This window comes from Pongo abelii, chromosome 20 (assembly GCF_028885655.2).
Source record: "Pongo abelii isolate AG06213 chromosome 20, NHGRI_mPonAbe1-v2.0_pri, whole genome shotgun sequence".
NCBI lineage: Eukaryota > Metazoa > Chordata > Mammalia > Primates > Hominidae > Pongo > Pongo abelii.
The window spans coordinates 61,232,558-61,376,053 of NC_072005.2; the positions used below are offsets into that span (position 1 = coordinate 61,232,558).

The 143,496-nt window shown below is 45.6% G+C and overlaps 7 protein-coding genes and 1 non-coding gene across 23 annotated transcripts in view; 7 read left to right on the top strand and 1 right to left on the bottom strand.

Annotated features, from left to right (window-relative positions):
• Positions 1 to 6,893: 6,893 nt before the first annotated feature.
• LOC100936383 (killer cell immunoglobulin-like receptor 3DL3) lies at positions 6,894 to 21,140 on the top strand. Its single transcript, XM_003779255.5, is given in 10 exon segments — positions 6,894 to 6,927; positions 7,663 to 7,698; positions 8,470 to 8,754; positions 10,032 to 10,331; positions 11,907 to 12,200; positions 15,418 to 15,468; positions 19,734 to 19,838; positions 20,301 to 20,353; positions 20,452 to 20,607; positions 20,609 to 21,140. Coding segments are annotated over 10 exon segments (1,431 nt in total). The 3' UTR covers positions 20,726 to 21,140.
• Positions 21,141 to 23,061: 1,921 nt separating this feature from the next.
• On the top strand, positions 23,062 to 36,881 carry LOC100435483 (killer cell immunoglobulin-like receptor 2DL3). Of its 11 annotated transcripts, XM_063719661.1 has the most exons (10): positions 23,120 to 23,153; positions 23,826 to 23,861; positions 24,585 to 24,866; positions 26,313 to 26,387; positions 26,529 to 26,612; positions 28,149 to 28,442; positions 31,617 to 31,667; positions 35,926 to 36,030; positions 36,493 to 36,545; positions 36,644 to 36,881. In XM_063719661.1, exons 1-10 carry the CDS (start codon positions 23,120 to 23,122, stop codon positions 36,818 to 36,820), a joined length of 1,191 nt encoding a protein of 396 aa, XP_063575731.1. In that variant the 3' UTR covers positions 36,821 to 36,881. The 11 variants fall into 11 exon arrangements, with proteins under 11 accessions (XP_054395011.2, XP_063575736.1, XP_063575731.1 ...); XM_063719666.1 differs by having other exon boundaries at positions 23,081 to 23,153; positions 26,313 to 26,612; XM_063719659.1 differs by having other exon boundaries at positions 26,349 to 26,612.
• Positions 36,882 to 39,144: 2,263 nt separating this feature from the next.
• On the top strand, positions 39,145 to 47,942 carry LOC100936503 (killer cell immunoglobulin-like receptor 2DL5A). The gene is given in 9 exon segments (XM_024237820.3): positions 39,145 to 39,178; positions 39,562 to 39,597; positions 40,356 to 40,640; positions 41,531 to 41,824; positions 43,999 to 44,049; positions 46,804 to 46,908; positions 47,371 to 47,423; positions 47,524 to 47,772; positions 47,775 to 47,942. Coding segments are annotated over 9 exon segments (1,206 nt in total). The 3' UTR covers positions 47,874 to 47,942.
• Positions 47,943 to 48,185: 243 nt separating this feature from the next.
• On the top strand, positions 48,186 to 64,113 carry LOC112131840 (killer cell immunoglobulin-like receptor 3DL1). The gene is given in 8 exon segments (XM_063719799.1): positions 48,186 to 48,207; positions 50,115 to 50,219; positions 51,575 to 51,859; positions 53,325 to 53,624; positions 55,224 to 55,517; positions 62,713 to 62,817; positions 63,280 to 63,332; positions 63,431 to 64,113. Coding segments are annotated over 8 exon segments (1,206 nt in total). The 3' UTR covers positions 63,473 to 64,113.
• Positions 64,114 to 66,040: 1,927 nt separating this feature from the next.
• Positions 66,041 to 80,222, top strand: LOC100437371 (killer cell immunoglobulin-like receptor 2DL3). Of its 5 annotated transcripts, XM_063719671.1 has the most exons (10): positions 66,099 to 66,132; positions 66,786 to 66,821; positions 67,545 to 67,755; positions 69,334 to 69,352; positions 69,528 to 69,579; positions 71,108 to 71,401; positions 74,598 to 74,648; positions 78,897 to 79,001; positions 79,427 to 79,479; positions 79,578 to 79,764. In XM_063719671.1, exons 1-10 carry the CDS (start codon positions 66,099 to 66,101, stop codon positions 79,752 to 79,754), a joined length of 1,032 nt encoding a protein of 343 aa, XP_063575741.1. In that variant the 3' UTR covers positions 79,755 to 79,764. The 5 variants fall into 5 exon arrangements, with proteins under 5 accessions (XP_024093589.3, XP_063575741.1, XP_063575739.1 ...); XM_063719669.1 differs by lacking the exon at positions 69,334 to 69,352 and having other exon boundaries at positions 69,506 to 69,579; XM_063719668.1 differs by having other exon boundaries at positions 67,545 to 67,622; positions 69,310 to 69,579.
• A 2,375-nt stretch (positions 80,223 to 82,597) lies between these two features.
• LOC100437736 (uncharacterized) lies at positions 82,598 to 129,183 on the top strand. Its single transcript, XM_063719800.1, is given in 23 exon segments — positions 82,598 to 82,631; positions 83,401 to 83,436; positions 84,163 to 84,444; positions 85,896 to 86,195; positions 87,729 to 88,022; positions 103,773 to 104,057; positions 104,892 to 105,224; positions 107,806 to 107,856; positions 112,091 to 112,195; positions 112,657 to 112,709; positions 112,810 to 113,058; positions 113,648 to 113,684; positions 115,435 to 115,503; positions 116,080 to 116,115; positions 116,862 to 117,146; positions 118,611 to 118,910; positions 120,518 to 120,811; positions 123,693 to 123,743; positions 128,000 to 128,104; positions 128,567 to 128,619; positions 128,720 to 128,875; positions 128,877 to 128,924; positions 128,926 to 129,183. Coding segments are annotated over 23 exon segments (3,606 nt in total). The 3' UTR covers positions 129,076 to 129,183.
• A 1,755-nt stretch (positions 129,184 to 130,938) lies between these two features.
• On the bottom strand, positions 130,939 to 131,045 carry LOC112130266 (U6 spliceosomal RNA). Its single transcript, XR_002912537.2, has one exon. It is a non-coding gene; the product is annotated as a U6 spliceosomal RNA (small nuclear RNA).
• A 5,559-nt stretch (positions 131,046 to 136,604) lies between these two features.
• The window catches only part of FCAR (Fc alpha receptor), an 18,877-nt gene continuing 11,985 nt past the window's right edge, over positions 136,605 to 143,496 (top strand). For both annotated transcript variants that reach the window (XM_024237831.3, XM_054539054.2), the window contains exons 1-2: positions 136,605 to 136,737; positions 137,742 to 137,777. In XM_024237831.3, the coding sequence (XP_024093599.1) occupies positions 136,704 to 136,737; positions 137,742 to 137,777 (70 nt within the window). In that variant the 5' untranslated portion in view covers positions 136,605 to 136,703. The remainder of the gene's footprint in view (positions 136,738 to 137,741; positions 137,778 to 143,496) is intronic.

Sequence of the window (143,496 nt, forward strand, 5' to 3'; positions counted from 1 at the left end):
ACACACAAAAAACATATCATATTCTAAGACTGGCCACAAAGCAAGTCTCAATAAATTCAAAGAATCAAAATCATAACAAGGCACACAATAAAAACAGAAAAAAATACCAAGATGATCTCTCAAAACTACAGAAAAACATGGAAATTTAACAACTTGTTTCTGAATGAATATTAAGAGCCATCTATGACAAATCCACAGCCAACATCATATTGAATGGTCAAAAGCTGGAACCATACCCCTTGAGAACTCTTGGGTAAACAATTAAATTAAAGCAGAAATCACAAAACATTATTTAAAATTAATAAAAATAGAAACAAACTTACCAAAACCTTTGGGATGCAGTTAAAGCAGTGATAAGAGGAAAATTTATAGCAATACATGCCTCATCAGAAATTTAGAAAGATCTCAAATTAGTGACTTAACACTGCATCTAGAGGAACTATTAAAAAAAAGGAACAGTCCAAACCCAAGGCCAGCAAAAGATGAGAAATAACTAAAGCAGAGAGAACTGAATAAATTGAGACCCAAAAGTCCATACAAGAGATAAATAAAACTAAGAGATTTTCTTTGAAAAAAAATAAACAAAATTCATAGACTGTTAGCTAGATTAACAAAGAAAAAGAGATAAGATCCAAATAAGCACAAATAGAACTGACAAAACAATGTTATGAACAACCCCACGGAAATAGAAAAGATCGTCAAAGACTATTATGAACACCTGTATACACACAAGCTAGAAAACCTAGGAGAAATGGATAAATTCCTGGTAACACAAAATCTCTCATATTTCAACCAGGAAGAAAGTGAAAACCTGAACAGACCAATAACAAGTTCAGAAATTGAATCAGTAATAAAAACCCTACTAACTAAAAATAGCCCAGGACCAGATGGATTCACAACCGAAATCCAACAGCCATACAAAGAAGAACTGATACCGATCCTACTGAAACTTTTGGAAAAAATCAAGGAGTGGGGGCTTCTTCCTAACTCATTCTATGAAGCCATCATCACCATGATACCAACATCTGTCAGAGACATAATGAAAAAAGAAAACTACAACTAAATATCCTTAAAGAACATAGACACAAAAATCCTCAACAAAATACTAGCAAATTGAATCTGTCAGTGCATCAAAAGTTAATTCACATGATCAAGTAAGCTTTATCTTTGGGATGCAAGGTTGGTTCAACCTACACAAGTCAATGAATGTGATTCACCTCATAAACATAATTAAAAACAAAAACTATATGATCATCTCAATAGATGCAGAAAAAGCTTTCCATAAAATCCAACATCCCTTCATGATAAAAACTGTCAATAGGCATCAAATGAACATACCTCAAAATATTAAGAGCCATCTATGACAAACCCACAGCCAACATTATATTGATGGGCAAAAGCTGGAACCATACCCCTTGAGAACTAAAACAAGACCAGGATGACCACTCTTGCCATTTTAATTCAACATGGTATTGGAAGTCCTAGCCAAAGCAATCAGGCAAGAGAAGGAAATAAAAGGCATTAAAATTGGAAAAGAAGTAGTAATACTATCTCTCTTTGCTGATGAAATAATTTTATACATAGAAAACCCTAAAGACTGACTCTGTCAGAAGGCTCCTGAAACTGATAAATTCAATAAAGTTTCAGGATTAAAAAAATGTACACAAATTAGTAACATTTCTATGCACCACTAACATTCTAGCTGAGAACTAAATCAAGAACACAATCCCATTTACACTAGCCACAAAGAAAATAAAATACCTAGGAATCCATCTAACCAAGAAGGTGAAAATTCTCTACAAGGAGAACTACAAAACTCTTCTGAAAGAAATAAGAAATGATACGAACAAATGGAAGAATATTCCATGCTCATGAATTAGGAGAACAAATAGTTAAAATTGCCATACTTCCAAAAACAAATTGCAGACTCAATGCTATCCATTTCAAAATGTAATGTCATTTTTCACAAAATTATAAAAATTTATTCTAAAATGTATTTGGCACCAAAAAAGAACCTGAATACACATAGGAATCCTAAGCACAAAGAACAAAGCCCAGGCATCGCATTACCCAACTTCAAACTATACTACAAGGCTATAGTAACCCAAACAGCATGATACTACTACAAAAACAGACACATAGACCAATGAGACAGAATAGAGAACCCAGAAATGAGGCTACATACCTACAACCATCTTTGACAAAATTGACAAAAACAAGCAATGTGGAAAGTACCCTTTCTTCAATAAATGGTTCTGGGATAACTGACTACTCATATGCAAAATAATAGAACTGGACCCCTAACTCTCACCATATACAAAAATTAACCTAAGATAGTTTAAAGATTTAAATGTAAAACCTCAAAATATTAAAATTGTAGAAAAAACCCTAGGAAATATCCTTCTCAAGATAGACTTTGGCAAAGAATTTATGGCTAACTCCCCAAAACCATTTGTGAAAAAGACAGAAATTGGGACCTAACTCAACTGAAGAGCTTCTGCACAGCAAAAGAAAGTATCAACAGAGTAAACAGATAACCTACAGACTGGGAGAAAATATTTGCAAACTATGCATCTGACAAAGTTCTAATATCCAGAATCTGTAAGGAATGTAAACAAATCAACAAGCAGAAAACCAAAAAACCTCAATTAAAAATGACGTGAACAGACACTTCTCAAAAGAAGATGTACACATTGCCAAAAAACATATGAACAAATGCTTATTATCAGTAATCATCAGAGAAATGCAAATTAAAACCACAATTAGATACCATCTCACACCAGTCAGAGAAGCAGAAGCAATTACTAAAAAGTTTTTTGTTTTTTTTAAATAACAGATGCTGACAAGATTGTGGAGAAAAGGGAACACTTATACACTCTTGGTGGGAATGTTAACTAGTTCAGCCAATGTGATAAGCAGTTTGGAGACTTCTCAAATAACTTAAAATAGAACTACTGTTCAATCAAGCAATCCCACTACTGGGTATATACCCAAAGGAAGGTAATTAACTCTGTCGAAAAGACACATGCACTAGTATATTCATTGCTGTGCAATTCAGAATAGCAAAGATTTGCAATCAACCTAAGTGCTCACCAACAGTGGATTAGATAAAGAAAATGTGCTACATATACACATGGAATATTACATGGCCATAAAAAATAATGAAATCATGTCCTTTGCAGCAACATGAATGTAGCAGGAGGTCAGTCTCCTAAGTGAACTAACCCAGGAACAGAAAACAAAATACCACATGTTACCACTTATAACTGAGAACCAAACATTGAGTACACATGAACATAAAGATGAAACAACAGATACCGAGGACTATAGATGGGGGGAGGAGTAGGGAGGTATAGGCTGAAGAAACACCTGTTGGATTCTATGCTCATTGCCTGGGTGATGGCATTGTTGGAACCATAAGCCTCAGAGTCACAGAATATGCCTATGTAACAAACCTGCATGGGTACCTTTGATCTACAATAAAGATTGAAATTATTTAAAAATAGGAAGAAGAATTACCCTATACCTAAAGCTAAGATTTTTCCCTTTGAATATTAGTTTCTTCATCACTGTAGATAAGCAGGGAAAGAAAAAATTATTATACTATACTAGCCTTTTATGTGACCATGAGGATTTGGGGTAAGTAGGTAGACAGCTTAGATAATTCACCAGGATATTGATACAGGCTCCACAGCTGGAAATAACCAAGGATGAGTGCTGTGTTTTGAGTGGTCTCCCCCAGAAACGTTTGTTGAAATCCTAACCCCTAGTATGTATGAATGTGAACTCATATTATATAAAATGGAAGAAATAGCCTGAGCACAGTGGCTCACACCTGTAATCCCAGCACTTTGGGAGGCCAAAGCATGTGGATCATTTGAGGTCAGGAGTTCTGGCCAATATGGCAAAACTTCATCTCTACAAAAAAATGCAAAAAAAAATATTGGCTGGGTATGGTGGTGCATGCCTGTAGTCCCAGCTACTCGAGAGGCTGAGGCAGGAATTGCTGAAACCTGGAAGGCAGAGGTTGCAGTGAGCCAAGATCATGCCACTGCACTCCAGTCTGGGTGAGACAGCAAGATACTCTGTCAAAAATAAATAAATAAAAAACAGAAGAAGAAATATAAGAATGACAGCAAACTTTGTATTCAAAACTATGAAAGTAAGAAATAGGTGGACCAACATTTTTAAAGTGCTACAAGAAAATATTTCAAACTAGAATCTTTCAACCTGAAAAGGAAAACATTTTTCTGCAATAAAGGTGCCATTGAAAATGTCTCACAATTTATTACATGAAGCTTTGTTCTATGATAAATGTTAAGCTCTTGAAGCAAAAGATTAATGATACCATTTAGTAACTTGAATTTCAAAAAAGTGGAAGTATCACAAGAGGCAAATACATGTGAAATTATTAAATGTTTCATATCAACATCCAACCTTATGCTGTCTACATAAGCTGCACTTCAAATACTAATCCACAAGATGTAAATATTGAAAGAATGACACTACATTGTCATGATAATGCCCAAAGCAAAATATGCTTATAGTCAGTTGTATACATAGAATAGGTAAATGTTTGTAATAAAAAGTATTCCTCAATAGAAGTTTCTTAACTCAAAGAATGAAATATTTCACCACGCACATACAAAGAAGAGGAAATATGGAGATATGAAGAGGAGTACTTCATAATGACAAAGAGACAAATTCATAAATAAGACATAATCATCCTAAATGCCTACACACCTAAAGCTGGAACCTCAAAACACATTAAATTAAAGGCATAATTCAAAACATAATCAGTCACATCCAAAATTGCAGCTAGAGATAGCAACATTCACCTCACTTCCAGAACAAGTACACAGAAAATTATTAAGCATATGAAAGACTTGAAAAACATTTGTGTAGGCAGTGGGTGCATAAGGTTGGGTGTTGATATGAAACATTTAATAATTTCAATAATTGTAGCACTTTGGGAGGCCAAAATGGGAGGATCACTTGAGGCCAGGAGTTTGAGACAAGCCTGGGCACCATAGCAAGACCCCATCTCTATTTTTTTTAAATAAAGAAAAACATTTGAATGATTTTTTTCTTAATTGACATTTAGAAAACATCCACCTCAAATCTTCCTAATCCACAAACTTGTCTAGCTCCCCTGGAACATTCACCAAAATAAATTTTTAAACGCTGAATCATAGGTAATATGATAGATGAAACAGTTGAATTAAATTATAAATGTACAACAAGGAAATGCTGGGGAAATTATCAAATATTTGAAAATTAATAAACACATATAGCAATAAACAATGAGTGGAAGAAAAACATTTCAAAGAAAAGTGGAAAATATTTTGTATCAATTAAAAATGAAAACACATCTCAGCAAATGACTGGGGATACAGATAGAACAGTATTAAGGGACAATAAGCCTCAAATGTCTATGTTAGAAAAGAATGAAGAGCTGAGTAAATATATAACTTTCACTTGCAGAAATACTACACATCAGCAAATTAATTCCAAAGTAACATCGAGGAAAAACATAAAATGGCAAGCAAATATATACATGCACATGTACATACATTCATAAATGACAAACAGGACAGAAAAATCAGTGACATCAATTTTGTTCCTTAGAAGAAACAGGAAAATTGACCAAAAAAAATTTCCAGGCCACATTTGGTCATGATGGAAATATTTTGGCACTTCCTGGTTAAGCTCAACACCAACTTGCACCTGAAACCAATAATTTCATTTCTAGGTAAATATGTCTAATTAATTTGGCATATGTATGCAAGGGATCACACAGAAACATGATTATCAAGGCCCGAGTTATAAAAGAAAAAATCCAGAAACAACACAAATGCCCATGATAAAAAGAATGGATAATTACATGTTGATAAAGTTATGCATGGACTATTAAACTGCAATCCAAAAGAATAAAATAGAGCTATAAAATTCAATATGTATATGGTGTCATAGAAACATAAATGTGAGAAAAAGAAAGAAAAATACAAAATTTATATTTTTTAAAATTTGAAACAACTATATATGTGAGTGCTTAGGGGTGTGTGTGTGTGTGTGTGTGTGTGTATAACCATATGCATATAAACATACACATACACACACATATAGAGTGTCCCGGCCAGGCATGGTGGCTCACACCTGTAATCTCAGCACTTTGGGAGGCTGAAGTGGACAGATCACTTGAGGTTAGAAGTTCAAGACCAGCCTGGCCAACATGGAGAAACCTCCTCTCTACTAAAAGTACAAAAATTAGGTGGGCGTGGTGGTGGGTGCTTAGAATTCCAGCTACTTAGGAGGCTGAGGCACAAGAATTGCTTGAACCTGGGAGGTGGAGGCTGCAATGAACCAAGGTCTCACCACTGCATTCCAAACTGGGTGATGAAGCGAGAGTGTGTCTCAAAAAAAAAAAATGTTCTAAAAGTTGTGACTTCGGTGTGGCAGATTGTGACGTACTGCCAGCTGCTAGAAATGCTGGGGCAGGAGGATTGCTTGAAGTCTGAAGTCAAAGACCAGCCTGGGGAAAATAGCACATGAAGAAGAGTTTGAATCTCAGATAAAAACAACAAAAATACATCAAAAGTCTTTAATGTAAGCCAAGCATTCAGTCATCTCCTGTATGAGATATTGGATCTGAGACGTGTTTTGAGTTGGTAATAGTGAAGGATGCAAGGTGTCAATTCTAGTCGGAACAATTTCCAGAAGCCATATTCCGCTCTTGACCAAACAGCCACTGGGCCTCATGCAAGGTAGAAATAGCCTGCATACGTCATCCTCCCATGATGTGGTCAGCATGGAAACTGCATGAGCCCCTCACAACATCCTGTGTGCTGCTGAACTGAGCTGGGGCGCAGCCGCCTGTCTGCACAGGCAGCACCATGTCGCTCATGGTCGTCAGCATGGCGTGTGTTGGTGAGTCCTGGAAGGGAATCGAGGGAGGGAGTGCTGGGGTGGAGATCTGGGCCTCGAGTGGAGATATGGGCCTGGAGTGGAGATATAGGCCTGGAGTGGAGGTATGGGCCTGGGGTGGAGATATGAGCCTGGAATGGAGACGTGGGCCTGGAGGTAGAGATATGGGCCTGCAGTGGAGATATGGGCCTGGAACTGTAGATATGGGCCTGGAGTAGAGATATGGGCCTGGAGTGGAGATATTGGCTTGGAGTGCAGATATGGGCCTGGAATGGAGATACGGTTTGGAGGTGGAGATATGGGCCTGGAGTGGATATATGGGCCTGGAACTGTAGATATGGGCCTGGAGTAGAGATATGAGCCTGGAGGTGGAGATATGGGCCTGGAGTGTAGATATGGGCCTGGAGTGGAGATATGGGCCTGGAGTGGAGATATGGGCCTGGAGTGGAGATATGGGCCTGGAACTGTAGATATGGGCCTGGAGTGGAGATATGGGCCTGGAACTGTAGATATGGGCCTGGAGTGGAGATATGGGCCTGGAGTGTAGATATGGGCCTGGAGGTGGAGATATGGGCCTGGAGTGGAACTATGAGCCTGGAGGTGGAGATATAGGCCTGGAGTGTAGATATGGGCCTGGAGTGGAGATATGGGCCTGGAGTGGAGATATGGGCCTGGAGTGGAGATATGGGCCTGGAGGTGATGTACAGATGGATCACCCATCATGATCTTTCTTTCCAGGGTTCTTCTTGCTGCAGGGGGCCTGGCCACATGTGTGTGAGTCCTTCCTCAAACCTTAGGTTGTCATCTCCCCACATAAGATGATTTTCCTGAAACGGGAGGCAGGCGGCACAGGGGGTTGACTGATGGGCTGACCATGGGAAGCCATGTGGGAATCTCTCATGAACTAGGAAAAGGAAGTAATGGGAAGCTTGGCCACAGTTCTGTCCTAGCCCTCCCCGGCCTTTCTTTCCCTTGGCTGAGTCTGTGGGGACCCAGGGGGAGACTGAAGTGCTCAAAGGAGCGGTATGCGGGGAGGAAGTGGTGTCACCGGCAGAGGAAGGGAGAGAAGCAGTGCAAGGAACAACAGGCCTCTGAGGACAAGAGCGTAACTCACACTCTCCAGCGTTTCCATGACGGTAGGGGCTGCAGTGTGGCTGCTGTCATTCTACCAGAAGAGGTGGGGGGACCACAGTCATGACCCTGACATTCCAGATCTTCTAATAGGGGCTCAGTTGTTTATTATGGTTCATGCATTAGCTGATCATACCCTCCATGCCGTGTCTACCTTGTGTTCTTTTATGTGAGTAATTTTGCAGTATTAAAATCTAGTAAGAGTCGCTTCTTCAGCACTTGCTCAAAGTTCTCAGCTGACACTTGTTGTAGGGAGACACCATGTCTATGTGGGATGGGTCCTTCCCATAGCCCTGGGCACCCAGGTGTGGTAGGAGCCTTAGAAACGTGGAAATGGGGAGAATCTTCTGAGCACAGGGAGGGAGGGGCGGCTCCACGTCCTTCTCTCTAAGGTAGTGCCTCCTTCTCCCCTAGATGGTCAGGACGAGCCCTTCCTCTCTGCCTGGCCCAGCACTGTGGTGTCTGAAGGAGAACATGTGTCTCTTCAGTGTCGCTCTCGTCTTGGGTTTAACAAATTCAGTCTATCCAAAGAAGACGGGATGCCTGTCCCTGAGCTCTACAACGGAGTATTCCAGAACAGCTTCCTTATGGGCCCTGTGACCCCAGCACATGCAGGGACCTACAGATGTTGGGGTTCACACCCACACTCCCCCACTGGGTGGTCGGCACCCAGCAACCCCCTGGTGATCATGGTCACAGGTCAGAGGCTTTCTGTCTGGGCTTCTCACTGTCCCACCTCCTGAATCCCAGAGCTTCTGGTAGGGGTGTCCATCAGGGTCCGATCATCCAGGCCCTGACTGTATTTGGGGTAAAGGGGGATTCAGTACAGAGAAATAGGTGCTGTGGTGGGAAGAATAATTGTCCCCAGTGATGGCTACATGGTAATCCATGGACCCTGTGACTATTTATGTTATAGGGCAGGAGACTGAAGGGGAAGATGGAGCTCAGGCTGTTGATGAGTTGACCTTGAGATGGGGAGACAGCCTGGACTGTCCTGCTGTGCTCAGTGTAATCACAAGGGTCCTCATGACAGGAGGAGGAAGAGGAGAGTGGGGATTAGAGCAGCGTAGTGGGAGGGAGACTCCATCAGCTACAGTGGGCTTTGAAGATGGGGGAAGGCCATAAGCCACAAAGGCAGGTGGCCTCTAAGGGCTGGAGAAGTCAAGGGAACTGATTCTTCCCTGAGTCTCTAGAGGAAACACAGCCCTGAAGACGCCTTGATTTTAGCCCAGAGAGAACTGGGTCCGATTTCTGTTCTCCAGAAGTGGAAGGGGTCATTATATTCTCTCCTGCCACCATGTTTGTGATAATTTTCTCCAGCAGCAACAGGAAACCAACACAGGAACCCAGGTGAAGGACAAGTTAAGAAAGCAAACAAGGAGAAGGTTGGCTACAATGATTTTAGCACGGGTGGGATACTGATGCTACCACCAGGCTCGATCCACATAGGGAGGAGTTGATGCTCCTGGAACCAGCACCAGGGGCCACCCTATGGAAGCTGGGGCCATGGAGAAGGCACAGACATGACAGGAGAGGCTCCCAATCCCCATCAGGAACTGGGACACTGATGCCTGCCTTACTGATGAGTTAATACCTCCTGCCGGCCTTTCCAATCTGTCCAAAAGAGATTGATTCAGGCTGCTAAGAGCCTGAACATGCAGCCTGTCGTGGTTCCTCTTCCACCCCCACATAAACACCAGGAAAGAGATTAGTGGGAAAGAGATACAACAGCCTAAGAGATGACGCTAAGCACAGTGGGAAGGGAATCAGGGCTACTAGAGACAGAGAGACAGGGAAGACGGAGGGAGACAGATGGAGGGACCTGCACCAGGGGTTATGGGCACAGAAAAGAACACGGAGACACAGAGAGGTAGGAGAGAGATAGACACCATGGAGCGGAAGCCTCACTTATTTCAGGTCCCATGAGTGGGATGAGAAAGGGAGACGCCTTCTGAACTCACAACCTCTCTTCTTAGGAGTCCACAGAAAACCTTCCCTCCTGGCCCACCCAGGTCCCCTGGTGAAATCAGGAGAGACGGTCATCCTGCAATGTTGGTCAGATATCAGGTTTGAGCACTTCCTTCTGCACAGAGAGGGGACCACTGAGGACCCCTTGCGCCTCGTTGGAGAGCTCCACGATGCGGGTTCCCAGGTCAACTATTCCATGGGTCCCATGACACCTGCTCTTGCAGGGACCTACAGATGCTTTGGTTCTGTCACTCACTTACCCTATGAGTTGTCGGCTCCCAGTGACCCTCTGGACATCGTGATCATAGGTGAGAGAATCCAGACCTGCCTCTCACCCTTGCTGGGACAGGGAGTGAACGATCTAGGACTGGAAGCCCCAGGTGGTCATGAGGAAGATGAGTGTGGGGTTCCTATGGAGAGAAAGTGACTTGGTGAGGTCTGTACCAACAAAGGCAGAGAAACTGGAGACACAAGTACAGACCACATGTCATAACATAGAAGCCAGACACAGGGGCCACACAGGGTGTTAGAAAAAGAGATAAAGAGGTAAAGAAGACACAGAGAGACAGACATGTCCCAGAAAGAGGTGTCCTTCCATGTTGACTTTGTTCAGAGACCAGGCACAGGTTAGAAGGTTCCATTCTGTTTTACCTTCACAAAGTGTTCTCTACCAGGAGAACCCAAAGAGACACATCTATCTGGCCTGAGTTGGGCCCTGTGGCCCCAGGCTTGTGGCACCTACAGATGCTGTGTTTATTCTTAAACCTCTGCCTTCCATGCAGTGGAGCTGTCATCATCCCAGGACACCATGGCCCCAGGTGAGGGAGCAGAACAGCAACCCCTGTATGCTGTGAGTTCCTGGAGTCCCCAGACTGGATTCTGAGGCTCATATTCAAATAACACCACATGTTATAGGATTGCTGAGAACAAAAGCCCACAGAGAGACACGGACTGAAATCAGGGAAATCAAAAAGCAAAGACATGAACACACACACAGAATGAGCCAGAAGAAGGGAATTGAGAGACTCACAGACACATAAAGAGATAGAAAAAGAGGGCAGAGAAGTGGAGCATATGATGGAAGGGAGCAAAGAAAAGCCCTAAAATCAGAGCCCTGAGGGAGGGGCACAAAAACAGGGAAAGATAAAGATGTGGGGATGGATTGCAGAGATTCCAAAAGGGAACTAGAGAGACTGAGAGGCAGAGAAAGACAAGGAGATGGAGAGAGACAGATGATAGATGGATAGATAGATATAGATAGATGAAAGATAAAAGATAGATGATAGATAATAGAGAGATAGGTGATAGATAAATAGATGATGAATGACTGATAGATGATATAGATAGATAAGCAGATAGATAGAAAGACAGACAGATGATATATAAATAGACATAGAGAGATAGAAAGACAGATAAACACATGATGATAGATGGATAGATGCATACATGCATACATTGATTGATAGATGGTAGATAACAGAGAGATAGGTCATAGATACACAGATGATGATAGATACATACATAGGTAAATGATAGATCGATCAATAGATAATAGAAATATGCAGAAAGTTATGAACAAGACAGAAAGTGAGAGACTCAGAATTAAAGAAAGAGGAAGATCAAGTCAACCCATCCAAGGAGGGTCAGAGAGAATAAAATCATACAAAAAAAGAAAACATAGCTAGGGATGGAAAAGTGAGGTCAGAGACCTAGAGAGACAGAGAAGGTGGAAGGAGGAAATAGACATGAAGAGAGATGTGGGTGGAGGGTGAGAGAGAGAGAGCATTAGGTCATCGAGCAGGGGAGTGAGTTCTCAGCTCAGGTGTGAGGGGAGCTGTGACAAGGAAGAACCTCCCTGAGGAAACTGCCTCTTCTCCTTCCAGGTCTATATGGGAAACCTTCTCTCTCAGCCCAGCCTGGCCCCACAGTCCAGGCAGGAGAGAGTGTGACCTTGTCCTGCAGCTCCCGGAGGTCCTATGACATCTACCATCTATCCAGGGAGGAGGGGGGCCTTGAACTTAGGCTCCCTGCAGTGCCCAAGGTCAACGGAACATTCCAGGCAGACTTTCCTCTGGGCCCTGTCACCCACGGAGGGACCTACAGATGCTTCGGCTCTTTCCGTGACTCTCCCTACGAGTGGTCAAAGTCGAGTGACCCACTGCTTATTTCTGGGACAGGTGAGGAAAGCCCATGCCTGTCCCATGTCTTATGATCCTAGAGCCTTAGCTGAGGAACTTCCTGCTGATGATGGAAAGAAGGATGAACAGATGCAGAGAGAAGACGAAGCCTGGGTGTGAGGCCGGGGTCAGGGCACAGGATGGCAGACACGGCACCTCCAAACCCTCCTGCACGGCCTGCATGGAGGCCCGCGGCCAGGGCTCCAGGCACCCAGGCAGATGGAGAAAGCGGTCAGAATAGACCCAGAGGAGGGAGACTGGGCTCAGTTTGGGGAGATCAGAGGTTTCCTCAGCCCCTCAACCTTACCCATTTCCCAGAAGCCCCTCCTGGCCTCTCACCCACACAAAGATGTCATCACCAGCAACACCTACACCCTTTTCTTTTTGTTTGAAAAAATATTTATTGAGGTGAAATATACCCATATAGCTTACCACCTTTAACATTTTTTTTTTTGAGGTGGAGTCTAGCTCTGTCCCCTATGCTGGAGTGCAGTGGCACAATCTCAGCTCACTGCAACATCCGCCTCCTGAGTTCAAGCGATTCTCCTGCCTCAGCCACCTGAGTAGATGGTACTACAGGCACGCACCACCATGCCAGGCTACTCTTTGTATTTTGAGTAGAGAGGGGGTTTCACCATGTTGGTCGAGCTGGTCTCGAACTCCTGACCATGTGATCCACCCTCATCGGCCTCCCAAAGTGCTGGGATTACAGGCATGAGCCACCACGCCCAGCCACATTTACCATTTTTAAGTGTAAAGTCTAGTGGTCATAAATACATTTATATTTTATATATATATATATATATATATATATATATATTTTTTTTTTACCCTCTACCCTTTTCTTCCTGGCCTCTGGTAGCCACCATTCTACTCTCTACCTTCATGAGATCCACCTTTTCGCTCCTGTATATGGGTGAGAAATGGGAATCTTTGTAATGACCTCCAGTTCCATCCATCTAGCTGCAAATGACAGGATGTTATTCTTTCTATGGATGAGTAGTCTCCACTGTGCGTATGTACTACAGTTCTCTATCCATTCATCCACTGATGGGCAGGTAAGTTGACTCCACATCTTGGCTACGGTGAACAGTGCTGCACCAATCATACAAGTGCAGATATCACTTCGATATATTGATTTCCTTTCCTTTGGATATAAACCCAGTAGTGAAATTGCTGGATACTATGACGGTTCTCTTTTTAGTTTTTCGTTTGTTGTTTTTGTTTTTGTTTTTGAGACACTTTCCCTCTGTGCCCAGGCTGGAGTACAAGTGATGTGATCTTGGCTCATTGCAACCTCCGCCTCCTGAGTTCAAACGATTTTCCTGCCTCAGCCTCCCTAGTAGCAGGGATTACAGGTGCACGCCACCATGCCTGGCTACTTTTTGTATTTTTTAGTATAGATAGGGTTTCCCCATGTTGGCTGGGCTGCTCTCAAACTCATGACCTCAACTGAGGTGCCCGCCTCGTTCTCGCAAAGTGCTGGAATTACAGGCATGATCCACCGCACCCAACCTCTTTTTAGTTCTTTAAAGGACTTTCATACTTTTCTCCGTAATGGCTGTACTAATTTACACTCCTACCAACAGGGTACCAGGGTTCTCCTTTCTCTACCTCCTTGCCAGCATTTCTTTTGCCTGTCTTGCAGCTAAAAGCCGTTTTATTTTATTTTATTTTATTTTATTTTATTTTATTTTATTTTATTTTATTTTGAGATGGAGTTTCGCTCTTGTCACCCAGGCTGGAGTGCAGTGGCGCGATCTCAGCTCACCGCAACCTCCACGTCCCAGGTTCAAGCGATTCTCCTGCCTCAGCCTCCTGAGTAGCTGGGATTACAGGCACACGCCACCATGCTCGGCTAATTTTTGTATTTTTAGTAGAGACAGTGTTTCTCCATGTGGGTCAGGCTGGTCTCAAACTCTGACCTCAGGAGATTCGCCCACCTCGGGCTCTCAAAGTTCTAGGATGATAGAGGTGAGCCACCACGCCCGGCCTAAAAGCCATCTTAATGGGGTGAGATGAAAACTCACTTCGATTTTCATTTGCATTTCTCTAATGATGAATGATACTGAGCATTTTTTCATATGTGGGGAAATTTCATGTCTTTTGCTCCTTTTTCAATTAAATCATTTGTTTTATTGAGTTGTTTGAGCTTCTTATATTTCTAGTCATTAATCCTGTCTTAGATGCATAGTTTGCACATATTTGCTCCCAATCCATGGGTTGTCTCTTCACTTTGTTGGTTTATCTTTAGCGGTGCACAGGTTGCTTAGTTTGATGTAATCCCAATGGTCTATTTTTTGCTTTGATTACTTGCGTTTTGAAGGTTTTAAACAAAACGTCTTTCCTCAGACAAATGTCCTGGAGCATTTCCTCAATATTTTCTTCTACGTGTTTCATAGGTTCAGCCCTTAGACTCACATCTTTAATCCATTTTCATTTGATTTTTGTGTATGGTGACAGGTAGAGGTGCAGTTTCATTCCTCTGCATGTAGATATCCAGTTTTCCCTGCACTGTGTATTGAAAAGACTGTCCTTTCCTGATTGTAAGTTCTTGGCACCTTTGTCAAAGTCCAATGGATGGGCTGGGCATGGTGGCTAACACCTGCAATTCCAGCACTTTGGGAGGCCGAGGCAGGCGGATCACCTGAGGCCAGGAGTTCAAGATCAGCCTGGCCAACATGGTGAAACATCATCTCTACTAAAAATACAAAAATCAGCTGAGCATGGTGGTCAGCACCTGTAATACCACTATTCAGGAGTTTGAGGTGAGAGAATTGATTGAACCCAGGAGGCGGAGGTTGCAGTGAACTGAGATTGCACCTCTGCACTCCAGCCTGGATGACAGAGTGAGACTCCATCCCAAAAGAAAAGATAAAAAACCATTGGACGTAAATGCATGGATTATATCTCTATTATTCATTCTGCTCTATTGTTCTATGTGCCTTTCTTTATCCCAGCGTCATGCTGTTTTGCTTACTACAGCTCTGTAACATATTTTTAGATCAGGTAGTGTGATGCTCCTCTTTTCTCTTTACACCTTGAAGTCTCAAGACACTGGGCGTCACATATAAAAATTATGGAAAAAAGGATCCCAGGACTCCCTGGGCCCAATATTAGATAACAGAGTGTTGGCCATGAACCAACCTCAAAGATTTCCATTGAGTAGAGGACAGACACCCTCATTTCCTCACCTCTGTCCTGTCTCGTGTCCTAGGAAACCCTTCAAATAGTTGGCCTTCACCCACTGAACCCAGCTCCAAAACCGGTGAGTACAGAACCCTCTTATATCTGTTTTTGGAAACCTGGGGAGGTGGAAACCTTGGATTCAGGCGTTGACTCAGCATCTCACAGCTCTGACATTGTGTGCCTGTCTTCCACCATCTGCAAACTCCAGATACTCCAACAGCGAAAGGGATCTGGGCCCAACACAGGGCTCAGTGAAATCTCTTAATCTCTCATTTTATGAAACTGAGACCTCTTACAAGCTAGAAGAATGATTGCCAATCTGACATCCTTCTCAGGAAAAATGCAATGTTTGTTCTCCCTGCATTCCTAACTGGAGAATAAATTCCTGGGGGCTTGAGAGAGGGAAGGGAAAGGAACATCTGATGAGGACGAGGTGTTTTAGAGAAGTTCCACTTGTCAAGGAATGAGCTTCTGTTGGTCATGAAGCAACTGTGGCTGACTCATCAGAGCAAGAGCCTTGCCGTAACAAAGGACAGAGCTCATGCATGCACACTTCGATTCACTGACTCATTCAGCCACGGCCCCATGCTCAGGCTGTGCAGTGTGGAACCTTTTCCTATTGTTGCCATAACAAATTTCCACAAAGTTCGTGGGTGAATACAAAACGGTTTTTTAATTATCTTACAGTGCTATAGCTCAAAGTATGAAGTGCATCTCACTGGGTTAAAATCAAGGTGACAGCAAGGCTGCCTTCCCTCTGAAGTTTCCAGGCAAGAATCTGCTTCTCACTTGTCCCAGCTTCTAAAGGCTCCCATGTTCCTTGGCTCCTGGTCCCCTTCCTCCTTCCTCAAAATCCACAAAGACTGGTCAGATCTCACATGGCCTCAGTCAGACCCTTCTTCCTTACCACACCTCTTTCTCTGAATGCTGCTTACCCTTCTTCCTCATCTTTTGAAAACTTGGGGATTCTATTGGGTTCACCAAGATGAAAATCCATCATAATCTCCCAGAAATCATCCAGGATACCCTGGTTTTAAGTTCAGCTGATTAGCAACCGTAATTCCATCTGCAATCTTCATTCCTCCTTTCCACATAAAATAACATATTCACAAGCTATGGAGGCTAGGACAGGGACATTTTGGGGTGGGACAGCATTCTCCTGCCTTCCACAAACAGTGAACAAGATGCATTTGGCCTCTGCTCTTGAGACACTGATATTGCAGATGGTTAAATGGGAGGGCAGAAAATGAATGCACAAGTGGACCAATAAATGAATGATCCATTGGGAAGCATCTGTGCATGAAATCTATTTGTTTGTTTGTTCGTTTGTTTATTGAGACAGAGTCTCCCTCTGTCTTCCAGGCTACAGTGCAGTGTCACAATCTTGGCTCACTGCAACCTGCGTCTCCTCGATTCAAGTGATTCTCCTGCCTCAGCCTCTCGAGTAGCTGGGATTACAGGCAACTGTCATCATGCCCGGCTAATTCTTTTTGTATTTTTTTGTAGAGAGGATGTTTCCCCATGTTGGCCGAGCTTGTCTGAAACTCCCAACCTCAAGTGAACCAACCGTCTCAGCATCCCAAAGTACTGGGATTACAGACGTGAGCCACTGTGCCCAGCCAGAATTTAAAATCAATAATAGATAATGCTGAGTGTATAATTTTGGGTGACAGAGAAGTTCTCACTAATCAGATATTTGTGACATTAATCAAAAACACGGATTGAACACCTGAAAGATTGGCAGAAGGATTTTCCACACACAGCTGTCAGCTGTGAAGGCACAAAAATTGTGAAAACAATCTGATGTTGAAGGAAGAGGCTCTGCATTCAAATGCTGGGAATGAGATGGGGAGAATGACAAGACGACTGTAGAGAGATGGAGAGCACACTGGGTACACAGGAAACTAAGGAGGAACAAGGAGTGTGTGTTTGATACTCACAGCCATTGGATTCAACTCAGGGTAACCAGGAATCCCTACATGATTAATAGTGACTGACATGAAAATAAGGGAGGCCCAGGTGCGTAACTGGAATCTAGGAGACTGTGCAAAAGGCAATTCCTGCCCCACTGGTGAAATGTGGTGCTGATTTAGACACTAAGTGGATGAAGCAGATGGATATAAGATATATTTGTGAGGTAGAATCATTTGCAGGGAGGGCTTGCAGGGTTTGATTTTCCTTGTTGTTTAATCCTCACTAAATTAATTTCTTTCTGAGATTTATTCCTCCTACAGGTAAATCAATACCTGGCAAAGGAGTGACAGATATATGAGGGGTGGTGGAAATGAAGGGACCTATTATAGCATAATATACAAGTCTGTGAACGGTGGCTCACTCCTGTAACCCAGCACTGCAGGAGGCCAAGGCGGGTGGATTCCATGAAGTCAGGAGTTCGAGACCAGCCTGGCCAACATGGGGAAACCCTATCTCTACTAAAAACACAAAAATTAGCCGAGCATGGTGGTGCATCCCTGTAATCCCAGCTCCTACTCTGGAGGATGAAGCAGGAGAATGACTTCAACCCAGGAGCTGGAGGTTGCAGTGAGTCGAGATCGTATCACTGCATTCCAGCCTGGGGACACAAGGAGACTCTGTCTCAAAAAATTAAAATAAGAAATTCATAAATATAATAAAACACACACGAATGACAAAGGCACCTGAATTCCAATCATCATTTTTCTATTTCTCTCTAATCACTTCTTTGATCCTTTATCTTATCCATTAGGCAATCAGCCTAAAACCTCTTCCCTATTTGGCTTTCTGTGAACATGATATCATATAGAAAATGTGAAAGCCCGCTGAATCCTCCAGCACAGATCCTGGAATAGAGAAAGTGCTCTGTTCATGGCAAAAAAAAACTTGCCCCCTCACCCAAATCCCCCACCTCAGCCCTACTTCCAATCACCTGTGGAGATTCAGATAGACCATGGGGAGGTAAACGCTAATACTCCTTGGAGTGAGTCCAGATCTTGGAATCAGAGATCAGCGCCAGCACTAGCTCCTGCTCCCCTTTCGTACTAATTCACAGGAGGACAGGTGGTATTGAAGCAGTAGATGGTGGAGGGGGCGGTCCTTCCCCCAGCCTCTCGGGTGGAACAGCAGCCTAACATGTGTCTCCTGAGATCACGAAGAGTAGCACGTTTCACACGGGCTTCAACACTATATCCTGGCTGTTTGACATAAGAGAATTCTACTTTGCTATTTTTATCTTGATTTCACTTTTGTTTCCTTTTCTTGGAGAATGGAAGTTGTTTCACTCAAGAATACTGTGGATGTAGAAATCCTAAAGCACATTCGCTGTGTATCAATCCCAGTCCAGTCTTCCCAGAGAAGACTCTAAACACCTCTTGTACTGCACCTGGGCCTATGCCAATTCCTATCACTCACCGTCACTCAAGGGAGACAGAACACACAGAGAATACATTACATAGGCAGGTTCATTACTAACAGATAAGCAGCGAGTGACAAGAGAAGCCTACATTTCAATGTGAGCCAGTCCCTCAAGGCTCAGAAAAGCTGCTCAGGACATATGGAGTCACCCGATTTGCAGTGTAGCTGGGAGAAGCCAGAAAGCAGCCCAGCCTGGGTTTTGTACCCTGGAGCCACAGGAAGCACTCAGCTAAAGCACTGCATGACGTCCTCCTCTAGGAAGAACAGGAAGACAGCCCAGCTGTTCTGGGACATTCCTCCTCATCTCAGGACGTTGCTGTCTTAGTCCATTTTTGTTGCTATAAAGGAACACTTGAGCCTGGGTAACTTCTAAAGAAAAGAGATTTGTTTGCCTCACAGTTCTGCAGGCTGCACTGGAAGCATGGCACCAGCATCTATTTCTTGTGACGGCCTCAGGCTGCTCCCACTCTGGCAGAAGGGAAGGAGGGTCTGTCTGTGCAGACCAGAGAGATCACACGGCAAGAGAGGGAGTAAGGGGGAGGGGGAGCGATGGAGCTTCCAAGCTCTTTTTAACAACCAGCTCTCCAGGAACTAATAGAGGGGGAACTTGCTAACCCCCTCTCCCTGGAACAGCATTGATCTCTTCATGATGGATCCACCTCTATGACCCAAACACCACCCAATAGGCCCAACCTCCCACACTGGGGGTTAGATTTCAATGTGAGGTTTGAAGGGGTCAAACATCTAAACTAAAGTAGTTGTATCCTCAGCATGTTCTATGGTTACTATGAGAGCTATAACTGAGAAAGTGGGAGAAAGCTAGGTTTCCCGCCATCTGGGTGCTTGTCCTAAAGAGGCATTGTATGTGGTTACCTGTCAATCAAGATATGCGAGACAATTCATAAAGAGGAACTGCTATGATTAGCTTCTTATTGGTGTCTCGTCTTCTTCCAGGTAACCCCAGACACCTACACGTTCTGATTGGGACCTCAGTAGTCATCATCCCCTTCGCCATCCTCCTCTTCTTTCTCCTTCATCGCTGGTGCTCCAACAAAAAAAGTAAGTCTCACGAAGCAGAGACCAGAGAGCTCAGGGCCATGTGGGGAAGCAGGATGAGTGCACGCAGGTGTGTGTTCCTCACCGGCAGGATAGTCCCTGGCCCAAAGCAGGAGCCTCAGAAGCAGGACTTTCTAGAGAGAGCACCAGACACCCTGCCCCTACCTTCAGCTCACAGACCATTGCCTGATTCTGAACTGTATCCTCATGTCCCTTGCAGCCACTGACATCCAGGAGAAGGTTCCATGACAGGCAGAAAGTGGGAGACAGAGTCAATGGGATGGGAACTCAGAGCTATTCATGGGATGGGTCCTTGAGCTCAGAGTGAGAGAATGTCTGCGTCTGCTGTTGGCAACTGAGGGACCTCGGGCACCTATGGCCTCCCCCTGCATGTTGCTATCTGCTTATGAAATGAGGACCCACAAGTACCCTCCGAGCTGTTTTGACGACTACTGTCTTCTACAGATGCTGTTGTAATGGATCAAGAGCCTGCAGGGAACAGAACAGTGAACAGAGAGGTAGGTGCTCCTCGGGCCAGCCTCGTGGCTAGTCTTATTCCCAAAGAGTCCTGAAAAATGTGAGCACCCTCCCTCACTCAGCATTTCCCTCTCTCCAGGACTCTGATGAACAAGACCCTCAGGAGGTGACATACGCACAGTTGGATCACTGCGTTTTCACACAAAGAAAAATTACTTGCCCTTCTCAGAGGCCCAAGACACCCCCAACAGATACCATCGTGTACACGGAACTTCCAAATGCTGAGCCCAGATCCAAAGTTTTCTCCCGCCCATGAGCACCACAGTCAGGCCTTGAAGGGGTCTTCTAGGGAGATAACAGCCTTGTCTCAAAACCGGGTTGCCAGCTCCAATGTACCAGCAGCTGGAATCTGAAGACATCACTCTTCATCTTAGGGGATCGCTCTTCCTCACACCACGAATCTGAACATGCCGCTCTCTTGCTTACAAATGTCTAAGTCCCCACTGCCTGCTGCAGAGAAAACACACTCCTTTGCTTAACCCACAATTCTCCATTTCACTTGACCCCTGGCCACCTCTCCAGCCTAACTGGCTTACTTCCTAGTCTACTTGAGGCTGCGATCACACGGAGGAACTCACAATTCCAAACATACAAAAGGCTCCCTCTTAACACGGCACTTACACACGTGCTGTTCCACCTCCCCTCATGCTGTTCCACCTTTCCACAGACTATTTTCCAGCCTTCTCTCGGCAGTGAAACTTATAGTTTTTTGTGATTTCAATGTAGCTGTCTCCTCTTCAAATAAACATGTCTGCCCTCATTGCTTTAGGTAATGTGACACTGTATTCGCTGAAAGAAACTGGTGTTATCTTTACCATGTCCATATAACCCCATCTGTTCTCCACTGGGTTCTCACCCCTGGACTCTGAGCTTCTGGAAGCAGGGTGGAGCCTCATTTGTCTCTGAGACTCCAATTTCCATTCAAAGATGCAGCACACAGGAGGTTCCAAGGATGGTGAATGAGATGAACAAGTGATATTCTTACTCTCTGCAGACCTGGAAAGCTGGCAGAGTCATTCCATGATGAAACATTTGCAGAGTCACAGGTCTTGTTAGTCTCATCTCCACGGGGACACATATCAACACATCATCTTTCATACTATAAATATACAGTCACTCCTCTGTATCTGTGGGGCTTACAGGTGTTTATTGAACCAAGTATAAATCAAAAATATTCAGAGAAAATATCCACAAAGTTTCAAAAAGCAAAGCTATGTTGAATGGACAGAAATGAGGTGGTGTGTAGGTTGTATCAGGAATTATAAGTAATCAAGAGACGATTTAATGTATACAGGAGGATGTGCATGGGTTATACCCAAATGCCATTTCATTTTATGTAAGAGGCTTGAGCATCTGCAGATTTTGGTATCTGAGTGGAGATCCTGAAACCAATCACTCACGAATAGTGAAGGATGACTGTATATGACTTTTATTTCTCAAATTTAAATATAAATCATAAAAAATGTACAATAACTAGATAAAAACTAAGAAGTGTTTTTATAGGTGTGAGAATAAGTGTAGATTTATTTTTTCCTATGTGTAACCCTTTGGTTTAATGTTATTTATTGAGAAGACGTTCTATGCCACCTTAGACCACACGGCAGCCTTTGTCAAGTATAAAGAGACTGTGAGTACAAGGATGTATTTTAGACCCTGTTTCTGCTAAGGGGCTCTCTGTGTCCACACTCTTGAGGACGCTGCACTTTATGTAGCCTTCTAGAACCCTTTAAATTTCGTAGCGAGAGCCCTCTATTTTGTTATTATAGGCTATATGCTTTTTTTTTCTTGAGGTGGAGTCTTGCTCTGTCGCCCAGGCTGGACTGCAGTGGCACAATCTCAGCTCACTGCAACCTCCGTCTCCCAGGTTCAAGCGATTCTCGTGCCTCAGCCTCTTGAGTAGCTGGCATTACAGGTGCCTGCCACCAGGCACGGCTAATTCTTGAATTTTTAGCAGAGACACGGTTTCACTATGTTGGCCAGGCTGCTCTCAAACTCTTCATCTCAGTCGATCCGCCCACCTCGGCTTCCCAACGTGCTGGGGGAAACTTGATTTTCTATAACATTATGTTACTGGATATTTCTGTAAAGTTTAAAATGAGGGAGGGAGAGAGACAGAGAGAGAGCAAACTCCAGAGTTGGGACTCTGGAATCTTGGGTCATGAGACAAATTTTAGATAAAACTACAAAAATCCAGAATTTACATGTTGTGCTTTTTGCTGATAAAGTACAATTCTAAGAAAGTAAATAATTGCATAATCCTTCCCTGGGGACTTAAATCACTTTAACTGGTTCTGCTGTAATACTAGAAATACAAGCATGAAAAATTCTAATGGTTTATTAGTCACAACGACTCTGAAAACCTTAATAATACCTATTAGATATTTTGCATATTACACAGGAAGAAGAGTTTGAATCTCAGATAAAAACAGTAAAAATACATGAAAAGTCTTTCACGTTAGCACAGATTTTAGGCATCTCGTGTTCGGGAGGTTGGATCTGAGACGTGTTTTGAGTTGGTCATAGTGAAGGACGCGAGGTGTCAATTCTAGTGAGAACAATTTCCAGGAAGCCATGTTTCGCTCTTGAGCGAGCACCCACTGGGCCTCGTGCAAGGTAGAAAGAGCCTGTGTACGTCACCCTCCCATGATGTGGTCAGCATGTACACTGCATGGGCAGGGCGCCAAATAACATCCTGTGCGCTGCTGAGCTGAGCTGGGGCGCGGCCGCCTGTCTGCACCGGCAGCACCATGTCGCTCATGGTCATCAGCATGGCGTATGTTGGTGAGTCCTGGAAAGGAATCAAGGGAGGGAGTGCGGGGATCAAGGTCTGGGCCCAGAGGTGGAGATATAGGCCTGGAGGTGGACTGATGGGCCTGGAGTGGAGATCTGGGCCTGGAGTGGTGTTACCGGCCTGCAGTAGAGATATGGGCCTGGAGTGCAGATATGGGCCAGGAGTGGAGATGTGGGTCTAGAGGTGGATATCTGGGCCTGGTGTGGAGATATGGACCTAGGATGGAGATATGGCTCTGGCTGGGGAGATATGGGACTGGAGTAGAGATATGGGCCTGAAGTGGAGATATGGGCTTGGGGTGGAGATCTGGGCCTGGGGTGGAGATATGGGCCTGGATTGGAGATATGAGCCTAAGGTGGAGATCTGTGCCTGGATTGGAGATCCGGGCCTGGATTGGCAATATGGGCCTAGGGTGGAAATATCGGCCTGGAGTGGAGATATGGGCCTGGAGTGGAGATATGGGCTTAGGGTGGGGATATGGACCTGGAGGCTGGGTCTCTGCACAGCCAACAGCCGTGTTCTTCGGTGCAGGTAGGCAGTGAGGGTGAGTTTACCTTCAGCCCAGCAAGGGCCTAGCTGCCAAGACTCACAGCCCAGTGTGGGCAGCAAGGGAGGCCTGATTTGCCTGCAGATGGATCATCCATCATGATTTTTCTTTCCAGGGTTCTTCTTGCTGCAGGGGGCCTGGCCACATGAGGGTGAGTCCTCCAAACCTTAGGGTGTCATCTCCCCACGTAAGAGGATTTCCCCAAAACGGGAGGGAGGTCCTGTCGGGGTTTCTCTCATAAACTAGGAAGAGGGGACACTGGGCTGCTCGGCCCACAGTTCTGACCTCGCCTCCCTGACCTTTCATTCCCTTGGCAGAGCCAAGTTCTGTGGGGACCAGGGTTAGACTGGGGTGCTCAAAGCTGGGGTGTGTGGTGGGGAAGTGGTAGGAACAGCAGATCCTCTGAGGACAAAGGTGTTACTCACACACTTCAGCATTTCCATGACGGTAGGGGCTGCAGTGTGGCTGCTGTCATTCTACCAGAAGAGGTGGGAAACCACAGCCATGGCCGTGACATTCCAAATCCTCTGATGGGGGCTCAGTTGTTTATTTTCGTTCAGGCATCCGCTGATATCCATTCACAAAGGACATGCCCTCCACCCCATGTCTACCTTGTGTTGTTGTATGTGACTAATCTTACAGTGTTAAAATCTAGTAGGAGTCTCTTACTCAGCACCTGCTCAAAGTCCTCAGCTGACACTTTTGTTGTAGGGAGACAGCATGTCTTTGTGGGATGGGTCCTTCCTTCAGCCCTGGGCACCAAGGTGTGATAACAGCCATAGAAACGTGGAAAGTGAGGAGAATCTTCTGAGCACAGGGAGGGAGGGGCGGCTCCACATCCTCCTCTCTAAGGCGGCACCTCCTTCTCCCCAAGGTGGTCAGGACAAGCCCTTGCTGTCTGCCTGGCCCAGCCTTCTGGTGCCTCCAGGACATGTGATTCTTCTGTGTCACTCTTATCTTGGGTTTAACAACTTCAGTCTATACAAGGAAGATGGGGTGCCTGTCCCTGAGCTCTACAACAGAATATTCTGGAAGAGCCTTTTCATGGGCCCTGTGACCCCAGCACTCGCAGGGACCTATAGATGTCGGTGTTTACACCCACACTCCCCCAGTGGGTGGTCGGCACCCAGCAACCCCCTGCTGATCATGGTCACAGGTCAGAGGGCTCCTGTCTGGCATTCTCTTTGTCCCACTTCCTGAATCCCAGAGCTTCTGGTGGGGTGTCCACCAGCGTCCCATCATCCAGACCCTAACTGTATTTGGGGTAAAGGGGATTGAATACAGGGAAATGGGTGCTGTGGTGGGAAGAATAATTGTCCCCAATGATGACTACATTCTAATTCCTGGAGTCTGTGACTATTTATGTTATAGGGGAAGGGACTGAAGGGGAAGATGGAGCTCAGGTTGTTGATGAGTTGACCTTGAGATGGGGAGACAGCCTGGACTGTTCCACTGGGCTCAGTGTAATCACAAGAGTCCACATGAAAGAAGGAGGAAGAGGAGAGTGGGGATTAGAGCAGCATAATGGGAGTCTCCCTCAGCTTTGAAGGTGGAGGAAGGCTGTGAGCCATGAATGCAGGTGGCCTATAGAGGCTGGAAAAGTCAAGGAACTGATTCTCCTGAGTCTCCAGAGGGAACAAAGCCCTGCAGGTGCCTTGATTTTACCCCAGGAAAAACAGGGTCTGATTTCTGTCTCTAGAATTGGAAGGGGTCAGTGTGCTCTCTCCTGCTGCCATTCTTCTGATAATTTTCTAGAGCAGCAAAAGGAAACCAACACTGGAACCCAGGTCAAGGACAAGTTAAGAAAGGACACAAGGATAGCTGGGCATGGTGGCAGGTCCATGTAATCCTAGTGACTCCGGAGGCTGAGGGCAGGAGAATTGCTTGAACCCAGGAGACAGAGGTTGCAGTGAGCCGACACCACACCACTTCACTCCAGCCTGGGCAAAGGAGTGAGACTCTGTCTCCAAAATTAATTAATTAATTAAAGAAACCAAACAAAGAGAAGGTTGGCTACACCAAGATCAGCAAGGGTGGGATAATGATGCCACCACCAGGCTCCATCCACATAGGGAAGGGCTGATACTCCTCCAACCAGCACCAGGAGCCAGCCTATGGAAGCTGGCACCATGGAGAAGGCACAGGCATGGCAAGAGTGGCTCCGGGTCCCCACCAGCAACAGGCTGTGTGGACACTGCTGCATGCCTAACAGATCAGTTCATACCTCCTGCCAAGGATTCCAATTCGTCCAAAAGAGATTGAACCAGGCTGCGAAGAGCCTGGACATGCAGCCTATCCTGGTCCCTCTTCCAACCCCACATAGACAGCAGGAAAGATATTAGTGCGAAATAGATACAACCGCCCAAGAGATGAGGCTGAGCCCAATGGGAAGGGAATCAGAGGCTACTAGAGACAGGACAGAGAAGACGGAGGGAGACAGATGGAAGGACCTGCACCAGGAGTAATGGGCACAGAAACAAACATGAAGACACAGAGAGGAAGGAGAGAGACAGACACCAGCGAGAGGAAGCCTCACATTCTAGTTGCCATGGATGGGATGATAAAGAGAGATGCCTTCTAAACTCACAACCTCTCTTCCTAGGAGTCCACAGAAAACCTTCCCTCCTGGCCCACCCAGGTCCCCTGGTGAAATCAGAAGAGACAGTCATCCTGCAATGTTGGTCAGATGACATGTTTGAGAACTTCCTTTTGCACAGAGAGGGGAAGTTTAACGACACTTTGCACCTCATTGGAGAGATCCATGATGGGGTCTCCAAGGCCAACTTCTCCATCGGTCCCATGATGCCTACCCTTGCAGGGACCTACAGATGCTACGGTTCTGTTCTTCACTCCCCCTATCAGTTGTCAGCTCCCAGTGACCCTCTGGACATTGTGATCACAGGTGAGAGTGTCCGGACATTCTTCTCATTGTCATTGGGATGCAGAGTGACTGATCCAGGACTTGGAGGCCCAGGTTGTTGTAAGGAAGATGAGCTTGGTATTCTTATGGAGAGAGACTGACTTGGTGAGGTCTGTACCAACAGAGACAGAGAAACAGGAGACACAAGTACAGACCAGGTGTCATAACAGAGGACAGACACAGGGGCCATACCGGGAGTTAGAAAAGACAGAAAGAGTTAAAGGAGACAGACAGACAGGCATGTCCCAGAGAGAGGTGAACTTCCATGCTGACTTTGCTCAGAGACCTGGCACAGATTAAAAATTTCATTTCTGTTTTACCTCCACAAAGTGTTCTCTACCAGGAGAACCCAAGGACACCCATATTTCTGACCTGAGTTGGGCCCTGTGGCCTCAGGCCTTGTGGCACCTACAGATGCCAAGTTTATTCTGACACCTCTGCCTTCCATGCAATGGAGAGTAATCGTCCCAGGATATCATGGCCCCAGAACACCAACCCCTGTATGCTGTGTGAACTTGGGGTCCCCACACTAGATTCTGAGGCTCACATTCCAAATAACCCCACATATGAGAGGATCACTGAGAGACACAGAGAGAAATCAGGGACACCAAAAAGCAAAGACATAAACACACAGAGAATGAGCCAGAGGAAGGAGATTGAGAAACTCACAGACACATAAAGAGAGAGAAAAGAGGGCAGAGAAGTGGAGAGAATGATGGAAGGGAGCAGAGAAAAGCACGAAAATTAGAGTCCTGAGGGAGAGGCACAAGGACATAGAAAGATGGAGATGTGGGGATGAATTGCAGAGATTCCAAAGAGAACTAGAGAGACCGAGAGGCAGAGCAAGACAGATGATAGATGGATAGATACAGATAGATGATAAATAGGTAGATGATAGATAATAGGTTATAGATACATAGAAGATGATTGATTGATTCATTGATTAATAGATGATACATAGAGATGATGATGATGAAGGTAGATAGATAATACATAGAGATAGAGAGGCAGACAAAGAGAGAAATCATAGAAAGAGAGAGATGATACATAGATATAGATAATAGATGATTGATGGCTAGATAGACAATTGATAGATAAATAGATGATATATAGATATAGATGACAGGTAGAGAATTTGTAGATAGGCACCGAATAGATAAATAGATAGATCGATAGAGAATAGATAGAAATATGCAGAAAGTTATGAACAGGACACAAAGTGAGAAACTCAGAATTTAAAAAAGTAACATTAAGTCAACCAACCCAAGGAGGGTCAGAGAGAATAAAACAATCCAAAAAGGGAAAACATATCTATCTAGAGGTGGGGAAGTGAGGTCAGAGACCTAGAGAGACAGAGAAGGTGGAAGGAGGAAGTAGACATGAAGAGAGATGGGGTGGAGGGTGAGAGATAGAGAGAGAGCATTAGGTCATAGAGCAGGGGAGTGAGTTCTCAGCTCAAGTGAAGGGAGCTGTGACAAGGAAGAACCTCCCTGAGGAAACTGCCACTTCTCCTTCCAGGTCTATATGAGAAACCTTCTCTCTCAGCCCAGCCGGGCCCCACGGTTCAGGCAGGAGAGAATGTGACCTTGTCCTGCAGCTCCCAGAGGTCCTATGACATCTACCATTTATCCAGGGAGCAGGGGGGCCGTGAATGTAGGCTCCCTGCAGTGTCCAAGGTGAACAGAACATTCCAGGCAGACTTTCCTCTGGGCCCTGTCACCCACGGAGGGACCTACAGATGCTTCGGCTCTTTCCGTGACTCTCCCTACGAGTGGTCAAACTCGAGTGACCCACTGCTTGTTTCTGTCACAGGTGAGAAAACCCCATATCTGTCTCACGTCCTATGATCCTAAAGCCTTAGCTGAGGAGCTTCCTGCTGATGATGGAGAGGAGCATGGACAGATGCAGAGAGAACACGCAGCTTGGGTGTGAGGGCGGGGTTAGGGTGCAGGATGGCAGACACGGCACCTCCAAACCCTCCTGCATGGCCTGCATGGAGGCCTCTGATCAGGGCTCCAGGCACCCAGGCAGATGAAGAAAGCAGTCAGGAGATACCCAGAGATGGGGAGACTGGGCTCAGTTTGGGAGGATCAGAGGTTCCCTCAGCCCCTCAACCTTACCCATTTCCCAGAAGCCCATCCTGGCCTCTCACCCACACAGAGATGTCATCACCAGCAACCCCTACACCCTTTTCTTTTTCTTTGAAAAAATGTTTATTAAGGTGAAATATACCTATATACCTTACCAACTTTAACATTTTTTTTTTTTTTTTGGTGGAGTCTAGCTCTGTCCCCTATGCTGGAGTGCAGTGGCACAATCTCAGCTCACTGCAACATCCGCCTCCTGGGTTCAAACGATTCTCCTACCTCAGCCACCTGAGTAGCTGGTACTACAGGCACGCACCACCACGCCAGGCTACTTTTTGTATTTTGAGTAGAGAGGGGGTTTCACCATGTTGGTCGAGCTGGTCTCGAACTCCTGACCACGTGATCCACCCGCCTCAGCCTCCCAAAGTGCTGGGATTACAGGCATGAGCCACCGCGCCCGGCCACTTTTACCATTTTTAAGTGTAAATTCTAGTGGTCATAAATACATTTATATATATATATATATTTTTTTTTTTACCCTCCACCCTTTTCTTCCTGGCCTCTGGTAGCCACCATTCTACTCTCTACCTTCATGAGATCCACCTTTTAGCTCCTGTATATGGGGGAGAAATAGGAATCTTTGTAATGACTTCGAGTTCCATCCATGTGGCTGCGAATGACAGGATGTTATTCTTTCTATGGATGAGTAGTCTCCACTGTGCGTATGTACTACAGTTCTCTATTCGTTCATCCACTGATGGGCAGGTAGGTTGACTCCACATCTCGGCTACTGTGAACAGTGCTGCACCAATCATACGAGTGCAGATATCACTTCGATATATTGATTTCCTTTCCTTTGGATATAAACCCAGTAGTGAAATTGCTGGATACTATGAAAGTTTTTCGTTTGTTGTTTTTGTTTTTGTTTTTGAGACACTTTCTCTCTGTGCCCAGGCTGGAGTACAAGTGATGTGATCTTGGCTCATTGCAACCTCCGCCTCCTGGGTTCAAACGATTTTCCTGCCTCAGCCTCCCTAGTAGCAGGGATTACAGTTGCACGCCCCCATGCCTGGCTACTTTTTCTTTTTTTTAGTATAGATGGGGTTTCCCCATGTTGGCTGAGCTGCTCTCAAACTCATGACCTCAACTGAGGTGCCCGCCTCGGTGTCACAAAGTGCTGGGATTACAGGCATGATCCACCGCACCCAACCTCTTTTTAGTTATTTAAAGGACTTCCATACTTTTCTCTGTAATGGCTGTACTAATTTACACTCCTACCAACAGGGTACCAGGGTTCTCCTTTCTCTACCCCCTTGCCAGCATTCCTTTTGCCTGTCTTGCAGCTAAAAGCCATTTTATTTTATTTTATTTTATTTTATTTTATTTTATTTTGAGATGGAGTTTGGCTCTTGTCACCCAGGCTGGAGTGCAGTGGCACGATCTCAGCTCACCGCAACCTCCACCTCCCAGGTTCCAGTGATTCTCCTGCCTCAGCCTCCCGAGTAGCTGGGATTACAGGCACATGCAACCACGCCCGGCTAATTTTTCTATTTTTGGTAGAGACAGTGTTTCTCCATGTGGGTCAGGCTGGTCTCAAACTCCCGACCTCAGGAGATTCGCCCACCTCAGGCTCTCAAAGTTCTAGGATGATAGAGGTGAGCCACCACGCTCGGCCTAAAAGCCATTTTAATGGGGTGAGATGAAAACTCACTTCGATTTTCATTTGCATTTCTCTGATGATGAGTGATACTGAGGACTTCTTCATATGCGGGGAAATTTCATGTCTTTTGCTCCTTTTTCAATTAAATCATTTGTTTTATTGAGTTGTTTGAGCTTCTTATATTTCTAGTTATTAATCCCGTCTCAGATGCATAGTTTGCACATATTTACTCCCAATGTGTGCGTTGTCTCTTCACGTTGTTGGTTTATCTTTAGTGGTGCAGAAGTTGCTTAGTTTGATGTAATCCCAATGGTCTATTTTTTGCTTTGATTACTTGTGTTTTGAAGAGTTTAAAACAAAGTGTCTTTCTTCAGACAAACGCCCTGGAGCATTTCCCCAATATTTTCTTCTACGTATTTCATAGGTTCAGCCCTTAGACTCACATCTTTAATCCATTTTCATTTGATTTTTGTGTATGGTGACAGGTAGAGGTGCAGTTTCATTCTTCTGCATGTAGATGTGCAGGTTTCCCTGCACTGTTGATTGAAAAGACTGTCCTTTCCTGATTGTAAGTTCTTGGCACCTTTGTCAAAGTCCAGTGGATGGGCTGGGCATGGTGGCTAACACCTGCAATTGCAGCACTTTGGGAGACCGAGGCAGGTGGATCACCTGAGGCCAGGAGTTCAAGATCAGCCTGGCCAACATGGTGAAACATCGTCTCTACTAAAAATACAAAAATTAGCTGAGCATGGTGGTCAGCCCCTGTAATACCACTACTCAAGTGTTTGAGGTGAGAAAATTGATTGAACCCAGGAGGCTGAGGTTGCAGTGAACCGAGATTGCACCTCTGCACTCCAGCCTGGGTGACAGAGTGAGACTCCATCTCAAAAGAAAAAATAAAAAACCATTGGATGTTAATGCATGGATTATATCTGTGTTCTTCATTCTGCTCCATTGTTCTATGTGCCTTTCTTTATGCCAACGTCGTGCTGTTTTGCTTACTACAGCTCTGGAATGTATTTTTAGATCAGGTAGTGTGATGCTCCTCTTTTCTCTTTCTACCTTGAAGTCTCAAGACAGTGGGTGTCACATATAAAAATTATGGGAAAAAGGAACCCAGGACTCCCAGAGCCCAATATCAGATAACAGAGTGTTGGCCATGAACCTACCTCAAAGATTTCCATTGAGTAGAGGACAGACACCCTCATTTCCTCACCTCTGTCCTGTCTCGTGTTCTAGGAAACCCTTCAAATAGTTGGCCTTCACCCACGAAACCAAGCTCCAAAATCGGTGAGTACAGAACCCTCTTATATCTGCCTTTGGAAACCTGGGGAGGTGGAAACCTTGGATTCAGGCATTGATTCAGCATCTCACAGCTCTGACATTGTGCACCTGTCTTCCACCATCTCCGAACTCCAGATACTCCAACAGCGCAAGGGATCTGGGCCCAACACAGGGCTCAGTGAAATCTCTTAATCTCTAATTTGATGGAGCTGAGACCTCCTACAAGCTAGAAGAATGATTGCCAATCTGACATCCTTCTCAGAAAAAAATGCAATATTTGTTCTGCCTGCATTCCTAACTGGAGGATAAATTCCTGGGGGCTTGAGAGCGGGAAGGGAAGGGAACATCTCATGAGGGTGAGGTGTTTTAGAGAAGTGCCACTTGCCAAGGAATGAGCTCCTGTTGGTCATGAAGCAACCCTGGCTGACTCCGCAGAGCAAGAGCCTTGCCATAACAGAGAACAGAGCTCATGCACGCACACTTCGACTCACTGACTCATTCAGCCACGGCCCCATGCTCAGGCTGTGCAGTGTGGAACCTTTTCCTATTGTTGCCATAACAAATTTCCACAAGATTCGTGGGTGAAAACAAAATGGTTTTTTAATTATCTTAAAGTGCTGTAGCTCAAAGTATGAAGTGCATCTCACTGGGCTAAAATCAAGGTGACAGCAAGGCGGCCTTCCCTCTGAAGGTTCCAGGCAAGAATCTGCATATCACTTGTCCCAGCTTCTAAAGGCTCCCATGTTCCCTGGCTCCCGGTCCCCTTCCTCCTTCCTCAAAACCCACAAAGGCTGGTCACATCTCACATGGCATCACTCAGACCCTTCTTCCTTACCACACCTCTTTCTCTGAATGCTGCTTACCCTTCTTCCTCATCTTTTGAAAACTTGGGGATTCTATCGGGTTCACCAAGATGAAAATCCACCATAATCTCCCAGAAATCATCCAGGATACCCTGGTTTTAACTTCAGCTGATTAGCAACCATAATTCCATCTGCAATCTTCATTCCTCCTTTCCATGTAAAATAACATATTCACAAGCTATGGAGGCTAGGACAGGAACATTTTGGAGTGGGACAGCATTCTCCTGCCTTCCACAAACAGTGAACAAGATGCATTTGGCCTCTGCTCTTGGGACACTGATATTGCAGATGGTTAAATGGGAGGGCAGAAAATGAATGCACAAGTGGACCAATAAATGAATGAACCATTTGGAAGCATCTGTGCATGAAATCTATTTGTTTTTTTCTTTGTTTATTGAGACAGAGTCTCCCTCTGTCTTCCAGGCTACAGTGCAGTGTCACGATCTGGGCTCACTGCAACCTGCACCTCCTGGATTCAAGTGATTCTCCTGCCTCAGCCTCTCGAGTAGCTGGGATTACAGGCAACTGCCACCACATCCGGCTAATTCTTATTGTATATTTTTTGTAGAGAGGATGTTTCACCATGTTGCCCAAGCTTGTCTGAAACTCCCAACCTCAAGTTATCCAACCGTCTCAGCAACCCAAAGTACTGGGATTACAGGCGTGAGCCACTGTGCCCAGCCAGAATTCAAAATCAATAATAGATAATGCTGAGTGTATAATTTTGGGTGACAGAGAAGTTCTCACTAATCAGATATTTGTGACATTAATGAAAAAGACGAATTGAACCCCTGAAAGATTGGCGGAAGGATTTTCCACACACAGCTGTCAGCCGTGACGGCACAAAGGTGAAAACAATCTGATGTTGAAGGAAGAGGTTCTGCATTCGAATGCTGGGAATGAGTTGGGGAGAATGATGAGACGACTGTAGAGAGATGGAGAGCACACTGGGTACACAGGAAACTAAGGAGGAACAAGGAGTGTGTGTTTGATACTCACAGCCATTGGATTCAACTCAGGGTAACTAGGAATCCCTACATGATTAATAGTGACTGACATGAAAATAAGGGAGGCCGAGGTGCGTAACTGGAATCTAGGAGACTATGGAAAAGGCAATTCCCGCCCCACTGGTGAAATGTAGTGCTGATTTAGACACTAAGTGGATGAAGCAGATGTATATAAGATATGTTTGTGAGGTAGAATCATTGGCTGGAAAGGCTTGCTGGGTTTGATTTTCCTAGTTGTTTAATCCTGGCTTAATTAATTTCTTTCTGAGATTTATTCCTCCTACGCATAAATCAATACCTGGCAAAGGAGTGACAGATATATGAGGGGTGGTGGAAATGAAGGGACCTATTATAGCATAATATACAAGTCTGTGAACGGTGGCTCACTCCTGTAACCCAGCACTGCAGGAGGCCAAGGCGGGTGGATTCCATGAAGTCAGGAGTTCGAGACCAGCCTGGCCAACATGGGGAAACCCTATCTCTACTAAAAACACAAAAATTAGCCGAGCATGGTGGTGCATCCCTGTAATCCCAGCTCCTACTCTGGAGGATGAAGCAGGAGAATGACTTCAACCCAGGAGCTGGAGGTTGCAGTGAGTCGAGATCGTATCACTGCATTCCAGCCTGGGGACACAAGGAGACTCTGTCTCAAAAAATAAAAATAAGAAATTCATAAATATAATAAAACACACACGAATGACAAAGGCACCTGAATTCCAATCATCATTTTTCTATTTCTCTCTAATCACTTCTTTGATCCTTTATCTTATCCATTAGGCAATCAGCCTAAAACCTCTTCCCTATTTGGCTTTCTGTGAGCATGAGATCATATAGAAAATGTGAAAGCCCGCTGAATCCTCCAGCACAGATCCTGGAATAGAGAAAGTGCTCTGTTCATGGCAAAAAAAACTTGCCCCCTCACCCAAATCCCCCACCTCAGCCCTACTTCCAATCACCTGTGGAGATTCAGATAGACCATGGGGAGGTAAACGCTAATACTCCTTGGAGTGAGTCCAGATCTTGGAATCAGAGATCAGCGCCAGCACTAGCTCCTGCTCCCCTTTCGTACTAATTCACAGGAGGACAGGTGGTATTGAAGCAGTAGATGGTGGAGGGGGCGGTCCTTCCCCCAGCCTCTCGGGTGGAACAGCAGCCTAACATGTGTCTCCTGAGATCACGAAGAGTAGCACGTTTCACACGGGCTTCAACACTATATCCTGGCTGTTTGACATAAGAGAATTCTACTTTGCTATTTTTATCTTGATTTCACTTTTGTTTCCTTTTCTTGGAGAATGCAAGTTGTTTGACTCAAGAATGCTGTGGATGTAGAAATCCTAAAGCACATTCGCTGTGTATCAATCCCAGTCCAGTCTTCCCAGAGAAGACTCTAAACACCTCCTGTACTGCGCCTGGGCCTATGCCAATTCCTATCACTCACCGTCACTCAAGGGAGACAGAACACACAGAGAATACATTACATAGGCAGGTTCATTACTAACACATAAGCAGTGAGTGACAAGAGAAGCCTACATTTCAATGTGAGCCAGTCCCTCAAGGCTCAGAAAAGCTGCTCGGGACATATGGAGTCACCCGATTTGCAGTGTAGCTGGGAGAAGCCAGAAAGCAGCCCAGCCTGGGTTTTGCACCCTGGAGCCACAGGAAGCACTCAGCTAAAGCACTGCATGACGTCCTCCTCTAGGAAGAACAGGAAGACAGCCCAGCTGTTCTGGGACATTCCTCCTGATCTCAGGACATTGCTGTCTTAGTCCACTTTTGTTGCTATAAAGGAACACTTGAGCCTGGGTAACTTCTAAAGAAAAGAGATTTGTTTCCCTCACAGTTCTGCAGGCTGCACTGGAAGCATGGCACCAGCATCTATTTCTTGTGACGGCCTCAGGCTGCTCCCACTCTGGCAGAAGGGAAGGAGGGTCTGTCTGTGCAGACCAGAGAGATCAACGGCAAGAGAGGGAGTAAGTGGGAGGGGGAGCGATGGAGCTTCCAAGCTCTTTTTAACAACCAGCTCTCCAGGAACTAATAGAGGGGGAACTTGCTAACCCCCTCTCCCTGGAACAGCATTGATCTCTTCATGATGGATCCACCTCTATGACCCAAACACCACCCAATAGGCCCAACCTCCCACACTGGGGGTTAGATTTCAATGTGAGGTTTGAAGGGGTCAAACATCTAAACTAAAGTAGTTGTATCCTCAGCACGTTCTATGGTTACTATGAGAGCTATAACTGAGAAAGTGGGAGAAAGCTAGGTTTCCCGCCATCTGGGTGCTTGTCCTAAAGAGGCATTGTATGTGGTTACCTGTCAATCAAGATATGCGAGACAATTCATAAAGAGGAACTGCTATGATTAGCTTCTTATTGGTGTCTCGTCTTCTTCCAGGTAACCCCAGACACCTACACGTTCTGATTGGGACCTCAGTAGTCATCATCCCCTTCGCCATCCTCCTCTTCTTTCTCCTTCATCGCTGGTGCTCCAACAAAAAAAGTAAGTCTCACGAAGCAGAGACCAGAGAGCTCAGGGCCATGTGGGGAAGCAGGATGAGTGCACGCAGGTGTGTGTTCCTCACCGGCAGGATAGTCCCTGGCCCAAAGCAGGAGCCTCAGAAGCAGGACTTTCTAGAGAGAGCACCAGACACCCTGCCCCTACCTTCAGCTCACAGACCATTGCCTGATTCTGAACTGTATCCTCATGTCCCTTGCAGCCACTGACATCCAGGAGAAGGTTCCATGACAGGCAGAAAGTGGGAGACAGAGTCAATGGGATGGGAACTCAGAGCTATTCATGGGATGGGTCCTTGAGCTCAGAGTGAGAGAATGTCTGCGTCTGCTGTTGGCAACTGAGGGACCTCGGGCACCTATGGCCTCCCCCTGCATGTTGCTATCTGCTTATGAAATGAGGACCCACAAGTACCCTCCGAGCTGTTTTGACGACTACTGTCTTCTACAGATGCTGTTGTAATGGATCAAGAGCCTGCAGGGAACAGAACAGTGAACAGAGAGGTAGGTGCTCCTCGGGCCAGCCTCGTGGCTAGTCTTATTCCCAAAGAGTCCTGAAAAATGTGAGCACCCTCCCTCACTCAGCATTTCCCTCTCTCCAGGACTCTGATGAACAAGACCCTCAGGAGGTGACATACGCACAGTTGGATCACTGCGTTTTCACACAGAGAAAAATCACTTGCCCTTCTCAGAGGCCCAAGACACCCCCAACAGATACCATCGTGTACACGGAACTTCCAAATGCTGAGCCCAGATCCAAAGTTTTCTCCCGCCCATGAGCACCACAGTCAGGCCTTGAAGGGGTCTTCTAGGGAGATAACAGCCTTGTCTCAAAACCGGTTTGCCAGCTCCAATGTACCAGCAGCTGGAATCTGAAGGCGTCAGTCTGCATCTTAGGGCATCGCTCTTCCTCACCCCTGGCCACCTCTCCAGCCTAACTGGCTTACTTCCTAGTCTACCTGAGGCTGCGATCACACTGAGGAACTCACAATTCCAAACATACAAGAGGCTCCCTCTTAACACGGCACTTACACACGTGCTGTTCCACCTTCCCTCATGCTGTTCCACCTTTCCTCAGACTATCTTTCAGCCTTCTGTCGGCAGTAAAACTTATAAATTTTTTTTAATAGTTTCAATGTAGTTTTCCCTCCTTCAAATAAACATGGCTGCCCTCATGGTTTCGGTAATGGGAATCTTTTCTTGCCTAAGGCTTCCGGTGTTATCAGTACCATGTCCATATTACCCCATCTGTTCTCCATTGGGTTCTCACCCCTGGACTCTGAGCTTCTGGAAGCAGGGTGGAGCCTGATTTTCTTCTGGGACTCCAATTTCCATCCAAAGATGCAGCACATAGGAGGTTCCAAGGATCATGAATCCCACGAACAAGTGATATTCTTACTCTCTGCAGACCTGGAAAGCTGGCAGAGTCATTCCACGATGAAACATTTGCAGAGTCACAGGCCTTGTTAGTCTCATCTCCACGGGGACACATATCAACACATCATCTTTCATACTATAAATATACAGTCGCTCCTCCATATCTGTGGGGTTTACAGGTGTTTATTGAACCAACAATAAATCAAAAATGTTTTGAGAAAAAAATCCCCGAAGTTTCAAAAGCAAAAAACTGTGTTGAATCGATACAAATCAAGTAGAGTGTAGGCTGCGTCAGGAATTATAAGTAATCAAGAGATGATTTCATGTATACAGGAGGATGTGCATGGGTTATATGCAATTGCTAGGCTTTTTTTTGTTGTTGTTGTTTTGAGACAGTCTCAGTCTCTCACCCAGACTGGAGTGCAGTGGCGCGATCTCAGCTTACTGCAACCTCCCCCTCCCAGGTTCAAGTGATTCTCTTGCCTCAGCCTCCCCAGTAGCCTCCCCTAGGATTACAGGCATGTGCCACCATGCACAGATAAATTTTTTTTTGTATTTTTAATAGAGATGGGCTTTCAGAATATTGGACCGGCTGGTCTTGAACTCCTGACCTTGTGATCTACCCAACTCAGCCTCCCAAAGTGCTGGGATTCCAGGCGTGAGCCAGGGCGCCCAGCTTCACTATGCCATTTCATGCAAGAGGCTTGAGCATCTGCAGATTTTGATATCTGAATGGGGATCCTGGAACCAATCACCCAGGAATAGTGAAGGACCACTGTATATAATTTTTTTTGTAATCTTAAAAATAAAGCATAAAAAAAGTACAACAAGAAGATAAAAATAAGGAGTGTTTTTATAGTGTGAGGATAAGTTTAGATTTATTTTTTCCTATGTGTAACCCTATGGTCCTGTGTTATTTTATGAGAAAATATTCTATTCCACCTTCAACTACATGGCAGCCTTTGTCAACTATAAAGGGACTGTGTATCCACAGATGTATTTTAGACACAGTTTTCTGTCCATTGGTTCTCTGTAGCCCCTCTCATGAGGATGCTGCACTTTATGTAACCTTATAGAACCCCTTAAAATTTGGTAACCTGAGTCCTCTGATTTGTTATTATAGGTTATTTAGTTTGCTTTTTTTTTTTTTTTTCTTGAAACAGACTCTTCCTCTGTCACCCAAGCTGGAGTTCAGTTGCTCGAGCTCAGCTCACTGCAACCTCCGCCTCCCAGGTTCAAGCCATTCTCGTGCCTCTGGTTTAGTACTAGAAACTCAAACAGGAAAATTAGAATGGCTTTTTGTCACAATTACTCTGATAATGTTAATAATACCTGTTAGATATTTTGCACATTACACATGAAGAAGAGTTTGAATCTCCGATAAAAACACAAATACATCAAAAGTCTTTAATGTAAGCACAGAATTCAATCATCTGGTGTGTGGGAGGTTGGATCTGAGACGTCTTTTGAGTCTGATCATAGTGAACGATGCAAGGTGGCAGTGAACGATGCAAGATGGCAATTGTAGTCACAACAATTTCCAGGAAGCCATGTTCCGCTCTTGAGCGAGCACCCACTGGGCCTCATGCAAGGTAGAAAGAGCCTGCGTATGTCAGCCTCCCATGATGTGGTCAGCATGTAAACTGCATGGGCAGGGCGCCAAATAACATCCTGTGCACTGCTGAGCTCAGCTGGGGCGCGGCCGCCTGTCTGCACAGACAGCACCATGTCGCTCATGGTCCTCAGCATAGCGTGTGTTGGTGAGTCCTGGAAGGGAATCGAGAGAGGGAGTGAGGGGATGGAGATCTCAGCCTAGAGGTAAAGATATGGGCCTGGAGTGCAGATATGGGTCTGATGTGGAGAAATGGGCCTGGAGTGGAGATATGGGCCTGGAGAGGAGATACAGGCCTGGAGCGGAGATACAGGCCTGGAGTGGAGATATGGGCTTGGGGTGGGGATATGGGCCTGGAGCCTGGGTCTCTGCACAGCCCACAGCCTGTTCTTGGGTGCAGGAAGGCACTGTGGGTGAGTTTACCTTCAGCCCAGGAAGGGCCTGGCTACCAAGACTCACAGCCCAGTGCGGGCAGCAAGGGAGGCCTGGTTTGCCTGCAGATGGATCGTCCATCATGATCTTTCTTTCCAGGGTTTTTCTCGCTGCAGGCGGCCTGGACACATGAGGGTGAGTCTTTCCCCAAACCTGAGGGTGTCATCTCCCCACATAAGAGGATTTTCCTGAAACAGGAGGGAAGCCCGGTGGGGGATTTTCTTATAAATAAGGATGAGGCGACCCTGGGGTGCTCAGCCCACAGTTCTGACCTTGCCTTCCCCAGCCTTCCTTTCCCTTGGCTGAGTCAGGTTCTGTGGGAACCCGGGAGGGTAGACTGGGGTCCTCCAAGCTGGGCTGTGAGGGGAAGATGTGGTGTCACTGGCAGAGGAAGGGAGCAAAACAGTGCTAGGAACAGCAGGCCTCTGAAGACAAAGGTGTAACTCACACCCTCCAGCGTTTCCATGACGGTAGGGGCTGCAGTGTGACTGCTGTCATTCTACCTAAGAGGTGGGGGAACCACAGCCATGGCCCTGACATTCCAAATCCTCTGATGGGGGCTCAGTTGTGTATTGTGGTTCACGCATTGGCTGATATTCCATTCACAAAGGACATGCCCTCGACTCCATGTCTATTTGTGTTGTTTTATCTGAGTAATCTTGCAGTATTGAAATCTAGTAACAGTTGCTTATTCAGCACCTGCTCAAAGTTCTCAGCTGACACTTGTTGTAGGGAGACACCATGTCTATGTGGGATGGGTCTTTCCCGTAGCTCTGTGCACCCAGGTGTGGTAAGAGCCTTAGAAACGTGGAAATGGGGGAATCTTCTGAGCACAGGGAGGGAGGGGCGGCTTCACATCCTCCTCTCTAAGGCAGCGCCTCCTTCTCTCCCAGGTGGACAGGACAAGCCCTTGCTGTCTGCCTGGCCCAGCGCTGTGGTGCCTCAAGGAGGACATGTGACTCTTCTGTGTTGCTCTCGTCTTGGGTTTACCATCTTCAGTCTGTACAAAGAAGATGGGGTGCCTGTCCCTGAGCTCTACAACAAAATATTCTGGAAGAGCATCCTCATGGGCCCTGTGACCCCAGCACACGCAGGGACCTACAGATGTCGGGGTTCACAACCGCACTCCCCCACTGAGTGGTCCGCACCCAGCAACCCCCTGGTGATCGTGGTCACAGGTCAGAGGGCTCCTGTCTGGGCTTCTCCTTGTCCCACCTCCTGAGTCCGAGAGCTTCTGGTGGGGGTGTCCACCAGGGTCCGATCATCCAGGCCCTGACTGTATTTGGGGTCAAGGGGGATTGAATACAGGGGAATGGGTGCTGTGGTGGGAAGAATAACTGTCCTCAGTATGGCTATATTGTAATCCTTGGAGCCTGTGACTATTTGTGTTATAGGACAGGGGACTGAAGGGGAAGATGGAGCTCAGGTTGTTGATGAGTTGACCTTGAGATGGGGAGACGGCCTGGACTGTCCTACTGGGCTCAGTGTAATCACAAGGGTCCACATGAGAGGAGGAGGAAGAGGGGAGTGGGGATTAGAGCAGCGTCGTGGGAGACTTCATCAGCCACTGCGGGCTTTGAAAGTGGAGGAAGGCCAGAAGCCACGGAATGCAGGTGGCCTTTAGGGGCTGGAGAAGTCAAGGGAACTGATTCTCCCGAGTCTCCAGAGGGAATGCAGCCCTGCAGATGCCTTGATTGTAGCCCAGGAAGAACAGGGTCTGATTTCTGTCTCCAGAAGTGGAAGGGGTCAGTGTGTTCTCTCCTGCTGCCATGTTTGTGATAATTTTCTCCAGCAACAACAGGAAACCAACACAGGAACCCAGGTCAAGGACAAGTTAAAAAACCAAACAAGAAGGTTGGCTACCCTGAGATCAGCGAGGGTGCACTGCTGATGCCACCACCAGGCTGGAACCACACAGGGAGGGATCGACAGGCAGAGTCGGGGGTGAAGGGTGAGAGAGAGAGAGAGCACTAGGCCATAGAGCAGGGAAGTGAGTTCTCAGCTCAGGTGTGAGGGGAGCTGTGACAAGGAAGAACCTCCCTGAGGAAACTGCCTCTTCTCCTTCCAGGTCTATATGAGAAACCTTCTCTCTCAGCCCAGCCGGGCCCCACGGTTCAGGCAGGAGAGAACATGACCTTGTCCTGCAGCTCCCGCAGCTCGTTTGACATTTACCATCTATGCAGGGAGGGGGAGGCCCATGAACTTAGGCTCCCTGCAGTGCCCAAAGTCAATGGAACATCCCAGGCCGACTTTCCTCTGGGCCCTGCCACCCACGGAGGGACCTACAGATGCTTCGGCTCTCTTCGTGACTTTCCCTATGAGTGGTCAGACCCGAGTGACCCACTGCCCGTTTCTGTCACAGGTGAGAAAACACCATGCCTATCCCATGTCTTATGATCCTAGAGCCATAGCTGAGGAGCTTCCTGCTGATGATGGAGAGAAGCATGGACAGATGCCGAGAGAAGACGAAGCCTGGGTGTGAGGCCAGGGTCAGGGCACAGGATGGCAGACACGGCACCTCGAAACCCTCCTTCATGGCCTGCATGGAGGCCCGTGGTCAGGGCTCCAGGCACACAGGCAGATGGAGAAAGCGATCAGGACAGACCCAGAGGAGGGAGACTGGGCTCAGTTTGGGGAGATCAAAGGTTCCCTCAGCCCCTCAACCTTACCCGTTTCCCAGCAGCCCATACTGGCCTCTCACCCACACAAAGAGATGTCATCAGCAGCAACCCCTACACCCTTTTCTTTCCGTCTGAAAAAACATTTATTGAGGTTAAATGTAACTATATAATTTACCACCTTTACCATTTTTAAAAGTAAAATCTAGTGGTCATAAATACCTTTATATGCTGGGTGCAGTGGCTCATGGTTTTAATCTTGGCGCTTTGAGAGGCCAAGGAAGGCGGATCATTTAAGATCAGGGGCTCAAGATCAGCGTGGCCAACATGTGGGAAATTCATCTTTACTAAACAGACAAGAAAAATTGGCCAGGCATGCTGGCCTGCACCTGTAGTCCTAGCTACATGGGAGGTTGAGGCAGGAGAAGCACTTAAGCCCAGGAGGCAGAGGTTGCACTGAGCCGAGATCATGCCACTGCACTGCAGCCTGGGAGACAGAGAGAGACTCTGTCTCTAAATAAATAAATACATCTATATTCTTTTGTTGTTGTTGTTACGCTCCGCCCTTCCCTTCCTGGCCTCTGGTAGCCACCATTCTACTCTCTACCTTCATGAGATCCACCTTTTAGCTCCTGTATACAGGTGAGAAATGGGAATCTTTGCAATGACCTCCAGTTCCATCCATATGGCTGCAAATGACAGGAGGTTATTGTTTCTATGGATGAGTAGTCTCCACTGTGTGTATGTACTACATTCTCTCTATCCATTCACCCACTGACGGGCAGGTAAGTTGACTCCACATCTTGGCTACTGTGAACAGTGCCACAACAATCATACAAGTGCAGATATCACTTCGATATATTGATTTACTTCCCTTTGGGTTTACACCCAGTAGTGGAATTGCTAGATCCTATCAACAGGGTACCAGGGTTCTCCTTTCTCTACCACCTTGCCAGCATTTATTTTGTCTGTGTTTCAGATAAAAGCCACTTTAATGGGGTGAGAAGATAGCTCACTGTGATTTCAATTGGCATGATTAGTGATACTGAGCACTTTTTCATGTACATGTTGGCCATTTGTACGTTTTGTTTGTTGAGAAATGTCTGTTCAGGTATTTTGCTAATTGTCAAATTAAGTTCATTGTTTTATACCGTTGCTTGAGTTTTATGTATATTCTAGTTATTAATCCCCTCTCAGATGCATACTTCACAAATATTTTCTCCCAATTTGTCTCTTCTTCACTTTGTTGGTTGCTTCTTTTGCGGTGCAGAAGCTGCTTACTTTGATGTAATCCCAAAGGTCTATTATTTTGTTTTGATTTCTTGTGTTTTTGAGATTTTAAATAAAATGTCTTTCCTCAGACAAATGTCCTGGAGCATTTCCCCACTCTTTCCTTTTAGATGCTTAATGGTTTCAGGCCTTAAGTGTTTCTTCCATTTTCATTTTATTTTTTGTGTATGGTGAGAGGTAGAGGTGCAGTTTCATCAACTGCATGTAGATACCAGTTTTCCCTGCTCCATTTATTGAAAAGACTGTAGTTTCCTGATTGCAGGTTCTTGGCACCTACAATCATCAAAGTCCACTGGATGTGAATGCGTGGATTATATCTGTGTTCTTCAGTCTTCTCCATTGCTCTATGGGCCTTTATGTCAACATCATGCTGTTGTGCTTACTACAGCTTTGTAACATATTTTTAAGTCAGGGACTGTGAGGCCTCCAGCACCTGTTTTGTCTTTATACCTCGAAATCTCAGGACACTGGGCATCATTTAACAATGATGATGGAGAAGGGGACACCAGGACTCCTAGGGCCCAACATTAGATAACAGAGTGTTGGCCATGAACCAACCTCAAAGAATTCCTTTGAGTAGAAGACAGGCATCCTCATTTCCTCACCTCTCTCCTGTCCTGTGTTCTAGGAAACTCTTCAGGTAGTTCATCTTCACCCACTGAACCAAGCTCCAAAACTGGTGAGTAAAGATCCTTCTTATCTCTGCTTTTGGAAACCTGGGGAGGTCGGTACCTTGGATTCAAGCATTGGCTCAGCACCTCCCAGCTCTGTGATTGTGGGCCTGTCTTCTAACATCTCTGACCCCCAGACACTACAACAGTGAGAGGTATCTGGGGCCAGCAAAGGGCTCAGTGAAGTCTCTTCATTTCCAATTTCTGCAGCTGAGACCTCCTCCAAGCTAGACGGATGAGTACAAATCTGACATCCTTCTCAGGGATAATGTGGTGTTTTTTCTGCCTGCATTCCAAACTGGAGGATAAATTCAAGGGGACTTGAGAGAGGAGGAGAAGGTAACATCTGATGAGGGCAAGGTGATTTAGAGAAGTTCCACTTGCCAAGGATGAGCCCCTGTTGGTCATGGTGCAACCTTGGCTGAGTCTGCAGAGCAAGAGCCTTGCAGTAAGAAGGAACGTAGTTCATCCGCGAATATGACACTTCCACTCACTCACTCGTTCAGCCACTGCCCTGTGCTCTCACTGTACAGTGTAGAACCCTTTCCTGCTGTTGCCATAATAAATCTACACAAACTTCATGGATGACAACAACACAGCTTTTAAAATTCTCTTACAGTGTTATAGCTGAGAAATATGAAATGCATCTCACTGGGCTAAAATCAAGTTGACTACGAGGCTGCCTTTTCTCTGAAGGTTCCAGGCGAGAATCGGCTTCTCACATTTCCCAGCTACTAGAGGTTCCCACGTTCCTTGGCACCTGGTCCCCTTCCTCCTTCCTCGAAGCCCACAAAGTCTGGTCACGTCTCTCACATGGCATCACTCAGATCCTTCTTCCTTACCTCACCTCTTTCTCTAAGTGTTGCCCTGACTTTTTCCTCCTCTTTTAAAGACTTTGGGATTCTATTGAGTTTACTAAGATAATCCATCATAATCTCCCTAAAATCACCCAGGATACCCTCGTTTTAAGTTCAGCTGATTAGCAACCATAATTCCATCTGCAATCTTCATTCCTCCTTTCATGTAAAATAACATATTCACAAGCTATGGAGGCTAGGACAGGGACATTTTGGGGGTGGGCCAGCATTCTCCTGCCTTCCACAAATGGTAAACACGATGCATTTGGCCTCTGCTCTTAGGACACTGACATTGCAGATGGGCAGATGGGAAGGCAGAATATAAATGCACAAGTGGACCAGTAATGATTGATCCATTGGGAAGCATCTGTGCATGAAATCTATTTACTTATTTATTTATCTATTTATCTATGTATGTATTTATTTATTTGCGGCGAAGTCATTGTCTATCCCCAGGCTGGAGTGCAGGGCAAGACCTCGGCTCAGCACAACCTCCACCTCCCTGGTTCAAGCGATTCTCCTGCCTCAGCCTCCTGACTAGCTGGGATTCCAGTCCCTTCCACCACACCCAGCTAATTTTCTTTTATATTTTTTAGTAGAGATGGAGTTTCACCATGTTATGCAGACTGTCTCCAACTCCCAATCTCAAGTAATCCGACCGTCTCAGCATCCCAAAATGCTGGGACTCAAGGCGTGAGCCACTGCGCCCAGCCAAAATTTAAAATAAATAATAAACAATTCTAAGTGTAAAATTTCAGGAGACAGAGACAGTCTCACTAATCAGATAATATTTGTGACCGTAATGAAAAAAAAGTAGATTCAACCCCTGGAATATTGGCAGAAGGATTTTCCACACACAACTGTCAGCCGTGAAGGCACAAAGGTGAAAACAATCTGATGTTGAAGGAAGAGGCTCTGCCTCAAATGCTGGGAATGAGATGGGGAGAATGACAAGATGACTAGAGAGATGGAGAGTACAATGGGTACACAGGAAACAAAGGAGGAACAAGGAGTGTGTGTTTGATACTCACGGCCCTTGGATTCAACTCAGGGTAAGTAGGAATCCCTACATGATTAATAGTGACTGACATGAAAATAAGGGAGGCCCAGGTACGAAACTGGAATCTAGGAGACTGTGGAAAAGGCAATTCCCGCCCCACTGGTGAAATGTGGTGCTGATTTAGACCCTAAGTGGATGAAGTAGATGGATATAAGATATGTTTGTGGGGTAGAATCATTTGCAGGGAGGGCTTGCTGGATTTGATAATGCCTACTTATTTAATTTTGAGTTTATTAACTTCTGTCTGAGATTTAGTTTTCCTTCTTGTAAATCAATATCTGGCAGAGGAGTGATAGATAGATGAGGGGTGGTGCAAATGAAGGGACTTATTATAACCTGTGAACGGGAGCTTACACCTGTAACCCAACATTTTGGGAGGCCGAGGTTGTTGGATCACTTGAGGTCAGGAGTTTGAGACCAGCCTGGCCAACATGGAGAAACCCCATGCTCTTTTTAGCAACCAGTCTTAGGGACCTCATGGAGAACTTGCCAACCATGACTCATAGGATTATGTTATGTCTCAGCATTAATGTATTCATGATGGATCCACCCCCATAACTGGAACATCTCTCAACAGGCCCAACCTCCCACACTGCGAGATAAATGTCAACGTGAAGTTTGGCAGGGTCAAACATCCAAACTATAGCAGTGGTATCCCCAGCATGTTCTCTGATTATTTTGAGAACTATAACTGAGAAAGCAGGAGAAAGCTGGGTATCCTGCCATCGGGGAACTTGTCCTAAACAGATGTTGTATGTGCTTAGCTGGCAACCAAGAAATGAGAGACAATCCATAAAGAGGAACTGCTATGATGAGCTTCTTAATGGATTCCCACCTTCCTCCAGGTATCCACAGACACCTGCACATTCTGATTGAGTCCTCAGTGGCTATTATCCTCTTCATCATCCTCTTCTTCTTTCTCCTTCATCGCTGCTGCTCCAACAACAAGAGTAAGTCTCATGACGCAGAGGCCAGAGACCTCAGGGCCATGTGGGGAAACAGGATGGGAGCACACCGGTGTGTGTTCCTCACTGGCCGGATGGTCCCCGGCCCATGGCAGGAGCCACAGAGGCAGGGCTTTCTAGAGAGAGCAGCAGACACCCTGCCCCTGCCTTCAGCTCACAGACCATTGCCTGATTCTGAACTGTATCCTCATGTCCCCTGCAGCCACTGACATCCAGGAGAAGGTTCCGTGACAGGCAGAAAGTGGGAGACAGAATCACTGGGATGGGAACTCAGAGCTATTCATGGGATGGGTCCTTGCTGTCAGAGAGAGAGAATGCTGGGTCTGGCTGATGACAGCTGAGGGACCTCAGGCACCTACGACCTCCCGTTGTGCGTTGGTGTCTGCTCATGAAATGAGGACCCACAAGTGCACTTCCAGCTGTTTTGATGACTTCTATCTCCTACAGATGCTGCTGTAATGGACCAAGAGCCTGCCAGGGACAGAACAGTGAACATGGAGGTAGGTTTTCCTCAGCCCAGCCTCATGGATTGAGTCTTATTCCCAAATAGTCTTGAAGAATGTGAGCACCCTCCCTCACTCAGCATTTCCCTCTCTCCAGGACTCTGATGAACAAGACCCTCAGGAGGTGACATACGCACAGTTGGATCACCACGTTTTCACACAGACAAAAATCACTGCCCCCTCTCAGAGGCCCAAGACACCCCCAACACATACCACCATGTACATGGAACTTCCAAATGCTAAGCCCAGATCATTGTCTCCTGCCCATGAGCACCACAGTCAGGCCTTGAGGGGGTCTTCTAGGGAGACAACAGCCCTGTCTCAGAATCAGCTTGCCAGCTCCAATGTACCAGCAGCTGGAATCTGAAGGCGTCAGTCTTCATCTTAGGGCATCGCTCTTTCTCACACCACGAATCTGGTGCCTCGCTCTTGCTTACAAATGCCTAAGCTCCCCACTGCTTCCTGAGAGAAAACACACTCCTTTGCTTAACCCACAATTCTCTATTTCACGTGACCCATGGCCACCTCTCCAGCCTAACTGGCTTACTTCCTAGTCTACTTGAGGCTGCGGTCACACTGAGGGACTCACGATTCCAAACACACAAGAGGCTCCTCTTAACACAGCACTTACACACATGCTGTTCCACCTTCCCTCATGCTGTTCCACCTTTCCTCAGACTATTTTCCAGCCATCTGTCATGAGTGAAACTTATAAAATTTTTTGTGATTTCAATGTAGCTGTCTCCTCTTCAAATAAATATGTCTGCCCTCATTGCTTTAGGTAAGGTGACACTGTATTTGCTGAAAGAAACCTCTGTTATCATTACCATGTCCATATAACCCCCTCTGTTCTCCACTGGGTTCTCACCCCTGGACTCTGAGCTTCTGGAAGCAGGGTGGAGCCTCATTTGTGTCTGAGACTCCAATTTCCTTCCAAAGATGCAGCACATAGGAGGTTCCAAGGATCGTGAATGAGATAACAAGTGATATTCTTACTCTCTGCAGACCTGGAAAGCTGGCAGAGTCATTCCAAGATGAAACATTTGCAGAGTCATAGGTCTTGTTAGTCTCATCTCCACGGGGACACATATCAACACATCATCTTTCATACTATAAATATACAGTCGCTCTTCCGTATCTGTGGGATTTACAGGTGTTTATTGAACCAAGTATAAATAAAAAATATTCAGAGAAAATATCCACAAACTTTCAAAAAGCAAAACTATGTTGCATGGACAGAAATGAGGTGGTGTGTAGGCTGTATCAGGAATTATAAGTAATCAAGAGATGATTTCATGTATACAGGAGGATGTGCATGGGTTATATCCAAATGCTGTGTCATTTTATGTAAGAGGCTTGAGCATCTGCAGATTTTGGTATCTGAGTGGAGATCCTGAAACCAATCACCCAGGAATAGTGAAGGATGACCGTATATGACTTTTATTTCTCAAATTTAAATATAAATCATAAAAAATGTACAATAACTAGAAAAAACTAAGAAGTGTCTTTATAGGTGAGAGAATAAGTTTAGATTTATTTTTTCCTACGTGTAACCCTTTGGTTTAATGTTATTTATTGAGAAGACATTCTGTGCCACCTTAGACCACACGGCAGCCTTTGCCAACCATAAAGAGACTGTGTGTACACGGATGTATTTTAGACCCTGTTTTCTGCTAAGGGGCTGTCTGTGTCCACACGCTTGAGGATGCTGCACTTTATGTAGCCTTGTAGAACCCTTTAAATTTAGTAGCCAGAGCCCTCTAATTTGTTATTATAGGCTATTTGCTATTTTTTTTTTCTTGAGGCAGAGTCTTGCTCTGTCGCCCAGGCTGGACTGCAGTGGCACAATCTCAGCTCACTGCAAACTCCGCCTCGCAAGTTCAAGCGATTCTCGTGCCTCAGCCTCTTGAGTAGCTGACATTACAGGTGTCTGCCATGAGGCATGGCTAATTTTTGAATTTTTGGCAGAGACACAGTTTCACTATGTTGGCTAGGGTGCTCTCAAACTCCTCATCTCAGTTGATCCGCCCACCTCGGCTTCCCAACGTGCTGGGGGAAACTTGATTTTCTATAGCATTATGTTACTGGATATTTCCGTAAAATTTAAAATGAGGGAGGGAGAGAGACAGAGAGAGAGCAAACTCCAGAGTTGGGACTCTGGAATCTTGGGTCATGAGACAAATTTTAGATAAAACTATAAAAATCCAGAATTTACATGTGTGGTTTTTGCTGATAAAGTACAATTCTAAGATTGTAAATAATTGCATAATCCTTCCCTGGGAACTTAAATCATTTTAACTGGTTCTGCTGTAATACTAGAAATACAAGCACGAAAAATTCTAATGGTTTATTGGTCACAATGACTCTGAAAACATTAATAATACCTATTAGATATTTTGCATATTACACAGGAAGAAGAGTTTGCATCTCAGATAAAAACAATAAAAATACATGAAAGTCTTTCACGTTAGCACAGATTTTAGGCATCTCGTGTTCGGGAGGTTGGATCTGAGACGTGTTTTGAGTTGGTCGTAGTGAAGGACACTAGGTGTCAATTCTAGTGAGAACAATTTCCAGGAAGCCATGTTCCGCTCTTGAGTGAGCACCCACTGGGCCTCGTGCAAGGTAGAAAGAGCCTGTGTACGTCACCCTCCCATGATGTGGTCAGCATGTAAACTGTATGGGCAGGGCGCCAAATAACATCCTGTGCGCTGCTGAGCTGAGCTGGGGCGCGGCCGCCTGTCTGCACCGGCAGCACCATGTCGCTCATGGTCGTCAGCATGGCGTGTGTTGGTGAGTCCTGGAAAGGGATCGAGGGACGGAGCACTGGGGAATAGATCTGGAGTTGGAGGTAAAGATATGGGCCTAGAGGTGGAGTTATGGGCCTGGAAGTGGAGTTATGGGCCTGAAGTGGAGATCTGGGCCTGGAGTGGAGATATGATCCTGGAGTGGAGATATGGGCCTGGGGTGGAGATACAGGCCTGGAGCAGAGATACAAGCCTTGAGTGGAGATATGGGCCTGGACTTGAGAGAGGAGCCTGGAGTGGAGTTATGGGCCTGGAGTGGAGACATCAGCCTGGAGAGGAGATATGGGCCTGGAATGGAGATTCAGACCTGAAGTGGAGATCTGGGCCTAGAGTGGAGATCTGGGCCTGTTGTGTAGATCTAGGCCTGGAGGTAGAGATCTGGGCCAGGAGGCTGAGTCTCTGCACAGGTGAGATCCTTGTTCCTGGGGGCAGGTAGGCAGCGAGGGTGAGTTTAACTTCAGCCCAGCAAGGGCCTGGCTGCCAAGACACACAGCCAAGTGGGGGCAGCAGGGTGCCCTGGTTTGCCTGCAGATGGATGGTCCATCATGATCTTTCTTTCCAGGGTTCTTCTTGGTCCAGAGGGCCTGTCCACACATGGGTGAGTCCTTCCCCAAACCTTAGGGTATCATCTCCCCACATAAGAGGATTTTCCTGAAACTGGAGGGAAGTCCTGTCGGGGAGTCTCTCATAAACTAGGAAGAGGGGACCCTCGGATGCTCGGTCCATAGTTCTGACCTCGCCCTTCCCGGCCTTTCTTTCCCTTTCCTGATTCAAGCTCTGTGAAGACTGGGGTGACACTGGGGTGCTCCAAGCTGAGGTGTGCAGGGAGGAAGTGGTGTCAGCAGCAGAGAAAGAGAGGGAAGCAGTGCTAGGAACAGCAGGTCCTCTGAAGACAAAGGTGTAACTCACACCCTCCAGGGTTTCCGTGACGGTAGGGGCTACAGTGTGGCTGCTGTCATTCTACCAGAAGAGGTGGGGAAACCACAGCCATGGCCCTGACATTCCAAATCCTCTGATGGGGGCTCACTTCATGAATTGGCTGATATTCCATTCACATAGGACATGCCCTCCATGCCGTGTCTACTTTGTGTTCTTTTATGTGAGTAATCTTGCAGTATTAAAATCTAGTAAGAGTCGCTTCTTCAGCACTTGCTTAAAGTTCTCAGCTGACACTTTTGTTGTAGGGAGATGCCATGTCTGTGCGGGGTGGGTCCTTCCTGTAGCCCTGGGCTCCCAGGTGTGGTAGGAGCCTTAGAAAGTGGAAATGGAAGAATCTTCTGAGCACAGGGAGGGAGGGGTGGCTCCACATCCTCCTCTCTAAGGTGGCATCTCCTCCCCCAGGTGGTCAGGACAAACCCTTCCTGTCTGCCTGGCCCAGCGCTGTGGTGCCTCGAGGAGGACACGTGACTCTTCGGTGTCACTATCGTGGTGGGTTTAACAATTTCATGCTGTACAAAGAAGACAGAATCCATGTTCCCATCTTCCACGGCAGAATATTCCAGGAGAGCTTCAAGATGAGCCCTGTGACCCCAGCACATGCAGGGACCTACACATGTCGGGGTTCACACCCACACTCCCCCACTGGGTGGTCGGCACCCAGCAACCCCGTGGTGATCATGGTCACAGGTCAGAGGCTTTCTGTCTGGGCTTCTCACTGTCCCACCTCCTGAATCCCACAGCTTCTGGTGGGGGTGTCCGTCAGGGTCCCATCATCCAGGCCCTGACTGTATTTGGGGTAAAGGGGGATTGAATACAGGGGAAATGGTCACTGTGGTGGAAAGAATAACTGTCCCCAGTGATGGCTACATTGTAATCCCTGGAGCCTGTGACTATTTATGTTAGAGGACAAGGGACTGAAGGGGAAGATGGAGCTCAGGTTGTTGATGAGTTCACCTTGAGATGGAGAGATGGCCTGGACTGTCCCGCTAGGCTCAGTGTAATCACAAGGGTCCACATGAGAGGAGGAGGATGAGCGGAGTGGGGATTAGAGCAGCGTAGTGGGAGGGAGACGCTATCAACCACTGCGGGCTTTGAAGGTGGAGGAAGGCCACTAGTCACTGAATGCAGGTGGCCTCTAAGGGCTGGAGAAGTCAAGAGAACTGATTCGCTGAGTCTCCAGAGGGAACGCAGCCCTGTAGACGCCTTGATTTTAATGCAGGGAGAACTGGATCCAATTTCTGTCTCCAGAAGTGGAAGGGGTCAGTGTGTTCTCTCCTGCCGCCATGTTTGTGATAATTTTCTGCAGCAGCAACAGGAAACCAACACAGGAACCCAGGTCAAGGACAAGTTAGGAAACCAAACAAGGATAGCCGGGCGTGGTGGTGGGTGCGAGTAATCCAACGACTGGGGAGGCTGAGGCAAGAGAATCACTTGAACCGGGGAGGCAGAGGTTTCAGTGAGCCAAGACCACACCACTACACTCCAGCCTGGGTGAAAAAGTGACTGTCTCAAATATAAATTAATTAATCAATTAATTGAAGAAACCAAACAAGGAGAAGGTTGGCTACCCTGAGGTCAGCAAGGGCAGGATGCTGATGCCACCACCAGGCTCCATCCACATAGGAAGGGGTTGATGCTCCTGGAACCAGCACTGGGGGCCACCCTATGGAAGCTGGGGCCACGGAGAAGGCACAGATATGGCAGGAGAGGCTCCCAATCCCCATCAGGAACAGGGTGTGTTGACACTGATGTCTGCCTTACTGATGAGTTGATACCTCCTGCCAGAGACTCCTATTTGTTCAAAAGAGATTGATTCAGGCTGCTAAGAGCCTGGATGTGCAGCCTGTCCTCTTCCACCCCCACATAGACAGCAGGAAAGAGATTAATGGGAAACAGATACAACAGCCCAAGAGATGAGGCTTTCTTCACAGTGGGAAGGGAGTCAGGGGCTACTGGAGACAGAGGAACAGAGAAGAGGGAGGAAGACAGATGGAGGGACCTGCACCAGGGGATATGGGCACAGAAAAGACACGGAGATGCAGAGAGGGAGGAGAGAGACAGACACCGGGGAGGGGAACCCTCACTCATTCCGGGTGCCGTGGATGGGATGATAAAGAGAGATGCCTTCTAAACTCACAACTTCACTTTCTAGGAAACCACAGAAAACCTTCCCTCCTGGCCCACCCAGGTCCCGTGGTGAAATCAGGAGAGAGAGTCATCCTACAATGTTGGTCAGATATAATGTTTGAGCACTTCTTTCTGCAAACAGAGGAGATCTCTAAGGACCCCTTATGCCTCGTTGGACAGATCCATGATGGGGTCTCCAAGGCCAACTTCTCCATCGGTCCCATGACACCTGCCCTTGCAGGGACCTACAGATGCTACGGTTCTATTCCTCATTCCCCCTATGAGTGGTCAGCTTCCAGTGACCCCCTGGACATCGTGATCACAGGTGAGAGTGTCCAGACATTCTTCTCATTGTCACTGGGATACAGAGTGAATGATCCAGGACTTGGAACCCCCAGGTGGTCATGAGGAAGATGAGCTTGGTATTCTTATGGAGAGAGACTGACTTGGTGAGGTCTGTACCAACAGAGACAGAGAAACAGGAGACATAAGTACAGACCAGGTGTCATAACAGAGGACAGACACAGGGGCCATACAGGGAGGTAGAAAACAGAGAAAGAGGTAAAGGAGACAGACAGACAGACATGTCCCAGAGAGAGCTGTCCTTCCATGCTGACTTTGCTCAGAGACCTGGCACAGGTTAGAAGTTTCATTTCTGTTTTACCTCCACAGAGTGTTCTCTACTAGGAGAACCCAAACCCAGGACACCTGTATTTCTGACCTGAGTCGGTCCCTGTGGCCTCAGGCCTTGTGGCACCTACAGATGCTGTGTTTATCTGACACCTCTGCCTTCCATGCAATGGAGAGTAATCATCCCAGGATATCATGGCCCCAGAACACCAACCCCTGTATGCTGTGTGAACTTGGGGTCCCCAGACTGGATTCTGAGGCTCATATTCCAAATAACCCCACATATGATAGGATTACTGAGAGACACAGAGAGAAATCAGGGACGTCAAAAAGCAAAGGCATAAACACACAGAGAATGAGCCAGAAGAAGGGGATTGAGAGACTCACAGACATATAACAGGAAAGAAAAGAGGGCAGAGGAATGGAGAGAATGATGGAAGGGAGGAGAGAAAAGCTCCAAAATCAGAACCCTGAGGGAGGGGCACAAAGACAGAGAAAGATAAAGATGTGGGGATGGATTGCAGAGATTCCAAATAGAATGAGAGAGACTGAGAGGCAGAGAAAGACAAGGAGATGGAGAGAGACAGATGATAGATGGATAGATAGATATAGATAGATGATAAATAGGTAGATGATAGATAATGGATAGGTTATAGATACATGGATGATGATTGATAGATCATACATAGAGATGATGATGATGATGAAGATAGGAGACACACAGATAAATATATAGATACATAGATGATACATAGATAGAGACAGAGAGGCAGACAGATAGAGAGGTAATAGAGAGAGAGATAGATGATACAGAGATGTAGATAACACATAGATGATTGATGGATAGACAATTGATAGAGAGATAGATAAATGATACATATATATAGATGACAGATAGATAATTTGTAGATAGACACAAAATAGATAGATAGATAGATAGATAGAGAGAGAGAGAGAGACAATAGATAGAAACATGCAGAAATTTATGAACAAGACAAAAAGTGAGAGACTCAGAATTGTAGAAAAAGGAAGATCAAGTCAACCAACCCAAGGAGGGTCAGAGAGAATAAAACAATCCAAAAAGGGAAAACATACCTAGGGGTGGGGAAGTGAGGTCAGAGACCTAGAGAGACAGAGAAGGTGGAAGGAGAAAATAGACATGAAGAGAGATGGGGTGGAGCGTGAGAGAGAGAGCATTAGGTCATAGAGCAGGGGAGTGAGTTTTCAGCTCAGGTGTGAGGGGAGCTGTGACAAGGAAGAACCTCCCTGAGGAAACTGCCTCTTCTCCTTCCAGGTCTATATGAGAAACCTTCTCTCTCAGCCCAGCCTGGCCCCACAGTCCAGGCAGGAGAGAATGTGACCTTGTCCTGCAGCTCCCGGCGCTCCTTTTACATGTACCATCTATCCAGGGAGGGGGAGGCCCGTGAATGTAGGCTCCCTGCAGTGCCCAAGGTCAACGGAACATTCCAGGCCGACTTTCCTCTGGGCCCTGTCACCCACGGAGGGACCTACAGATGCTTCGGCTCTTTCCCTGAACCTCCCTACATGTGGTCAAACTCGAGTGACCCACTGCTTGTTTCTGTCACAGGTGAGGAAAACCTGTGTCTGTCCCATGTCTTATGATCCTAGAGCCATAGCTGAGGAACTTCCTGCTGATGATGGATAGAAGGATAAACAGATGCAGAGAGAACACGAAGCCTGGGTGTGAGGGCGGGGTCAGGGCGCACGATGGCAGACACGGCAACTCCAAACCCTCCTGCACGGCCTGCATGGAGGCCCATGGTCAGGGCTCCAGGCACCCAGGCAGATGGAGAAAGCAGTCAGGACAGACCCAGAGGAGGGGAGACTGGGCTCAGTTTGGGGAGATCAGAGGTTCCCTCAGCCCCTCGACCTTACCCATTTCCCAGAAGCCCCTCCTGGACTCTCATCCACAGAGAGACGTCATCAGCAGCAACCCCTACACCCTTTTCTTTTCATTTGAAAAAATATTTATTGAAGTTAAATGTACCTATATAATTTACCAACTTTACCATTTTTAAGTGTAAAGTGTAGAATACATGTATACGTATATATTCCTGGGTTTTTTACCCTCCACCCTTCCCTTCCTGGCCTCTGGTAGCCACCATTCTACTCTCTACCTTTATGAGATCCACCTTTTATCTCCTGCATGTGGGTGAGAAATGGGAATCTTTGCAATGACCTCCAGTTCCACCCATACGGCTGCAAATGACAGGAGGTTATTGTTTCTATGGATGAGTAGTCTCCACCGTGTGTGTATACTACAGTTCTCTATCCCTTCACCCACTGATGGGCAGGTAGGTTGACTCCACATCTTGGTTACTGTGAACAGTGCTGCACCAATCATGGGAGTGCAGATATCACTTCGATACACTGAGGTCCTTTCCTTTGGATATAAACCCAGTAGTGAAATTGCTGGATACTATGAAAGTTCTTTTTTTTTTTTTGAGAAAGAGTTTCCCTCCTTAGCCCAAGCTGGAGTCAAAGTGGTGCGATCTTGGCTCATTGCAACCTCTGCCTCCTAGGTTCAAACGATTCTCCTGACTCAGCCTCCCTAGTAGCTGTAGATTACAGCCTCCCTAGTAGCTGTGATTACAGGTGCACGCCACCATGCCTGGCTAATTTTTGTATTTTTTAGCACAGACGGGATTTCCCAATTTTGGCTAGGCTGCTCTCAAACTCCTGACCTCAAGTGAGGTGCCTGCCTCGGTTTCCCAAAGTACTGAAATTACAGGCATAAGCCACTATGCTCAGCCTCTTTTTAGTTTTTTAAAGAATTTCCATACTTTTCTCCATAATAGTTGTACGAATTTACATTCCTACCAACAGGATACCAGGGTTCTCCTTTCTCTACCATCTTGCCAGCATTTGTTTTGCCTGTCTTGCAGATAAAAGCCATTTTACTTTACTTTATTTTATTTATTTATTTATGTTGAGATGGAGTTTCGCTCATAGTCGCCCAGGCTGGAGTGCAATGGTGTGATCTCGGCTCACTGCAACCTCCGCCTCCCGGGTTCAGGTGATTCTCCTGCCTCAGCCTCCCAAGTAGCTGGGACTACAGGCATGTGCCACCACGCCTAGCTAATTTTTGTATGTTTAGTAGAGACGGAGTTTCTCCGTGTTGGTCAGGCTGGTCTCCCGACCTCAGGTGATCCACCCGCCTCCGCCTCCCAAAGTGCTGGGATTACAGGCGTGAGCCACCGGCCTAAAAGGCATTTTAATGGGATGAGATGAAAACTCATCGCGATTTTCATTTACATTTCTCTGATGATGAGTGATGCTGAGCACTTTTTCATATATGTGATCGCCATTTGTATGTTTTGTTTGTGGAGAAATGTCTCCTCATGTCTTTTGCTCATTTTTAAATTAAATTATTTGTTTTATTGAGTTGTTTGAGTTTCTTATATTTCTAGTTATTAATCCCGTCTCAGATGAATAGTTTGCAAATATTTGCTCCTATTTTGTGGGTTGTCTCTTCACTTTGTTGGTTTATCTTTTGTGGTGCAGAAGTTGCTTGGTTTGACGTAATCACAATGGTTTATTTTTTGCTTTGATTATTTGTGTTTTGAAGGTTTTAAACAAAATGTCTTTCCTCAGACAAATGTCTTCCCCATTATTTTCTTCTACATATTTCATAGGTTCAGGCCTTAGACTCATGTTTTTAATCCGTTTTCATTTGATTTTTGTGTATGGTGACAGGTAGAGGTGCAGTTTTATTCCTCTGCATGTAGATATCCAGTTTTCCCCAAACCATTTATTGAAAAGACTGTCCTTTCCTGATTGTAAGTTCTCGGCACCTTTGTCAAAGTCCATTAAATAGGCTGGGCATGGTGGCTCACACCTGCAGTTCCAGCACTTTGGGAGGCCGAGGCGGGTGGATCACCTGAAGCCAGGAGTTCAAGACCAGGCTGGCCAACAGAGTGAAACCTCGTCTCTACTAAAAATACAAAAATTAGCTGAGTATGCTGATCATTGCCTGTAATACCACTACTCAGGAGTTTGAGGCAAGAGAATTGCTTGAATCCAGGAGGTGGAGGTTGCATTGAGCTGAGATTGCACCTCTGCACTCCAGCCTGCATGACAGAGCAAGATTCCATCACAAAAAAAAAAAAAAGCCATTGGATGTAAATGCATGGATTATATCTGTGTTCTCCATTCTGTTCTATTTTTTATGTGCCTTTCTTTATGCCAATGTCATGCTGTTTTGCTTACTACAGCTCTGTAACATATTTCTAAGTCAGGTAGTGTGATACTCCTGTTTTCTCTTTATACCTTGAAGTCTCAAGACAGTGGGAATCACACACAAAAATTATGGAGAAGAGGATCCCAAGACTCCCAGGGTCCAACATTAGATAACAGAGTGTTGGCCATAAACCAACCTCAAAGATTTCCATCAAGTAGAGGACAAGCACCCTCATTTCCTCACATCTCTCCTGTCCCATGTTCTAGGAAACCCTTCAAATAGTTGGCCTTCACCCACAGAACCAAGCTCCAAATCTGGTGAGTAAAGGACCCCTCTTATCTCTGCTTTTGGAAACCTGGGGAGGTGGAAGCCTTGGATGCAAGTGTTGACTCAAATCTCCCAGCTCTGTGAATGAGGGCCTGTCTTCCACCATCTCTGAACTCCAGACACTCCAACAGTGAAAGGGATCTGGGGCCACCAAAGGGCTCAGTGAAGTCTCTTAATCTTTAATTTTCTGCAGCTGAGGCCTCCTACAAGCTAAAGAATAATTGCAAATCTGACATCCTTCTCAGGAAAAATGCAGTGTTTTTTCTGCCTGCATTCCTAACTGGGGGATAAATTCCTGGGGGCTTAGAGAGGGAAGGGAAGGGAACATCTGATGAGGGTGGGTGTTTTAGAGAAGTTCTACTTGCCAAGGAATGAGCTCCTGTTGGTCATGAAGCAACCCTGGCTGACTCAGCAGAGCAAGAGCCTTGCCTTAACAGAGAACAGAGCTCATGCACGCACACTTCGACTCACTGACTCATTCAGCCACGGCCACATGCTCAGGCTGTGCAGTGTGGAACCTTTTCCTATTGTTGCCATAACAAATTTCCACAAGATTCGTGGGTGAAAACAAAACAGTTATTTAATTATCTTTCAGTGCTGTAGCTCAAAGTATGAAGTGCATCTCACTGGGCTAAAATCAAGGTGACAGCAAGGCTGCCTTCCCTCTGAGGGTTCCAGGCAAGAATCTGCTCCTCACTTTTCCCAGCTTCTAGAGGCTCCCACATTCCTTGACTCCTGGTCCCCTTCCTCCTTCCTCAAAGCCCAAAAAGGCTGGTCACATCTCACATGGCATCACTCAGACCCTTCTTCCTTACCACACCTCTTTCTCTGAATGCTGCTTTCCCTTCTTCCACATCTTTTGAAAACTTGGGGATTCTATCAGGTTCACTAAGATGAAAATCCCTCATAATCTCCAGGAAGTCATCCAGGATACCCTTGTTTTAAGTTCAGCTGATTAGCAACTGTAATTCCATTGGCAATCTTCATTCCTCCTTTCATGTAAAATAACATATTCACAAGCTATGGAGACTAGGACATGGACATTTTTGGGGTGGGGTGGCATTCTTCTTCCACAAATAGTAAACAAGATGCATTTGGCCTCTGCTCTTGGGACACTGATATTGCAGATGGTTAAATGGGAGGACAGAAATGCATGCACAAGTGGACCAATAAATAAATGATCCATTGAGAAGCATCTGTGCATGAAATCTATTTATTTATTTATTTATTTATTTATTTACCTACTTACTTATTTATTGAGACAGAGTCTTGCTCTGTCATCCAGGCTAGAGTGCAGTGGCATGATCTCGGCTCACTGCAACCTCCACCTCCTGGGTTGAAGTGATCTCCTCCCTCAGCCTCTCCAGTAGCTGGGATTACAGACCACCACCACCATGCCCGGCTAACTCTTTTTGCATATTTTCTGTAGAGAGGATGTTTCACCGTGTTGGCCAGGCTGGTCTCAAATTCCCAACCTCAAGTGATGCAATAGCCTCTGCCTCCCAACGCGCTGGAATAAGAGGCATGAGCCACGGGGCCGAGCCAAATTTTCGAATCAATAATAGATAATGCTGAGTGTATAATTTCAGGTGACAGAGAAGGTCTCACTAATCACATATTTGTGATGTTAATGAAAAAAATAGATTCAACCCTTGGAAGACTGGTGGAAAGATTTTCCACACAGCTGTCAGCCGTGAAGGCACAAAGGTGAAAACAATCTGATGTTGAAGGAAGAGGCTCTGCCTCAAATGCTGGGAATGAGATGGGGAGAATGACAAGACGACTGTAGAGAGACGGAGAGCACACTGGGTACACAGGAAACTAAGGAGGAACAAGGAGTGTGTGTTTGATACTCACAGCCCTTGGATTCACCTCGGGATAACCAGGAACCCCTACATGATTAATAGTGACTGACATGAAAATCACGGAGGCCCAGGTGCGTAACTGGAATCTAGGAGACCGTGGAAAAGGCAATTCCTGCCCCACTGGTGAAATGTGGTGCTGATTTAGACACTAAGTGGGTGAAGTAGATGTATATAACACATGTTTGTGAGGTAGAATCATTGGCTGGAAAGGCTTGCTGGGTTGGATTTTTCCTCGTAGTTTAATCCTTGCTTCATTAACTTATTTCTGAGATTTATTTCTCCTGCACCTAAATCAATACCTGGCAGAGGAGTGAGAGATAGATGAGGGGTGGTGCAAATGAAGGGACCTATTATAGCATAATATACAAGGCTGTGAACGGTGGCTCACGCCTGTAACCCAGCACTGCAGGAGGCCAACGCAGGTGGATCACATGAAGTCAGGAGTTCGAGACTAGCCTGGCCAACATGGAGAAACTCTATCTGTACTAATAATACAAAAATTAAGCAGGCGTGGTGGTGGTGCATGACTGTAATCCCAGCTCCTACTCTGGAGGAGGAAGCAGGAGAATGACTTCAGCCCTGGAGGCAGAGGTTGCAGTGAGTCGAGATCGCGTCACTGCACACCAGCCTGGGCGACACAGGGACACTCCATCTCAAAAAATAAAAATAAAAAATACATAAATATAACATACACAAATGATGCAGGCACCTGAATTCCAATCATCATTTTTCTATTTCTCTATAATTACTTCTTTGATCCTTTATCTTATCCATTAGAAAATCAGCCTAAAACCTCTTCCGTATTTGGCTTTCTGTGAACATGAGATCATATGGAAAATATGAAAGCCCCCTGAACCCACCAGCACAGGCCCTGAAATAGGGAAAGTGCACTGTTCATCACAAAAAACTTGCCCCCTCACCCAAATCCCCCACCTCAGCCCTACTTCCAATCACCTGTGGAGATACAGATAGACCATGGGGAGGTAAACGCTAATACTCCTTGGAGTGAGCTCAGATCTTGGAATCAGAGATCAGCGCCAGCACTAGCTCCTGCTCCCCTTTCGTACTAATTCACAGGAGGACAGGTGGTATTGAAGCAGTAGATGGTGGAGGGGGCGGTCCTTCCCCCAGCCTCTCGGGTGGAACAGCAGCCTAACATGTGTCTCCTGAGATCACGAAGAGTAGCACGTTTCACACGGGTTTCACCATCATTTCCTGGATGTTTGACATAAGAGAATTCTACTTTGCTTTTTTGATCTTGATTTCACTTTTGTGTCCTTTTCTTGGAGAATGTAATTTGAGTCAGGAGGGTTGTGGATGTAGGAACTGTAAAGCACATTCACTGTGTATCAATCCCAGTCCAGTCTTCCCAGAGAAGACTCTAAACACCTCCTGTACTGCGCCTGGGGCTATGCCAATTTCTATCACTCACCATCACTCAAGGGAGACAGAACGCACAGAGAATACATTACATAGGCAGGTTCATTACTAACAGATAAGCAGCAGGTGTCAAGAGAAGCCTACATTTCAACGTGAGCCAGTCCCTGAAGGCTCAGAAAAGCTGCTCGAGACATATGGAGTCACCCCATTTGCAGTATATCTGGGGGAACACAAAAAGCAGCCCAGCCTGGGTTTTGTACCCTGGAGCCACAGGAAGCACTCAGCTAAAGCACTGCATGACGTCCTCCTCTAGGAAGAACAGGAAGACAGCCCAGACTGTTCTGGGACATTCCTCCTGATCTCAGGATGTTGCTGTCTTAGTCCATTTTTGTTGCTATAAAGGAACACTTGAGCCTGGGTAACTTCTAAAGAAAAGAGATTTGTTTCCCTCACAGTTCTGCAGGCTGCACTGGAAGCATGGCACCAGCATCTATTTCCTGTGACGGCCTCAGGCTGCTCCCACTCTGGCAGAAGGGAAGGAGGGTCTGTCTGTGCAGACCACAGAGATCACACGGCAAGAGAGGGAGTAAGGGGGAGGGGGAGCGATGGAGCTTCCAAGCTCTTTTTAACAACCAGTTCTCCAGGAACTAATAGAGGGGGAACTTGCTAACCCCCTCTCCCTGGAACAGCATTGATCTCTTCATGATGGATCCAGCTCCATGACCCAAACACCTCCCCAGAGGCCCAACCTCCCACACTGGGGGTTAGATTTCAATGTGAGGTTTGAAGGGGTCAAACATCTAAACTAAAGTAGTTGTACCCTCAGCACGTTCTATGGTTAGTATGAGAGCTATAACTGAGAAAGTGGGAGAAAGCTAGGTCTCCCGCCATCTGGGTGCTTGTCCTAAAGGGACGTTGTATGTGGTTACCTGTCAATCAAGAAATGCGAGACAATTCATCAAGAGCAACGGCTATGATTAGCTTCTTATTGGTGTCTCGTCTTCTTCCAGGTAACCCCAGACACCTGCACGTTCTGATTGGGATCTCAGTGGTCAAAATCCCTTTCACCATCCTCCTCTTCTTTCTCCTTCATCGCTGGTGCTCCAACAAAAAAAGTAAGTCTCACGAAGCAGGGGCCAGAGAGCTCAGGGCCATGTGGGGAAGCAGGATGGGAGCAGGCAGGTGTGTGTTCCTCACCGGCAGGATAGTCCCGGGCCCAAAGCAGGAGCCTCAGAAGCAGGACTTTCTAGAGAGAGCACCAGACACCCTGCCCCTACCTTCAGCTGACAGACCAATGCGTGATTCGGAACTGTATCCTCATGTCCCCTGCAGCCACTCACATCCAGGAGAAGGTTCCATGACAGGCAGAAAGTGGGAGACACAATCAATGGGATGGGAACTCAGAGCTATTCATGGGATGGGTCCTTGAGCTCAGAGAGATTGAATGTCTGAGTCTGCTGTTGGCAACTGAGGGACCTCAGGCACCTATGGCCTCCCCCTGTATGTTGGTATCTGCTTATGAAATGAGGACCCAGAAGTGCCCTCCGAGCTGTTTTCTTGACTTCCGTCTCCTACAGATGCTGCTGTCATGGACCAAGAGCCTGCAGGGAACAGAACAGTGAACAGGGAGGTAGGTGCTCCTTGGCCCAGCCTCGTGGCTACTCTTATTCCCAAAGACTCCTGAAAAATGTGAGCACCCTCCCTCACTCAGCATTTCCCTCTCTCCAGGACTCTGATGAACAAGACCCTCAAGAGGTGTCATACGCATAATTGGATCACTGCGTTTTCACACAGAGAAAAATCACTCGCCCTTTTCAGAGGCCCAAGACACCCCCAACAGATACCAGCGTGTACACGGAACTTCCAAATGCTAAGCCCAGATCCAAAGTTGTCTCCTGCCCATGAGCACCACAGTCAGGCCTTGAGGGGTTCTTCTCGGGAGACAAGAGGCCTGTCTGAAAACCGGGTTGCCAGCTCCCATGTACCAGCAGCTGGAATCTGAAGGCATCAGTCTTCATCTTAGGGCATCGCTCTTCCTCACACCACGAATCTGAACGTGCCGCACTCTTGCTTACAAATGTCTAAGTCCCCACTGCCTGCTGGAGAGAAAACACACTCCTTTGCTTAACCCACAATTGTCCATTTCACTTGACCCCTGGCCACCTCTCCAGCTTAACTGGCTTACTTCCTAGTCTACTTGAGGCTGCGATCACACTGAGGAACTCACAGTTCCAAACATACAAGAGGCTCCCTCTTGACAAGGCACTTAGACACGTGCTGTTCCACCTTCCCTCATGCTGTTTCACCTTTCTTCAGACTATTTTCCAGCCTTCTCTCAGCGGTGAAACTTATAAAGTTTTATGTGATTTCAATGTAGCTGTCTCCTCTTCAAATAAACATGTCTGCCCTCATTGCTTTAGGTAATGTGACACTGTATTCCCTAAAAGAAACCGCTGTTATCATTACCATGTCCATGTAACCCCATCTGTTCTCCACTGGGTTCTCACCCCTGGACTCTGAGCTTCTGGAAGCAGGGTGGAGCCTGATTTGTGTCTGAGACTCCAATTTCCTTCCAAACATGCAGCACACAGGAGGTTCCAAGGATCGTGAATGAGATAACACGTGATATTCTTACTCTCTGCAGACCTGCAAAGCTGGCAGAGTCATTCCACAATGAAACATTTGCAGAGTCATAGGTCTTGTTAGTCTCATCTCCACGGGGACACATATCAACACATCATCTTTCATACTATAAGTATACAGTCACTCCTCTGTATCTGTGGGGCTTACAGGTGTTTATTGAACCAAGTATAAATCAAAAATATTCAGAGAAAATATCCACAAACTTTCAAAAAGCAAAACTATGTTGCATGGACAGAAATGAGGTGGTGTGTAGGCTGTATCAGGAATTATAAGTAATCAAGAGACGATTTAATGTATACAGGAGGATGTGCATGGGTTATATCCAAATGCTGTGTCATTTTATGTAAGAGGCTTGAGCATCTGCAGATTTTGGTATCTGAGTGGAGATCCTGAAACCAATCACTCACGAATAGTGAAGGATGACTGTATATGACTTTTATTTCTCAAATTTAAATATAAATCATAAAAAATGTACAATAACTAGATAAAAACTAAGAAGTGTTTTTATAGGTGTGAGAATAAGTGTAGATTTATTTTTTCCTATGTGTAACCCTTTGGTTTAATGTTATTTATTGAGAAGACGTTCTATGCCACCTTAGACCACACGGCAGCCTTTGTCAACTATAAAGAGACTGTGTGTACAAGGATGTATTTTAGACCCTGTTTCTGCTAAGGGGCTCTCTGTGTCCACACTCTTGAGGACGCTGCACTTTATGTAGCCTTATAGAACCCTTTAAATTTAGTAGCCAGAGCCCTCTAATTTGTTATTATAGGCTATATGCTTTTTTTTTCTTGAGGTGGAGTCTTGCTCTGTCGCCCAGGCTGTACTGCAATGGCACAATCTCAGCTCACTGCAAACTCCGCCTCCCAGGTTCAAGCGATTCTCATGCCTCAGCCTCTTGAGTAGCTGGCATTACAGGTGCCTGCCACCAGGCACGGCTAATTCTTGAATTTTTAGCAGAGACACGGTTTCACTATGTTGGCCAGGCTGCTCTCAAACTCCTCATCTCAGTTGATCCGCCCACCTCGGCTTCCCAACGTGCTGGGGGAAACTAGATTTTCTATAACATTATGTTACTGCATATTTCTGTAAAGTTTAAAATGAGGGAGGGAGAGAGACAGAGAGAGAGCAAACTCCAGAGTTGGGACTCTGGAATCTTGGGTCATGAGACAAATTTTAGATAAAACTACAAAAATCCAGAATTTACATGTGTGGTTTTTGCTGATAAAGTACAATTCTAAGACTGTAAATAATTGCATAATCCTTCCCTGGGAACTTAAATCACTTTAACTGGTTCTGCTGTAATACTAGAAACACAAGCATGAAAAATTCTAATGGTTTATTAGTCACAATGACTCTGAAAACCTTAATAATACCTATTAGATATTTTGCATATTACACAGGAAGAAGAGTTTGAATCTCAGATAAAAACAATAAAAATACATGAAAAGTCTTTCACGTTAGCACAGATTTTAGGCATCTCGTGTTCGGGAGGTTGGATCCGAGACATGTTTTGAGTTGGTCATAGTAAAGGACGCGAGGTGTCAATTCTAGTGAGAACAATTTCCAGGAAGCCATGTTCCACTCTTGAGCGAGCACCCACTGGGCCTCATGCAAGGTAGAAAGAGCCTGTGTACGTCACCCTCCCATGATGTGGTCAGCATGTAAACTGCATGGGCAGGGCGCCAAATAACATCCTGTGCGCTGCTGAGCTGAGCTGGGGCGCGGCCGCCTGTCTGCACCGGCAGCACCATGTCGCTCATGGTCGTCAGCATGGCGTATGTTGGTGAGTCCTGGAAAGGAATCAAGGGAGGGAGTGCAGGGATTGAGATCTGGGCCCAGAGGTGGAGATATAGGCCTGGAGGTGGACTGATGGGCCTGGAGTGGAGATCTAGGCCTGGAGTGGAGATCTGGGCCTGGAGTGGACATCTGGGCCTGGAGTGGAGATCTGGGCCTGGAGTAGAGTTACGGGCCTGCAGTAGAGATATGGGCCTGGAGCGCAGATATGGGCCAGGAGTGGAGATGTGGGTCTAGAGGTGGATATCTGGGCCTGGAGTGGAGATATGGGCCTAGGATGGAGATATGGGTCTGGCTGGGGAGATATGGGACTGGAGTGGAGATATCGGCCTGAAGTGGAGATATGGGCTTGGAGTGGAGATCTGGGCCTGGGGTGGAGATATGGGCCTAGGGTGGAAATATCGGCCTGGAGTGGAGATATGGGCCTGGAGTGGAGATATGGGCTTGGGGTGGGGATATGGACCTGGAGGCTGGGTCTCTGCACAGCCAACAGCCGTGTTCTTCGGTGCAGGTAGGCAGTGAGGGTGAGTTTACCTTCAGCCCAGCAAGGGCCTAGCTGCCAAGACTCACAGCCCAGTGGGGGCAGCAAGGGAGGCCTGATTTGCCTGCAGATGGATCATCCATCATGATCTTTCTTTCCAGGGTTCTTCTTGCTGCAGGGGGCCTGGCCACATGAGGGTGAGTCCTCCAAACCTTAGGGTGTCATCTCCCCACAGAACAGGATTTCCCCAAAATGGGAGGGAAGTCCTGTCGGGGATTCTCTCATAAACTAGGAAGAGGGGACCCTGGGCTGCTCGGCCCACAGTTCTGACCTCGCCTCCCTGACCTTTCATTCCCTTGGCAGAGTCAGGTTCTCTGGGGACCAGGGTTAGACTGGGGTGCTCAAAGCTGGGGTGTGTGGTGGGGAAGTGGTAGGAACAGCAGATCCTCTGAGGACAAAGGTGTTACTCACACACTTCAGCATTTCCATGACGGTAGGGGCTGCAGTGTGGCTGCTGTCATTCTACCAGAAGAGGTGGGAAACCACAGCCATGGCCGTGACATTCCAAATCCTCTGATGGGGGCTCAGTTGTTTATTTTCGTTCAGGCATCCGCTTATATCCATTCACAAAGGACATGCCCTCCACCCCATGTCTACCTTGTGTTGTTGTATGTGAGTAATCTTACAGTATTAAAATCTAGTAGGAGTCTCTTACTCAGCACCTGCTCAAAGTTCTCAGCTGATACTTTTGTTGTAGGGAGACATCATGTCTTTGCGGGATGGGTCCTTCCTTTAGCCCTGGCCACCAAGGTGTGATAACAGCCATAGAAACGTGGAAAGTGAGGAGAATCTTCTGAGCACAGGGAGGGAGGGGCAACTCCACATCCTCCTCTCTAAGGCGGCACCTCCTTCTCCCCAAGGTGGTCAGGACAAGCCCTTGCTGTCTGCCTGGCCCAGCCTTCTGGTGCCTCCAGGACATGTGATTCTTCGGTGTCATTCTTATCTTAGGTTTAACAACTTCAGTCTGTACAAGGAAGATGGGGTGCCTGTCCCTGAGCTCTACAATAAAATATTCTGGAACAGCCTTTTCATGGGCTCTGTGACCCCAGCACACGCAGGGACCTATAGAGTGTTGGTGTTCACACCCACACTCCCCCAGTGGGTGGTCAGCATCCAGCAACCCACTGGTCATCATGGTCACAGTTCAGAGGGCTCCTGTCTGGCATTATCTTTCTCCCACCTCCTGAATCCCAGAGCTTCTGGTGGGCATGTCCTTGAGGGTCCCATCACCCAGGCCCTGACTGTATTTGGGGTAAAGGGGGATTGAATACAGGGAAATGGGTGCTGTGGTGGGAAGAATAATTGTCCCCAATGATGACTACATTCTAATCCCTGGAGTCTGTGACTATTTATGTTATAGGGGAAGGGACTGAAGGGGAAGATAGAGCTCAGGTTGTTGATGAGTTGACCTTGAGATGGGGAGACAGCTTGGAATGTCCCGGTGGGCTCAGTGTAATCACAAGGGTCTACAATGAAAGGAGGAGGAAGAGGGGAGTGGGGATTACAGCAGCGTAATGGGAGTCTCCCTCAGCTTTGGAGGTGGAGGAAGGCCGTGAGCCACGAATGCAGGTGGCCTATAGAGGCTAGAAAAGTCAAAGAACTGATTCTCCTGAGTCTCCAGAGGGAATGAAGCCCTGCAGGTGCCTTGATTTCACTCCAGGAAAAACAGGGTCCGATTTCTCTCTCTAGAATTGGAAGGAGTCAATGTGCTCTCTTCTGCTGCCATTCTTCTGATAATTTTCTAGAGCAGCAACAGGAAACCAACACTGGAACCCAGATCAAGGACAAGTTAAGAAAGGACACAAGGATAGCTGGGCATGGTGGCAGGCCCATGTAATCCTAGTGGCTCCGGAGGCTGAGGGCAGGAGAAATGCTTGAACCCAGGAGACAGAGGTTGCAGGGAGCCAAGACCACACCAATTCACTCCAGCCTGGGCAAAGGAGTGAGACTCTGTCTCCAAAATTAATTAATTAATTAAAGAAACCAAACAAGGGGAAGGTTGGCTACCCTGAGATCAGCAAGGATGGGATGATGATGCCACCACCAGGCTCCATCCACAGAGGGAGGGGTTGATGCTCCTCCAACCAGCACCAGGAGCCAGCCTATGGAAGCTGGCACCATGGAGAAGGCACACGCATGGCAAGAGTGGCTCCCAGTCCCCACCAGGAACAGGGTGTGTGGACACTGCTGCCTGCCTTACTGATCAGTTCGTACCTCCCGCCAAGGATTCCAATGGGTCCAAAAGAGATTGAACCAGACTGCTAAGAGCCTGGACGTGCCGCCTATCCTGGTTCGTCTTCCACCCCCACATAGACAGCAGGAAAGACATTAGTGTGAAATAGATACAACAGGCCAAGAGATGAGGCTGAGCCCAGTGGGAAGGGAATCAGGCTACTAGAGACAGAGGGACAGAGAAGAGGGAGGAAGACAGATGGAAGGACCTGCACCAGGAGTTATGGGCACAGAAAAGAACATGAAGACACAGAGAGGAAGGAGAGAGACAGACACCAGCGAGGGGAAGCCTCACTCATTCCAGGTGCCATGGATGGGATGATAAAGAGAGACGCCTTCTAAACTCCCAACCTCTCTTCCTAGGAGTCCACAGAAAACCTTCCCTCCTGGCCCTCCCAGGTCCCCTGGTGAAATCAGAAGAGACAGTCATCCTGCAATGTTGGTCAGATGTCATGTTTGAGCACTTCCTTCTGCACAGAGAGGGGGAGTTTAACGACACTTTGCGCCTCATTGGAGAGCTCCATGATGGGGTCTCCAAGGTCAACTTCTCCATCGGTCCCATGATGCCTACCCTTGCAGGGACCTACAGATGCTACGGTTCTCTTTCTCACTCCCCCTATGAGTGGTCAGCTCCCAGTGACCCTCTGGACATCATGATGACAGGTGAGAGTGTCCAGACATTCTTCTTATTGTCATTGGGATGCAGAGTGAATGATCCAGAACTTGGAGGCCCAGGTGGTTGTAAGGAAGATGAGCTTGGTATTCTTATGGGGAGAGACTGACTTGGTGAGGTCTGTACCAACAGAGACAGAGAAACAGGAGACACAAGTACAGACCAGGTGTCATAACAGAGGACAGACGCAGGGGCCATACCGAGAGTTAGAAAAGACACAAGGAGTTAAAGGAGACAGATAGACAGACATGTCCCAGAGAGAGGTGACCTTCCATGCTGACTTTGCTCAGAGACCTGGCACAGATTAGAAGTTTCATTTCTGTTTTACCTCCACAAACTGTTCTCTACCAGGAGAACCCAAGGACACCCATATTTCTGACCTGAGTTGGGCCCTGTGGCCTCAGGCCTTGTGGCACCTACAGATGCCAAGTTTATTCTGACACCTCTGCCTTCCATGCAATGGAGAGTAATCGTCCCAGGATATCATGGCCCCAGAACACCAACCCCTGTATGCTGTGTGAACTTGGGGTCCCCACACTAGATTCTGAGGCTCACATTCCAAATAACCCCACATATGAGAGGATCACTGAGAGACACAGAGAGAAATCAGGGACACCAAAAAGCAAAGACATAAACACACAGAGAATGAGCCAGAGGAAGGAGATTGAGAAACTCACAGACACATAAAGAGAGAGAAAAGAGGGCAGAGAAGTGGAGAGAATGATGGAAGGGAGCAGAGAAAAGCACAAAAATTAGAGTCCTGAGGGAGAGGCACAAGGACATAGAAAGATGGAGATGTGGGGATGAATTGCAGAGATTCCAAAGAGAACTAGCGAGACCGAGAGGCAGAGCAAGACAGATGATAGATGGATAGATATAGATAGATGATAAATAGGTAGATGATAGATAATAGGTTATAGATACATAGAAGATGATTGATTGATTCATTGATTAATAGATGATACATAGAGATGATGATGATGAAGATAGATAGATAGATAATACATAGAGATAGAGAGGCAGACAAAGAGAGAAATCATAGAGAGAGAGATGATACATAGATATAGATAATAGATGATTGATGGATAGATAGACAATTGATAGATAAATAGATGATATATAGATATAGATGACAGGTAGAGAATTTGTAGATAGGCACCGAATAGATAAATAGATAGATCGATAGAGAATAGATAGAAATATGCAGAAAGTTATGAACAGGACACAAAGTGAGAAACTCAGAATTTAAAAAAGTAACATTAAGTCAACCAACCCAAGGAGGGTCAGAGAGAATAAAACAATCCAAAAAGGGAAAACATATCTAGAGGTGGGGAAGTGAGGTCAGAGACCTACAGAGACACAGAAGGTGGAAGGAGGAAGTAGACATGAAGAGAGATGGGGTGGAGGGTGAGAGAGAGAGCATTAGGTCATAGAGCAGGGGAGTGAGTTCTCAGCTCAGGTGAAGGGAGCTGTGACAAGGAAGAACCTCCCTGAGGAAACTGCCTCTTCTCCTTCCAGGTCTATATGAGAAACCTTCTCTCTCAGCCCAGCCGGGCCCCACGGTTCAGGCAGGAGAGAATGTGACCTTGTCCTGCAGCTCCCGGAGGTCCTATGACATCTACCATCTATCCAGGGAGGGGGGGGGCCGTGAATGTAGGCTCCCTGCAGTGTCCAAGGTCAACAGAACATTCCAGGCAGACTTTACTCTGGGCCCTGTCACCCACGGAGGGACCTACAGATGCTTCGGCTCTTTCCGTGACTCTCCCTACGAGTGGTCAAACTCGAGTGACCCACTGCTTGTTTCTGTCACAGGTGAGAAAACCCCATATCTGTCTCATGTCCTATGATCCTAAAGCCTTAGCTGAGGAGCTTCCTGCTGATGATGGAGAGAAGCATGGACAGACGCAGAGAGAACACGCAGCTTGGGTGTGAGGGCGGGGTTAGGGCGCAGGATGGCAGACACGGCACCTCCAAACCCTCCTGCATGGCCTGCATGGAGGCCTCCAATCAGGGCTCCAGGCACCCAGGCAGATGAAGAAAGCGGTCAGGAGATACCCAGAGACGGGGAGACTGGGCTCAGTTTGGGAGGATCAGAGGTTCCCTCAGCCCCTCAACCTTACCCATTTCCCAGAAGCCCCTCCTGGCCTCTCACCCACACAGAGATGTCATCACCAGCAACCCCTACACCCTTTTCTTTTTGCTTGAAAAAATATTTATTGAGGTGAAATATACCTATATACCTTACCAACTTTAACATTTTTTTTTTTTTTTGGTGGAGTCTAGCTCTGTCCCCTATGCTGGAGTGCAGTGGCACAATCTCAGCTCACTGCAACCTCCGCCTCCTGGGTTCAAACGATTCTCCTACCTCAGCCACCTGAGTAGCTGGTACTATAGGCACGCACCACCACGCCAGGCTACTTTTTGTATTTTGAGTAGAGAGGGGGGTTTCACCATGTTGGTCGAGCTGGTCTCGAACTCCTGACCACGTGATCCACCCGCCTCAGCCTCCCAAAGTGCTGGGATTACAGGCATGAGCCACCGCGCCCGGCCACTTTTACCATTTTTAAGTGTAAATTCTAGTGGTCATAAATACATTTATATATATATATATATATATATATATTTTTTTTTTTTTTTTTTTTTTTTTACCCTCCACCCTTTTCTTCCTGGCCTCTGGTAGCCACCATTCTACTCTCTACCTTCATGAGATCCACCTTTTAGCTCCTGTATATGGGGGAGAAATAGGAATCTTTGTAATGACTCGAGTTCCATCCATGTGGCTGCGAATGACAGGATGTTATTCTTTCTATGGATGAGTAGTCTCCACTGTGCGTATGTACTACAGTTCTCTATTCGTTCATCCACTGATGGGCAGGTAGGTTGACTCCACATCTCGGCTACTGTGAACAGTGCTGCACCAATCATACGAGTGCAGATATCACTTCGATATATTGATTTCCTTTCCTTTGGATATAAACCCAGTAGTGAAATTGCTGGATACTATGAAAGTTTTTCGTTTGTTGTTTTTGTTTTTGTTTTTGAGACACTTTCTCTCTGTGCCCAGGCTGGAGTACAAGTGATGTGATCTTGGCTCATTGCAACCTCCGCCTCCTGGGTTCAAACGATTTTCCTGCCTCAGCCTCCCTAGTAGCAGGGATTACAGGTGCACGCCCCCATGCCTGGCTACTTTTTCTTTTTTTTAGTATAGATGGGGTTTCCCCATGTTGGCTGAGCTGCTCTCAAACTCATGACCTCAACTGAGGTGCCCGCCTCGGTGTCACAAAGTGCTGGGATTACAGGCATGATCCACCGCACCCAACCTCTTTTTAGTTATTTAAAGGACTTCCATACTTTTCTCCGTAATGGCTATACTAATTTACACTCCTACCAACAGGGTACCAGGGTTCTCCTTTCTCTACCCCCTTGCCAGCATTTCTTTTGCCTGTCTTGCAGCTAAAAGCCATTTTATTTTATTTTATTTTATTTTATTTTATTTTATTTTGAGATGGAGTTTCGCTCTTGTCACCCAGGCTGGAGTGCAGTGGCACGATCTCAGCTCACCGCAACCTCCACCTCCCAGGTTCCAGTGATTCTCCTGCCTCAGCCTCCCGAGTAGCTGGGATTACAGGCACATGCAACCACGCCCGGCTAATTTTTCTATTTTTGGTAGAGACAGTGTTTCTCCATGTGGGTCAGGCTGGTCTCAAACTCCCGACCTCAGGAGATTCGCCCACCTCAGGCTCTCAAAGTTCTAGGATGATAGAGGTGAGCCACCACGCCCGGCCTAAAAGCCATTTTAATGGGGTGAGATGAAAACTCACTTCGATTTTCATTTGCATTTCTCTGATGATGAGTGATACTGAGCACTTCTTCATATGCGGGGAAATTTCATGTCTTTTGCTCCTTTTTCAATTAAATCATTTGTTTTATTGAGTTGTTTGAGCTTCTTATATTTCTAGTTATTAATCCCGTCTCAGATGCATAGTTTGCACATATTTACTCCCAATGTGTGCGTTGTCTCTTCACGTTGTTGGTTTATCTTTAGTGGCGCAGAAGTTGCTTAGTTTGATGTAATCCCAATGGTCTATTTTGTGCTTTGATTACTTGTGTTTTGAAGGTTTAAAACAAAATGTCTTTCTTCAGACAAATGTCCTGGAGCATTTCCCCAATATTTTCTTCTACGTGTTTCATAGGTTCAGCCCTTAGACTCACATCTTTAATCCATTTTCATTTGATTTTTGTGTATGGTGACAGGTAGAGGTCCAGGTTCATTCTTCTGCATGTAGATGTCCAGGTTTCCCTGCACTGTTGATTGAAAAGACTGTCCTTTCCTGATTGTAAGTTCTTGGCACCTTTGTCAAAGTCCAGTGGATGGGCTGGGCATGGTGGCTAACACCTGCAATTGCAGCACTTTGGGAGACCGAGGCAGGTGGATCACCTGAGGCCAGGAGTTCAAGATCAGCCTGGCCAACATGGTGAAACATCGTCTCTACTAAAAATACAAAAATTAGCTGAGCATGGTGGTCAGCCCCTGTAATACCACTACTCAAGGGTTTGAGGTGAGAAAATTGATTGAACCCAGGAGGCTGAGGTTGCAGTGAACCGAGATTGCACCTCTGCACTCCAGCCTGGGTGACAGAGTGAGACTCCATCTCAAAAGAAAAAATAAAAAACCATTGGATGTTAATGCATGGATTATATCTGTGTTCTTCATTCTGCTCCATTGTTCTATGTGCCTTTCTTTATGCCAACATCGTGCTGTTTTGCTTACTACAGCTCTGGAATGTATTTTTAGATCAGGTAGTGTGATGCTCCTGTTTTCTCTTTATACCTTGAAGTCTCAAGACAGTGGGTGTCACATATAAAAATTATGGGAAAAAGGATCCCAGGACTCCCAGAGCCCAATATCAGATAACAGAATGTTGGCCATGAACCAACCTCAAAGATTTCCATTGAGTAGAGGACAGACACCCTCATTTCCTCACCTCTGTCCTGTCTCGTGTTCTAGGAAACCCTTCAAATAGTTGGCCTTCACCCACTGAACCCAGCTCCAAAATCGGTGAGTACAGAACCCTCTTATATCTGCCTTTGGAAACCTGGGGAGGTGGAAACCTTGGATTCAGGCATTGATTCAGCATCTCACAGCTCTGACATTGTGCACCTGTCTTCCACCATCTCCGAACTCCAGATACTCCAACAGCGAAAGGGATCTGGGCCCAACACAGGGCTCAGTGAAATCTCTTAATCTCTCATTTTATGGAACTGAGACCTCCTACAAGCTAGAAGAATGATTGCCAATCTGACATCCTTCTCAGACAAAAATGCAATATTTGTTCTGCCTGCATTCCTAACTGGAGGATAAATTCCTGGGGGCTTGAGAGAGGGAAGGGAAGGGAACATCTGATGAGGGCGAGGTGTTTTAGAGAAGTGCCACTTGCCAAGGAATGAGCTCCTGTTGGTCATGAAGCAACCCTTGCTGACTCAGCAGAGCAAGAGCCTTGCCGTAACAGAGAACAGAGCTCATGCACGCACACTTCGACTCACTGACTCATTCAGCCACGGCCCCATGCTCAGGCTGTGCAGTGTGGAACCTTTTCCTACTGTTGCCATAACAAATTTCCACAAGATTCGTGGGTGAAAACAAAATGGTTTTTTAATTATCTTAAAGTGCTGTAGCTCAAAGTATGAAGTGCATCTCACTGGGCTAAAATCAAGGTGACAGCAAGGCGGCCTTCCCTCTGAAGGTTCCAGGCAAGAATCTGCATCTCACTTGTCCCAGCTTCTAAAGGCTCCCATGTTCCTTGGCTCCCGGTCCCCTTCCTCCTTCCTCAAAACCCACAAAGACTGGTCACATCTCACATGGCATCACTCAGACCCTTCTTCCTTACCACACCTCTTTCTCTGAATGCTGCTTACCCTTCTTCCTCATCTTTTGAAAACTTGGGGATTCTATCGGTTTCACCAAGATGAAAATCCACCATAATCTCCCGGAAATCATCCAGGATACCCTGGTTTTAACTTCAGCTGATTAGCAACCGTAATTCCATCTGCAATCTTCATTCCTCCTTTCCATGTAAAATAACATATTCACAAGCTATGGAGGCTAGGACAGGAACATTTTGGGGTGGGACAGCATTCTCCTGCCTTCCACAAACAGTGAACAAGATGCATTTGGCCTCTGCTCTTGGGACACTGATATTGCAGATGGTGAAATGGGAGGGCAGAAAATGAACGCACAAGTGGACCAATAAATGAATGATCCATTTGGAAGCGTCTGTGCATGAAATCTATTTGTTTGTTTCTTTGTTTATTGAGACAGAGTCTCCCTCTGTCTTCCAGGCTACAGTGCAGTGTCACGATCTGGGCTCACTGCAACCTGCACCTCCTGGATTCAAGTGATTCTCCTGCCTCAGCCTCTCGAGTAGCTGGGATTACAGGCAACTGCCACCACACCCGGCTAATTCTTATTGTATATTTTTTGTAGAGAGGATGTTTCACCATGTTGCCCAAGCTTGTCTCAAACTCCCAACCTCAAGTTATCCAACCATCTCAGCATCCCAAAGTACTGGGATTACAGGCGTGAGCCACTGTGCCCAGCCAGAATTCAAAATCAATAATAGATAATGCTGAGTGTATAATTTTGGGTGACAGAGAAGGTCTCACTAATCAGATATTTGTGACATTAATGAAAAACACGGATTGAACCCCTGAAAGATTGGCGGAAGGATTTTCCACACACAGCTGTCAGCTGTGACGGCGCAAACGTGAAAACAATCTGATGTTGAAGGAAGAGGCTTTGCATTCAAATGCTGGGAATGAGTTGGGGAGAATGACGAGACGACTGTAGAGAGATGGAGATCACACTGGGTACACAGGAAACTAAGGAGGAACAAGGAGTGTGTGTTTGATACTCACAGCCATTGGATTCAACTCAGGGTAACTAGGAATCCCTACATGATTAATAGTGACTGACATGAAAATAAGGGAGGCCCAGGTGCGTAACTGGAATCTAGGAGACTGTGGAAAAGGCAATTCCTGCCCCACTGGTGAAATGTGGTGCTGATTTAGACACTAAGTGGATGAAGCAGATGGATATAAGATATGTTTGTGAGGTAGAATCATTGGCTGGAAAGGCTTGCTGGGTTTGATTTTCCTAGTTGTTTAATCCTGGCTTAATTAATTTCTTTCTGAGATTTATTCCTCCTACGCATAAATCAATACCTGGCAAAGGAGTGACAGATATATGAGGGGTAGTGGAAATGAAGGGACCTATTATAGCATAATATTCAAGTCTGTGAACGGTGGCTCACTCCTGTAACCCAGCACTGCAGGAGGCCAAGGCGGGTGGATTCCATGAAGTCAGGAGTTCGAGACCAGCCTGGCCAACATGGGGAAACCCTATCTCTACTAAAAATACAAAAATTAGCTGAGCATGGTGATGCATCCCTGTAATCCCAGCTCCTACTCTGGAGGATGAAGCAGGAGAATGACTTCAACCCAGGAGGTGGAGGTTGCAGTGAGTAGAGATTGCATCACTGCACTCCAGCCTGGGCGACACACGGAGACTCTGTCTCAAAAAATAAAAATAAGAAATGCATAAATATAATAAAACACACACGAATGACAAAGGCACCTGAATTCCAATCATCATTTTTCTATTTCTCTATAATTACTTCTTTGATCCTTTATCTTATCCATTAGGCAATCACCCTAAAACCTCTTCCCTATTTGGTTTTCTGTGAGCATGAGATCATATAGAAAATGTGAAAGCCCGCTGAATCCTCCAGCACAGATCCTGGAATAGAGAAAGTACTCTGTTCATAGCAAAAAAAAATTGTGCTCTCACCCAAACCCCCCACCTCAGCCCTACTTCCAATCACCTGTGGAGATTCAGATAGACCATGGGGAGGTAAACGCTAATACTCCTTGGAGTGAGCTCAGATCTTGGAATCAGAGATCAGCGCCAGCACTAGCTCCTGCTCCCCTTTCGTACTAATTCACAGGAGGACAGGTGGTATTGAAGCAGTAGATGGTCGAGGGGGTGGTCCTTCCCCCAGCCTCTCGGGTGGAACAGCAGCCTAACATGTGTCTCCCGAGATCACAAAGAGTAGCACGTTTCACACGGGCTTCAACACTATATCCTGGCTGTTTGACATAAGAGAATTCTACTTCGCTTTTTTTATCTTGATTTCACGTTTGTGTCCTTTTCTTGGAGAATGCAAGTTGTTTCACTCAAGAATACTGTGGATGTAGAAATCCTAAAGCACATTCGCTATATATCAATCCCAGTCCAGTCTTCCCAGAGAAGACTCTAAACACCTCCTGTACTGCGCCTGGGCCTATGCCAATTCCTATCACTCACCGTCACTCAAGGGAGACAGAACACACAGAGAATACATTACATAGGCAGGTTCATTACTAACACATAAGCAGTGAGTGACAACAGAAGCCTACATTTCAATGTGAGCCAGTCCCTGAAGGCTCAGAAAAGCTGCTCCGGAGATATGGAGTCATCCCATTTGCAGGGTAGCTGGGGGAAGCCAGAAAGCAGCCCAGCCTGGATGTTCTACCCTGGAGCCACAGGAAGCACTCAGCTAAAGCACTGCATGACGTCCTCCTCTAGGAAAAACAGGAAGACAGCCCAGGCTCTTCTGGGACATTCCTCCTGATCTCAGGACATTGCTGTCTTAGTCCATTTTTGTTGCTATAAAGGAACACTTGAGCCTGGGTAACTTCTAAAGAAAAGAGATTTGTTTCCCTCACAGTTCTGCAGGCTGCACTGGAAGCATGGCACCAGCATCTATTTCCTGTGACGGCCTCAGGCTGCTCCCACTCTGGCAGAAGGGGAGGAGGGTCTGTCTGTGCAGAGACTACAGAGATCACACGACAAGAGAGGGAGTAAGGGGGAGGGGGAGCGATGGAGCTTCCAAGCTCGTTTTAACAACCAGCTCTCCAGGAACTTGCTAACCCCGTCTCCTTGGGACAGCATTGATCTGTTCATGATGGATCCATCTCCATCACCCAAACACCTCCCAAGAGCCCCAACCTCCCACACTGGGAGTTAAATTTCAATGTGAGGTTTGAAGGGGTCAAACATCTAAACTAAAGTAGTTGCATCCTCAGCACATTCTATGGTTACTATGAGAGCTATAAGGGAGAAAGCAGAAGAAAGCTAGGTCTCCCGCTATCTGGGTGCTTGTCCTAAAGAAACGTTGTATGTGGTTACCTGTCAATCAAGAAATGCGACACAATTCATAAAGAGGAACTGCTATGATTAGCTTCTCATTGGTGTCTCGTCTTCTTCCAGGTAGCCCCAGACATCTGCACGTTCTGATTGGGATCTCAGTGGTCATCATCCCCTTCGCCATCCTCCTCTTCTTTCTCCTTCATCGCTGGTGCTCCAAGAAAAAAAGTAAGTCTCACGAAGCAGGGGCCAGAGAGCTCAGGGCCGTGTGGGGAAGCAAGATTGGAGTACGTGGGTGTGTGTTCCTCACTGGCAGGATGGTCCCTGACCCAAGGCAGGAGCCAGAGGCAGAGCTTTCTAGAGAGAGCACCAGACACCCTGCCCCTGCGTTCAGCTCACAGACCATTGCCTGATTCTGAACTGTATCCTCACATTCCCTGCAGCCACTCACATCCAGGAGAAGGTTCCATGACAGGCAGAAAGTGGGAGACAGAATCAATGGGATGGGAACTCAGAGCTATTCATGGGATGGGTCCTTGAGCTCAGAGAGATTGAATGTCTGAGTCTGCTGTTGGCAAGTGAGGGACCTCAGGCATGAAATGAGGACCCAGAAGTGCCCTCCGAGCTGTTTTCTTGACTTCCGTCTCCTACAGATGCTGCTGTCATGGACCAAGAGCCTGCAGGGAACACAACAGTGAAGAGGGAGGTAGGTGCTCCTTGGCCCAGCCTCATGGCTAGTCTTATTCCCAAAGAGTCCTGAAAAATGTGAGCACCCTCCCTCACTCAGCATTTCCCTCTCTCCAGGACTCTGATGAACAAAACCCTCAGGAGGTGACATACGCACAGTTGGATCACTGCGTTTTCACACAGAGAAAAATCACTCGCCCTTCTCAGAGGCCCAAGACACCCCCAACAGATACCATCGTGTACACGGAACTTCCAAATGCTGAGCCCAGATCCAAAGTTGTCTCCTGCCCGTGAGCACCACAGTCTGGCCTTGAAGGGGTCTTTTGGGAGACAACAGCCCTGTGTCAAAACCAGCTTGCCAGCTCCCATGTACCGGCAGCTGGAATCTGAAGGCATCAGTCTTCATCTTAGGGCATTGCTCTTCCTCACACCACAAATCTGGTGCCTCTCTGTTGCTTACAAATGTCTATAGTTCCCACTGCCTGCTGGAGAGAAAACACACTCCTTTGCTTAACCCACAATTCTCTATTTCACGTGACCCCTGGCCACCTCTCCAGCCTAACTGGCTTACTTCCTAGTCTACTTGAGGCTGCGGTCACACTGAGGAACTCACAATTCCAAACATACAAGAGGCTCGCTCTTAACAAGGCACTTAGACACGTGCTGTTCCACCTTCCCTCATGCTGTTCCACCTTTCCTCAGACAATCTTTCAGCCTTCTGTCATCAGTTAAATTAATAAATTTATAAATTTTCCAGCCTTCCGTCATCAGTGGAACTTATAAAATTTTTTGTGATTTCAATGTAGCTGTCTCCTCTTCAAATAAATATGCCTGCCCTCATTGCTTTAGGTAATGTGACACTGTATTGGCTGAAAGAAACTGGCGTTATCATTACCATGTCCATATAACCCCATCTGTTCTCCACTGGGTTCTCACCCCTGGACTCTGAGCTTCTGGAAGCAAGGTGGAGCCTGATTTGTCTGTGGGACTCCAATTTCCATCTAAAGATGCAGCACATAGGAGGTTCCAAGGATCGTGAATCACATGAACAAGTGATATTCTTACTCTCTGCAGACCTGGAAAGCTGGCAGAGTCATTCCACGATGAAACATTTGCAGAGTCATAGGTCTTGTTAGTCTCATCTCCTCCACAGGGACACATATCAACACATCATCTTTCATACTATAAATATACAGTCACTCCTCTCTATCTGTGGGGTTTACAAGTGTTTATTGAACCAACTATAAATCAAAAATATTCAGAGAATATATCCACAAAGTTTCAAAAAGCAAAACTATGTTGAGTGGACACAAATGAAGCGGTGTGTAGGCTGTATCAAGAATTATAAGTAATCTACAGATGATTTAATGTATACAGGAGGATGTGCATGTGTTATATCCAAATGCTGTGTCATTTTATGTAAGAGGCTTGAGCATCTGCAGATTTTGGTTCTGAGTGGAGATCCTGAAACCAATCACCCACGAATAGTGAAGGATGACTGTATATGACTTTTATTTCTCAAATTTAACTGGTATAGAGGAAAGAACACCAGGCTAGAGGTTGAAAGAGCAGGGGCCATGCGAGTTTTCACCATACTAATGCAGGGGCCAGAAGCTAGTGGCCCCTTTCATCTCTTCCAGCTTCTGTTTTCTGGGAGAAAATAAGAACCCACTCGCAAATTCTGCCTGCCTCTCAAGGTTTTGTAAGAATCTAATATGACTATAATGCAAAAGTGTTTTGAACATGTGGAATGCTTGGAAGGAGGCCTGGTACCATGTAAGAACTCAATAAATGTGGACTCTCACTTAAAAAAAAAAAAAAAAAAAAAAAATTAAATATACATCATAAAAAATGTACAATAACTAGATAAAAACCAAGAAGTGTTTTTATAGTGTGAGAATAACTTTAGATTTATTTTTTCCTATGTGTAACCCTTTGGTTTAATGTTATTTATTGAGAAGACTTTCTATGCCACCTTAGACCACACGGCAGCCTTTGTCAACCATAAAGGGACTGTGTGTACACGGATGTATTTTAGACACTGTTTTCTGCTAAGGGGTTGTCTGTGTCCACACTCTTGAGGATGCTGCACTTTATGTAGCCTTATAGAATCCTTTAAATTTAGTAGCCAGAGCCCTCTAATTTGTTATTATAGGCTATTTGCTATTATTTTTCTTGAGGTGGAGTCTTGCTCTGTCGCCCAGGCTGGACTGCACTGGCGCAGTCTCAGCTCACTGCAACCTCCGCCTTCCAGGTTCAGGTGATTCTCCTGTCTCAGCCTCTTGAGTAGCTGACATTACAGGTGTGTGCCACGAGGCATGGCTAATTTTTGAGTTTTTAGCAGAGACACAGTTTCACTATGTTTGCCAGGCTGCTCTCAAACTCTTCATCTCAGTTGATCCGCCCACCTCGGCTTCCCAACGTGCTGGGGGAAACTTGATTTTCTATAGCATTATGTTACTGGATATTTCTGTAAAATTTAAAAAGGAGGGAGGGAGAGAGACAGAGAGAGAGCAAACTCCAGAGTTGGGACTCTGGAATCTTGGGTCATGAGACAAATTTTAGATAAAACTACAAAAATCCAGAATTTACATGTGTGGTTTTTGCTGATAAAGTACAATTCTAAGATTGTAAATAATTGCATAATCCTTCCCTGGGAACTTAAATCACTTTAACTGGTTCTGCTGTAATACTAGAAATACAAGCATGAAAAATTCTCATGGTTTATTAGTCACAATGACTCTGAAAACCTTAATAATACCTATTAGATATTTTGCATATTACACAGGAAGAAGAGTTTGCATCTCAGATAAAAACAATAAAAATACATGAAAAGTCTTTCACGTTAGCACAGATTTTAGGCATCTTGTGTTCGGGAGGTTGGATCCGAGACGTGTTTTGAGTTGGTCATAGTGAAGGACGCGAGGTGTGAATTCTAGTGAGAACAATTTCCAGGAAGCCATGTTCCGTTCTTGAGCGAGCACCCACTGGGCCTCATGCAAGGTAGAAAGAGCCTGCGTATGTCAGCCTCCCATGATGTGGTCAGCATGTAAACTGCATGGGCAGGGCGCCAAATAACATCCTGTGCGCTGCTGAGCTGAGCTGGGGCACAGCCGCCTGTCTGCACAGAGAGCACCATGTCGCTCATGGTCGTCAGCATGGTGTGTGTTGGTGAGTCCTGGAAAGGAATAGAGGGAGGGAGTGCGGGGATGGAGATCTGGGCTCAGAGGTGGAGATATGGGTCTGGAGGTGGAGTTATGGGCCTGGAGTGGAGATAGGAACCTGGATGGGAGATAGGAGCCTGGAGTGGAGATATGGGCCTGGAGTGGAGTTACGGGCCTGCAGTAGAGATACGGGCCTGGAGGTGGAGATATGGGCCTAGAGGTGGATATCTGGGCCTGCAGTGGAGATATGGGCCTGGGATGGAGATATGGGCCTAGAGGTGGAGTTACAGGCCTGCAGTAGAGATATGGGCCTGGAGGTGGAGATCTGGGCCTGGAGTGGAGATATGGGCCTGGATTGAAGATATGGGCCTGGAGTGGAGATATGGGCTTGGGGTGGAGATCTGGGCCTGGGGTGGAGATATGGGCCTGGATTGGAGATATGGGCCAAGGGTAGAGATCTGAGCCTGGATTGGAGATATGGGTCTGGATTGGAGATATGGGCCTAGGGTGGAAATATCGGCCTGGAGTGGAGATATGGGCCTGGAGTGGAGATATGGGCTTGGGGTGGGGATATGGGCCTGGGGTGGGGATATGGGCCTCGAGGCTGGGTCTCTGCACAGCCAACAGCCGTGTTCTTCGGTGCAGGTAGGCAGTGAGGGTGAGTTTACCTTCAGCCCAGCAAGGGCCTAGCTGCCAAGACTCACAGCCCAGTGGGGGCAGCAAGGGAGGCCTGGTTTGCCTGCAGATGGATCGTCCATCATGATCTTTCTTTCCAGGGTTCTTCTTGCTGCAGGGGGCCTGGCCACATGAGGGTGAGTCCTTCTCCAAACCTTAGGGTGTCATCTCCCCACATAAGAGGATTTTCCTGAAACGCGAGGGAAGTCCTGTCAAGGAGTCTCTCATAAACTAGGAAGAGGGGACCCTGGGCTGCTCGGCCCACAATTCTGACCTCGCCTCCCTGGCCTTTCATTCCCTTGGCAGAGTCAGGTTCTCTGGGGACCAGGGTTAGACTGGGGTGCTCAAAGCTGGGGTGTGTGGTGGGGAAGTGGTAGGAACAGCAGATCCTCTGAGGACAAAGGTGTTACTCACACACTTCAGCATTTCCATGACGGTAGGGGCTGCAGTGTGGCTGCTGTCATTCTACCAGAAGAGGTGGGAAACCACAGCCATGGCCGTGACATTCCAAATCCTCTGATGGGGGCTCAGTTGTTTATTTTCGTTCAGGCATCCGCTTATATCCATTCACAAAGGACATGCCCTCTACCCCATGTCTACCTTGTGTTGTTGTATGTAAGTAATCTTACAGTATTAAAATCTAGTAGGAGTCCCTTACTCAGCACTTGCTCAAAGTTCTCAGCTGACACTTTTGTTGTAGGGAGATGCCATGTCTTTGCGGGATGGGTCCTTCCTTTAGCCCTGGGCACCAAGGTGTGATAACAGCCATAGAAACGTGGAAAGTGAGGAGAATCTTCTGAGCACAGGGAGGGAGGGGCAACTCCACATCCTCCTCTCTAAGGCGGCACCTCCTTCTCCCCAAGGTGGTCAGGACAAGCCCTTGCTGTCTGCCTGGCCCAGCCTTCTGGTGCCTCCAGGACATGTGATTCTTCAGTGTCACTCTTATCTTAGGTTTAACAACTTCAGTCTCTACAGGGAGGATGGGGTGCCTGTCCCTGAGCTCTACAACAGAATATTCTGGAACAGCCTTTTCATGGGCCCTGTGACCTCAGCACAAGCAGGGACCTACAGATGTCAGGGTTCACACCCACACTCCCCCAGTGGGTGGTCGGCATCCAGCAACCCCCTGGTCATCATGGTCACAGGTCAGAGGGCTCCTGTCTGGCATTCTCTTTGTCCCACCTCCTGAATCCCAGAGCTTCTGGTGGGCGTGTCCTTGAGGGTCCCATCACCGGGCCCTGACTGTATTTGGGTTAAAGGTGGATTGAATACAGGGAAATGGGTGCTGTGGTGGGAAGAATAATTGTCCCCAGTGATGACTGCATTCTAATCCCTGGAGTCTGTGACTATTTATGTTATAGGGGAAGGGACTGCAGGGGAAGATGGAGCTCAGGTTGTTGATGAGTTAACCTTGAGATGGGGAGACAGCCTGGACTGTCCCGCTGGGGTCAGTGTAATCACAAGGGTCCACATGAAAGGAGGAGGAAGAGGGGAGTGGGGATTAGAGCAGCGTAATGACAGTCTCCATCAGCTTTGAAGGTGGAGGAAGGCCACGAGCCATGAATCCAGGTGGCCTATAGAGGCTGGAAAAGTCAAGGAACTGATTCTCCTGAGTCTCCAGAGGGAACAAAGCCCTGCAGATGTCTTGATTTTAGCCCAGGAAAAACAGGGTCCAATTTCTGTCTCCAGAAGTGGAAGAGGTCAGTGTGTTCTCTCCTGCTGCCATGCTTCTGATAATTTTCTACAGCAGCAACAGGAAACCAACACTGGAACCCAGGTCAAGGACAAGTTAAGAAACGACACAAGGATAGCTGGGCATGGTGGCAGGCCCATGTAATGCTAGTGACTCGGGAGGCTGGGGGCAGGAGAATCACTTGAACCCAGGAGACAGAGGTTGCAGGGAGCCTAGACCACACCACTTCACTCCAGCCTGGGCAAAGGAGTGAGACTCTGTCTCCAAAATTAATTAATTAATTCAAGAAACCAAACAAGTAGAAGGTTGGTTACCCTGAGATCAGCAAGGGTGGGATGATGATGCCACCACCAGGCTCCATCCACAGAGGGAGGGGTTGAAACTCCTCAAACCAGCACCAGGAGCCAGCCTATGGAAGCTGGCACCATGGAGAAGGCACAGGCATGGCAAGAGTGGCTCCCAGTCCCCACCAGGAACAGGCTGTGTGGACACTGCTGCCTGCCTACCAGATCAGTTCATACCTCCTGCCAAGGATTCCAATTCATCCAAAAGAGATTGAACCAGGCTGCTAAGAGCCTGGATGTGCAGCCTATCCTGGTTCCTCTTCCACCCCCACATAGACAGCAGGAAAAACATTAGTGTGAAATACATACAACAGCCCAAGAGATCAGGCTGAGCCCAGCAGGAAGGGAATCAGAGGCTACTAGAGACAAGGGACAGAGAAGACGGAGGGAGACAGATGGAAGGACCTACACCAGGAGTTATGGGCACAGAAAAGAACATGAAGACACAGAGAGGAAGGAGAGAGACAGACACCAGTGAGGGGAAGCCTCACTCATTCTAGGTGCAATGGATGGGATGATAAAGAGAGACGCCTTCTAAACTCACAACCTCTCTTCCTAGGAGTCCACAGAAAACCTTCCCTCCTGGCCCTCCCAGGTCCCCTGGTGAAATCAGAAGAGACAGTCATCCTGCAATGTTGGTCAGATGTCAAGTTTGAGCACTTCCTTCTGCACAGAGAGGAGAAGGTTGAGGACACTTTGCGCCTCACTGGAGAGCTCCATGATGGGTTCTCCAAGGCCAACTTCTCCATCGGTCCCATGACGCCTGCCCTTGCAGGGACCTACAGATGCTATGGTTCTGTTACGCATTCCCCCTATCAGTTGTCAGCTCCCAGTGACCCTCTGGACATCGTGATCACAGGTAATAATGTCCGGACATTCTTCTCATTGTCATTGGGACGCAGAGTGAATGATCCAGAACTTGGAGGCCCAGGTCATTGTAAGGAAGATGAGCTTGGTATTCTTAAGGAGAGAAACTGACTTGGTGAGGTCTGTACCAACAGAGACAGAGAAACAGGAGACACAAGTACAGACCAGGTGTCATAACAGAGGACAGACACAGGGGCCATACCGAGAGTTAGAAAAGACACAAGGAGTTAAAGGAGACAGATAGACAGACATGTCCCAGAGAGAGGTGACCTTCCATGCTGACTTTGCTCAGAGACCTGGCACAGATTAGAAGTTTCATTTCTGTTTTACCTCCACAAAGTGTTCTCTACCAGGAAAACCCAAGGACACCCATATTTCTGACCTGAGTTGGGCCCTGTGGCCTCAGGCCTTGTGGCACCTACAGATGCCATGTTTATTCTGACACCTCTGCCTTCCATGCAATGGAGAGTAATCATCCCAGGATATCATGACCCCAGAACACCAACCCCTGTATGCTGTGTGAACTTGGGGTTCCCCAGACTAGATTCTGAGGCTCACATTCCAAATAACCCCACATATGAGAGGATCACTGAGAGACACAGAGAGAAATCAGGGACACCAAAAAGCAAAGACATAAACACACAGAGAATGAGCCAGAGGAAGGAGATTGAACGACTCACAGACACATAAAGAGAGAGAAAAGAGAGCAGAGAAGTGGCGAGAATGATGGAAGGGAGCAGAGAAAAGCACGAAAATTAGAGTCCTGAAGGAGAGGCACAAGGACTTAGAAAGATGGAGATGTGGGGATGAATTGCAGAGATTCCAAAGAGAACTAGAGAGACCGAGAGGCAGAGCAAGACAGATGATAGATGGATAGATATAGATAGATGATAAATAGGTAGATGATAGATAATAGGTTATAGGTACATAGATGATGATTGATTGACTCATTGATTAATAGATGATACATAGAGATGATGAGGATGAAGATACATAGATAACACATAGAGATAGAGAGGCAGACAAAGAGAGAAATCATAGAAAGAGAGAGATGATACATAGATATAGATAATAGATGATTGATGGATAGATAGACAATTGATAGATAAATAGATGATATATAGATATAGAGGACAGGTAGAGAATTTGTAGATAGACACTGAATAGATAAATAGATAGATCGGTAGATAATAGAAATATGCAGAAAGTTATGAACAAGACACAAAGTGAGAAACTCAGAATTTAAAAAAAAGTAACATCAAGTCAACCAATCCAAGGAGAGTCAGAGAGAATAAAACAATCCAAAAAGGGAAAACATATCTAGAGGTGGGGAAGTGAGGTCAGAGACCTAGAGAGACAGAGAAGGTGGAAGGAGGAAATAGACATGAAGAGAGATGGGGTGGAGGGTGAGAGAGAGAGACAGAGCATTAGGCCATAGAGCAGGGGAGTGAGTTCTCAGCTCAGGTGTGAGGGGAGCTGTGACAAGGAAGAACCTCCCTGAGGAAACTGCCTCTTCTCCTTCCAGGTCTATATGAGAAACCTTCTCTCTCAGCCCAGCCAGGCCCCATGGTTCTGGCAGGAGAGAGCGTGACCTTGTCCTGCAGCTCCAGGAGCTCCTTTGACATCTACCATCTACCCAGGGAGGGGGAGGCTCATGAACTTAGGCTCCCTGCAGTGCCCAAGGTCAATGGAACATTCCAGGCTGACCTTCCTCTGGGTCCTGCCACCCACGGAGGGACCTACAGATGCTTCGGCTGTTTCCGTGACTCTCCCTATGAGTGGTCAGACCCGAATGACCCACTGCTTGTTTCTGTCACAGGTGAGGAAACCAATCTGTTCCCCAAATAGTGGGACTCAGACGGACTACAATGGCCACATTCAGGGGAGCCTCAGATGGAGGGGGTGGCCGTGGGGGTGTCAGCCAGAGATGCTGGATAGAAGAGACATAAAGCAAACATACAGAAAGAGACATAGACAGACAGAGAGAGCGAGGCAGACAGATCACATCAGGATTTGGGGTGGTAACCGCAACCCTACCTGAAGCTTGCAGATAGAGCACAGGCCACATAAACCACTTCCCAGTCTTCGTACAGAGGCCCACCTGGGATGCATCTAAACAGCATCAGTGCTGACTCAGGAGCATGAAAGGCCAGGCTCAGATTGGAAAGACTAGAGGTAGCATTGGCCGCCCACCATTGCCCATTTCCAGAAGCCCCCACCTCTCACCAAAGAGTGATTTCCACGTGGGGGGCACAGATGCGACCATCGTTAGGGGAGCCCCAATGTCTCTTGATGGGAGGCATTTTCCACCCTGGATGTCTCTTGCTCTCTCCACACCTTGGAGACTCAGTGGGGGAGTCTTCTCTGGGGACTCGGGGAGGGCCTCCCCGGGATTTGCAGGATTTCCAAGCTAGATGACAACGTGACAGGTGGAAACAGGCCCATTCCTTCACCAGGGGCCCCAAGCTCCATCCCAGGAGATGAGAAGAGGCTCTTCTCATTGATCAGTGGATCCCTGAGGGGACAGAGGCTCAGCACTGAAGGCTGAGAAGGATCTGCCACTTCTCTGCTCAGTGGCCTCAAGCCAGACATCTTCCCTAAAGATTTCCGGTGATTCTCCATCAGCATTTAGGGCTGTGGCCACCAACCTGGGTGTTGGTCTGTAGGAACCTTTCATTTCTGACCTTCCATAACTGAGTTCTCTTCCTAAATGTGGAATGCCTTGTACTCCATGTTATTCTCTCCCCAGAAAGAATGTGTGGCTTGTCTGCTCTCCAGCCCTGTCATGGAGATTGATAATCCTTAGGGAGCAAGAGGAGAGGGAAAGAACAAAGTGTGAGACCACCTAAGTGCTACTGGTTGAGGTTCCATTTGCCAGTGAAGGGACTTCACTCAGCCGAGGGGGCAACTCAGGGAAGTCAGCCGAGGGAGGGAATTAGAGTAGAGACAACTGAGCTCACCCAGTAAATGACCCCTTCACTACCTCATTCATCTAATATTTACTTCACACCTACCATCAATTCTCTCTGTTTCATGGCCAGGAGTAAACAGCACAGCCGAGCTCCTTGGTTCATGATGCTCACATTGCTGTGGGGTGAGAGAGAGAGGCAGAACATGAATGAATGAATGAGAGAATGGATGAATGAGTGAATGGATGAATGAGTGAATGATGGAATGAGTGAATGAATGAATGAATGAGTGAATGGATGAACGAATGAGTGAATCCTTAGCACTTGGTGAAAGTGCCATGCACAGAATGAAATGAATAAACATGGAACGTTGTCATTTGGAGTGTGCAGGAGGGAACATCTCACTGAGACCTCACCAGGGAGATCACATTTAAACTCCGATCTTAGAGACAAGAGGGAGTGAGCCCTGGGGAGTGTGTTGAAAGGAACTTTCACGGACTTAGGACATTGGGGATGACCCTAATGTGAGAATGAGCTTGGTGTGTTCCAAGAAGTCCATGGACCTGCTGTATGGTGAGGGCTGGTCAGAATCCAGTCAGATTTCTAAATGTCTTAGTGCTTATAAGGAATGTGAGTCCTGTGGTTGGGAGTGGACTTATACCTTGGGTCAGGTCCAACAATTATCTTTCTAAATCCTCTCCAATTGCCTGAACCACTTCTATCAACAACTGAGAAAAGAGGAGTGTTAAACACCCCACTGTGGCTGTGGATTTGCCTACCTGTCCGTTTATTTCCGCGACCCTTCCTCTATGTATATTTGCAGGAATGTTGCTGGGAGTGGTTAAGTGTAAACTGATTATATATTCCTGGTAAATCAAAAATACTATAAATTTACCTCCTTTTTTCCTACATTTTATGCTTAATGTTTTCCACTGATTTTTCCCAAAGACTAATTTTGTCTAATTTTAATATAGTTATACCACATTTCTAACAGTTAGTGATTGGTTGGTATATTTCCACATTGTTTAATTTCAAACTCTGTGAATTATTAACATTGAGATATGTCCTTCATAAATTTCAAACAATTCGCCTTAGAAAATAAGACTTTCTGACAATCTTTGGTTTATGTTAGGGCAGTGTTTCCAATCATATTTTTGTAATTATTACGTTGTGTTTCCCTGATTCCCTTTTTTTCCCACAGATTTCTTTTGTGGTTTTATATTTCAAGCATTCTATTTTTTATCTACATCATTTAGGAATACATATATGGTGTGCCTATCCTGAAGTTGTTACATATTCTTAAAATTGAAATTAATCATTTCAGAGATTAAACTGCAAATATAAAAACATATTTCCACTCTTCCTGTGTAAGAACAGGATTTTAGAGCATATTTAGTACATATGTTTGTATTTACTTATATGATGTTTTGTTTTGTGGTATATATAATTCCATCTTTTTCAGAAATTACACAGGGGCATGTTTTCATACACTATTGTACGGTCCATATTCATTTTTGGCATAGCCATATTTTTAGTTCTTCCTCTGCTCTTAGTTCTTGTCACAATCTTCGACACCCCATCTGGTTTCACTTTCTTTATCTTTGAGGCACGGTCATCAGAATTTCCTTTAGGGTCAGTGAGAAAAGCTTTCTTTGCCCTTTTGTCTTTCAGTTCTGTTTCTTTCCTGCGTTGATCTCGGACAGTAACTGTACTATGTAAGGAATTGTCGGTGGCTGGTGACGGTATCTTAGCTGGGTGAAGATGCTATTCTACTGGCTTATGTTTTCCTTTTTTCTGTGGGGAAGACAATGCTTGGCTCCCTATAAATCCTTACCAGCTGATCCTTTTCCTCTGGCTAATTTTAAGGGTTGGTTATGCTTTTATGCAGCTTTTCTGTAATGTTGAACGTGAGGTGTGTTTACTTCATTCTGCCTGGCATTCACTGGATTTCTTGAACCTGTGGATTGATGTATGTGTATACTTCCTCCAAATAATCAACAATTGCCTCTTTAAAGATTGCTTCTAACCTGTTTTCTCATTCTTTCTTTTTGGAACTCAAGTTAGGAGCATTCTAAAACTGTTGTCAATTTTTACCCTGTCACAAAACTGCTCTTTCTTGTTTCAGTTATTTTCTTTTTCTGTGCATTAATATTGACAGTTTCCTCTGACGTAGATGATATTCTCTTCACTGTTGTGTACACAACATTTTAACTAGTTATTCTGGTTTAAATTGAATATTGACTTTATCTACATATCATGATTGATTACTGTGTACAGACTTTCTTTTCTATTTGTATAAATTTATGAGGTACACGTGTAATTTTGTGACATGGGTATATTGCACAGTGGTGAAGTCAGGACCTTTACTATATCCATCACCCAAATACTGTACATTGTACTCATTAAGCAAATTCTCATTACTCACCCACGTCCTGCCACCCTCCAGCCTTCCAAGCCTCTGCTGTCCGTCATTCCACACTCTACGTCCATGTGTACACATTACTCCCCTCCCACGTAGAGTGAGAAGATGTGGTATTTGTCTTTCTGAGTTGTTTTATGTAAAATAATGGCATCCAGCTCCATCTATGTTGCTGCAAAAGACATGGTTTTATTTTTTATGACCAAATAGTATTTCGTTGTGTATACACGCATCCTTTTTTAAATCCAATCATTCATTCACAGACACTTAGACTGATTTCATATCTTTGCTATTGCAAACAGTGCTGCAATAAACATACAGGTGCAGGTATTTTTTGAGTAGATACCCAGCAGTGGGAACCCTAGATCGAATGGTGTTTCTATTTTTGGTTCTCTGCCAAATCTCCATACTGTCTTCCATAGAGGCTGTACTAATTTACGTACCGGCCAACAGTGTATAAGAGTTTCCTTTTCTCTGCATCCTTGCCAACACCTGTTATATGTTTCACTTTTTCTTTTTTTTTTTTTTTTGAGATTGATTCTTCCACTGTCGCCCAGGCTGGAGTGCAGTGGCACCATCTCCACGTGCTGCAACCTCCACCACCCGGGTTCGAATGATTCTCCTGCCTCAGCCTCCTGAGTAGCTGGGATTACAGAACCACACCACCACGCCCAGCTAATCGTTTGTATATTTAGTAGAGACGGGGTTTCACTATGTTGGTCAGGCTGGTCTTGAACTCCTGACCTCCTGATCCACCCGCCTCACCCTCCCAAAGTGCTGGGATTACAGGTGTGAGCCACTGCTCCCCACCAGCATTTTTAATAATAGCCATTCTGACTACTGTAAGATGATATCTCATTGTGGTTTCAATTTGCATTTCTCTGATGACTAGTGATGTTGAACATTTGTTCGTATGCTGTTTGGCCAGTCGTATGTCATCTTCTGAAAAATGTGTATGAATATCCCTTTGCCCACTTTTTAATGCTATTATTTGAGGGGTTAGTTTAGTTGTTTGAGTTGCCTAGAAATTCTGGATGTTAGTTCCCTGTTGGATGCATAGTTTGCAAACATTTTCTTTCATTCTGCAGGTTGCCTGTTCACTCTGCTATTATTTCCTTTGCTGGGCAGGAGCTCTTTCATTTATTAAGTCCTGTTGGTCTAGTTTTATTTTTATTGCCTGGGCTTTTGAGGTCTTAGTGATGAATTCTTTGCCTAGAGCAATGTCCAGAAGAGTTTCTCTTTGGGTTTCCACTGGTGATTTTATAGTTCTGTTTTTGCATTTAAGCTGTTAATTATTAAGTTAATTTTTGTGTATAATGACAGATATGGGTCCAGTTTTATTCTTCTGCATATGGCTATTTAGTTTTCCCAGCAACATTTATTCAAAAGGATATCTTTCCCCAGTGTATGTTTTGTTGACTTTGTCAAAGATTATTCACTGTAGATATGAGGCAGTATTTCTGGGCTCTCTATTCTGGTCTATTGATCTCTGTTTCTATGTCTATACCAGCACCGTGCTATTTCAGTTACTATAGCCTTAGAGCATAGATTGAAGTCAGATAGCGTGATGCCTCCAGGTTTCTACATTTCCCTAGAATTGCTTTGTCTATTAGGATCTTTTTTGGTTCTGTATGAATTTTAGGATTGCTTTTTCTAATTCTGTGAAAACTGGTGTTATTATTTTCATATAAGAATTGCACTGAATCTGTAGATTGCTTAGGCAGTATGGTCATTTTAACAACATTAATTCTTATGATCCGTGAGCGTGGAATTTTTTTTCTTTTTTTTGTGTTATCTATAATTGCTTTCATTGGTGTCTTACATTTTCCTGGTAGAGATCTTTCACTACCTTGGTTAAATATATTCCTGAGTGTTTTAATTTTGCGTATCTATTGTAAACGGGATTGCCTTCTTGATTTGGTTCTCAGCTAGATCATTATAGGTGTAAAGAAATGCTACCGGTTTTTATGCATTGATTTTGTATTCTGAAACTTTACTTAGTTGATTTATCAATCATAAGAATTTTTGGCAGGGTCTTTAGGATTTTCTAGATTTAAGATCATAGCATCAGAAATAAAAATAATTTTACTTCCTCTTTTCTAATTTGGATTTTTACTTCTTCCTGTTGCCCGATAGCTCTGACAAGGCTTCCAGTACTATGTTGATAGAGAGTGGTGGATGTCCGTGTCCTTGTCTTGTGCCAGTTCTCAGAGGAGTGCTTTTAACTTTTCCTGTTCAGTATGATGTTGACTCTAGGTTTCTCATCTATGGCTTTTATTACTTTGAGGTATGTTCTTTCTATGCCTAAGTTTTTGAGGGTTTTCATCAGGTAAGGATGTTGGATTTTTTTTTACAGATGCTTTTCTTTATGTCTATTGAGATGACCATATGGTTTTTGTTCTAGATTCTGCTCATTCTTCTAAGTGGATGAGACATGCCGAAAAAGCATTTAGTCAGCCATCTTGGAAACAAGCATCTCAGATGTTTTCTTTCTCTATAGCTCATTCCTTCTTACCAGTGTTTTCAATTTTCTACTTAATTTTGTAAAGAGAGTAAATGATATAATTTCCACATATGTTTCCTCTGCCAAATCAGACTCACTCTGCTTCCTTTCCTTGTATGCATAACCTGCACAGCATACACACAAACATCTATTGCTTTGGAGAATTAGTTTGGGAACATTTTTGAAATGTACAGAAAAAATGTATATCTTCAAAAGAAATTTCTGTTTGTGGCAAAAGGCTTCTGAAGGTGCTCATGATGATATAGGGAGAAGAGGGGTTCTGGACAGGAAGAATTTTATGAAGGTGAGATGGGGAAATAGCTCCATTTCAGAGCTTCTGGGGAGGGAGGCGCCTGGCCCACATGGAAAGGTCTCTGATCTTACCCTCACCCTCCAGCCCCTGTTCTCCAGGACTATACTGTGGAGAATTCCATCAGGATGGTTGTGGCCGGTCTGGTCTTCCTGGCACTTTTGGCAATGCTGGCTAAGACCTGGTGGAGCCATGAGGGGCCACAGGTGGAAATGGAAGAAACATGACTGAAGCTGGCTGGAGTGAATGGCGGACTCCTACTGAACGGATCCTGGCTGCAAACCCCACTGCAACCATTGCCAACGCGGATCTGAAATGCATAGAGACCCAAGTCTTTGTGGGAGCTTTGCAAAATATACAAGGAATACCTTTCTTAAATATTCAGGGAACACTTTCTAAAGGTCAAAGAGGATAGGTGAAGGACACGAGAGAACTCTCAATGACACACTTGGATCCACTCACAGACAACCCACATAAAATTCTTTCCAGGTCTCTGTGGGATCTTGGACTATGTATCTTCTCCATTCTCCTCATTATTACATCTAATGTACCACCCTATGTGTGTGGTTTTTTTTGTTGTTGTTCTTATTCATGTTCCCTTGTCCTCCTTCTTCTTCTTTTTTATTCCTCTTCATTCTCTCCTTCTTCTTTCTTCCTTTTCTTCTCTTTCTTCTTCTCCTTTAACTTTTGACTTGTTTTCTCAGCTTATTCTCTTTAACTTTTGGCTTTTCTTCTCACAGTTTGCCTTATGTTAACCTTTGTGATCTACTTTCTATATATATAAACCCAAATGTCTAAAATAGCCCAAATTTAAAATGTTACTTTCTGTAGCAGTGACACATCACCACAGAGACAACCACAAAGTTAAAATCTTTAAAGAAGCATCAAACTTCTGTGTTACAAGTTTTATTAAATCTTTTGAAATGCATATGTCCTTTAATGTACATATTCCAAATGTAGAAGAAATAATTTTTGAAACACCATGAAATTAATAGATTACTATTTTTATTAATGAGTTGTTTAAATGCCATGGTATTTCAAACACAGCTTTGTTCTGAGGCCATGATTAAAATAGTGAATTTTTTGCCTTCTTTGTAGTCTCAAGGCTTCTTCTTATACCTTGACCTGTCACATCTCCTTACTACTCCAGTATAAATTACACTATTGGCAGTTAATTTTAAATTTTGAACATAGTTTTGGAGTCTTAATACATTAAGAGAGAGAACTCAATTTTTGCCCCTGGAGAGAAGTTCAAATCAAATTTCAACAGCCAAAATGTTCATATATTGGTCTTTGCCAAGTCTTAAGTAGTGTAGGTAACTTCTCAGTCCATCTGCAGAAAAATACTTTGTAGCCAGTACTGGTTCGCAGAAAACTAGGTAGTAAAATCTTTGAGACTTTTTATGCTGCAAATAATCTGATAGAAAAATACTTGTAAATTAATACATCAGAACAATTTCACCTTTTGTAACTAAGATAATTACAACTCAGAAATGGCTGCAGAACACGTTAAAGAAGTCTCCTAAGAAATAACTTTAGAAGTGAAGAAACCTAGACATTCTGTCGGTGGGAGATTGGCCAGATGGGTTTCAAGTGTGTTGTATCAGCTGTGACTTTTTGTAATGTTCTTGCTACCACAATATCCACTCATCCATCCCGAATAATTGTGAGGAAACATTGTCCTTGGGATAATATTCATTTGCTAAAGACAGGGATGATACCTCAAGGTGCCACTATATACATCGAGGGGATCCACAAAAGTCCATTCAGTAAAATGTAGTCGGCATCTTAGGGTAGGTTGATTCCACCTCTAAAAAAGTAGGTACAACATCAGGTTGATTTTTCCAAAGAAAAGTGGTGATTGGCCATCTCTAGTCTCAATGTAAACGGTAATACTGATGAGTGTAGAAAAGGCAGGGAAGAGGATTGACAATAAGTGACACTCATTGTTTTCATCTGAGCTTTGAAACTGAAAGAGGAACACGGGAGTGAGATGTCTGGGAACAAACCCCTTCTTTTTCCACGTAAACAGAGTGGAAATTGGACACTGAATTTTGGTGTACAGCAAAATCCTAAGCCCATAGTTGGGTTGAATGCGGTCATGTTGTACATCCTGGTTTCACCGCAGACATTGGAGGAAAACAGCCTGTATTCATAAGAGGCTGTCCCTCAGGTCACTGCCCAGAATATCCGGAGTTGGTGCTCACAGGGTTGGGAACTCTCCTGGACCAGACAGGCTCTGGATATGGGGGGCACCAAGCTCCCCGGGGCCATGCCTCCACAGCTCTCTTCTCACCTCAGTTCTTGACCATTTCCCAAACCTCTGACCTCACCTTCATTCATCCATGGTGAACACACTAAAGCTGGCCTTCAAAGCTTGAGACAGAGGAGAATTGGGCTTCATCTCTGGGAACTACAAGTAGGGAGTGGAGACCCAGTTCTGATCTGAGAGAAGGGAGAAGATCCTGGATCCCACTGTGGATGGGAACAAGTATGTTTCTCTTTTGTGCTTCGACTCTGTGTCCAAGCATGTCTGAGATGTGATGAAGACGAATCTTCCTTTCCTCGTCCATTTTCTCATGCCAGAGAATTGGAATCTTATATTCCATTAACTCTTTTTGTTCTGTTCATCCAGACTCTACGAAGGAGAAAGGAAAAGATGTGATACTGTAATTTTGCTCCATTTGTCTAAAATGGGTAGGCTGCAACTCTTCATGAAGTGATACCTTTTCTAGCTCTTGTTGGAGGTGTCTCAGGACTCATGACTTTGGGGAACCTACAACTGTGTCAGTCTGGGGAAACTGCAAATATTCTTGTCTTACATTTGTCTCCAGCCAATTGTGATGGACTCCAGCGACCTGCAATTGCTGTTATTGCAGGTAAAATGTACCTGAGTCAGGCCACAGTTCTCCTGGACTATAAGGCCCTGGCCATGTTCCTGAGGTGATTCTGTTCATCTAATATAATAATAATAACACACTAAAAATGGCAAGCCATTGTTAATTCCTGAAGTCTCATTTGAAAATTACTAAATGTCTGTTATTTTATGGTGTTTACATTATATGTAGACAGATAAACTACACACACACACACACACACAGAAGAATGGATTGGTTCATGTAGAAACGTAAATAATTCAAGATGAGAGGATGAAATGTCACGGCACCTACTATTCTATTTTAGATAAAGGGTCTATGAAAAGGATTGATTTCATTTTATGTTTTATTTGTTGACATTTGAACACAAACTATGTAAGTGAGGGAGTCGATTTGAAAGGGAGAAGAGCAAGTTCAAACACATTCAGGTGAGGTCATGCTTTACATGTTTTAATTGAAATGATCCATCTTGGGAGTAGATCAGTAACTGAGATGGTGCCAGGAATGTTAAAAAGCTTTTGTCAGTCCTAAATATTGACAAATAAAATTATTAAACTCTTAGAAGAAAACACAAGGGAAAAGCTCCACAACATTGGATTTGGCAGTGATCCTTTAGATGTGACAACAATGGCACAGGCAACTACAGAAAGAATTAACAAGTTAGACTTTATGAAAATTTTGAAATATTGTGACTCAAAAGACAACATCAGTTACTTCACATGCCAAGGAAAAACAACTTTTAAGACATTATTATCAAAGTAAAAAGACAACCCACAGAATGGGAGAAAATATTTTCAAATCATATCACCTGTAAAGGATCAATATCCAGAATATACAGACAACTCCTAAAACTCAGCCACAATAAACTCAATTCAAAAATGGGCAAAGAACTTAAATAGACATTTCTCCAAAGAACATACACATGAAAAGATATTCAGCATCACAAATCATTAGGGAAATACAAACCAAAGCTATACCAGATGCCACTTCATACCCCTTAGGATGGGTATCATCCAAAACAACAACAACAACAACAGAGTTTCTATACACTAACAACAAACTATCCAAAAAATTTTACAAGAAAATAAGCCCATTTACAATAACTACAGAAAACAAAACATGCAGGAATAAATTCATCCAAGGAGTAGAAAGATGTGTACACAAAAGCTATAAAACATTGATGAAAAACTCAAGAAAAAAACAAATAAATCAAAAGATATTCCATGTTCACGGATCAGAAGGATTAATATTGTTCAAATGTCCATTTTATCCAAAGTGATTCAATGCAACCATTATCAAAAATCCAATGACTTTTTTTCACAGAAATAGAAAAAACAGTCCTAAAATTCACGTGGAACTACAAAAGACCTCAAATAACCAAAGCAACCTAGAGGGAAAGGAACAAAGTTGGAAGCATCACATTACCTAAACTACTACTAAACAAACTAGATTACAAAGTTACAGTAATTAAAACAACACAGTACTTGCATAAAAACAGACACATAGACCAATGGAAGTGATTCATAGCCCAGGAAAAAAATGCATGCATTTAGGGTCAAACAGTTTTTGGGATGTTGTCAAGAACACACAAAGGAGAAGCAACAGTCTCTTTAATAAATGGGGTTGGGAGACTGCATGTCCACATGCAGAAGAATGGAAGTGGACATTTGTCTCACAGAACATACAAAGTCAACTCAAGATAGATTAATGACTTAAATGTAAGATGAAAGACTATAATCCCAGCAATTTGGGAGGCCAAGGCAGGCGGATCACCTAAGTTCAGGATTCCAAGACAAGCACGGCCAATATGGTGAAATCCCATCTCTACTAAAAATACAAAAAACATCTAGGTGTGGTTGTGGGTGCCTGTAATCTCAGCTACTCAGGAGGCTGAGACAGGAGAATCACTTGAACCCAGGAGGTAGAGGTTGCAGTGAGCCGAGATCGCACCACTGCACTCCAGCCTGGGCAACAGAGTGAGACTCCATCTTAAAAAACAAACAAACAAAAAAAAAAAAAACTACTAAAAGAAATCAAGGGAAAACTCCACTGACTTGGGCAAAACCTTTTTGGATATTATCCCAAAGGCCCAGGCAACAAAAGCAAAAGTAGACAAATAACATTATATCAAATTGAAAGTTTCTGCAAAGAAAAAAAAAATTCAACAAATGGAAAGACAACCTATGGAATGGGAGGATAGGAGAATATATTTGCACCCATACATCTAATAAGGAATTAATATCCAAAATATATAAGAAACTCAAGCAACTCAATGGTAAGAAACCAAATAACCCAATTTTAAAAAGGGCAAAGTATCTGAATAGGCATTTCTAAGAATAAGACAAATCACCAAAAGGTATATGAAAAAATGATGAGCATTAATAAACATCAGCTAAACAAAAATTAAAACTAGAATGAGATATCACCTCACACCTCTTAGAATGACCATTAATAGTCTGGGCACAGTGGCTCATGCCTGTAATTCAGGCACTTTGGGAGGCCGAAGCAGGGAGATCACCTGAGGTCAGCAGTTCTAAACCAGACTGGCCAATATGGCAAAACCCCATCTCTACTAAAAATACAAAAATTAGCAGGGTTTGGTGGCTTGCACCTGTAGTCCCAGCTACTCTGGAGACTGAGGCAGGGGAATCACTTGAACCCAGGAGGCAGAGGTTGCAGTTGGCCGAGATTGTGCCACTGCACTCCAGCCTGGGTGACAGAGCAAGACTGAGTCTCAAAAAAAAAAAAAAAAAAGACCGTTATCAAAAACATAAAAAATAACAAGGGTTAATGAGGATGTGGAGAAAAGGGAACATTTGTATGCAGTTGATGGGAATGTAAATTAGTACAACCATTATGGAAAACAGCCTGGAAGTTCCTGAAAAATTAAACATAGAATTCACATATGTTCTGCAATCCCACTACTGCTCATGTATCCAAAGGAAGTGGAATCAGTATGTTGAAGAGATATCTGCATTACCATGTTTACAGCGGCATTATGCATAACAGCCAAGCTGTGGAATCAACCTTACTGCCCATCTATGGGTGCATGGACAAAGAAAATAAGGTATACAACAGGAACGTAATGAAGTACTATACAACCTTTTCAACAAAGAAGGAAGCCATGTCATTTGTGACAATGTGAATAAACTTAGAGGACATTATGTTAAGGGTAACAATCCAGGCACAGAAAGACAAATGCCACATGATCTCATATGTGGAGTGTAAGAAGTGGAACCCAGAGAAACAGTAAAATGGTCGTTGAAAGAACCTAGGGGAGGAGAGGGATTGAAGAGATGTTGGTTAAAGGATGCGAAATTTCAGTTAGAAGAAATTGGTTGAAGAGATCTATTGTATGTCTTGGTGACTCCAGTTAATAACAACTTATGGTGTATTGAACATTACTAAGAGATTAGATTTTAAGTGTTCTCACCACACACACAAAACATACAAGTATGTGAAAAAATAAATATGATAAAGAGGTTGTTTCATCCTTTCCACAATGTGTACCTATATGAAAACATCATGATGTACACCACAAATACCCTTTCCTCATTAATTACATTTGGGTTTTTTTTTTTTTTTTTGAGACGCAGTTTTGCTGTTGTTGCCCAAGCTGGAGTGCAATGGCGTGATCTCCATTCACTGCAACCTCCGCCTCCCAGGTTCAAGCGGTTCTCCTGACTCAGCCTTCCAAGTAACTGGGACTACAGTTGTGTGCCACCCCGTCTGGCTATATTTGTGTTTCTAGTAGAGACAGGGTTTCGCCATGTTGGCCAGGCTGGTCTCGAACTCCTGACCTCAGGTGATCCACCCGCTTCGCCCTCCCAAAGTGCTGGGATTTCAGGCTGAGACACCACGCCCAGCCTGTACATTGACTTTCTACCCTTAAACTGTGCTGAAGTTTGTTTCTAAGATGTAGGAGCCTTTGGGCAGAGACTATGGGGTTTCTAGGTATAGAAATTATCTCATTTTCAAACAGAGGGAATTTGACTACCTCTCTCTACTACTCTCTTCTTACTTGGACGCCTTATAATTCTTTCTCTTTCCTGATTGCTCAGTCCAGGACTTCAAGTACTATGTTGAATAGGATGGTGAGAGTGGGCATTCTTGTCTTGTTTCACTTATGAAGGGAACTCCTTCCAGCTTTCACTCATTCAGTATGATGTTGGTTGTGGGTTTGTCATAGGCGGTTCTTATTATATTGAGTTATGTTTCTTCAATGCTTAGCTTGTTGAGGGCTTTTAACATGAAGAAATGCTTAGTAAAAGGTATGTTCTACATGTGTGTTGAGAAGATTATGTGGTTTTTATTTTTAGTTTTGTTTAGGTGATGAATCACATGTATTGATTTGTGTATGTTCAACCAACCTTGCATCCTAAGAATAAAGTCGACTTGATCATGGTGGATTTGCTTTTTGATATGCTGCGGGATTCAGTTCTTAGTATTTTGGGGGGATTTTTGCATCTATGTTCATCGGGAATATTGGCATGTAGTTTTCTTTTGTTTAATGTTCTTTTCTGTCTTTAGTATCAGGGTGATGCCAGCCTTATGGAATGAGCAAAGGCCACCCTGGGCAAACAGTGAGACCCATCTCTTTTTAAAAATTATGAGTTTTACAAATTTAAAATGCATAGTGAGAAAGTTCTTACAAACTCCAGAAAGGTAGGTGTAAATAAGAGACATCTGTAAGAATGACAGCACGTTAAATGTGTATTTTTCAACCTTCAGTTACTGCAATGTTCCAGTATCAAGTTAGAGGATGTTATCAGTCTGATATTTTTTCCTCAAATGAGAGAGAGAAAGAAAGACACACAAACAACACAGGGAGAAAAAAAGCACACGTTACAGAGAGACAAAAAGGGAGACAGGGAACTGTGAATTTGGACTCTTGGGTCATAAGACAAATTCTAGATAACACGAGCAGACCCTCAATTGACATATTGTGTTTTTGCTAATAAGGTGGAATTCTATGATGCTAAATAACTATATAGTCTTTTCTACTGAGATTTAAATCATTTGATCTGTTTCTGGCTTAACAGGAAAAATACAACCATGGAAAATTATGATAATTTATTTAATACAATTCCTCTATAATGTTAATAAAACCTATTAGGTATTTTGCATATTACATATCAAGGAGAATTTGAATCTCAGGTGGAAACAAAAAAATACATCAAAAGTTCCTCATGTGAGTGCAGAATTCAATCGTCCTGTGCAGGGGTAAGTGGGTCTGAGATGTGTTTTGAGTCTGGCCGTTGTGCATGATGTAAAGTGACAAGTCTAGTCTGCAGTTTTCAGAAAGCCTCATCCTCCCTTGACTGGACTCCCCACTTGAACCTCATATGACGTAGAAGCAGCCTACCTATGTCCCCTTCGCATGTTGTGGTCAATGTGTCAACTGCACGATCCGGGCTCCTCACCACATCCTCTGCACCGGTCAGTCGAGCGGAGTCACTGCGTCCTGGCAGCAGAAGCTGCACCATGTCCGTGACGCCCATGGTCGTCATCCTGGCATGTCTTGGTGAGTCCTGGAAGGGAAGGAGCACCAGGGTTACACTGTGGGCCTGCAGACTGGGTGTCTCCCCAGCAGAGAGCCATGTTCTGAAGCAAGTGAGTGGTGAGGCTGAGTTAATTTTCAGTCCAGCATGGCGCCCAATGGCTCAGGAGGAAAGGGCAGGTTGGTGCCGAAATGAATAGTTCATCATGATCTTTCTTTGCAGGGTTCTTCTTGGACCAGAGCGTGTGGGCACACGTGGGTGAGTCCTTCCCCAAATGATGGGTTGCCATCTTCACCCCAATACAAGTGAATTTTCCAGAAATGGGAGGGAGGCAGCACAGAGGGTGGGCTGATGGGCTGACCATGGGAAGGCCTGCGGGAGTCTCTCATGAACTAGAAAGAGGAGATCCTGGTATGCTCAGCCCTCTGTTTTGTCTTAGCCCTCCCCAGCCTTTCTTCCCCATGGCTGAGTTGAGCTCTGTGTGGCCCAGGCAGGATACTGAGGTGCTCAAAGCTGGGGTGTGTGGGGGGATGTGGTGTCACCGACAGAGAAGGGAAGGGTAGCAGCGTTAGGAACAGCAGGTCCTCTGAGGACAAGAGGGTAACTCACACCCTCCAGCGTTTCCATGACGGTAGGGAATGCAGTGTGGCTGCTGTCATTCTGCCAGAAGAGGTGGGGGAACCACAGCCACGACCCTGCCATTCCAAATCCTCTGATGGAGCTCAGTTGTTTATTGTGGTTCAGGCATTAGCTGATATTCCATTCACAAAGATCATACCCTCCACCCCGTGTCTACTTTCTGTTGTTTGGTGTAACTAATCTTGCAGTATTAAAATCTAGTAAGAGTCCCTTACTCAGCAGCCATGTCTGAGGGGATGGGTCCTTGTAGGGAGACGCCATGTCTATGCGGGATGGGTCCTTCCTGTAGCCTTGGGCACCCAGGTGTGGTAGGAGCCTTAGAAACATGGAAATGGGGAGAATCTTCTGAGCACAGGGAGGGAGGGGCAGCTCCACATTCTCCTCTCTAAGGCGGCATCTCCTTCTCCCCAAGGTGGTCAGGACAAGCCCTTCTGCTCTGCCTGGCCCAGCGCTGTGGTGCCTCAAGGAGGACACGTGACTCTTCGGTGTCACTATCGTCGTGGGTTTAACATCTTCACGCTGTACAAGAAAGATGGGGTCCCTGTCCCTGAGCTCTACAACAGAATATTCTGGAACAGTTTCCTCATTAGCCCTGTGACCCCAGCACACGCAGGGACTTACAGATGTCGAGGTTTTCACCCGCACTCCCCCACTGAGTGGTCGGCACCCAGCAACCCCCTGGTGATCATGGTCACAGGTCAGAGGGCTCCTGTCTGGGCTTCTCCTTGTTCCACCTCCTGAATCCCAGAGCTTCTGGTGGGGGTGTCCACTAGAGTCCAATCATCCAGGCCCCGACTGTATTTGGGGTAAAGGGGGATTGAATACAGGGGAATGGGTGCTGTGTCAGGAAGAATAACTGTCCCCATTGATGGCCACATTGTAATGCTTGGAGCCTGTGACTATTTATGTTATAGGGCACGGGACTGAAGGGGAAGATGGAGCTCAGGTTGTTGATGAGTTGACCTTGAGATGGGAGATGGCCTGGACTCTCCCACTGGGCTCAGTGGAATCACAAGGGCCCACATGAGTGGAGAAGGAAGAGGAGAATGGGGATTAGAGCAGCGTCATGGGAGACTCCACCAGCCACTGTGGGTTTGAAGGTGGAGGAAGACCACGAGCCACAAAGGGGCTGGAGAAGTCAATGGAACTGATTCTCCCGAGTCTCCAGAGGGAATGCAGCCCTGCAGATGCCTTGATTGTAGCCCAGGAAGAACAGGGTCTGATTTCTGTCTCCAGAAGTGGAAAGGGTCAGTGTGTTCTCTCCTGCTGCCATGTTTGTGATAATTTTCTCCAGCAACAACAGGAAACCAACACAGGAACCCAGGTCAAGGACAAGTTAAAAAACCAAACAAGAAGGTTGGCTACCCTGAGATCAGCAAGGGTGCACTGCTGATGCCACCACCAGGCTGGAACCACACAGGGAGGGATAGACAGGGAGAGTTGGGGATGGAGGGTGAGAGAGAGAGACAGCACTAGGCCATAGAGCAGGGAAGTGAGTTCTCAGCTCAGGTGTGAGGGGAGCTGTGACAAGGAAGAACCTCCCTGAGGAAACTGCCTCTTCTCCTTCCAGGTCTATATGAGAAACCTTCTCTCTCAGCCCAGCCAGGCCCCACGGTTCGCGCAGGAGAGAACGTGACCTTGTCCTGCAGTTCCTGGAGCTCCTTTGACATGTACCATCTATCCAGGGAGGGGGAGGCCCATCAACTTAGGCTCCCTGCAGTGCCGAGCATCAATGGAACATTCCAGGCCGACTTCCCTCTGGGCCCTGCTACCCACAGAGGGACCTACAGATGCTTCGGCTCTTTCCGTGGATCTCCCTACGAGTGGTCAGACCCGAGTGACCCACTGCTTGTTTCTGTCACAGGTGAGGAAAGCCCATGTCTGTCCCATGTCTTCTGATCCTAAAGCCATAGCTGAGGAGCTTCCTGCTGATGATGGAAAGAAGGATGAACAGATGCAGAGAGAAGACGAAGCCTGGGTGTGAGGGCGGGATCAGGGTGCAGGATGGCAGACAAGGCACCTCCAAACCCTCCTGCATAGCCTGCATGGAGGCCCATGGTCAGGGGTCCAGGCACCCAGGCAGATGGAGAAAGTTATCAGGACAGACCCAGAGAAGGGGAGACTGGGCTCAGTTTGGGGAGATCAGAGGTTCCCTCAGCCCCTCAACCTTACCCATTTCCCAGAAGCCCATCCTGGCCTCTCACCCACAGAGAGATGTCATCACCAGCAACCCCTACACCCTTTTCTTTTCCTTCGAAAAAATGCTGATTGAGGTTAAATGTACCTATATAATTTACCAACTTTACCATTTTATGTGTAAAATCTAGGGATCATAAATACCTTTATATGCTGTGTGTGGTGGCTCACGCCTGTAATCTCAGCATTTTGAGATGCCAAGGCAGGTGGATCATTTAAAATCAGGGCCTGGAGACCAGCCTGGCCAACGTGGGGGAACCCATCTTTACTAAAAAGACAAAAAAAAAAAAAAATTAGCCAGGCATGGTGCCATGGGCCTATAATCCCAGCTACTTGGGAGGCTGAGGCAGGAGAGCCGCTTAAACCCAGGAGGCGGAGGTTGCAGTGAGCTGAGATCATGCCACTGCACTGCAGCCTGGTGACACAGAGAGACTCTGTCTCTAAATGAATAAATAAATACATGTATATTCTTTTTTTGTTACCCTCCACCCCTTCCTTCCTAACCTCTGGTATCCACCATTCTACTCTCTACCTTCATGAGGTCCACCTTTTACATCCTGCATGCGGGTGAGAAATGGCAATCCTTGTAATGACCTCCAGTCCATCCATATGGCTGTAAATGACAGGATGTTACTCTTTCTATGGAGGAGTTGTCTCCATTGTGTGTGTGTACCACATTCTGTCTATCCATTCATCCACTGATGGGCAGGTAGGTTGACTCCACATCTTGGCTACTGTGAACAGTGCTGGAACACTCATGGGAGTGCAGATGTCACTTCGACACACTGAAGTCCTTTTCTTTGCATTTACACCCACTAGTGGAATTGCTAGATCCTCTGGACGTTCTCTTTTTAGGTTTTGTTTTATGCTTTTTGTTTTTTTGACGTGGCGTTTCACTCTTGTTGCCCAAGCTGGAGTGCAATGGCACCATCTGAGCTCACTGCAACCTCTACCTCCAGGATTCAAGCGATCCTCCAGCCTCAGCCTCCTGAGGAGTTGGGATTACTGGCGCCCGCCACCACGCCTGGCTGATTTTTGTATTTTTAGTAGAAACGGGGTTTCACCGTGTTAGCCAGGCTGGTCTCGAACTCCCAACCTCCAGTGATCTGCCCACTTCAGCCTCCCAAGGTGCTGGGATTACAAGCGTGAGCCACAGTGCCTAACCCCTTTTTAGTTTTTGAGGAACTTCCATATTCTTTTCCTCTGTAATGGCTGTATTAATTTACATTCCTATCAACAGTGTATCAAGGTTCTCCTTTCTCCACCACCTTGCCAACATTTGTTTTGTCTGTCTTTGAGATAAAAGCCATTGTAGTGGGGTGAGATGATAGCTCATTGTGACTTCATTTGCATTTCTCTGATGATTAGTGATACTGAGCACTTTTTCATATATGCAATGTTCATTTGTATGTTTTGCTCATTGAGAAATGTCTGTTCAGCTCTTTTACTAATTTTATAATTAAATTATTAGTTTTATTGAGGTGTTTGAGCTTCTTTTATATTCTAGTTTTTCATCCCCTTTCAGATGCGTAGTTTGCAAATAATTGCTCTCATCCTGTGGCTTGTCTCTTCGCTTTGTTGCTTGCTTCCTTTGCAGCGCAGAAGCTGCTTAGTTTCATATAATCCCAATGGTCTATTTTTTTGTTGTTGTTCCAATTACTTGTGTTTTTGAGGTTTTAAACAGAATGTCTTCCCTCAGACAAATGTCCTGGAGCATTTCCCCAGTGTTTCCTTTTAGACGTTTAATGGGTTCAGGTTTTAAGTCATTAATCCATTTTCATCTGATTTTTGTGTATGGTGAGAGGTAGAGGTGCAGTTTCATCCCTCTGCATGTAGATATCCAGTTTTCCCTGCACCATTTATTGAAATGACTGTCCTTTCCAGATTGTAGATTCTTGGAACCTTTGTCAAAGTCCATTGGATGTAAACGGGTGGATTACATCTGTGTTCTTCATTCTGCTCCATTGTTTCATGTGCTTTTCTTTACGCCAATGTCATGCTATTTTGCTTACTACAGCTCTGTAACATATTTTCAAGTCAGGTAGTGTGACGCTCCTGTTTTCTCCTTATACCTTGAAGTCTCAAGACAGTTGGTGTCACGTACAATGATTATGGGGAAGGGGATGCCAGGATTCCCAGGGCCCAACATTAGATAATAGAATGTTGGCCATGAACCAACCTCAAAGATTTCCATTGAGTAGAAGACAGGCATCCTCACTGCCACACCTCTCTCCTGTCCCGTGTTCTAGGAAACCCTTCAAGTAGTTGGCCTTCACCCACTGAACCAAGCTTCAAAACTGGTAAGTGAAGAACCCCTCTTATCTCTGCTTTTGGAAACCTGGGGAGGCAGAGCCTTGGATTCAAGCGTTGGCTCAGCACCTGCCAGCTCTGTGATTGTGGGCCTGTCTTCCATTGTCTCGAACCCCAGACACTCCAACAGTGAAAGGGATCTGGGCCCAGCACAGGGCTCAGTGAAATCTCTTCATCTCTAATTTTCTTCTGCTGAGACCTCAGGGTAAAAGGATGAGTGCAAATCAGACGTTCTTCTCAGGAAAAATGCAGTGTTTGTTCTGCCTGCACTCCTAACCGGAGGACAAACGCCTGGGGGCTTGACACGGGGAAGGAAGGGGAATATTTTTGAGGGTGGGGTGTTTGTAGAGAAGTTCTACTTGCCAAGGAATGAGCTCCTGTCTGTCATGATCCAACCCTGGTTGACTTAGCAGAGCAAGAGCTTTGCAGTAAGAGAGAACGTAGTTCATCCACACACATGACACTTCCACTCACTCATTCAGCCACTGCCCCATGCTCAGACTGTGCAGTGTGGAACCTTTTCCTATGTTGCCATAACAAATTTCCAGAAGCTTCGTGGATGGAAACCACATTTTTAAAAAATATCTCATGGTGCTGTAGCTCCGAAGTATGAAATGCATCATCTCACTGGGCTAAAATCAAGGTGACAGCAAGGCTGCCTTCCCTCTGAAGGTTCCAGGCAAGAATCTGCTTCCTCACTTTTCCCAGCTCCTAGAGGCTCCCACATTCCTTGGCTCCTGGTCCCCGTCTTCCTTCCTCAAAGTCCACAAAGGCTGGTCACGTCTCTCACACGGCATCACTCAGACCCTTCTTCCTTGTCCACACCTCTTTCTCTGAATGTTGCTCTGCCTTCTTCCTCATCTTTTAAGTACTTGGGCATTCTATCGGAAACGCCAAGATAATCCATCATAATTTCCCTAAAATCATCTAGGATACCCTCCTTTTCAGTTTAGCTGATTAGCAACCATAATTCCATCTACAATCTTCATTCCTCCTTTAATGTAAAATAACATATTCACAAGATGTGGAGACTGGGACATGGACATTTTGGGGTGGAGCTGCATTCTCCTCCTTTCCACAAATGGTAAACAGGATGCATTTGGCCTCTGCTCTTAGGACCCTGATATTGCAAAGGGTTAAATGGGAGGGCAGAAAATGAATGCACAAGTGGACCAATAAATGAATGATCCATTGGGAAGCATCTGTGCATGAGATTGATTGATTGGTTGTTTTTATGAGACAGTGTCTCCCTCTGTGCCCCAGGCTGGAGTGCAGTGGCGGGATCTCGGCTCACTGCAACCTCCACCTCCCAGGTTAAAGTGATTCTCCTCACTCAGCTTCCCGAGAGGCTGGGATTACACCCATGTCCCACCACGCCTGGCTAATTTTTTTTTGGTATTTTTTTTAGTGCAGACAAGGTTTTACCATGTTGCCCAGGCTATCTCAAACTCCCAACCTTAAGGGATCCGCCCGCCTCAGCCTCCCAAAGTGCTGAGATTAGAGGCGTGAGCCACGGCGCTGAGCCGTATTTTAAAATAAATAATAGATAATGCTGAGTGTATAATTTCAGGTGACAGAGAAGTTCTCACTGATCAAATATTACCTGTGACCTTAACGAAAAAAGTAGATCAACCCCTGGAAATTGGCGGAAGGATTTTCCACACACAGCTGTCAGCCGTGAAGGCACAAAGGTGAAAGCAATCTTATGTTGAAGGAAGAGGCTCTGCCTGAAATGCTGGGAATGGCATGGGGAGAATGACAACACGACTGTAGAGAGACGGAGAGCACACTGGGTACACAGGAAACTAAGGAGGAATAAGGGGTGTGTGTTTTATACTCACAGCCATTGGACTCACCTCGGGGTAACTAGGAATCCCTACATGATTAATAGTGACTGACATGAAAATAAGGGAGGCCCAGGTGCATAACTGGAATCTAGGAGACCGTGGAAAAGGCAATTCCCGCCCCACTGGTGAAATGTGGTGCTGATTTAGACACTAAATGAATGAAAGATGGACACAAGATGTGTTTGTGAGGTAGAGTAATTTGCAAGGAGGGCTTACCTGGTTTGATTTTTCCTAACTGTTTAATCTTCACTTCATTCATTTCTTTCTGAGATTTATTTTTCCTACGTGTAAATCAATACTTGGCAGAGGAGTGATAGATACATGAGGGGTGGTGTGAAGGAAGAGACCTATTATAATATAACACACAAGGTTCTGAACGGTGGCTCACACCTGTAACCCAACATTTTGGGAGGCTAAGGCGGCTGGATCAAGTGAGGTCAGGAGTTCGAGATCAGCCTGGACAACATGGTGAAATCCCATCTCTACTAAATATACAAAAACTAGCTGGGCGCGGTGGCGCATGCCTGTAATACCAGCTATTCGGGAAGCTGAAGCAGGAGAATGGCTTCAACCAGGGAGGGAGAGGTTTCAGTGAGCCAAGATCACGTCATTGGACTGCACCCTAGGTGACAGAGTGAGACTCCATCTCAAAAAATAAAAATAAAAAATACATAAATATAATATAACATACACGAATGACAAAGGCACTCCAATTCCAATCATCATCTTTCTATTTCTCTATAATGACTTCTTTGATCCTTTATCTTATTCATAAGAAAATCAGGTGAAAACATCTTCCCTATTTGGTTTTCTACGACCATGAGATCATACGGAAAATGTGAAACCCACCAGCACAGGTCCTGGAATAGAGAACATGATCTGTTCATGGCATAAAACTTGCCCCTTCACCCAAATCCCCCACCTCACCCCTACTTCCAATCATATTAAGTGGCACAGATAGATCATGGGGAGGTAAAAACGAATATTCTTTGGAGTTCAGATCTTAGACTCAGAGACCAGTGCCAGCACTATCTCCTGGTCACCTTTTGGACTAATTCACAGAAAGACAGGCTGTATTGAAGCAACCGATGAGGAAGGGGGTGGTCCTTCCCCGGGACTCTCGGGTGGAACAGCAGCCTAATATCTGACTCCCAAGATCACAAAAGTAGCACATTGCCCACGAGCTTCATCATCGTTTCCTGGCTGTTTGATATAAGACAGTTCAACCTCACTTCTGTTGATTTCAACGTCACTGTTTTTGCCTTTACGTGGAGAATGTAATTTGTTTGAGTCAAGAGGGTTGTGGATGTAGAAACTGTAAAGCACATTCGCTGTGTATCAATCCCAGTCCAGTCTTCCCAGAGAAGACTCTAAACACCCCAGGTACTGCACCTGGGGCTGTACCAATTTCTATCACTCACCGTCACTCCAGGGAGACAGAACACACAGAGAATACATTACATAGGCAGGTTCATTACTTATAGATAAGCAGCAAGTGACAACAGAAACCTTCCCTTCAGGGTGAGCCAGTCCGCCAAGGCTCAGAAAAACTGCTCAGGACACATGGAGTCACCTCATGTGCACTGTAGCTGGGGGAACCCAGAAAGCAGCCCAGCCTGGGTGTTGTACCCTGGAGCCACAGGAAGCACTCAGCTAAAGCACTGCATGACGTCCTCCTCCAGGAAGAACAGGAAGACATGCCAGGCTGTTCTGGGACATTCCTCCTGATCTCAGGATGTTGCTGTCTTAGTCCATTTTTGTTGCTATAAAAGAGCACTTGAGCCTGGGTATCTTCTAAAGAAAAGAGATGTGTTTGGCTCACTGATCTGCAGGCTGTACTAGAAGCAGGACACCAGCATCTATTTCTGGCTGCGGCCTCAGGCTGCTCCCACTCTGACAGAAGACAAGGGGGGCCTGCGTGTGCAGAGAACACGGAGATCACATGGCAAGAGAGGGAGAAAGGGGGTGTAATGGAGCTTCCAAGCTCTTTTTAAGAATCAACTCTCCAGGGCACTAATAGAGGGAGAACTTGCTAACCCCGTCCTCTGGGGACAGCATTAATCTATTCATGATGGATCCACCCCGCTGACCAAAACACCCCTCCCAATAGGCACAACCTCACACACTGGGGATTAAATTTCAAAGTGGAGTTTGGAGGGGTCAAACATTGAAACTGTAGCAGTTGTATCATCAGCACATTCTATTGTTGTTATGAAAACTATACTGAGAAAGCAGGAGAAAGCTGGGTCTCCCACCAAGTGGGTGCTTGTCCTAAAGAGGTGTTTTATGTGGTTGCCTGGCAACCAAGAAATGACAGACAATCCACAAAGAGGAACTGCTATGGTTAGCTTCTTATTGGATTCCCATCTTCCTCCAGGTATCGCCAGGCACCTGCATGCTGTGATTAGGTACTCAGTGGCCATCATCCTCTTCACCACCCTCCTCTTCTTTCTCCTTCGTCGCTGGTGCTCCAAAAAAAAAAGTAAGACTCGTGAAGCAGAGGCCAGAGAACTCAGGGCCCTGTGGGGAAGCAGGATGAGAGCACGCAGGTATGTGTTCCTCACTGGCAGGATGGTCCCTGTCCCAAGGCAGGAGCCAGAGGCAGAGCTTTCTAGAGAGAGCACCAGACACCCTGCCCCTGCCTTCAGCTCACAGACCATTGCCTGATTGTGAACTGTATCCTCACGTCCCCTGCAGCCACTCACATCCAGGAGAAGGTTCCATGACAGGCAGAAAATGGGAGATAGAATCAATGGGATGGGAACTCAGAGCTATTCATGGAATGGGGTCTTGCACTCAGAGAGATGGAATCTCTGAGTCTGGCTGTTGGCAGCTGAGGGACCTCAGGCACCTATGGCCTCCCCCTGTGTGTTGGTATCTGTTCATGAAATGGGGACCCAGAAGTGCCCTCCCAGCTGTTTTGATGACTTCTGTCTCCTACAGATGCTGCTGTAATGGACCAAGAGCCTGCGGGGGACAGAACAGTGAACACGGAGGTAGGTCCTCCTCGGCCCAGCCTCATGGATACAGTCTTATTCCCAAAGAGTCCTGAAAAATGTGAGCACCCTCCCTCATTCAACATTTCCCTCTCTCCAGGACTCTGATGAACAAGACCCTCAGGAGGTGACATACGCACAGTTGGATCAGTGCATTTTCACACGGAGAAAAATCACTGGCCCTTCTCAGAGAACCAAGAGACCCCCAACAGATACCAGTGTGTACATAGAACTTCCAAAGGCTGAGCCCAGAGCGTTGTCTCCTTCCCACAAGCACCACAGACAGGCCTTGATGGGATCTTCTAGAGAGACAATAGCCCTGTCTCAAAATCAGCTTGCCAGCTCCCATGTACCAGCAGCTGGAATCTGAAGGCGTCAGTCTGCATCTTAGAGCATCGTTCTTCCTCACACCACAAATCTGGTGTCTCTCTCTTGCTTACTAATGTCTATGGTTCCCACTGCCTGCTGCAGAGAAAACACACTCCTTTGCGTAGCCCACAATTCTCCATTTCACTTGACCCCTGGCCACCTCTCCAGCCTAACTGGCTTACTTCCTAGTCTACTTGAGGCTGTGATCACACTGAGGAACTCACAATTCCAAACATACAAGAGGCTCCCTCTTAACACGGCACTTACACACGTGCTGTTCCACCTTACTTGATGCTGTTCCACCTTTCCTCAGACTATTTTTCAGCCTTCTGGCATCAGCAACCTTATAAAATTTTTTTATGATTTCAATGTAGTTCTCTCCTCTTCAAATAAACGTGTCTGCCCTCATTCTTTAGGTGACTCTTTTTTTGCCGAAAGTTTCCGGTGTTATCATTACTATGTTCATATAACCCCATCTGTTCTCCACTGGGTTCTCACCCCTGGACTCTGAGCTTCTGGAAGCAGGGTGGAGCCTCATTTGTCTCTGAGACTCCAATTTCCTTCCAAAGATGCAGCACATAGGAGGTTCCAAGGATCGTGAATCACGTGAACAAGTGATATTCTTACTCTCTGCAGACCTGGAAAGCTGGCAGAGTCATTCCACGATGAAACATTTGCAGAGTCACAGGCCTTGTTAGTCTCATCTCCACGGGATACACATATCAACACATCATCTTTCATACTATAAATATACAGTCGCTCCTCCATATCTGTGGGGTTTACAGGTGTTTATGGAACCAAATATAAATCAAAAATATTCAGAGAAAAAATCCACAAAGTTTCAAAAAGCAAAACTATGTTGAATGGACACAAATGAAGCTGGGTGTGGGCTTTATCAGGAATTATAAGTAATCAAGAGACGATTTAATGTATACAGGAGGATGTGCATGGGTTATTTGCAAACGCTGTGCCATTTCATGTAAGAGGCTTGAGCATCTGCAGATTTTGATATCTGAGTGGAGATCCTGAAACCAATCACCCACAAATAGTGAGGGATGACTGTATATAACTTTTATTTCTCAATTTTAAATATAAATCATAAAAAAATTACAATAACAAGATAAAAAACAAGTGTTCTATAGTGTGAGAATACGTTTAGTTTTATTTTTCCCTATGTGTAACCCTTGGGCCCATGTTATTTATTGAGAAGACATTCTATTCCACCTTAAACCACACGGCAGCCTTTGTCAACTATAAAGGGACTGTGTGTACACGGATGTATTTTAGACACTGTTTTCTGCTCAGTGGCTCTCTCTGTGTCCACTCTCTTGAGAATGCTGCATTTTATGCAGCCTTATACAACCCCTAGAATTTGGTAGCTGGAGTCCTCTAGTTTTTTTATTATAGGCTGTTTGCTATGCTTTTTTCATTTTTCTTGAGGCAGAGTCTCGCTCTATTGCCCAGGCTGGAGTGCAGTGGCATGATCTCGGCTCATTGCAACTTCCGCCTCCCAGGTTCAAGGGATTCCGTGCCTCAGCCTCTTGAATAGCTGGCATTACAGGTGCCTGCTACCAGGCATGGCTAATTTTTGTATTTTTAGCAGAGACACAGTTTCACTATATTGGCCAGGCTGGTCTCAAACTCCTGACCTCGGTTGATCGCCCACCTCGGCTTCCAAAGTGCTGGGGAAACTGATTTTCTATAGCATTATGTTACTAGATATTTCTGTAAAATTTAAAATGAGGGAGGCAGAGAGACAGAGAGAGAGCAAACCATGAGTTGGAACTCTGGAATCTTGGGTCATGAGACTAATTTTAGATAAAACTACAAAAATCCAGAATTTACATGTTGTGGTTTTCGCTGATAAAGTACAATTCTAAGATTGTAAATAATTGCATAATCCTTCCCTGGGAGTTTCAATCATTTTAATTGGTTCTGCTGTAATACTAGAAATACAAGCATGAAAAATTCTCATGGTTTATTAGTCACAATTACTCTGAAAACCTTAATAATACCTATTAGATATTTTGCATATTACACAGGAAGAAGAGTTTGAATCTCAGATAAAAACAATAAAAATACATGAAAAGTCTTTCACGTTAGCACAGATTTTAGGCATCTCGTGTTTGGGAGGTTGGATCTGAGACGTGTTTTGAGTTGGTCATAGTGAAGGACACTAGGTGTCAATTCTAGTGACAACAATTTCCAGGAAGCCATGTTCCGCTCTTGAGCGAGCACCCACTGGGCCTCGTGCAAGGTAGAAAGAGCCTGTGTACGTCACCCTCCCATGATGTGGTCAGCATGTAAACTGTATGGGCAGGGCGCCAAATAACATCCTGTGCGCTGCTGAGCTGAGCTGGGGCGCGGCCGCCTGTCTGCACCGGCAGCACCATGTCGCTCATGGTCGTCAGCATGGCGTGTGTTGGTGAGTCCTGGAAGGGAATCGAGGGAGGGAGCACTGGGGAATAGATCTGGAGTTGGAGGTAAAGACATGGGCCTAGAGGTGGAGTTATGGGCCTGGAAGTGGAGTTATGGGCCTGAAGTGGAGATCTGGGCCTGGAGTGGAGATATGATCCTGGAGTGGAGATATGGGCCTGGGGTGGAGATACAGGCCTGGAGCAGAGATACAAGCCTTGAGTGGAGATATGGGCCTGGAGTTGAGAGAGGAGCCTGGAGTGGAGTTATGGGCCTGGAGTGGAGACATCAGCCTGGAGAGGAGATATGGGCCTGGAATGGAGATTCAGACCTGAAGTGGAGATCTGGGCCTAGAGCGGAGATCTGGGCCTGTTGTGTAGATCTAGGCCTGGAGGTAGAGATCTGGGCCTGGAGGCTGAGTCTCTGCACAGCTGAGATCCTTGTTCCTGGGGGCAGGTAGGCAGCGAGGGTGAGTTTAACTTCAGCCCAGCAAGGGCCTGGCTGCCAAGACACACAGCCAAGTGGGGGCAGCAGGGTGCCCTGGTTTGCCTGCAGATGGATGGTCCATCATGATCTTTCTTTCCAGGGTTCTTCTTGGTCCAGAGGGCCTGTCCACAAATGGGTGAGTCCTTCCCCAAACCTTAGGGTATCATCTCCCCACATAAGAGGATTTTCCTGAAACTGGAGGGAAGTCCTGTCGGGGAGTCTCTCATAAACTAGGAAGAGGGGACCCTCAGATGCTCGGCTCATAGTTCTGACCTCGCCCTCCCCGGCCTTTCTTTCCCTTTCCTGATTCAAGCTCTGTGAAGACTGGGGTGACACTGGGGTGCTCCAAGCTGGGGTGTGCAGGGAGGAAGTGGTGTCAGCAGCAGAGAAAGAGAGGGAAGCAGTGCTAGGAACAGCAGGTCCTCTGAAGACAAAGGTGTAACTCACACCCTCCAGGGTTTCCGTGACGGTAGGGGCTGCAGTGTGGCTGCTGTCATTCTACCAGAAGAGGTGGGGAAACCACAGCCATGGCCCTGACATTCCAAATCCTCTGATGGGGGCTCACTTCATGAATTGGCTGATATTCCATTCACATAGGACATGCCCTCCATGCCGTGTCTACTTTGTGTTCTTTTATGTGAGTAATCTTGCAGTATTAAAATCTAGTAAGAGTCCCTTCTTCAGCACTTGCTTAAAGTTCTCAGCTGACACTTTTGTTGTAGGGAGATGCCATGTCTGTGTGGGGTGGGTCCTTCCTGTAGCCCTGGGCTCCCAGGTGTGGTGGGAGCCTTAGAAAGTGGAAATGGGAGAATCTTCTGAGCACAGGGAGGGAGGGGCGGCTCCACATCCTCCTCTCTAAGGTGGCATCTCCTTCTCCCCCAGGTGGTCAGGACAAACCCTTCCTGTCTGCCTGGCCCAGCGCTGTGGTGCCTCGAGGAGGACACGTGACTCTTCGGTGTCACTATCGTGGTGGGTTTAACAATTTCATGCTGTACAAAGAAGACAGAATCCATGTTCCCATCTTCCACAGCAGAATATTCCAGGAGAGCTTCAAGATGAGCCCTGTGACCCCAGCACATGCAGGGACCTACACATGTCGGGGTTCACACCCACACTCCCCCACTGGGTGGTCGGCACCCAGCAACCCCGTGGTGATCATGGTCACAGGTCAGAGGCTTTCTGTCTGGGCTTCTCACTGTCCCACCTCCTGAATCCCACAGCTTCTGGTGGGGGTGTCTGTCAGGGTCCCATCATCCAGGCCCTGACTGTATTTGGGGTAAAGGGGGATTGAATACAGGGGAAATGGTCACTGTGGTGGAAAGAATAACTGTCCCCAGTGATGGCTACATGGTAATCCCTGGAGCCTGTGACTATTTATGTTATAGGACAAGGGACTGAAGGGGAAGATGGAGCTCAGGTTGTTGATGAGTTCACCTTGAGATGGGGAGATGGCCTGGACTGTCCCACTGGGCTCAGTGTAATCACAAGGGTCCACATGAGAGGAGGAGGATGAGGGGAGTGGGGATTAGAGCAGCGTAGTGGGAGGGAGACGCTATCAACCACTGCGGGCTTTGAAGATGGAGGAAGGCCACTAGTCACTGAATGCAGGTGGCCTCTAAGGGCTGGAGAAGTCAAGAGAACTGATTTGCTGAGTCTCCAGAGGGAACGCAGCCCTGTAGACGCCTTGATTTTAGTGCAGGGAGAACTGGATCCAATTTCTGTCTCCAGAAGTGGAAGGGGTCAGTGTGTTCTCTCCTGCCGCCATGTTTGTGATAATTTTCTGCAGCAGCAACAGGAAACCAACACAGGAACCCAGGTCAAGGACAAGTTAGGAAACCAAGCAAGGATAGCCGGGCGTGGTGGTGGGTGTGAGTAATCCAACGACTGGGGAGGCTGAGGCAAGAGAATCACTTGAACCGGGGAGGCAGAGGTTTCAGTGAGCCAAGACCACACCACTACACTCCAGCCTGGGTGAAAAAGTGACTGTCTCAAATATAAATTAATTAATCAATTAATTGAAGAAACCAAAGAAGGAGAAGGTTGGCTACCCTGAGGTCAGCAAGGGCAGGATGCTGATGCCACCACCAGGCTCCATCCACATAGGAAGGGGTTGATGCTCCTGGAACCAGCACTGGGGGCCACCTATGGAAGCTGGGGCCATGGAGAAGGCACAGACATGGCAGGAGAGGCTCCCAATCCCCATCAGGAACAGGGTGTGTTGACACTGATGTCTGCCTTACTGATGAGTTGATACCTCCTGCCAGAGACTCCTATTTGTTCAAAAGAGATTGATTCAGGCTGCTAAGAGCCTGGATGTGCAGCCTGTCCTCTTCCACCCCCACATAGACAGCAGGAAAGAGATTAATGGGAAACAGATACAACAGCCCAAGAGATGAGGCTTTCTTCACAGTGGGAAGGGAGTCAGGGGCTACTGGAGACAGAGGGACAGAGAAGAGGGAGGAAGACAGATGGAGGGACCTGCACCAGGGGATATGGGCACAGAAAAGACACGGAGATGCAGAGAGGGAGGAGAGAGACAGACACCGGGGAGGGGAACCCTCACTCATTCCGGATGCCGTGGATGGGATGATAAAGAGAGATGCCTTCTAAACTCACAACTTCACTTTCTAGGAAACCACAGAAAACCTTCCCTCCTGGCCCACCCAGGTCCCGTGGTGAAATCAGGAGAGAGAGTCATCCTACAATGTTGGTCAGATATAATGTTTGAGCACTTCTTTCTGCAAACAGAGGAGATCTCTAAGGACCCCTTATGCCTCGTTGGACAGATCCATGATGGGGTCTCCAAGGCCAACTTCTCCATCGGTCCCATGATACCTGCCCTTGCAGGGACCTACAGATGCTACGGTTCTATTCCTCATTCCCCCTATGAGTGGTCAGCTTCCAGTGACCCCCTGGACATCGTGATCACAGGTGAGAGTGTCCAGACATTCTTCTCATTGTCACTGGGATACAGAGTGAATGATCCAGGACTTGGAACCCCCAGGTGGTCATGAGGAAGATGAGCGTGGGATTCTTATGGAGAGAGACTGACTTGGTGAGGTCTGTACCAACAGAGACAGAGAAACAGGAGACATAAGTACAGACCAGGTGTCATAACAGAGGACAGACACAGGGGCCATACAGGGAGGTAGAAAACAGAGAAAGAGGTAAAGGAGACAGACAGACAGACATGTCCCAGAGAGAGCTGTCCTTCCATGCTGACTTTGCTCAGAGACCTGGCAAAGGTTAGAAGTTTCATTTCTGTTTTACCTCCACAGAGTGTTCTCTACTAGGAGAACCCAAACCCAGGACACCTGTATTTCTGACCTGAGTCGGTCCCTGTGGCCTCAGGCCTTGTGGCACCTACAGATGCTGTGTTTATCTAACACCTCTGCCTTCCATGCAATGGAGAGTAATCATCCCAGGATATCACGGCCCCAGAACACCAACCCCTGTATGCTGTGTGAACTTGGGGTACCCAGACTGGATTCTGAGGCTCATATTCCAAATAACCCCACATATGATAGGATTACTGAGAGACACAGAGAGAAATCAGGGATGTCAAAAAGCAAAGGAATAAACACACAGAGAATGAGCCAGAAGAAGGGGATTGAGAGACTCACAGACATATAACAGGAAAGAAAAGAGGGCAGAGGAATGGAGAGAATGATGGAAGGGAGGAGAGAAAAGCTCCAAAATCAGAACCCTGAGGGAGGGGCACAAAGACAGAGAAAGATAAAGATGTGGGGATGGATTGCAGAGATTCCAAATAGAATGAGAGAGACTGAGAGGCAGAGAAAGACAAGGAGATGGAGAGAGACAGATGATAGATGGATAGATAGATATAGATAGATGATAAATAGGTAGATGATAGATAATGGATAGGTTATAGATACATGGATGATGATTGATAGATGATACATAGAGATGATGATGATGATGAAGATAGAAGACACACAGATAAATATATAGATACATAGATGATACATAGATAGAGACAGAGAGGCAGACAGATAGGTAATAGAGAGAGAGATAGATGATACAGAGATGTAGATAACACATAGATGATTGATGGATGGACAGATAGACAATTGATAGAGAGATAGATAAATGATACATATATATATAGATGACAGATAGATAATTTGTAGATAGACACAAGATAGATAGATAGATAGATAGATAGAGAGAGAGAGAGAGAGACAATAGATAGAAACATGCAGAAATTTATGAACAAGACAAAAAGTGAGAGACTCAGAATTGTAGAAAAAGGAAGATCAAGTCAACCAACCCAAGGAGGGTCAGAGAAAATAAAACAATCCAAAAAGGGAAAACATACCTAGGGGTGGGGAAGTGAGGTCAGAGACCTAGAGAGACAGAGAAGGTGGAAGGAGGAAATAGACATGAAGAGAGATGGGGTGGAAGGTGAGAGAGAGAGCATTAGGTCATAGAGCAGGGGAGTGAGTTTTCAGTTCAGGTGTGAGGGGAGCTGTGACAAGGAAGAACCTCCCTGAGGAAACTGCCTCTTCTCCTTCCAGGTCTATATGAGAAACCTTCTCTCTCAGCCCAGCCGGGCCCCACAGTTCAGGCAGGAGAGAATGTGACCTTGTCCTGCAGCTCCCGGCGCTCCTTTTACATGTACCATCTATCCAGGGAGGGGGAGGCCCGTGAATGTAGGCTCCCTGCAGTGCCCAAGGTCAACGGAACATTCCAGGCCGACTTTCCTCTGGGCCCTGTCACCCACGGAGGGACCTACAGATGCTTCGGCTCTTTCCCTGAACCTCCCTACATGTGGTCAAACTCGAGTGACCCACTGCTTGTTTCTGTCACAGGTGAGGAAAACCTGTGTCTGTCCCATGTCTTATGATCCTAGAGCCATAGCTGAGGAACTTCCTGCTGATGATGGATAGAAGGATAAACAGATGCAGAGAGAACACGAAGCCTGGGTGTGAGGGCGGGGTTAGGGCGCACGATGGCAGACAGGGCAACTCCAAACCCTCCTGCACGGCCTGCATGGAGGCCCATGGTCAGGGCTCCAGGCACCCAGGCAGATGGAGAAAGCAGTCAGGACAGACCCAGAGGAGGGGAGACTGGGCTCAGTTTGGGGAGATCAGAGGTTCCCTCAGCCCCTCAACCTTACCCATTTCCCAGAAGCCCCTCCTGGACTCTCATCCACAGAGAGATGTCATCACCAGCAACCCCTACACCCTTTTCTTTTCATTTGAAAAAATATTTATTGAAGTTAAATATACCTATATAATTTACCAACTTTACCATTTTTAAGTGTAAAGTGTAGAATACATGTATACATATATATTCCTGGGTTTTTTACCCTCCACCCTTCCCTTCCTGGCCTCTGGTAGCCACCATTCTACTCTCTACCTTTATGAGATCCACCTTTTATCTCCTGCATGTGGGTGAGAAATGGGACTCTTTGCAATGACCTCCAGTTCCACCCATATGGCTGCAAATGACAGGAGGTTATTGTTTCTATGGATGAGTAGTCTCCACCGTGTGTGTATACTACAGTTCTCTATCCGTTCACCCACTGATGGGCAGGTAGGTTGACTCCACATCTTGGTTACTGTGAACAGTGCTGCACCAATCATGGGAGTGCAGATATCACTTCGATACACTGAGGTCCTTTCCTTTGGATATAAACCCAGTAGTGAAATTGCTGGATACTATGAAAGTTTTTTTTTTTTTTTTTTTGAGAAAGAGTTTCCCTCCTTAGCCCAAGCTGGAGTCAAAGTGGTGCGATCTTGGCTCATTGCAACCTCTGCCTCCTAGGTTCAAACGATTCTCCTGACTCAGCCTCCCTAGTAGCTGTAGATTACAGCCTCCCTAGTAGCTGTGATTACAGGTGCACGCCACCATGCCTGGCTAATTTTTGTATTTTTTAGCACAGACGGGATTTCCCAATTTTGGCCAGGCTGCTCTCAAACTCCTGACCTCAAGTGAGGTGCCTGCCTCGGTTTCCCAAAGTACTGAAATTACAGGCATAAGCCACTATGCCCAGCCTCTTTTTAGTTTTTTAAAGAATTTCCATACTTTTCTCCATAATAGTTGTACGAATTTACATTCCTACCAACAGGATACCAGGGTTCTCCTTTCTCTACCATCTTGCCAGCATTTGTTTTGCCTGTCTTGCAGATAAAAGCCATTTTACTTTACTTTATTTTATTTATTTATTTATGTTGAGATGGAGTTTCGCTCATAGTCGCCCAGGCTGGAGTGCAATGGTGTGATCTCGGCTCACTGCAACCTCCGCCTCCCGGGTTCAGGTGATTCTCCTGCCTCAGCCTCCCAAGTAGCTGGGACTACAGGCATGTGCCACCACGCCTAGCTAATTTTTGTGTGTTTAGTAGAGACGGAGTTTCTCCATGTTGGTCAGGCTGGTCTCCCGACCTCAGGTGATCCACCCGCCTCCGCCTCCCAAAGTGCTGGGATTACAGGCGTGAGCCACCGGCCTAAAAGGCATTTTAATGGGATGAGATGAAAACTCATCGCGATTTTCATTTACATTTCTCTGATGATGAGTGATGCTGAGCACTTTTTCATATACGTGATCGCCATTTGTATGTTTTGTTTGTGGAGAAATGTCTCCTCATGTCTTTTGCTCATTTTTAAATTAAATTATTTGTTTTATTGAGTTGTTTGAGTTTCTTATATTTCTAGTTATTAATCCCATCTCAGATGAATAGTTTGAAAATATTTGCTCCTATTTTGTGGGTTGTCTCTTCACTTTGTTGGTTTATCTTTTGTGGTGCAGAAGTTGCTTGGTTTGACGTAATCCCAATGGTTTATTTTTTGCTTTGATTATTTGTGTTTTGACGGTTTTAAACAAAATGTCTTTCCTCAGACAAATGTCTTCCCCATTATTTTCTTCTACATATTTCATAGGTTCAGGCCTTAGACTCATGTTTTTAATCCGTTTTCATTTGATTTTTGTGTATGGTGACAGGTAGAGGTGCAGTTTTATTCCTCTGCATGTAGATATCCAGTTTTCCCAAAACCATTTATTGAAAAGACTGTCCTTTCCTGATTGTAAGTTCTCGGCACCTTTGTCAAACTCCATTAAATGGGCTGGGCATGGTGGCTCACACCTGCAGTTCCAGCACTTTGGGAGGCCAAGGCGGGTGGATCACCTGAAGCCAGGAGTTCAAGACCAGGCTGGCCAACAGAGTGAAACCTCGTCTCTACTAAAAATACAAAAATTAGCTGAGTATGGTGATCAGTGCCTGTAATACCACTACTCAGGAGTTTGAGGCAAGAGAATTGCTTGAATCCAGGAGGTGGAGGTTGCATTGAGCTGAGATTGCACCTCTGCACTCCAGCCTGCATGACAGAGCAAGATTCCATCACAAAAAAAAAAAAAGCCATTGGATGTAAATGCATGGATTATATCTGTGTTCTCCATTCTGTTCTATTTTTTATGTGCCTTTCTTTATGCCAATGTCATGCTGTTTTGCTTACTACAGCTCTGTAACATATTTCTAAGTCAGGTAGTGTGATACTCCTGTTTTCTCTTTATACCTTGAAGTCTCAAGACAGTGGGCATCACACACAAAAATTATGGAGAAGAGGATCCCAAGACTCCCAGGGTCCAACATTAGATAACAGAGTGTTGGCCATAAACCGACCTCAAAGATTTCCATCAAGTAGAGGACAAGCACCCTCATTTCCTCACCTCTCTCCTGTCCCATGTTCTAGGAAACCCTTCAAATAATTGGCCTTCACCCACAGAACCAAGCTCCAAATCTGGTGAGTAAAGGACCCCTCTTATCTCTGCTTTTGGAAACCTGGGGAGATGGAAGCCTTGGATGCAAGTGTTGGCTCAAACCTCCCAGCTCTGTGAATGAGGGCCTGTCTTCCACCATCTCTGAACTCCAGACACTCCAACAGTGAAAGAGATCTGGGGCCACCAAAGGGCTCAGTGAAGTCTCTTAATCTTTAATTTTCTGCAGCTGAGGCCTCCTACAAGCTAAAGAATAATTGCAAATCTGACATCCTTCTCAGGAAAAATGCAGTGTTTTTTCTGCCTGCATTCCTAACTGGGGGATAAATTCCTGGGGGCTTAGAGAGGGAAGGGAAGGGAACATCTGATGAGGGTGGGTGTTTTAGAGAAGTTCTACTTGCCAAGGAATGAGCTCCTGTTGGTCATGAAGCAACCCTGGCTGACTCAGCAGAGCAAGAGCCTTGCCGTAACAGAGAACAGAGCTCATGCACGCACACTTCGACTCACTGACTCATTCAGCCATGGCCACATGCTCAGGCTGTGCAGTGTGGAACCTTTTCCTATTGTTGCCATAACAAATTTCCACAAGATTCGTGGGTGAAAACAAAACAGTTATTTAATTATCTTTCAGTGCTGTAGCTCAAAGTATGAAGTGCATCTTACTGGGCTAAAATCAAGGTGACAGCAAGGCTGCCTTCCCCCTGAGGGTTCCAGGCAAGAATCTGCTTCTCACTTTTCCCAGCTTCTAGAGGCTCCCACATTCCTTGACTCCTGGTCCCCTTCCTCCTTCCTCAAAGCCCAAAAAGGCTGGTCACATCTCACATGGCATCACTCAGACCCTTCTTCCTTACCACACCTCTTTCTCTGAATGCTGCTTTCCCTTCTTCCACATCTTTTGAAAACTTGGGGATTCTATCAGGTTCACTAAGATGAAAATCCCTCATAATCTCCCGGAAGTCATCCAGGATACCCTTGTTTTAAGTTCAGCTGATTAGCAACTGTAATTCCATCGGCAATCTTCATTCCTCCTTTCATGTAAAATAACATATTCACAAGCTATGGAGACTAGGACATGGACATTTTTGGGGTGGGGTGGCATTCTTCTTCCACAAATAGTAAACAAGATGCATTTGGCCTCTGCTCTTGGGACACTGATATTGCAGATGGTTAAATGGGAGGACAGAAATGCATGCACAAGTGGACCAATAAATAAATGATCCATTGAGAAGCATCTGTGCATGAAATCTATTTGTTTATTTATTTATGTATTTATTTATTTACCTACTTACTTATTTATTGAGACAGAGTCTTGCTCTGTCATCCAGGCTAGAGTGCAGTGGCATGATCTCGGCTCACTGCAACCTCTACCTCCTGGGTTGAAGTGATCTCCTCCCTCAGCCTCTCCAGTAGCTGGGATTACAGACCACGACCACCATGCCCGGCTAACTCTTTTTGCATATTTTCTGTAGAGAGGATGTTTCACCATGTTGGCCAGGCTGGTCTCAAATTCCCAACCTCAAGTGATGCAATAGCCTCTGCCTCCCAACACGCTGGAATAAGAGGCTTGAGCCACGGGGCCAAGCCAAATTTTCGAATCAATAATAGATAATGCTGAGTGTATAATTTCAGGTGACAGAGAAGGTCTCACTAATCACATATTTGTGATGTTAATGAAAAAAATGGATTCAACCCTTGGAAGACTGGTGGAAAGATTTTCCACACAGCTGTCAGCCGTGAAGGCACAAAGGTGAAAACAATCTGATGTTGAAGGAACAGGCTCTGCCTCAAATGCTGGGAATGAGATGGGGAGAATGACAAGACGACTGTAGAGAGACGGAGAGCACACTGGGTACACAGGAAACTAAGGAGGAACAAGGAGTGTGTATTTGATACTCACAGCCCTTGGATTCACCTCGGGATAACCAGGAACCCCTACATGATTAATAGTGACTGACATGAAAATCACGGAGGCCCAGGTGCGTAACTGGAATCTAGGAGACCGTGGAAAAGGCAATTCCTGCCCCACTGGTGAAATGTGGTGCTGATTTAGACACTAAGTGGGTGAAGTAGATGGATATAACACATGTTTGTGAGGTAGAATCATTGGCTGGAAAGGCTTGCTGGGTTGGATTTTTCCTCGTAGTTTAATCCTTGCTTCATTAACTTATTTCTGAGATTTATTTCTCCTGCACCTAAATCAATACCTGGCAGAGGAGTGAGAGATAGATGAGGGGTGGTGCAAATGAAGGGACCTATTATAGCATAATATACAAGGCTGTGAACGGTGGCTCACGCCTGTAACCCAGCACTGCAGGAGGCCAACGCAGGTGGATCACATGAAGTCAGGAGTTCGAGACTAGCCTGGCCAACATGGAGAAACTCTATCTGTACTAATAATACAAAAATTAAGCAGGCGTGGTGGTGGTGCATGACTGTAATCCCAGCTCCTACTCTGGAGGAGGAAGCAGGAGAATGACTTCAGCCCTGGAGGCAGAGGTTGCAGTGAGTCGAGATCGCGTCACTGCACACCAGCCTGGGCGACACAGGGACACTCCATCTCAAAAAATAAAAATAAAAAATACATAAATATAACATACACAAATGATGCAGGCACCTGAATTCCAATCATCATTTTTCTATTTCTCTATAATTACTTCTTTGATCCTTTATCTTATCCATTAGAAAATCAGCCTAAAACCTCTTCCGTATTTGGCTTTCTGTGAACATGAGATCATATGGAAAATATGAAAGCCCCCTGAACCCACCAGCACAGGCCCTGAAATAGGGAAAGTGCACTGTTCATCACAAAAAACTTGCCCCCTCACCCAAATCCCCCACCTCAGCCCTACTTCCAATCACCTGTGGAGATTCAGATAGACCATGGGGAGGTAAACGCTAATACTCCTTGGAGTGAGCTCAGATCTTGGAATCAGAGATCAGCGCCAGCACTAGCTCCTGCTCCCCTTTCGTACTAATTCACAGGAGGACAGGTGGTATTGAAGCAGTAGATGGTGGAGGGGGCGGTCCTTCCCCCAGCCTCTCGGGTGGAACAGCAGCCTAACATGTGTCTCCTGAGATCACGAAGAGTAGCACGTTTCACACGGGTTTCACCATCATTTCCTGGATGTTTGACATAAGAGAATTCTACTTTGCTTTTTTGATCTTGATTTCACTTTTGTGTCCTTTTCTTGGAGAATGTAATTTGAGTCAGGAGGGTTGTGGTAAAGCACATTCACTGTGTATCAATCCCAGTCCAGTCTTCCCAGAGAAGACTCTAAACACCTCCTGTACTGCGCCTGGGGCTATGCCAATTTCTATCACTCACCATCACTCAAGGGAGACAGAACGCACAGAGAATACATTACATAGGCAGGTTCATTACTAACAGATAAGCAGCAGGTGACAACAGAAGCCTACATTTCAACGTGAGCCAGTCCCCCAAGGTTCAGAAAAGCTGCTCGAGACATATGGAGTCACCCCATTTGCAGTATATCTGGGGGAACACAAAAAACAGCCCAGCCTGGGTTTTGTATCCTGGAGCCACAGGAAGCACTCAGCTAAAGCACTGCATGACGTCCTCCTCTAGGAAGAACAGGAAGACAGCCCAGGCTGTTCTGGGACATTCCTCCTCATCTCAGGACGTTGCTGTCTTAGTCCATTTTTGTTGCTATAAAGGAACACTTGAGCCTGGGTAACTTCTAAAGAAAAGAGATTTGTTTCCCTCACAGTTCTGCAGGCTGCACTGGAAGCATGGCACCAGCATCTATTTCCTGTGACGGCCTCAGGCTGCTCCCACTCTGGCAGAAGGGAAGGAGGGTCTGTCTGTGCAGACCAGAGAGATCAACGGCAAGAGAGGGAGTAAGGGGGAGGGGGGAGCGATGGAGCTTCCAAGCTCTTTTTAACAACCAGTTCTCCAGGAACTAATCGAGGGGGAGCTTGCTAACCCCGTCGTGTGGGGCAGCATTAATCTATTCATGATGGATCCACCTCCATGACTCAAACATCTTCCCATAGGCCCAAACTCCCACCCTGGGGGTTAAATTTCAGTGTGGGGTTTGAAGGGGTCAAACAACTAAACTAAAGCAGTTGTATCTTCAGCATGTTCTATGGTTTCTATGAGAGCTATAACTGAGAAAGCAGGAGAAAGCTAGGTCTCCCGCCATCTGGGTGCTTGTCCTAAGGAGACGTTCCACGTGGTTACCTGTCAATCAAGAAATGAGAGATAATCCATAAAGAGGAACTGCTATGATGAGCTTCTTATTGGATTCCCATCTTCCTCCAGGTATCCGCAGACACCTGCATGTTCTGACTGGGACCTCAGTGGTCATCATCCTCTTCATCCTCCTCCTCTTCTTTCTTCTTTATCGCTGGTGCTCCAACAAAAAGAGTAAGTCTCACAGAGCAGAGGCCAGAGAGCTCAGGGCCATGTGGGGAAGCAGGATGGGAGCACGCAGGTGTGTGTTCCTCACCAGCAGGATGGTCCCTGGCCCAAGGCAGGAGCCTCAGAAGCAGGACTTTCTAGAGAGAGCAGCAGACACCCTGCCCCTGCCTTCAGCTCACAGACCATTGCCTGGTTCTGAACTGTATCGTCACATCCCCTGCAGCCACTCACTTCCAGGAGAAGGTTCCATGACAGGCAGAAAGTGGGAGACAGAATCACCGGGATGGGAACACAGAGCTATTCATGGGATGGTCCTTGAGCTCAGAGAGAGAGAATGTCTGAGTCTGGATGTTGGCAGCTGAGGAGCCTCAGGCACCTACGGCCTCCCCCTGTGTGTTGGTGTCTGATCATGAAATGAGGACCCAGAAGTGCCCTCCCAGGTGTTTTGTTGACTTCCGTCTCCTACAGATGCTGCTGTAACGGACCAAGAGCCTGCGGGGGACAGAACAGTGAACACGGAGGTAGGTCCTCCTCGGCCCAGCCTCGTGGATCAAGTCTTATTCCCTAATAGTCCTGAAAAATGTGAGCACCCTCCCTCACTCAGCATTTCCCTCTCTCCAGGACTCTGATGAACAAGAGCCTCAGGAGGTGACATACGCACAGTTGGATCACTGCGTTTTCACACAGAGAAAAATCACTCGCCCTTCTCAGAGACCCAAGACACCCCCAACAGATACCATCGTGTACACGGAACTTCCAAATGCTGAGCCCAGATCCAAAGTTGTCTCCTGCCCATGAACACCACAGTCAGGCCTTGAGGGGGTCCTCTAGGGAGACAACAGCCCTGTCTCAAAACCGGGTTGCCAGCTCCAATGTACCAACAGCTGGAATCTGAAGGCGTCAGTCTGCATCTTAGGGCATCGCTCCTCCTCACACCACAAACCTGGTGTCTCTCTCTTGCTTACCAATGTCTATAGTTCCCACTGCCTGCTGCAGAGAAAACACACTCCTTTGCTTAACCCACAATTCTCCATTTCACTTGACCCCTGGCCACCTCTCCAGCCTAACTGGCTTACTTCCTAGTCTACTTGAGGCTGCGATCACACTGAGGAACTCACAATTCCAAACATACAAGAGGCTCCCTCTTAACATGGCACTTAGACACGTGCTGTTCCACCTTCCCTCATGCTGTTCCACCTCCCCTCAGACTATCTTTCAGCCTTCTGTTGGCAGTAAAACTTATAAATTTTTTTAAATAATTTCAATGTAGCTCTCTCCTTTTCAAATAAACATGTCTGCCCTCATGGTTTCGGTAATGTGACTCTTCTTTTGCCAAAAGTTTCTGGTGTTATCATTTCTATGTCCATATAACCCCATCTGTTCTCCACTGGGTTCTCACCCCTGGACTCCGAGCTTCTGGAAGCAGGGTGGAGCCTGATTTGTCTCTGAGACTCCAATTTCCTTCCAAAGATGCAGCACATAGGAGGTTCCAAGGATCGTGAATCACATGAACAAGTGATATTCTTACTCTCTGCAGACCTGGAAAGCTGGCAGAGTCATTCCACGATGAAACATTTGCAGAGTCACAGGCCTTGTTAGTCTCATCTCCACGGGATACACATATCAACACATCATCTTTCATACTATAAATATACAGTCGCTCCTCCATATCTGTGGATATAAATCAAAAAAAGAATATTTTTGATTTATAGTTGGTTCAATAAACACCTGTAATTTTTTCATCAATTTTAGAAATAAATCATCAATTGTTTCATCAATTTTTTTATTTTTATTTATCAATTTTTGAAATAAATCATCAAAATGTACAATAATAAGATAAAAAATAAGCAGTGTTTTTATGGTGTGAAAATAAGCTTAGATTTATTTTTTCCTACATGTAACCCTCTGGTCCAATGTTCTTTATTGAGAAGATATTCTATTCCACCTTAACCCACACGGCAGCCTCTGTCGACTATAAAGGGACTGTGTGTACACAGATGTATTTTACACACTCTTTTCTGCTCAGTGGCTCTCTGTGTCCACTCTCATGAGGATGCTGCACTTTATGCAGCCTTATAGATCCCCTTATAATTTGGTAGCCTGAATCCTCAAATTTCTCCTTCCTCTTTAAGATTGCCATTATTATTATTATTGACTATTTGCTTTTCCATGTAAATTTGTAATCATTTTTCTCATTTCCACCAAAAATAATGCTTGTAATTTTGTTGTGACTCCCTTAAATCTACAGATAAATTCTGTGCTATAGAAACATAATGCAAACCACATACATTCTTTTAAATTTGCTAGTATCAAATTAAAAAGCCAACAAGAAACAGATAAAATTAATTTAAGTTAACCCAATGGACCCAAAATATTATTACCCCAATAGACCCAAAATATTAACCTAATAGACCCAAAATATTATTTTATTATCCAAATAGACTCAAAATATTATCATTTCAACATGTAACCATGTGTCATCTTGGAAAATATCAGATCCCTGTCTAGGTGGGCAAAGATTTTTCTTCGTAATATCTCATTTCCACATTCCCACTTGGCACAGAAACTGCCCCCAAGGCTCAGGATAATAAGATGCAGTAGGAATGGGTAGATGTATCTGGAGGAAAATGACTAAATGAAATTGAGACATCAGGGTTTGGGGAACTCACTAGAACTACAGGGACAGTGTGGGGGAGGGAATTGGGAGATGTTGATCAAAGGATATAAAGTTTCAGGTATTCAGGAGGAATGGGTCTGAAGATCTCTTGTACAGCTTGGCCACTATAGTTGACAATACTGTACTCTATACTTGAAAGTTACCAGGAGAGTAGATTTTTTTTTTAAATATGGAACACTTCACAAATCTGCGTGTCATTCTTGCGCAGGGGCCATGCTAGTCTTCTCTGTATCGTTCCAATTTTAGTATATGTGCTGCCGAGACGAGCATGGGAGAGTAGATCTTTTTTTTTTTTTTTTTTTTTCTGAGACGGAGTCTCGCTCTCGCCCACGCTGGAGTGCAGTGATGCAGTCTTGGCTCACTGCAAGCTCCGCCTCCCGGGTTCACGCCATTCTCCTGCCTCAGCCTCCCAAGTAGCTGAGACTACAGGCTCCCGCTACCATGCCCGGCTAATTTTTTGTATTTTTAGTAGAGACAGGGTTTCACCGTGTTAGCCAGGATGGTCTCGATCTTGTGACCTCATGATCCACCTGCCTCAGCCTCCCAAAGTGCTGGGATTACAGGCGTCAGCCACCACGCCCGGCTGGGAGAGTAGATCTTAAGGGTCCTCACCACAAAAAAAAAAAGAAACAATAGGCCAGGTGTGGTGGCTCACACCTGTAATCCCAGCACTTTGGGAGGCCAAGACGGGCAGATCACTTGAGGTCAGGAGTTCAAGACCACCATGGCCAACATGGTGAAACCCTGTCTCTACTAAAAATACAAACATTAGCCAGGCATGGTGACACTAACCTGTATTCCCAGCTACTCAGGAGGCTGAGGCACGAGAATCGCTTGAACCTGGGAGCAGAGATTGCAATGAGGCAAGATCGCACCACTGCACTCCAGCCTGGGGGACAGAATGAGACTTCCTCTCAAAAAAAAAAAAAGAAATGAAACAATAACCCTGCCAGATGATGGATATGTTAACTAGCTTGACTGTGATGATCATGTCACATACATCAAAACATCAAGTGTAATACACCTTAAATATATACAATTTCCATTTGTCAATCATATCTCAATAAAGCTGAAAGAAACCTCTAAGTTTCAACTTTATATTCAGAAAGCTGTGTCATGCTTACCTCAGTGCCTAAGTATACTCTAACTCACGGAAATGGCCTTTAAAACTGCAGAGAGTGGCTGGGCGCAGTGGCTCACGCCTATAATCCCAGCACTTTGGGAGGCGGAGGAGGGTGGATCACGAGGTCAGGAGTTCGAGATCAGCCTGGCCAACATGATGAAACTCCATCTCTACTAAAAACACAAAAAATAGCTGGGCTTGGTGGCAAGCACCTGTAAATCTGAGATACTCAGGAGGCTGAGACAGGAAAATCGTTTGAACCCGGGAGGCAGAGGTTGCAGTGAGCCGAGATCGTGCCATTGCACTCCAGCCTGGGCAACAGGGTGAAACTGCATCTCAAAAAAAAAAAAATACTGCAGAGAGTTAAGGCCCTCGCTGGCCACTCTCTGGTACCTCTGAGGTCAGTGGATAGAGAAGCAGCTCCCCTTCTTCTTCCTCGAAACAAAGGCCTCCTTCCTTCTTAGGCGTTTGGGACAAATTCTCCACACAGGTGCAGCTGAGCACTGTAAAGTGCCACTGAGGGTTGAAGGTCTCCATCGCCAGTCACGGTTTGGTGCCACTGAGGGTTGAGGATCTCCACTGCCAGTCACACTTTGGTCCCACTGAGGGTTGAGGGTCTCCATCGCCAGTCACAGTTTAGTGCCACTGAGTGTTGAGGGTCTCCACTGCCAGTCACAGTTTAGTCCCACTGAGGGTTGAGGGTCTCCACTGCCAGTCACAGTTTAGTCCCACTGAAGGTTGAGGGTCTCCATCGCCAGTCACAGTTTAGTCCCACTGAGGGTTGAGGGTCTCCACTGCCAGTCACAGTTTAGTGGTACTGAGGGTTGAGGGTCTCCACTGCCAGTCACAGTTTGGTCCCACTGAGGGTTGAGGGTCTCCACTGCCAGTCACAGTTTGGTCCCACTGAGGGTTGAGGGTCTCCATTGCCAGTCACAGTTTAGAGCCACCGAGGGTTGAGGATCTCCATCACCAGTCACAGTTTAGAGCCACTGAGGGTTGAGGGTCTCCACTGCCAGTCACAGTTTAGTACCACTGAGGGTTGAGGGTCTCCATTGCCAGTCACAGTTTAGTCCTACTGAGGGTTGAGGGTCTCCACTGCCAGTCACAGTTTGGGCTTATTAGGGTTTATGCTGTACAAAGAGAATGGAACCTACCAATCAACTCTTAGTGACCAGTTAGACAGATTCAAGGCAAATTTCCCTGCTGGGAAATCCCAGATCCCAAAATATGCAGAGACGAATAGATGCCTCAATTCTTCCGTGTCTCCGTCTAAATCCCTGGATCACTGTGACTCCTGTAGTTATGCGGCTTGTAATTCCTCGGGCCATAGAACGGCTATGATACGCCCTGTGCTAAGGGGATTGCTGACAGTTGAGACAGGAACGTGGAAGCTATAGTAGTCAGGGTTCTCCAGAAAAAAAAATAATCAACACTAATAATGATAGATACATAGATAATGATTGATAGCAAATAATGATAGATGGATAATGATAGATATATAACGATATCACAAATAATGAGAGGCAGATGGTTAATGACAGGTATATAATGATTGATACACAGATAGGGTATTTATATATTGGCTCATGCAACTATGTAGACTGACAGGTCCCATGATCTGCCATCTGCAAGCTGGAGACCCAGGGGAGTCCACGTGTAGTTCCAGTCTACGTGCAAAAGTCTGAGAACCAGGAGAGTTAGTGGTATACATAAGAGTCCAAAAGCTGACAGGCTCATTCTGGGCACGATGGCTCACGCCTGTAATCCCAACACTTTGGGAGACCAAGGCAGGCAGATCACCTGAGGTCAGAGCTCAAGACCAGCCCAGCCAACACGGCGAAACGCCATCTTAACTAAAAATACAAAAATTAGCCAGGCATAGTGGCGCTCGCTTGTTATCCCAGCTACTCAGAGGCTGAGGTACGAGAATTGCTTGAACCCAAGAGATGAAGGTTGCAGTGAGCCGAGATCGCGCCACAGCACTCCAGCCTGGGTGACAGAGTGAGACTCTATCTCAAAAAAAAAAAAAGGCTGGCAGGCTCAACATCTAAAGAGGCAATGTTTTAGTGAGAGTTCAAGAGCCAGAAAAGACTGATGTCCAGGCAAAAGGAACTTCATCTTACATTACCAGTTCAATTTTTTGTTCTGTTCAGGTCTCACCTGATTGAATGAGGCCGACTCACATTAGGGAGAGCAATCTGCTTTATAAATTACACTAAGTCCATTGATAATCTCATTCAGCAACACCCCCACAGACACACACAGAATAATGCTTAACCAAATAGCTCAGCACCCCATGGCTACGTTACCATTCCTGTTCCACAAAAGGAGGAAACAAAAGAACAAAACCACACCAAATGTTGTGGTAAGTTGACAAAATCTGTTCCGGCCCATTAGTAAATATTGGCCACTGAAGTTCCTGAAATTCAACCAATTAGTAAGTATCTCCTCTCCCAATAGAAAGCCATATCATTTGTAAACCGTAACAATAGTTTTTTTTTTTTTTTTTTGAGACATAGTCTCTCTCTGTGTGTCCCAGGCTAAGAGTGCAGTGATCTTGGCTCACTGCAACCTCTGCCTCCTGGGTTCAAGTGGCTCTCCTGCCTCAGCCTTCCGAGTAGCTGGAATTACAGGCACCCACGACCACACCCAGCTAATTTTTTGTATTTTTAGTAGAGACTGGGTTTCACCACATTGACCAGGCTGCTCTTAAATTCCTGACCTCAAGTGATTCACCTGCCTTGGCCTCCCAAAGTGCTGGGATTACAGGCATGAGCTACTGCACCCAGCCAACAGTAGTATTTTTAATTATGTCATCCTGCCTTTACAATCTCTGCATTTTAAATACTCAACTAAGAGTACAGCCATTATTTGTCTTTCACCCAAAGTCCCATTCAAGTGAGAACAAAGGAATAAATAAAGAAGGCATAAGTAACAAAACAACAAAAAAAGAAAATTAGAATGTGGTCAATTTCATGCAATCATCAACACCAAATTTCCAGAACATAATATTTCCAAATTTCCTGAACGCAAATATGTATGTGGAAATTAACAAAATGTGGCGAAACAAAAGGTCACTTAAATTGGCACAAACGAAACAGTCAACATGGAAGCTGATCTGCTTTCTGAAATATGGGACAAGCTCAGGACTTCAAAATACTTCGGCGTTGGAAGGCCTAAGTTATGATGTATTAAAATGAAAATAAAGGCTGGGCATGGTGGCTCACGCCTGTAATCCCGGCACTTTGGGAGGCCGAAGTGGGAGATCAGGAGATCGAGACCATCCTGGCTAACATGGTGAAACCCCGTTTCTACTGAAAATACAAAAAAATTAGCCAGGCGTGGCGGCAGGCGCCTGTAGTCCCAGCTACTCGGGAGGCTGAGGCAGGAGAATGGCGTGAACCCCGGAGGCAGAGCCTGCAGTGAGCCGAGATCTCGCCACTGCACTCCAGCCTGGGCGACAGAGTGAGACTCCGTCTCAAAAAAAAAAAAAAAAAAAAAAAGAATAAATAAAATAAAATAGTAGAAGGTTTAATTTGGAATATTTCACTTTCCATACTTGAAGAAATCGTGATAGCCAGGAGTCTACTATCAAAATAATATAAATAATAAGATAAAAATAAAATTAATTTGAAGCCATAAAAAAGAATGAGTTCATATCTTTTGTGGAAACATGGATGGAGCTGGAGGCCATTATCCTTAGCAAACTATACAAGAACAGAAAACCAAATACAGCATGTTCTCACTTATAAGTGGAATCTAAATAATGAACTCATGAACACAAAAAAGGGAACAACAGACAATGGGGTCTCCTTTAGGGTGGAGGGTGGGAGGCTGGAAAGGAGCAGGAAAAGTAACTATTAGGTACCAAGCTTATTACCTAAGTTATGAAATAATCTGTACAACAAACCCCCATGACACAAGTTTACCTGTATGACAAACCTTCACATGTACCCTTGAACCTAAAATAAAAGTTAAAAAAAACACTCAATAAGCGACAATGTACATTCTTTGAGGATAATTACATTAAAAGCCCAGACTTCACTACTACACAAAATATCCATGTGACAAAATTTCACTTGTGCTCCTTAAATTTATACAAATTAAAAAAAAGTATAATAAAATAGTACATTCTTTCTTTAGAGATGACAAATAGCACCAGAGAAAATGCCTCCACATTCTGGCATTGAGATCATCTGCAGGATAAGGGTATACTGCATGCCTGGTCATGCCTGGTCAAGTAAATATACTCAGACCATGAATCTCAGAGACGAAACATAGGCTCAGAACAGACAAAGCCATAGAGCTTTTGACTAATGGCCCAGTGAAGACAATCTCTGCCTGTATGGTATCCACCACCACCTTATATTCTGTCCCAAACCCTTCCATTTGGATGTAGGATCTGATTCAAAGATGGATTTGAACACCATTAGACACCGGCTTGATGAAAATTCACTTCTCATTCGCTTCTCATCTGAAACATAAATAGAAATATAGGTCTTAGGCAGGAGGATTTCTTGAGGCCAGAAGTTAGAGACTACCCTGGCCAACATAGAAAGACCCCATCTCTATTTAAAAAAATATACATATATATGTCTTCTCTTGGGCTCCACCCAAGAGCAACCTGGAACTAAGTTATTCGGGAACAAACTGTTCCACTTTGCTGTGAGGCAATAGATGTGGAAATTCCCTGACGAGGGGCTCTGTCCTCATACTTCCTGTGGAGCTTATTGTCGTAAGAGTATCTGTCATCCTGCTAATGTGCATCAAAAAGAGACCAACGGGGCTGAGGCCGTGTCAGCACGATGGACCCCAAAGAGACCACCCTCCTGTGTCTTGGTGAGTTTCAGAGTAAAAGTGGGTTAGAGGGGAAGATAGAGAAATCCCAAAATAATCAGGGTGTCTCTTAACAGTGTGAGTAGGAGATTTTAGTGGCTGCCAAGGAGATTCTGATCTCCTTAGTGGAAAGTCTGTCTTTGTCAATATATCTATAACTTTGTCTCTGCCCAAGCCCAAGCTAGCTTGTGGGGCTCAAGGTTTAATATTTGTATTAAACCTATAGTGTGTTATCTGGGATTCACGATGGTTCCAAGGTTCCTATCAAGGAGAGACTTAGAGGCTGGAATCTGAAAGGTAAAAATAAAGAATGAGCCTCAAAACTGTGATTGTTGTGGAAGGAAAACATGTGATTGAATCCCATATAGAAATATGGTTACTAGTATTTTGTTGAAGATTTTTGCATTTATGTTCAACAAAGATATTATCCCAAAGTTTTCTGTTTTCGTTGTGTCTCTGCCACGTTTTGTTATCAGGATGATGCTGGCCTCATAGAATGAGTTGGGGAGGAGTCCCTCCTCCTGGATTTTTTCAATAGTTTTAGTAGGAATAATACTAGCTCTTCTTGGCCTGGCTCAGTGGCTCACGCCTGTAATCCCAGCACTTTGGGAGGCCGAGGTGGGCGGATCACAAGGTCAGGAGATCAAAACCATCCTGGCCAACATGGTGAAACCCTGTCTCTACTATAAATACAAAAAAATTAGCCGGGCGTGGTGGTGGGTGCCTGTAGTCCCAGCTACTCAGGAGGCTGAGGCAAGAGAATGGCGTGAACCCGGGAGGCGGAGCTTGCAGTGAGCGGAGATCATGTCACTGCACTCCAGCCTGGCCGACAGAGCGAGACTCTGTCTCAAAAAAAAAAAAAATACTAGCTCTTCTTTATATGTCTGGTGGGATTGAGCTGTGAATCCACCTGGTACTGGTCTTTTTCTGGTCTGTCATTACGGATGGTGATTTGTCATAAAGGTTGGAAATGGAAGCTTGATTTTTCATAAATCTCTCTCTTCCAGTGCTCTGTCTGGGCCAGAGGATTCAGGCACAGGAAGGTAAGTGTCCTGTAAATCTCTCCCAGCCCCTTTAGACCCTCTTGGAAGCTCTAGCATAAAGAAATTGAGGAATAGCATGAAGCACAGATTCTTATTTTAGTCCCCATTCTAGTTGTTTCTGCTGTGCTTCTCTTGCCTAATTTCTATCTCACTTTGTTATCTCCAAACGCTTCAGACTCATTAATGCTCATGCCTGGATTTATAGTTAGTCCTTTCCTGTGTTAGACTGTCCATGAAGGATCTGTAATTTACTGAATGCTCAAACTGCAAGGATGAGGAAGTCAGGAGTCATCTGCCCAATATCCTTCCTTATGCTGATTCTATTTTGTTTTAGCAACCCACTTCCTCCCATCACTTCATTTAAAAGGATGCTGCCATAGTCTAACCCTACTGAACACTCTAGCGTTCTATAGTACTACTGCAGTGCTAAGCATTAAGTAGTCTTAATGTACTACTGAATATTCTGCCACCCCAACTACTACTGCCTGAGCCTCCTAACAAGTGTGAGCCCCATGTCCATCCATGTCTTCTCTCTTCCAGCTCCTTCTAAAGCCTGAATTATTTGTGTGTTGAACAATATTCATTCTTCCTATCCATGAGCATGGAATGTTTTTCCATTTGTTTGTGTCATCTATGATTTCATTGAGCAGTGTTTTGTAGTTCTCCTTGCAGAGATCTTTCACCTCCCTGGTTAGCTGTATTCCCAGGTATTTTATTCTTTTTGTGGTAATTGTGAATGGATTCTCTTCTTGATTTGGCTCTCAGCTTAGATGTTTTTGGTGTATAGGAATGCTACTGTTTTTTGTATATTGATTTTGTATCCTGGAACTTTGCCAAAGTTGTTTATCAGATTAAGAAGTGTTTGGGCAGAGACTGTGGTTTTCTAGGTATAGAATCATATCACCTGCAAACAGGGATAGTTTGATTTCCTTTCTTCCTATTTGGATGCCTTTTATTTCTTTCTCTTGCCTGATTGCTCTGGCTAGGACCTCCAGTACTATGTTGAACAGAAGTAGTGAGAGACGGCATCCATGTCTTGTGCCAGTTTTCAAGGGGAATACTTCCAGCTTTTGCCCATTCAATATGATGTTGACTGTGTTTGTCATACATCATTCTTATTATTTTGAAATATGTTTCTTCAATGCCTAGTTTGTCAAGATTGTTTAGCATAAAGAGATGTTGAATTTTATCAAAAGCTCTATTGAGATGATTATGTGTGTTGGGGGGGGTTGTCCTACTTACGTGATGAATCATATTTAAGATTTCTGTATATTGGCCGGGCGCGGTGGCTCATGCCTGTAATCCCAGCACTTTGGGAGGCTGAGGCAGGCGGATCACGAGGTCAGGAGATCGACACCATCCTGGCTAACATGGTAAAACCTCGCCTCTACTAAAAAATACAAAAAAATTAGCCAGGTGTGGTGGTGGGCACCTGTAGTCCCAGCTGCTCGGGAGGCTGAGGCAGGAGAATGGCGTGAATCCAGGAGACAGAGCTTGCAGTGAGCCAAGATCACGCCACTGCACTCCAGCCTGGGCAACAGAGCGAGACTCTTATATCGAATCAAACTTGCATCCCAGAAATGAAACCTACCTGATGGTGATGGATTAGCTTTCTGATGTGCTGCTGGATTGTTTGCTAGTATTTTGTTGAGGATTTTGGCATTTATGTTCAACAAGGATATTGTCCTGAAGTTTTCTGGTTTTGTTGTGTCTCTGCCATGTTTTTGCATCAAGATGATGCTGGTCTCATACAATGAGCTGGGGAGGCATTCCTCCTCCTGAATTTTTTTGGAACGTTTCAGTAGGTAGCTCTTCTTTATATATCGGATGGGATTCAGCTGTGAGTTTGTCTGGTACTGGGCTTTTTCTGGTCTGTAGGCTTTTTATTACTGATTCAATTTTGGAGCTCATTATTGGTCTGTTCATGAATTCAATTTATTCTTGGTTCGATCTCAGGAGGGTGTATGTGTCCAGGAATTTCTCCATTTATTCTAGATTTTCTATTTTGTGTGCATAGAGGTGTTCATAATATTCTCTGATGATTGTATTTCTGTGGGGTGAGTGGTAATATACCCTTTGTTGTTTCTAATTGTGTTTATCTGGATCATCTCTCTTTTCTTCTTTATTAGTCTAACTAGTCATCTGTCTTACTAATTTTTTCAAAAATCCAACTCCTGGATTTGCTGATCTTCTGAATGCTTTTTCGTGTCTCAATCTCTTTCAGCTCAGCTCTGATTTTGGTTATTTCTTGTTTCCTACGAGCTTCGGGGTTGATTTCCTCTTGGTTCTCTTAGTTCCTCTTGTGATGTTAGGTTGTTAATTTGAACTTTTTCTAGCTTTTTGACATGGGAGTTTAGTGCTATAAACTTCCCCCTTAACACTGCCTTAGCTGTGTCCCAGAGATTCTGCTATATTTACCCAAAAATTACAGAACAGACTGCTTAATTTCCATGCATTGTACAGTTTTGAGTGGTTTTCTTAGTATTTATTCCTATTTTTATTCCACTGTGCTCTGATTTCGCTTTTCTGGATTTGCTAAGGATCTTTTTTTTTTTTTGAAATGGAGTCTTGCTCTGTCGCCCAGGCTGGAGTGCAATGGCACAATCTAGGTTCACTGCAAGCTCCGCCTCCTGGATTCACGCCATTCTCCTGCCTCAGCCTCCCAAGTAGCTGGGACTACAGGCGCCCGTCACCACACCCGGCTAATTTTTTTGTATTTTTAGTAAAGATGGGGTTTCACTGTGTTAGCCAGGATGGTCTCGATCTCCTGATCTCATGATCCGCCCGCCTTGGCCTCCCAAAGTGCTGGGATTACAGGCGTGAGCCACCGCGCCCGGCCTGCTAAGGATTGTTGTATGTCTGATTGTATGATCGACTTTAGAGTATGTGCCATGGGGCAATGAAAACAATGTAGATTCTGTTGTTTTGGGGGTGGAGAGTTCTGTAGATGTCTATCAGGTCCATTTGATCCAGTGCTGAGTTCAGGTCCTGAATATCTTTGTTTGCCTCAATGAACTAATACTGTCAGCAGGATGTTAAAGTCTCCCCCTATTATTGTGTGGTTGTCTAAGTCTCTTGGTCTCTCAGAACACCCTTTATGAATCTGAGTGCTTCTGTGTTAGGTGCATAATATTTAGGATAGTTAGGTCTTCATGTTCTTTTTTTAATTTATTTTTTTTCTTTTTCTTTTTGATTCAGCAGATGGGCTGCTACACACTCCTTAGCAGATTCTGACATCCATGGCCACTGTCCAGCTATGGTCTTCATGTTGAATTAAACCCTTTACCATGATTTAATGCCCTTCTTTGCCTTTTTTGATCTTTGTTGGTATAAAGTCTGTTTTGCCTGAAATTTTAATAGCAGCTCCTGCTTTTTTTTTTTTTTTTGGCTTTCCATTTGCTTGGTAGATTTTTCTCCATTTCTTTACTTTGAGCCTATGGATGTCATTGCATATGAGATGGGTTTCTTATAGACAGCATAATGTTGAGTCTTGCTTTTTTTTTTTTTTTTTGAGACGGAGTCTTGCTCTGTCACCCAGGCTGGAGTGTAGTGGTGTGATCTCGGCTCACTGCAACCTCTGCCTCTCAGGTTTAAGCAATTCTCCCGCTTCAGCCTCCTGAGTAGCTGGGATTACAGGCACCCACCACCACACCTGGCTAATCTTTGTATTTTTAGTAGAGACAGGGTTTTGCCATGTTGGCCAGGCTGGTCTCGAACTCCTGACCTCGTGATCCACCCGCCTCGGCTTCCCAAAGTGCTGGGATTACCAGCGTGAACCACCGCACCTGGCCTTTTTTTTTTTTTTTTTTTTTTTTTTGACAAGGAATCTCACTCTGTCACCCAGGCTGGAGTGCAGTGGCACGATCTTGACTCACTGCAACTTCTGCCTCCTGGGTTCAAACGATTCTCCTGCCTCGGCCTCCCAAATAGCTGGGATTACAGGTGTGTACCACCACGCCCAGCTATTTTTTTTTTTTTTTGTATTTTTATTAGAGATGGGATTTCATCACATTGGCCAGGCTGATGTCGAACTCCTGACCTCAAATGATCCACCCACCTCAGCTTCTCAAAGTGCTGGGATTACAGGTGTGAGCCACCGCGCCCGGTCTCTTGCTTCTTTATCCAACTTGCCACTCTGCATTTTACTTAGGACAATTAGCCCGTTTACATTCAAAGTTAGCATTTACATGTGCGGATTTTTTCCTGTCGTCATGTTGTTGGCTGGTTTGGTTATTATACAGACTTGTTTGTGTGGTTGTTTTATAGTGTCACTGGTTTATATACATAAGTGTGTTTTCTATTGGCTGGTGATGGTCTTTTCGTTCCATATTTAGCGCTCCTCTTAGGAGCTCTTGTATGGCAGGCCTGATGGTAATAAATTCCCTCAGCATTTGCTTGTCTGAAAATGATGTTATTTCTCCTTCACTTATGAAACTTAGTTTGGCTGGGAATGAGATTCTTGGTTGGAAATTCTTTTCATACGAATATTAAACATAGGCCCCCAATCTCTTCTGGCTCATAGAGTTTCTGCTGAAAGGTCTGCTGTTAGCTTGATGGCATTCCCTTTGTAGGTGACCTGCCCCTTCTTTTTTGCTGTCTTTTCACATTTTTTTCTTTCTTTCTTTGTTTTTTTTTTTTTTTTTTTTTTTGAGATGGAGTCTCACTCTGTTGCCCAGGCTGCCAGGCTGGAGTGCAGTGGCGCGATCTTGGCTCACTGCAAGCTCCGCCTCCCGGGTTCACGCCATTCTCCTGCCTCAGCCTCCCGAGTAGCTGGGACTACAGGCGCCCATCACCATGCCCGGCTAATTTTTTGTATTTTTTTTTTAGTAGAGATGGGGTTTCACCATGTTAGCCAGGATGGTCTCGATCTCCTGACCTCGTGATCCGCCCACCTCTGCCTCCCAAAGGGCTGGGATTACGGCGTGAGCCACCGTGCCCGGCCAACATTTTTTTCTTTCATTTCTACCTTGAAGAATCTGATGATTTTGTGTCTTGGGGATGCTCTTCTTGTGTAGTATTTTGGAGGGGTTCTCTTTGTTTCCTGAATTTGATTCTTGGCCTCTCCAGTGAAGTTGATTTTGTGTCTTGGGGATGCTCTTCTTGTGTAGTATTTTGCAGGGGTTCTCTTTGTTTCCTGAATTTGATTCTTGGCCTCTCTAGTGAAGTTGGAGAAGTTTTCATGAACAATACCCTGAAATATGTTTTCCATGTTGCTTGCTTTCTCCCCATCTCTTTCGGGGATGCCAATGGGCTATTTGGTCTCTTTAGATAATCCCATACTTCTTAGAGGTTTTGTTCATTCTTTTTTATTCTTTTGCCTTCATTTTTGTCTGACTGAATGAGTTCAGAGAGCCAGTATTCATGCTCTGAGATTCTTTCCTCATTTTGCTTTATTCTGCCATTAATACTCATGATCACATTATGAAATCTCGTAGTGTGTTTTTCAGCTCTATCAGAGCCGTTTGGTTCTTTCAAAATGACCACTGCATAGATTAGCCCCTCTGTCATTTTATTGTAATCTTTAGATTCCTCGCATTGGGTTTCAACTTTCTCCTGAATCTTGATGACCTTAATTTCTATCCATATTCTGAATTCTATTTCTGTCATTTCAGCCAGGTAAAGAGCCCTTGCTGGGAAGCTCGCGTGGTAATTTGGAGGAAGGAAGACACTGTTGCTTTTTGAGTTGACAGAGGTCTTGCTCTAGTTCTTTCTCATCCGT

Bases quoted from the DNA above. Each gene is read 5' to 3' on its own strand.
- LOC100435483 (XM_063719666.1), top strand. From the start codon at position 23,120: ATGTCGCTCATGGTCATCAGCATGGCGTATGTTG. The intron at 26,613-28,148 runs GTGAGAGTGTCC...TTCTCCTTCCAG, and splicing joins TCTGGACATTGTGATCACAG to GTCTATATGAGAAACCTTCT. The intron at 36,031-36,492 runs GTAAGTCTCACG...TGTCTTCTACAG, and splicing joins CTGGTGCTCCAACAAAAAAA to ATGCTGTTGTAATGGATCAA.
- LOC100437371 (XM_063719667.1), top strand. From the start codon at position 66,099: ATGTCGCTCATGGTCGTCAGCATGGCGTATGTTG. The intron at 66,133-66,785 runs GTGAGTCCTGGA...CTTTCTTTCCAG, and splicing joins CGTCAGCATGGCGTATGTTG to GGTTCTTCTTGCTGCAGGGG. The intron at 74,649-78,896 runs GTGAGTACAGAA...GTCTTCTTCCAG, and splicing joins TGAACCCAGCTCCAAAATCG to GTAGCCCCAGACATCTGCAC.